Source organism: Bombina bombina, chromosome 6 (genome assembly GCF_027579735.1).
Source record: "Bombina bombina isolate aBomBom1 chromosome 6, aBomBom1.pri, whole genome shotgun sequence".
NCBI classification, from domain to species: Eukaryota; Metazoa; Chordata; class Amphibia; order Anura; family Bombinatoridae; genus Bombina; species Bombina bombina.
Window position 1 is genome coordinate 734,012,529 of NC_069504.1, and position 144,179 is coordinate 734,156,707.

Consider the following 144,179-nt stretch of genomic DNA (forward strand, 5'->3'; position numbering starts at 1 on the left):
AGGTCTTCTACAAGAGCAGTTGCAACATTGTGGTTTTTTTTAAAAAAAATATATGCATCTTTGGAGCAGATTTGCAAAGCTGCAACATGTGTTCTCTGTGTACTTTTTTCAGAGTTTATTGCTTTGAGGTTTTGTTTATTTGCAAGCAGATTTTGACAGGAAAGTCCTTCAGGCCTCGTTGTCTAAATCAGAACTGCCAGAAAAATTGTCCCACCCTTTCCGTAACATAGACCATCGGATTGGGTATTAATCGCTTGTGTTATGGAGGACTGTGGACCATCATCATTTTAGGAAAGAAAACAAAATGTATGCTTACCTGATAAATTATTTTCTTTCGGAATGATGATGGTCCACAGGCCCCGCCTGTTTCAGTGTTTGGGCGACAGTTCTAATGACACCTCTACAGACCCTGCTTTGTCTTTCCTACCTATATGTTTCCTGTTCTCTACTCGGCTATACTTTAAACTAGAGGGGTCTGTGAGGGATTTTAAGATCTTATATGGGTTCTTGACCTCCTCCTAGTGGTGGGAAATATATCCCATATGTTATGGAGGACTGTGGACCATCATCATTCCAAAAGAAAAAGATTTGTCAGGTAAGCATACATTTTGTTTTTAATCTATTAATTTTATATTATAAGTTTTTTGCCCACAACATTTTTTTAAAAGTTTTTTATTTATTTTTTATTTTTTTTTAATTGTAAGCCCAACAAAATGGCTTAAACTAATGTGTGATTATTTTGATGACTAAGGTATTGTCAGGCACTGTACTGTTCTGTTCACAGGAGGGAATGAATACAGACGGGAGTACAAGCCATTCTATTTATTGCATATACATACAGGTTATGACACATTGTACATAAGCCTGTACAGAGCTATGTACATATGTAGTTACTGTGTATAGAGAACTGTGTAATACAAATGTAAACATAAAATTAAAACAAATTATTTTGCATATATGCTGTTTTATGTTGAATGACTATGAATTCAAAATATTAAAATATGTATGTATAAAAATAGTACTGTTGTCACTTTTTGCCTTTACACACAAACAGATGCTCACACATTTTCTTTTATCTATCTATATGCTACAGTAGAGGTTTGTGTTCCTTTTAAATAGATTTAGGCTTAAGCAAAATATATATGTGGTTTAAATATGCATATAGATCTGTGTTTATGGCTATATTTCAAACAGCATGCATGTTTTGAGTTGTATAACTCTATAAGTGCAGCCTCATTTTAAATCTCTAGACTTGTCTGTTCATAATTATCTATATATAGCAGCAACATTGTATCCATGCCGAACTATTGCCATTGGAAAATCCATTGCTGCCATTATAGCATGCAATATTATATCCCACCACTAGGTGTCCCCACTAAACAAAGGGTGAGCTGTACATTTTCCAAAATGTAGAGTGTTGGAAATATGCCATGTGTTTTTAGCAGGAAGTGACATCAGTTTAAGGATCCTGTATGTAGCGACCCCCCACCAGACAACTTACTTTCTAGTAAGTTAATTGGCCATTTCATCTGGTTCCTCCCTAGTGGGTGTTAGCAATATCCTAATCCCTCCCTTTCTGATAAAAAGCTAAGAGACTGAGGACCCAAGAGACTTCTTGGATTGTGCAGCTGCTAAGTCTACCAAAAAATGTAATGTTTTACTTTGTTTATTATTTACAATCAAGTGTTTAATGTCTAATAACCAATTTAAGTAACATTTTTAATCTTTACTGAGTATATTCATTCCATATTAAATATGTGTGTATGTATATGTATATATATATATTTTTTTTTTTTCCTATGTTACTGACTTTACAACTATATTCTATGCCCTTAGCTGTATAACGGCAGCAGTTTGTTCTCTCTTAGTGTGTGTTTAAGTCTCTGTTTCAGGTCTTCATTCTCCACAAGTGTCCAGCAGAGTCTTTCTGTGGTGATCGGAGGAGGTTCCGAGACCTCTATCCCCCCCATGATGTTAAAGCACACCCCATCTGCCCCATCCCCACCTTGATGTTGCACTCCAAGCAAGCCACATGACTGTGGTGGGTCCCTCAGGAAGTATTGTAATGAAGCAAGGATGCTTCTCCTGTGTTGTGTACACAGAACAAGAGGAAGATGAGGAAGTTCTGTTGAGCTCTGTAGAATCCACATTTCTCCACCTGGACACAGGCACAGCAAAACTAATCGCAGTACTAGATAGGGAGTTGGCGCTACCATAGGCAGAATAGAAGGGTGCACTGGAAACCGTTGGTACCCTAGAGCCAGCTGAATGATGGGGAGAATGTCCTTGCAGCGGAGAGGAAGTGGAGAAACCTTGTCCCACCATGATGCTTGAAGAGATTCAGAGTCTGCAGAGGCAGGAGACTTCAGAGAACCACCTAAGAAGAATGGGGAAAAAAAGAGGGTTAAGAGTTTGGAGGAGAAAGGACAAAACTAAGAATAATGGTGGATAAGAAGGTGTGATCCTATGACTGGATTAAAAACGTAAAAGTGCTAGATGGAGGAAACATAAGTGAGCCACCAAGCATTGAATAATATATATGTTATTACCATTCACAAGTTATGGCTTCCTGAGTTAATTTATTTAAACATTTTTACTAAATTTATGGTAATGACACATGGCAGTAAAACTATATGGGTTACTAGCTGCATGACTACTTTAAAATAACTTTTATTTTTCTTCATCTTTATGAAAGCATCTTCCTTTATGCCCTATTTCAACATACCGCTGACTTGAGAGACAGCAAAGAATCAGGATCTACTGACAAAAGCTAAGCCAAATCATCAGACAAGCTGATCAGATCAATTGAGATTTTCAGGTTTGCGGATATATCTCGAGAGCTCATTTTATTGTTCCTAGGAAGTAAATCTGCCTGATTCTTTTATAAAAAGACGAAGCCTAAGGAGAACTTGAGGAACAAGATCCTGTTGAAGTCTTGCATGACTATAATTTCTATCATCAGAATAGTGATCCATTTAAAGCTGTAAACTGCTCAAACCTGTCTCAGTAACACCATCCAGGGCCTGATACATCATACATAAAAGCCTCTTAAAAAGGACTAACACCAAACTTATATTGTTAAAGGGACAGTCTTCACATGGAATTGTGGAAATCACGTGTCTAAGAAGTTTTATCATTCTAACAGATTCATCTGGTTTTATAAACTACTGTCAATTAAAAGGGACACGCAGCCCAAAAACCAAATTTATGCTTACCAGATAAATTCCTTTATTTCCTGGCAGGGAGAGTCCACGGCTTCATTCCTTACTGTTGGGAATACAACACCTGGCCACCAGGAGGAGGCAAAGACACCCCAGCCAAAGGCTTTAATATCCCTCCCACTTCCCCCAGTCCTTCGGCCGAGGGAACGAGGAAAAGCAGAAGAAACATCAGGGTATAAATGGGCCAGAAGAAATAAAAAGAGGGGCCGTTTAAACAAAAATTCACACGGGCGTGGTCGTGGACTCTCCCTGCCAGGAAAGAAAGGAATTTAGCTGGTAAGCATAAATGTTGTTTTCTTTCCAAAGGCAGGGAGAGTCCACAACTTCATTCCTTACTGTTGGGAAACAATACCCAAGCTCCAGAAGACACTGAATGAATTAACGGGAGGGAACTAAAGAACAAAATGTGGACCCTAATCTGAGGGCACCAAAGCCTGCAAAACCTTTCTTCCAAAAGCTGCTTCACGTCAAACTTGTAGAATTTTCAAAAACTATGTAAGGAGAACCAAATAGCCGCCTTACAAATCGGATCCATTGAGGCCTTGTTCTTAAAAGCCCAGGAAGAAACAACCACCCTAGTGGAATGAGCCGTTATCCTCTCAGGAGGCTGCTGACCCGCTGTCTCATAAGCTGGAATCATAAGTGGATGATACTCCTCAACCAAAAAGACAAGGAAGTCGCAGTGGCCTTCTGACCCCTGCGCTTACCTGCATACAGAACAAACAAGGATGAAGATTGTCTGAACTCCTTAGTAGCCTGAAGGTAAAACTTCAAGGCACGAACCACATCCAAATTATGGAGTAACCTTTCCTTAGCAGAGGAAGGATTTGGACACAGTGAAGGAACCACAATCTCCTGATTGATGTTTCGATCGGACACAACCTTAGGAAGAAATCCTAACCTTGTATATAACATGGCCTTGTCAGCATGAAACACAAAGTAAGGGGAATCACACTGTAAAGCTGAAATCTCAGAGACTCTACAAGCTAAGGCAATAGCTAATAAGAACAAAACTTTCCAGGATAATAACTTAATATCAACAGAATGCATGGGTTCAAACGGAGCCTGTTGCAAAACACGAAGAACAAGATTGAGACTCCAAGGAGGAGAAACTGGTTTAAAGACAGGTCTGATTCTAGTCAGAGCCTAAACAAAGGATTGCACATCCGGAAGATCAGCTAATCTTTTGTGCAATATACTGATAAGGCCGATATCTGGCCCTTCAGAGAGCTGGCAGAAAGACCCTTCTCCAAACCATCTTGGAGAAAGGATAAGATTCGAGCAACCTTCACTTTGTGCCATGGGAAACTATGTTCCTCACACCAGTGGAGATAAGTCCTCCACACCTTATGGTATATGCGGCGAGTAACTAGCTTATGAGCCTGGATCAAAGTGTCTATGACCCTCTCAGAGAATCCTCTCTCTTCATGCAGTCAGCCTCAGAGAATCTAGATTTTGGTGTAGGAAGGGGCCTTGAATTAGAAGTTCCTTCTAAATAGCTAACCTCCAAGGATCTCCACTAGATCTGCAAAACAGGTCCTTCAAGGTCAGGATGGAGATATTAGAATTACTGGGCCTTGCTCCTGTTTGATGCGAGCCACTACCCGAGGGAGCAGAGCCAACGGAGAGAAGAGGTATATGAGACAGAACCTCGATGGAACCGCCAATGCATCTATTATCTCTGCTTGAAGATCCCTCTATCTCGACCAGTATCTGTGAAAGCCTGGAATTTAGGCGAGAATCTATGAGATCGATCTCCGGCATTCCCCATCTGAGACAAATCTCTGCAAACACCTCGGGGTGGAGTCACCCATCTCCCGGATGAAAATATTGTCTTCTGAGAAAATCCGCTTCCCAGTTGTCCACCCTCGGAATGTGGTTGGCTGACAGAACACAGTTGTGAGCTTCCGTCCATTGTAAGATTAAAGAAACCTCCTTCATCGCCAGGAAACTCCTTTTTTCTCCCTGATCGTTGATGTAAGCGACTGAGGTCATATTGTCTGATTGAAATTTTATATATCGTGTCGAACCCAGTTGAGGCCATGCTATTAACGCATTGGTGAATTGCTCTGAGTTCCAGAATGTTGATCGGAAGGGTAAATTCTTCCTGAGACCAAAGCCCCTGAGCCCTCCTGGGACCCCAGACAGCTCCCCAGCCTGAGAGGCTGGCGTCCGTAGTCACAATCTCCCAGAACAGTCTCAAGAAGCACGTGCCTATCAACAAGTGATCTTGACAAAGCCACCAAGAGAGATACTCTCTCATCAGGTTGTCCAACAAAATCGCCTGAGACAGGTCTGAATGATCGCCGTTCCATTGTCTCAGCATACATAGTTGTAGTTTACAGCATACCTAGTTGTAGAAGTCTGAGATTAAATCGAGCAAAAGGAATAATGTCCATACAGGACACCATGAGTCCAATTACTTCCATGCACTTGGCCACTGAAGGTCTTAGAGAAGTCTTTAGAGAAAGACAACTCGCCATTAGCTTGGCCCGTCTGATCCGTTAGGAAAATTTTCATGCAGACAGAGTCTATTACCATGCCCAGAAAAACAACCCTGGTACTGGGAACCAGAGAACTCTTTTCTAAGTTTATCTTCCATCCATGTGACCGAAGCAGATTTAGAAGAATTTCCGAATGTGCTTCTGCCAAAGGAAAATATGTAGCCTGAACCAAGATATTGTCCAGGTAAGGGACTACCACAATACCCTGTGATCTGGCTACGGCTAGAAGAGCACCCAGAACCTTTGTGAATATCCTTGGAGCAGTAGCTAAGCCAAACGGCAGAGCTATGAATTGGAAATGCTGATCCTGGAATGCAAATCTCAGGAACTCAAAGTGATCCTGATGAATCAGGACATGTAGGTAAGCGTCCTTCAGATCTATTGTAGTCATGAATTGTCCCTCCTGTAATAGAGGAGAATCAATCTGATGGTTTCCATCTTGAAGGAAGGGACCTTGAGAAATTTTTGACACTTTAAAGGGGCAGTCAACACCAGAATTTTTGTTGTTTAAAAAGAAAGATAATCCCTTTATTACCCATTCCCCAGTTTTGCATAACCAACACTGTTATAGAATTACACTTTTTACCTCTGTGATTACCTTGCATCTAAGCCTCTGCAGACTGTCTCCTTATTTCAGTTCTTTTGACAGACTTGCATTTTAGCCAATCAGTGCTCAGTCCAGGGTAACTTCACGTGCATGAGCTCAATGTTATCTATATGAAACGCATGAACTAATGCCCTCTAGTGGTCAAAATGCATTCAGATTAGAGGCAGTCTTCAAGGTATAAGAAATTAGCATATGAACAAAGCAAAATTGGTGCTAAAAGTAAATTGGAAAGTTGTTTAAAATTACATTCCCTTCAAGTCTAAAATTGGTCTAAATGTTCCCTCCTTCTTGGGGACCAGGTTGGAATAGAACCCTAGTCCTCTTTCTGAGGCGGGTACCGGGACTATTACTCCCAAGGAAGATAGATCCCGGACGCAATCTAAAAATGCTGTCCTCTTCTCTGGTCTTGAAGATATCCTGGAGAGGAGGAACCTGCCCCTGGGAGGATGAGATTGAAATCCTATTTTGTATCCTTGAGATACAACATCTAACACCCAGGGATCCTGTACGTCCTGAAACCAGGCGTTTGAGAAAAAAAGAGTCTGCCCCCTACTCGATCTGATCCCAGATCGGGGGCCGTCCCTTCATGCAGACTTATTATCTGTCGGTTTCTTAGTATGTTTGGACTTGATCCATGTCTGGGGAGGTTTCCAAGTACCCTTGGACTGCTCTGGCTTGGAAGATGATTGACCTCTCTGAGACTTGTCTGAACAAAAATTTCAAAGACTGACGTCCCTTAGATCTGTTCTTCTTGTCCTGGGGAAGGAAAGCTCCTTTTCCTTTAGTAATAGTAGAGATAATGGAGTCCAGTCCTGGACCAAATAGCATATTTCCCTTAAATGGAAGAGAAAGAAGTCCAGACTTAGAAGTGATATCTGCTGACCAAGACTTCAACCAGTGGGACCTGCGAGCTAGGACCGCTAACCCTTGACGTTCAGTTGAATAATCTGCATGTTTACAGATAAAATAACAACAACAAAAAAGAGAGAAAAGTCCCAAAGCCTGAGTATAAAAATCAAAACTTTATTCCATGTATTTAAAAAAATTGAAAACCGGAAAACGGCAAGCTGATCCAGAACAAAAAACTTATCTGACCGGTTTCGGTCAACAGACCGTAATCATAGACATACTGGGCTACAAATGTGCGCCCTATTTAAAACAAAAAGGATCACCTGATTGGCTAAAAACATAATTGGACTGGAACAATTATTAGATTTAAAGGTATATACACATAAACCTGAGTATACATAAAAGAGGACAATTAGGATGAAAAAAACATAAAAGGTCTAAACATAAGGATACATCAAAAAACATTATATTATTAACCCCTAATCTGCCGCTCCGGACACCGCCACCACCTACATTATCCCTATGAACCCCATATCTGATGCCCCCAACATCGCCGAACCCTACATTATATTTATTAACCCCTAATCTGCCCCCCCCAACGTTGCCGCAACTATATTAAATTTATTAACCCCTAATCTGCCGTCGCCGCCACTATAATAAATTTATTAACCCCTAAACCTAAGTATAACCCTAACACCTCCTAACTTAAATAGAATTTAAATACATCTAAATAAAATAACTACAATTAAATAAATTATTCCTATTTAAAACTAAATACTTACCTATTAAATAAACCCTAAGCTAGCTACAATATAACTAATAGTTACATTGTAGCCATTTTAGGATTTATATTTATTTTACAGGCAACTTTGTATTTATTTTAACTAGGTAGAATAGTTATTAAATAGTTATTAACTATTTAATAACTACCTAGCTAAAATAAATACAAAAGGACCTGTAAAATAAACCCTCACCTAAGTTACAATTACACCTAACACTACACTATCATTAAATAAATGACCTAAACTAACTACAATTAATTACAATTAAATTAAATAAACTAAATTACGGAAAATAAAAAAATAATTACAAGAATTTTAAGCTAATTACACCTACTCTAATCCCCCTAATAAAATAAAAAAGCCCCCCAAAATAATAAAAATCCCTACCCTATACTAAATTACAAATAGCCCTTAAAAGGGCCTTTTGCGGGGCATTGCCCCAAAGTAATCAGCTCTTTCACCTGTAAAAAAAATACAATACCCCCCCCAACATTAAAACCCACCACCCACACACCCAACCCTACTCTAAAACCCACCCAATCCCCCCCTTAATAAAACCTAACACTACCCCCTTGAAGATCACCCTACCATGAGACATCTTCACCCAGCCGGGCACAAGTGGTCCTCCAGAGGGTCCGAAGTCTTCATCCTATCCGGGCAGAAGTCTTCATCCAGGCGGCATCTTCTATCTTCATCCTTGCGGAGCGGGTCCATCTTCAAGACATCCGACGCGGAGCATCCTCTTCATCCGACGGCAGACGACTGAATAACTGGTCCTTTAAGTGACGTCATCCAAGATGGCGTCCCTTGAATTCCGATTGGCTGATAGGATTCTATCAGCCAATCGGAATTAAGGTAGGAAAAATCCTATTGGCTGATGCAATCAGCCAATACGATTTGCCTCGCATTCTATTGGCTGATTGGAACAGCCAATAGAATGCGAGGTCAATCCTATTGGCGGATTGGATCAGCCAGTCGGATTGAACTTCAATCCGATTGGCTGATTGCATCAGCCAATAGGATTTTTCCTACCTTAATTCCGATTGGCTGATAGGATTCTGTCAGCCAATCGGAATTGAAGGGACACCATCTTGGATGACGTCACTTAAAGGAACCTTCATTCTTCAGTCGCCGTCGGATGGAAGAGGATGCTCAGCGTCGGATGTCTTCAAGATGGACCCGCTCCGCTCCGGATAGAAGAAGATAGAAGATGCCGTCTGGATGAAGACTTCTGCCGGTCTGGATGTCCTCTTCTGGCCGGATCGGATGAAGACTTCTGCCCCTCTGGAGGTCCACTTGTGCCCGGCTGGGTGAAGACGGCTCAAGGTAGGGAGATCTTCAAGGGGGTAGTGTTAGGTTTTATTAAGGGGGGATTGGGTGTGTGGGTGGTGGGTTTTAATGTTGGGGGGGGGTATTGTATTTTTCTTTACAGGTAAAAGAGCTGATTACTTTGGGGCAATGCCCTGCAAAAGGCCCTTTTAAGGGCTATTTGTAATTTAGTATAGGGTAGGGAATTTTTTTATTTTGGGGGGCTTTTTATTTTAAATATTTTTATTGAGGATTAATATAAACATACAGAAATTCTGGCGTATAATATCACAAACTTACAGATCATAAATTCCATAGCAATGGAATAGCATATGAGTAGATAAATGTATACATGAACCATAAAATAGAAAACCATTGACAATGGGCTATCTCATAAGCAGATAAATGCATACCTAGACAGTAAAATAGAATACAATAGCTCAGCCCATATGTCTAAATAATTATATTATGGTCAAATAGAGCAAAAAAACAACAAATACTAATCCTCAGGTTTTCTACCTCCTGTGACAAAAGTGAAGCCACTTTTGGGCCTCCAAAACATCTAAATAAAAGAAAAGAAAATTACAGGAGGATGATATTGATATCAGGTCCCTTATAGACCTGTGAAAGACTATTGTAACAGAGTAATCAATACTATGCCTTATGCTTCAAATACTTAGGTCACTTTTGGACCTCTAAATCATAAATAAAACACAACTTCTATATATAAAGGACTAAGATATAGTAAACCAACTATAGAGGAGGACCTGTTAAAATATGCCATACATATATACATGGAGGAGACTGTAAAAGGGTTAGAGAACCATAAAACTTAGCAGTTGCTCTGATAAACCTAAGCCAGTGAGCATTATGCATATTTAAGAATGTCCCCGGAGGGCTACACTGACATAACTACTGGGTTCTATAGGGAGAGGGGGCAAATACAGAGCAAACCTTCTATTCTGATTATGAAATTACAAAGTACCCCTAATACTGGATAATGACAAAACCGGCTGATATATCCTTGACAAAATTTAAATGCATACTGAATTGCATATATATATATATATATATATATATATATATATATATATATATATATATATATATATATATATATATATATATATATTCCTAAGTAACTAATTTAGCTAATAAAATATAATATTAGTTATCGTCTATAAGGGGCTAATATACAATGATCTAACTATAGTGGAGGGCTTGTCATATTATGCTATGTACATACTCATAGAAGGGACTGTAAATGAAATAAGTTTGGGAACCTATTCCAGCATGCCTGAAAGGGTTGAAAAAGTGTCAGTTACTCTTATAAAACTGACCCTACAAGCTCCATGAATATGTATAAATTACTAGGACTTATAGGGGAAAGGGTCAAATACTAAGCTAAACTACTTCTTTAACTATGGTATTATAAAATAGACATTACACTCAATAATAGATACATCAACAGATATAGAATTGGTAAGGTTTATATGCATATTAAATTGTAAATGAATACGCTTATGTAGCTGATCAAATGAGCTCTTTATAGAAGACTATGAAACTATACTATCAAACATAAAAAATGCTGGGATCTTGACCCTTCTTCTAATATATCTAAAGTTACAATCCTCCTAATTTAAAGATCGGTATATCTCTACATCTACCACGCCTAAATAACTGGTAAACGTAAAAACATAAATATACATGCAACCGAAGTGATATATATATATATATATATATATATATATATATATATATATATATATATATATATATATATATATATATATATATATATATATATATGTAAATAAGATTAATCAAAACCTGCAAAGATAGAGAAAAATAAAAAGAAACTGAACAGTATTTAAGCAAAACAAAGCAGATTAAGCATTCTTTAGATACCAGAGGACTGCAATACTTTCCGAATTAATATCAGTTACTTGTTGTAGGGTATTAAAGGGGTCCCATCAGATATCATACATGCTGATTAATAAAGTCCGGCTTTATCTGGCACTTAATTAATATGTTAACCAACCCCAACAGCTACATAAGCGCTGGGGCAACAATAAGTCTGCAAACGAAGACAAAGGTAGAACAGAGTATGGCGCAGTCCTTCACTGACAATCTCTGGTGGAAAAACACGACAATGGAACATACTCAATACAGCCTTTTCAATTCCTCCCGATCTCCCGTCCCAAGACTCCTGCATCGCCAGACTCTGTAAGTGCAAAGTCATACCCTGACTAGGACCCTGTTCCAAATAAGCTGCTTTACCTGCCACGATCGGCCGCCTCGCAGCGGGTTCCTGCAGCTCCTCCACAGACAGGGAGGGCAAATTCAAAGATCTGCTCTAGCATGGTGCACAGTGGACCGGTAAGTTTTATCAAAGGTATTACATTTTTGGCAGCTGTATTCATCTGGGGTGGCATCTTGCAGTAACATATGAATTTTGTTCAGCTTTACTTTCCGAGTTGCCTCCGACGCAATCCTCCCCTGTTGCGTGTGAGTCCCCAGCCGGGCTATGGTGTCAGTCTCCTGACTTTCAAACACTGTCTCCAATTCTTTAGGTGAAGCCTCCTCATCCATATATGATGACTGTTGAGATAAGGGAACCTTTTTAAGTTCCAGATGAGGAGCTTTCTCTAGAGCAGTCGTACCTTCTGCAGAAATCCCTTTCACAGATAGGTTCAAAACTTCGGTCATTTCCTCCTCCACACGAGAGAGATGAACATTGAGTAACTCTATTATTCTGTAACTTAATCGTTCCTCCATAATGAACTCTGATAGGGGTGCTTGCTTGAGCACAGTAATAATAGTTGTATCTGTGTACGTGTAGACCCAGAGGCCTAGTGGGGAAATATATGCGGCAGCCCTAGCCACGCTACTGACAAACAATGTGCGCGGCTCACTTGGATAACATAGGTCAGGGTGTCCGTTGTCCGCTCCTGTACTTCAAATATGTTAGACGAACTTAGCTTCCCAGAAAAACAATCTGTAGTGAAATAGCTCTTCTTAATTGAAGCTAGAAAGCAAAGTTTATAGAATACTAATAAGAGCTTCTCCAAAACACCTCCTGCCACTCCAAGCATAGGCTCCGCCCCCCCCTATTTTTTTTATTTTCTGTAATTTAGTGTTTGTTGTTTTTCGTACTTTAGTTTAGGTAATTAATTTAATTATAGTGTAGTGTTAGGTGTAATTGTAAGTTAGATTAGGTTTTATTTTACAGGTACTTTTGTATTTATTTTAGCTAGGTAGTTATTAAATAGTTAATAACTATTGTACCTAGTTAAAATAAATACAAAGTTGCCTGTAAAATAAAAATAAACCCTAAGCTAGCTACAATGTAACTATTAGTTATATTGTAGCTTAGGGTTTATTTTATAGGTAAGTATTTAGTTTTAAATAGGAATCATTTATTTAATTGTAGTAATTTTATTTCGTTTTAAGTAAATTATATTTAAGTTAGGGGGGTTAGACTTAGGGTTAGACTTAAGTTTAGGGGTTAATAAATTTAATATAGTAGCGGCAATGTTGGGGGCGGCAGATAAGGGGTTAATAAATGTAGATAGGTGTCAACGATGTTAGGGACGGCAGATTAGGGGTTAATAAAATGTAACTAGTGTTTGCGAGGCGGGAGTGCGGCAGTTTAGTGGTTAATATATTTATTAAAGTGGCGGCGATGTCCGGTCGGCAGATTAGGGGTTAAATAATTTTATTATAGTGTTTGCGATGTGTGTGTGTGGGGGGGGGGTAATAGGTAGTTTATGGGTGTTAGTGTACTTTTTAGCATTTTAGTTAAGAGCTTTATGTTCCGGCGTTAGCCCATAAAACTCTTAACTACTGACTTTTAAATGCGTTAGGAGTCTGGACAGGAGAGGGTGTACCGCTCACTTTTTCCAGCGATCGTAATACCGGCGTTAGGCAAATCTCATTAAAAAGATAGGATACGCAATTGACGTAAGGGGATTTGCGGTATGCTAAAAACGCGGAAAAAAAGTGAGCGGTACACCTGTACCTGTCTGACTCGTAATACCAGGGGGCGTTAAAAAGCAGCGTTAGGGCCCCTTAACGCTGCTTTTTAAGGCTGACGCAAAAATCGTAATCTAGGCGTATATGTTTTAGCTAAACAGAATAGTAATAATAAATGACATATCAATAGAGTAATAGGGATATAGTTTAGGTCCCTATCATAAATAAGTAAGTATCCAACTGAAAAAAGGGGGGGGGGGGGGGCTAGTAAATTACTACATTGACTGATGGATGGAGTAACAGAGATTAAACCAGTATGAATATGGTGCCTGTTAACTTATGCATAACAAATTTATGATCTAGAAAATAGTGAAAGGGTCCGTTGCCTCTATATCAGGATTCAACCCAAAATTTCATTCATAAGATATCTGAGAAACAGAAAATAAAATGAACAAATATTAATAAACAATAAATAATATGATGCATAAAACAAAATGGATATAATCAATTATATATACATATACAGATGGGGGCATACCTAAGGATCTGTGGTTTGGTGAAAAAAATCATTAAACACAAGCTCAAATAGCTGTTAAATGTAAGAACCTAGTGTTGCCAATAGTTGATAATATCAAACTCCGAATTAAATCCATTCGGAGTGAGAGTATTAAGTTTAAAGATCCAATAGATCTCTTGTCTACACAATACAGAAAACTTATCCCCCTCCCTTTGGGGTATCTTTTAATCTGTTCAATCGCTCTCCATTTGAAGTTGGAGACATCCTGTTTATGCACCTACAGAAAGTGTCTGGACAAGGCAGAGCATGGTCTCTCTCCCGAAATATAAGACAAGTGTTCCCTGATACGTGTGCCTACCTCACGTGTAGTTCTACCTACATAGCTCTTAGAGCACTGTATACAATCTATCACATAAATGATATAGGTGCTCTTACAGTTGACACAACCTCTTGTGTCAAAATCTTCCCCTGAGTGAAAAGAGGTAAAGGTTTTACCAATTTTGACATGATCACATGAGGTGCATGTTCGTCTACAGCACCTATAGGTCCCTTTATACCGCAACCAAGAGCTTTGGTTATCAACTTCTTTTAGCATACTGGGAGACAAAATGTTACCAAGTGTTACATTTTTCTTGGCCACAAACATGCAGCCATTCGCCACTGTATTCCTCAACTCTTTATCTCCAATCAATATCGACAGATTTTTGTTAACAATTTTGCTTACTTGGTAGTATTGATTGGAGTATGAGGTGATGAATTTAGGCTTAGTCCTATGAACATCTCCTTCCAGTGTATGACCGTTTGAAGAGTTTTTAAAGAGTGACCTCCTGTCCATCCTTTTAACCTGATGAAAGGCTCTATGCACTATGGACTTGGGAAATCCTCTCTCATATAATCTCTCACTAAGGTGTCTACTCTCCTCCAAAAATACACTATCTAGGGTACAATTCCGTCGTACCCTCATAAATTGCCCTTTGGCAATGCCTTTAAAGACATGCCCCAGATGGCTGCTGTTAGCATGAAGTAGACTGTTCCCCGCAATAGGTTTTCGGAAGAGAGAGTAGACACCGCCATGTTCTCTGTTGGACCACCTTTGAGTGTAATATTCAGGAAGGCAATGGTCTCATGATGCCATTCAGAGGTGAATTTCAAACCTATATCATTGATATTTAGATGTTTGACAAAATCATAGGCCTCATTGCGGTCACCCGACTAAACGAACAGCAGGTCGTCTATGAATCGTACATACTTGATAATATAGCTGGACGGGGGGACGTCACTATAACCATAGATGTGGGACCTCTCCCACCACCCCATAAAGAGGTTAGCGTAGGAGGGAGCAAATTTTGCTCCCATAGCGGTCCCATATCTCTGGAGATAGTGACGACCCTGAAACATGAAAAAATTGTATTCAAGCAGAAATTTGACTGCTCGTAACACAAATTCTTTTAGACCTGTAGGAAAATCAGTGTACAGGTCTAGGAAAAATTCCACTGCCATGATACCAAAGGAATGTGGGATTGTAGAGTACAGTGATGTGACATCCACGGTCAACCAACTGTACTCTTCTTTCCACCTCACATTCTCCATGATCTCTAATGTCTAAGTAGTGTCCCTCAAATAGCTTGGGAGTCTAGGAACCAGGGGTTGTAATAAGTGGTCAACCCATTTAGAAAGGGGTTCCATCAATTAGCCTATCCCGGCCACAATGGGTCTACCCTTGACATTAACCAAACTCTTCTGGACCTTTGGGAGGTGGTGGAAGATGGGTGTAACTGGTTCATTAACTAACATAGAACTGGCTGTCTCCTTATCCATAAACCTCCACTGCGTCATCAACAAGGTGCCTGAGTTCTCTCTGAAATCTAGTTGTGGGGTCTCCTGGAATATAAGTGGTATATTGACTTAAATCAAAAACTCCAGATACATCTGTAAACATCATGTACACATAGTACTTAAAGAGAGACAGGCAAGCTGTAAAGGTATAGGCAGGGCAGGTGAGACTTGTAATTCAAAATGTGAACACAGGATATCAAAGGCAGAAGGGCTCTATCCCTCATATACCTCCGTGTAGAGAACACACAAATAGAGGGTGAGTATGGGGAGACCCTGTACTATAGCGCTAAACAAATGACCAACTAGCAGGTATATTTCTCACTAATACCTCTAAAGGTTATGTAAAGCGCTTAACTGCCTAGATAACAGTACAACTTGTAATACGGTTTCACTCACCCACCCTTCCGATTACAGCTGTCAAAGTCCCGTATCTTCTACTTCTCCCACGCTGGGTGTAACCACTGTGTCCTGTTACACACGGCTCCAAAAGCAGAGCCAACACTGAACAGCTTCCTCGGAGCACTTGCTGGCTCCTCCCATGGGCTCTTCTAAATGGGTAGAAGACAAATCCTCTCTGTGTTATGGTGACGTTATGGCTGGAGGGCACAAAAAGTAATAGTGGGTGTCAATCAAGCAGGCTAGCAAAAAAGGAAAGGGCTCAAAGGGGACAAAAATCGGACCCCTGTAGTCCGTAGTTAAACATAACAAAAAAAGAGAGTCCCAAAGCCTGAGTATAAAAGCCTGAGTATAAAAATCAAAACTTTATTCCATGTATTTAAAAATTGAAAACAGGAAAGCGGCAAGCTGATCCAGAACAAAAAAACTTATCTGACCGGTTTCGGTCAACAGACCGTAATCATAGACATACTGGGCTACAAATGTGCACCCTATTTAAAACAAAAAGGATCACCTGATTGGCTAAAAACATAATTGGACTGGAAAAATTATTAGATTTAAAGGTATATACACATAAACCTTAGTATACATAAAAGAGGACAATTAGGATGAAAAAACATAAAGGTCTAAACATAAGGATACATCAAAAAACCTGAAATAATATCTATACATATTGGCGAATAATGTACCCTAAAAGACCCATTTACTTATTTATTTATTATTAATGACTATATGTTTTAGCTAAACAGAATAGTAATAATAAATGACATATTATCAATAGAGTAATAGGGATATAGTTTAGGTTCCTATCATAAATAAGTATCCAACTAAAAAAAGGGGGGGCTAGTAAATTACTACATTGACTGATGGATGGAGTAACAGAGATTGAACTAGTATGAATATAGTGCCTGTTAACTTATGCATAACAAATTTATGATCTAGTGAAAGGGTCCGTTGCCTCTATATCAGGATTCAACCCAAAATGTAATTCATAAGATATCTGAGAAACAGAAAATAAAATGAACAAATATAAACAATAAATAATATGATGCATGAAACAAAATGGATATAATCAATTATATATACATATACAGATGGGGGCATACCTAAGGAACTGTGGTTAGCTGAAAAAATTAATTAAACACAAGCTCAAATAGCTGTTAAATGTAATAACCTAGTGTTGCCAATAGTTGATAATATCAAACTCCGAATTAAATACATTCGGAGTGTGAGTATTAAGTAACAGAGAACATGGTTTTGTCTACTCTCTTCCGAAAACCTATTGCGGGGAACAGTCTGCTTCATGCTAACAGCAGCCATCTGGGGCCTGTCTTTAAAGGCATTGCCAAAGAGCAATTTATGAGGGTACGACGGAATTGTACCCTAGATAGTGTATTTTTGGAGGAGAGTAGACACCTTAGTGAGAGATTATATGAGAGAGGATTTCCCAAGTCCATAGTGCATAGAGCCTTTCATCAGGTTAAAAGGATGGACAGGAGGTCACTGTTTAAAAACTCTTCAAACAGTCATACACTGGAAGGAGATGTTCATAGGACTAAGCCTAAATTCATCACCTCATACTCCAATTAATACGACCAAGTATGCAAAATTGTGAACAAAAATCTGTCGATATTGATTGGAGATAAATTATATGTCATTTATTATAACTATTCTGTATAGCTAAAACATATAGTCATTAATAATAAATAAATAAGTAAATGGGTATTTTAGGGTACATTATTCGCCAATATGTATAAGTATTATTGAAGTATTTCAGTTTTTTTTTTTATGTATCCTTATGTTTAGACCTTTATGTTTTTTCATTCTAATTGTCCTCTTTTATGTATACTCAGGTTTATTTGTATATACCTTTAAATCTAATAATTGTTCCAGTCCAATTATGTTTTTAGCCAATCAGGTGATCCTTTTTGTTTTAAATAAAGCACACATTTGTAGCCCAGTATGTCTATGATTACGGTCTGTTGACCGAAACCGGTCAGATAAGTTTTTTGTTCTGGATCAGCTTGCTGTTTTCCTGTTTTCAATTTTTAAATACATGGAATAAAGTTTTGATTTTTATACTCAGGCTTTGGGACTTTTCTCTCTTTTTTTGCTATGTTTAACTACGGACTACAGGGGTCCGCTTTTTGTCCCTTTGAGCCCTTTCCTTTTTTGCTAGGAAAGGGCTCAAAGGGCACCCACTATTACTTTTTGCGCCCTCCAGCCGTTACGTCACCATAACACAGAGAGGATTCGTCTGCTACCCACTCAGAAGAGCCCATGGGAGGAGCCAGCAAGTGCTCTGAGGAAGCTGTTCAGTGTTAGCTCTGCTTTTGGAGCCATCTGTAACAGGACACAGTGGTTACACCCAGCGTGGGAGAAGTAGAAAATACAGGACTTTGACAGCTGTTATCGGAGGATGGGTGAGTGAAACCGTATTACAAGTTGTACTGTTATCTAGGCAGTTAAGCGCTTTACATATCCTTTAGAGGTATTAGTGAGAAATATACCTGCTAGTTGGTCATTTGTTTAGCGCTATAGTACAGGGTCTCCCCATACTCACCCTCTATATGTGTGTTCTCTACACGGAGGTATATGAGGGATAGAGCCCTTCTGCCTTTGATACCCTGTGCTCACATTTTGAATTACAAGTCTCACCTGCCCTGCCTATACCTTTACAGCTTGCCTGTATCTGGAGTTTTTGATTGAAGTCAAGATACCACTTATACTGTTTCACCATTTACTTACACAGATACAATAATTTGCAATTCTCAGAGCCTTAATTTTATCCTGAATCTCCTCAAGTGGGGATTCTATTTCAATAAGTTCAGACAGAGAGTCACACCAATAGGTAGCTGCCCCTGCAATTGCGGCAACCGCTGCTGCAGGCTGAAAAAGATATCCCATCTGTTGAAACATCTTCCTTCAATAACTTTCCAATTTTTTAACCATAGGATCTCTGAAAGAAGAGCTATCCTCTAGGGGAATAGTAGTGCGCTTGGCGAGCGTAGAATTGGCTCCATCCACATTAGGAATGGAACCCCACAATTCCAGATGAGCCTCAGGAACTGGGAATAATTTCTTAAAAGTAGAAGAAGGTGAGAATGGAGTTCCAATCCTCTCCTATTTAGAAACAAATGTGTGGAGCCTTCTTATCCTCATACACTCTATCAAGTTTTGGAATTATTGGTTCCTCAGGAAGCTTTGCTTCAGGAACTTCTAAGGTAGATAAGACTTCCTTTAAAAGGAAGCGCAGATGTTCAATCTTAAATCTAAAAGAGGGTTCCTCAGAAGGAACCGTCTTAACATCAGAGATTTCTGACTCCGACAGCTCAACCTCAGACGCTACCGAGGTTAATTCATCCTCAGAAAGCTGGGAAATACTAGCCAAGTCAGATTGAAAATTAGATAAATCTAGGTTTGTAGAGTTAGGTTTAGCCTTTTTTTTCAGAGACAGGCAAGGCACTTAAAGGGACAGTCAACACCAGAATTTTTGTTGTTTAAAAAGATAATCCCATAATTACCCATTTTTGCATAACCAACACAGTTAAAATTATACACGTTTTACCTCTGTAATTACATTGTATCTAAGCTTCTGCAGACTGCCCCCTTATTTCAGTTCTTTTGACAGACTTGCAGTTTAGCTAATCAGTGCTCACTCCTCGGTAAATTCACGTGCATGAGCTCAATGTTATCTATATGAAACACATGAACTAATGCCCTCTAGTGGTGAAAAACTGTCAAAATGCATGTAGATTAGAGGCGGCCTTCAAGGTCTAAGAAATTAGCATATGAATCTCCTAGGTTTAGCTTTCAACTAAAAATACCAAGAAAACAATCAAAATTGGTGATAAAAGTAAATTGGAAAGTTGTTTAAAATGTCATGCCCTATTTGAATCATGAAAGTTTTTTTGGACTTGACTGTCCCTTTAAGGCCGCGGACACAGCAGATAGTAACTGAGTAGTAAAGTCTGAAGAAAAAAAATCCCCCTCCTGTAGAAGAATTAGGGATGTCACGGGGAACTGCATGTGAAAGAGGGTTAAAACCAGGTGTAGGAGCGAGGGTAGGCATCTCCTGGGCAACGGAGTCCTGAGAGGTAGATGGCTCAGAGGCACTAAACTTATTAGAAGGGCTACCATTCTTAGACCCCTTTTTGGTTTTAAGAACATCACCTAGACAATTGGAAAGTTGTGCAGGGGGGCATACTAGGGTGTCCTCACAGTACAGGCAATTATTTGAAATAGCTACTGACGCTATAGAACCCCCTAGAGGGTTAATATCAGAGTCCTACATCACTTTGGATATATCCCCACACAATGAGAGAAAAATCCTAGAATAAGTGGTACCTTTATTCCCACACCAATAGTTAGGGCACTCACCACCTCCTAGAGTCTCAGTAAAAACCCAGATGGACTCCCTGACGATCGAAACAGCAGCCTGTTGAAGACCGGACCGGATCGCTAATGATTTTCTAAAGAAAAGCGCACCCAATCACGTGGTACGCAATAGGAGCCGCCCCTGCTAACTAGTAAAAGCGCGCTAAGGATTAACAACTGCTCAACAGTCAAAAGCGAAAGTAAAACGCTTTGACCAAGTTCCAAAGTCTATAACAGCCCTGAGCCACAAAAAAAGTACCCGGTACCCTTCACAAGTGCTCCCATGTTAAGCAGAACATAAGCCCCAACTGTTCCCACACATCTCCATGCATAAGGAGAATTGATAACCCCTGATCCCATAGAGAGTCTATGTTTTACACTGCGACCAAACTGAGTCCCGCAGTCTATAGGGAGATAATGAGCCCTACTAGGGACTATCTCCTAATAAATAAAAAGTAAATTTATGCTTACCTGATAAATTAATTTCTTCTATGGTACGACGAGTCCACGGATTCATCCTTTACTTGTGGGATATTATCCTCCTGCTAACAGGAAGTGGCAAAGAGCACCACAGCAGAGCTGTCTATATAGCTCCTCCCTTAGCTCCACCCCCCAGTCATTCGACCAAAAGTACAGGAATAAAAAGGAGAAACTACAAGGTGCAGAGGTGACAAGTTTAAAATAAAAAAATATAATCTGTCTTAAAATGACAGGGTGGGCTGTGGACTCGTCGTACCATAGAAGAAATTAATTTATCAGGTAAGCATAAATTTACTTTTCTTCTATAAGGTACGACGAGTCCACGGATTCATCCTTTACTTGTGGGATACAATACCAAAGCTACAGGACACGGATGAACAAGACAGATGGCTAAACAGAAGGCACCCCTGCTTGAAGAACTTTTCTCCCAAAAATAGCCTCCGAAGAAGCAAAAGTATGAAATTTGTCAAATTTGGAAAAGGTATGAAGCGAAGACAAAGTGGCAGCCTTACAAATCTGTTCATGCTTGAAGAAATGAAAAACTAATATTTTATCACCTCTTTCACTTTACCCTTCCTAGTACTTAGAGTAGGCAAAGAGAATGACTGGGGGTGGAGCTATATAGACAGCTCTGCTGTGGTGCTCTTTGCCACTTCCTGTTAGCAGGAGGATAATATCCCACAAGTAAAGGATGAATCCGTGGACTCATCGTACCTTATAGAAGAAAAGGACTTACCCTCCAGGATCGCACTTGTTGTGGAATAGACCAGCCTTTCATGGTGTGACACTTCCACTGGAAATTCTGACAGGAACCTAAGAAATAAAGGGAGAACAGTTTAACTCGTTAACACTGGTTCCCAAGGAGCTGTTAGATCTGCAGTCTAGATGCAATCACAGAAAAACTTTCCCTGTATCAACAGACTCTAACTCTATTTAACACTCTCACTGAGAGATTTACATGACTACTTCAAGCTCCAGTCCCCTCTTGAAGGGAAAATACCCATTAACCCCTTAACGACTGAGGACGTGCAGGGTACGTCCTCAGAAAAAAGGCAGTTAATGCCTGAGAACGTACCCTGCACGTCCTCAGTGTGGAAAGCAGCTGGAAGCGATCCTGCTCGCTTCCAGCTGCTTTCCGGTTATTGCAGTGATGCCTCGATATGGAGGCATCCTGCAATAACCTTTTTAAGTAATCCGGTGCAGAGAGAGCCACTCTGTGGCCCTCTCTGCACCGGAGATCGGTGGCTACCTGCGTTGGTGGGTGGGAGCCGGACCGGGAGGCGGGTGGCGGCCATCGATGGCCCTGTGGAAGTGAAGGGGGGCGGGATCGTGGGCGGGGGTGGCTGGGGGCGCGCACGGGCGCGCGCGCGTGCACGGGAGGGTGGGGGCGGGCGCGTGCACGGGGAGGGAGCGGGTGGGAACCGCTACACTGCAGAAAATGTGCAAATAAAAAAGATTAAAAAAATCGAAAAATAAAATAATCATCAAAGTGGTGGGGGTTTGTCTGGGTGGGGGGGGGTGTCTGGGTGGGGGGGGGGGGAAGCTACACTACAGAAAAAAAAAAAACAAAGAGAAAAAAAAACACTTTTTATTGTAAACTGGGTACTGGCAGACAGCTGCCAGTACCCAAGATGGCCCCCAATAAGGCAGAGGGGAGGGTTAGAGAGCGGTTTTGGGGGGGATCAGGGAGGTTGGGGGCTAAGGGGGGGATCCTACACAGTAGCATATGTAAATATGCTAAAAAAAATTTTAATTTTTTTTTTAAAACCCTTTTATTTTAGTACTGGCAGACTTTCTGCCAGTACTTAAGATGGCGGGGACAATTGTGGGGTGGGGGAGGGAAGGGAGCTGTTTGGGAGGGATCAGGGGGTGGGATGTGTCAGATGGGAGGCTGATCTCTACACTAAAGCTAAAATTAACCCTGCAAGCTCACTACAAACTCCCTAATTAACCCTTTCACTGCTAGCCATAATACACGTGTGAGGCGCAACAGGATTTAGTGGCCTTCTAATTACCAGAAAGCAACGCCAAAGTCATATATGTCTGCTATTTCTGAACAAAGGGGATCCCAGACAAGCATTTACAACCATTTGTGCCATAATTGCACAAGCTGTTTGTAAATGATTTCAGTGAGAAGCCTAAAATTGTGAAAAATTTTACGTTTTTTTTAATTTGATCGCATTTGGCGGTGAAATGGTGGCATGAAATATACCAAAATGTGCCTAGATCAATACTTGGGGTTGTCTACTACACTACACTAAAGCTAAAATTAACCCTACAAGTTCCCTAAAAGCTCCCTAATTAACCCCTTAACTGCTGGGCATGATACACTTGTGGTGCGCAGTGGCATTTAGCGGCCTTCTAATTACCAAAAAGCAACGCCAAAGCCATATATGTGTGCTATTTATGAACAAAGGGGATCCCAGAGAAGAATTTACAACCATTTATGCCATAATTGCACAAGTTGTTTGTAAATAATTTCAGTGAGAAACCTAAAGTTTGTGAAAAAATTTGTGAAAAAGTGAACAATTTTTTGTATTTGATCGCATTTGGCGGTGAAATGGTGGCATGAAATATACCAAAATTGGCCTAGATCAATACTTTGGGATGTCTACTAAAAAAAAATATATAAATGTCAAGGGATATTCAGATATTCCTGAAAGATATCAGTGTTCTAAATGTGACTAGCGCTAATTTTGGAAAAACATGGTTTGGAAATAGCAAAGTGCTACTTGTATTTATGGCCCTATAACTTGCAAAAAAAGCAAAGAACATGTAAACATTGGGTATTTCTAAACTCAGGACAAAATTTAGAAACTATTTAGCATGGGTGTTTTTTGGTGGTTTTAGATATGTAACAGATTTTGGGGGTCAAAGTTAGAAAAAGTGTGTTTTTTTCCATTTTTCCTCATATTTTATCATTTTTTTTATAGTAAATTATAAGATATGATGAAAATAATGGTATCTTTAGAAAGTCCATTTAATGGCGAGAAAAACGGTATATAATATGTGTGGGTACAGTAAATGAGTAAGAAGAAAATTACAGCTAAACACAAACACCGCAAAAATGTAAAAATAGCCTTGGTCCCAAACGGACAGAAAATGGAAAAGTGCTCTGGTCACTAAGGGGTTAAAGGACTATCTTCAATCTTCTAGCACTTCTCTGTGATCATCCTCTAGTGATGAAAGGCAAAGAATGACTGGGGGGATGGGGGAACTGGGAGGGATATTTAAGCCTTTGGCTGGGGTGTCTTTGCCTCATCCTGGTGGCCAGGTGTTGTACTCCCAACAGTAGGTAATGAAGTCGTGCACTCTCCCTGCCTTTGGAAAGAAATTCATGTTTCAGATTAGGGCATTCAGTTTTAAACATCTTTCCGATTTACTGTATTAACAAATTTGTTTCATTCTTTTGGCATCCTTTGCTGCTCCTTCAACAATGTACTACTGGGAGCTAGCTGAACTTGGATGAGCCAATGATCAGAGGCATATATATGCAGTCACTAATCAGCAGCTAGCTCCCAGTAATACATTGCTGCTCCTGAGCCTAACTAGGTATGCTTTTCAACAAAAGATACCAAGAGAATGAAGCAAACAAGATAATAGAAGTAAATTGGAAAGTTGTTTAAAAATGTATGCTCTGTATCATAAAATATTTTTTTTTTGTTTCATTTCCCTTTAAGCAGATAAACGTGGGTTAGGTTTCTAGTATTATCAGTATGCTAAAACAGGCACATACTGTTACACGTAAAGTAAGAAAATGCATATTTCTCACATTAACTATAACCCATAAAGCAGGAGAATCACAGCCACTGGGTGAATGGCAAGCCACCACTTGAGATTATAGACCTAGTGTTACTCATTCTATGAAAATGCTTTCATCCTAAACTTTAGTAATTCCCTTTACCCCTTTACAACTGAGCAATTTCCCAACCCAATGCTGAAGATAGATAATGATCAATCAGTAGACCAAGCACTTTTTGAAAATTACTTTGGAGGCATACCTAAATATATGCAAAAAAGGGAATTGATATTTCCAATACAGTAAACAAATTAGTATAAGCAAAATAAGGTTATGAAAACCCTCTATGGCAACACATCAATAGTCCTGAGGCAAGTGATCATTGTTACCATGGTATTCACTTGCAACTTATGTGGGATTTTAGTCCTCACTAAAAAAAAAAAAAAAACAACACATAAATGATGCTTACCAGATAATTTCATTTGCTTCTGTATAAGGAGAGTTCATGGCTTCATTCCTTACTGGAGGAGGCAAAGACACCCCAGAGCCAAAGGCTTAAATAAGTCTCCCACTTCCCCCAGTCATTCTGCCGAGGTAACAAGGAACAGTAGGAGAAATATCAGGATATAAAAGGTGCCCGAAGAAAAATATAATTTAGGGGCCACCCATCTGAGAACACGGGCGGGGCTGTGGACTCTCCTTATACGGAAGGAAATAAAATTATTTGGTAAGCATAATTTATGCTTTCCTTAATATATGGAGAGTCCACGGCTTCTTTCCGTACTGCTGGGAAACTTATACCCAAGCTCTAGAGGACACTGAATGATAATGGGAGGGACAAAAAGAGAGGCGGACCCTAATCTGAGGGCACCACAGCCTGCAAAACCTCTCCCCCGAAGGCTGTTTCAGCTGAAGCAAAAACATCAAACTTGTAAAATTTAGAAAAAGTATGTAAACAGGAGCCCATAGAGAACTAATGTAAAAGCTGTTAAAAGGAGATGTGACCCACCTACCAAAGTAGGCATTCATACAAATTTTCTGGTTAGTGAAGAAGAAATCTTGCCAAACCATGGTGACTGTGTGTCTTTAAAAACATTTTTGGCTAATGTGTACTTTAAATACTGAAGCACACTATGAGAAAAAGAAGAGTGAATCATTTAAGAGCACTCATCCTTCCAGCACCTTATTAGAAGCCGTTCATTGCTTGCGTCATACTTTGAAAAACTATTCTACTGCAACTATTTTTTTATATATGTAATGATGTTGGTTTCATATTAAGAGTACTCTTGAAATACTTTCCTTTTCTTGTTAGTGTGCATTTTAAATTAAGAGAATATGCCTGGAATGTAGAAACAAGACCACATGCTATTTAATGTAAACAAATAGTAAACTTTAATAGATCAAAGGTCATTAAGGCCTAGATTTAGAGTTCGGCGGTAAAAGGGCTGTTAACGCTCCGCTGGTTTTTTTCTGGCCGCACCATAAATTTAACTCTGGTATCGAGAGTTCAAACAAATGCTGCGTTAGGCTCCAAAAAAGGAGCGTAGAGCATTTTTACCGCAAATGCAACTCTCGATACCAGAGCTGCTTACGGACGCGGCCGGCATCAAAAACGTGCTCGTGCACGATTCTCCCATAGGAAACAATGGGGCTGTTTGAGCTGAAAAAAAACCTAACACCTGCAAAAAAGCAGCGTTCAGCTCCTAACGCAGCCCCATTGTTTCCTATGGGGAAACACTTCCTACGTCTGCACCTAACACCCTAACATGTACCCCGAGTCTAAACACCCCTAGCCTTACACTTATTAACCCCTAATCTGCCGCCCACGCTATCGCTGACCCCTGCATTACACTTTTAACCCCTAATCTGCCGCTCCGTAAAACGCCGCCACCTACGTTATCCCTATGTACCCCTAATCTGCTGCCCTAACATCGCCGACCCCTATGTTATATTTATTAACCCCTAATCTGCCCCCCACAACATCGCCGACACCTACCTACACTTATTAACCCCTAATCTGCCGAGCGGACCTGAGCGCTACTATAATAAAGTTATTAACCCCTAATCCGCCTCACTAACCCTATCATAAATAGTATTAACCCCTAATCTGCCCTCCCTAACATCGCCGACACCTACCTTCAATTATTAACCCCTAAACTTCCGATCGGAGCTCACCGCTATTCTAATAAATGGATTAACCCCTAAAGCTAAGTCTAACCCTAACACTAACACCCCCCTAAGTTAAATATAATTTTTATCTAACGAAATAAATTAACTCTTATTAAATAACTTATTCCTATTTAAAGCTAAATACTTACCTGTAAAATAAATCCTAATATAGCTACAATATAAATTATAATTATATTATAGCTATTTTAGGATTAATATTTATTTTACAGGCAACTTTGTAATTATTTTAACCAGGTACAATAGCTATTAAATAGTTAAGAACTATTTAATAGTTACCTAGTTAAAATAATAACAAATTTACCTGTAAAATAAATCCTAACCTAAGTTATAATTAAACCTAACACTACCCTATCAATAAAATAATTAAATAAACTACCTACAATTACCTACAATTAACCTAACACTACACTATCAATAAATTAATTAAACACAATTGCTACAAATAAATACAATTAAATAAACTAGCTAAAGTACAAAAAATAAAAAAGAACTAAGTTACAGAAAATAAAAAAATATTTACAAACATAAGAAAAATATTACAACAATTTTAAACTAATTACACCTACTCTAAGCCCCCTAATAAAATAACAAAGCCCCCCAAAATAAAAAATTCCCTACCCTATTCTAAATTAAAAAGGTTACAAGCTCTTTTACCTTACCAGCCCTGAACAGGGCCCTTTGCGGGGCATGCCCCAAGAATTTCAGCTCTTTTGCCTGTAAAAGAATAAATACAATACCCCCCCCCCCAACATTACAACCCACCACCCACATACCCCTAATCTAACCCAAACCCCCCTTAAATAAACCTAACACTAAGCCCCTGAAGATCTTCCTACCTTGTCTTCACCATCCAGGTATCACCGATCCGTCCTGGCTCCAAGATCTTCATCCAACCCAAGCGGGGGTTGGCGATCCATAATCCGGTGCTCCAAAGTCTTCCTCCTATCCGGCAAGAAGAGGACATCCGGACCGGCAAACATCTTCTCCAAGCGGCATCTTCGATCTTCTTCCATCCGGTGCGGAGCGGGTCCATCTTGAAGCAGGCGACGCGGATCCATCCTCTTCTTCCGATGTCTCCCGACTAATGACGGTTCCTTTAAGGGACGTCATCCAAGATGGCGTCCCTCGAATTCCGATTGGCTGATAGGATTCTATCAGCCAATCGGAATTAAGGTAGGAATTTTCTGATTGGCTGATGGAATCAGCCAATCAGAATCAAGTTCAATCCGATTGGCCGATCCCATCAGCCAATCAGATTGAGCTCGCATTCTATTGGCTGATCGGAACAGCCAATAGAATGCGAGCTCAATCTGATTGGCTGATTGGATCAGCCAATCGGATTGAACTTGATTCTGATTGGCTGATTCCATCAGCCAATCAGAAAATTCCTACCTTAATTCCGATTGGCTGATAGAATCCTATCAGCCAATCGGAATTCGAGGGACGCCATCTTGGATGACGTCCCTTAAAGGAACCGTCATTAGTCGGGAGACATCGGAAGAAGAGGATGGATCCGCGTCGCCTGCTTCAAGATGGACCCGCTCCGCACCGGATGGAAGAAGATCGAAGATGCCGCTTGGAGAAGATGTTTGCCGGTCCGGATGTCCTCTTCTTGCCGGATAGGAGGAAGACTTTGGAGCACCGGATTATGGATCGCCAACCCCCGCTTGGGTTGGATGAAGATCTTGGAGCCAGGACGGATCGGTGATACCTGGATGGTGAAGACAAGGTAGGAAGATCTTCAGGGGCTTAGTGTTAGGTTTATTTAAGGGGGGTTTGGGTTAGATTAGGGGTATGTGGGTGGTGGGTTGTAATGTTGGGGGGGGGGGGTATTGTATTTATTCTTTTACAGGCAAAAGAGCTGAAATTCTTGGGGCATGCCCCGCAAAGGGCCCTGTTCAGGGCTGGTAAGGTAAAAGAGCTTGTAACTTTTTTAATTTAGAATAGGGTAGGGAATTTTTTATTTTGGGGGGCTTTGTTATTTTATTAGGGGGCTTAGAGTAGGTGTAATTAGTTTAAAATTGTTGTAATATTTTTCTTATGTTTGTAAATATTTTTTTATTTTCTGTAACTTAGTTCTTTTTTATTTTTTGTACTTTAGCTAGTTTATTTAATTGTATTTATTTGTAGCAATTGTGTTTAATTAATTTATTGATAGTGTAGTGTTAGGTTAATTGTAGGTAATTGTAGGTAGTTTATTTAATTATTTTATTGATAGGGTAGTGTTAGGTTTAATTATAACTTAGGTTAGGATTTATTTTACAGGTAAATTTGTTATTATTTTAACTAGGTAACTATTAAATAGTTCTTAACTATTTAATAGCTATTGTACCTGGTTAAAATAATTACAAAGTTGCCTGTAAAATAAATATTAATCCTAAAATAGCTATAATATAATTATAATTTATAGTGTAGCTATATTAGGGTTTATTTTACAGGTAAGTATTTAGCTTTAAATAGGAATAAGTTATTTAATAAGAGTTAATTTATTTCGTTAGATAAAAATTATATTTAACTTAGGGGGGTGTTAGTGTTAGGGTTAGACTTAGCTTTAGGGGTTAATCCATTTATTAGAATAGCGGTGAGCTCCGATCGGAAGTTTAGGGGTTAATAATTGAAGGTAGGTGTCGGCGATGTTAGGGAGGGCAGATTAGGGGTTAATACTATTTATGATAGGGTTAGTGAGGCGGATTAGGGGTTAATAACTTTATTATAGTAGCGCTCAGGTCCGCTCGGCAGATTAGGGGTTAATAAGTGTAGGCAGGTGTCGGCGACGTTGAGGGGGGCAGATTAGGGGTTAATAAATATAATATAGGGGTCGGCGGTGTTAGGGGCAGCAGATTAGGGGTACATAGGGATAACGTAGGTGGCGGCGATTTGCGGTCGGAAGATTAGGGGTTAATTATTGTAAGTAGCTGGCGGCGACGTTGTGGGGGGCAGGTTAGGGGTGAATAAATATAATACAGGGGTCGGCGGGGTTAGGGGCAGCAGATTAGGGGTACATAAATATAACGTAGGTGGCGGTCGGCAGATTAGGGGTTAAAAATTTTAATCGAGTGGCGGCGGTGTGGGGGGACCTCGGTTTAGGGGTACATAGGTAGTTTATGGGTGTTAGTGTACTTTAGGGTACAGTAGTTAAGAGCTTTATAAACCGGCGTTAGCCAGAAAGCTCTTAACTCCTGCTATTTTCAGGCGGCTGGAATCTTGTCGTTAGAGCTCTAACGCTCACTGCAGAAACGACTCTAAATACCGGCGTTAGAAAGATCCCATTGAAAAGATAGGCTACGCAAATGGCGTAGGGGGATCTGCGGTATGGAAAAGTCGCGGCTGAAAAGTGAGCGTTAGACCCTTTAATCACTGACTCCAAATACCAGCGGGCGCCCAAAACCAGCGTTAGGAGCCTCTAACGCTGGTTTTGACGGCTACCGCCGAACTCTAAATCTAGGCCTAAGTGTCTTATCTTTGTAATATGGTTTGGTAGCTGCCTGCCTAAATTGACCAAACTATTTTATACTTACAGGAAATTCACCCTTTGAATTCCATAAATAAGGCACACAGTGTTCTCCCCAGGATCTATTTTTCTAGATTACAAGTGTAGTGCTATTTAATCGCTCCCTGTTTGCGTGCTAACCTCACTAGAAGAAAGCTTTTTGTTGACAGTAAAAAGTTTTCGTGTAGGCGCTAACCCAACGCATGCAATAAGCCAAACTTTGAATATTGTGAACGTGCTAACATATTCCCCCATATACTTTAATGAAGCACGAAAGGTTGGAAAAAAAAGGAAATTTATGCTTACCGGATAAATTTGTTTCTTTTTAGATACGATGAGTCATCATTTTTGAATGCCCATGAGGAAGCCACAGCCCTAGTGGAATGAGCCATAATTCGTTCAGGAGGCTGCTGTCCAGCAGGCTCATATGCAAAACGGATGATACTCCGCAGCCAAAAAGAAAGAGAGGTAGCCGTAGCTTTCTGACCCCTACGTTTCCCTGAAAAAACAACAAACAAGGAAGACGATTGACGAAAATCCCTGGTCGCCTGTAAGTAGAACTTCAAAGCACGGACCACGTCCAAATTATGTAACAGACGCTCCTTCGTAGAAGAAGGATTAGGACACAAGGAAGGAACAACAATTACCTGATTAATATTTTTATTTGAAACAACCTTAGGAAGAAAACCAGGTTTGGTTCGCAACACCACCTTATCCGAATGGAAAATAAGATAAGGAGAATCACATTGTAATGCCGAAAGCTCAGATACTCTTCGAACAGAAGAAATAGCAACCAAAAATAAAACTTTCCAAGATAATAACTTAATATCTATGGAATGCATAGGTTCAAACGGAACCCCCTGAAGAGCTTTAAGAACTAAATTCAAACTCCAAGGAGGAGCAATTGGTCTAAATACAGGCCTGATTCTAGTCAGAGCCTGACAAAAAACAGAATTTATGCTTACCTGATAAATTACTTTCTCCAACGGTGTGTCCGGTCCACGGCGTCATCCATTACTTGTTGGAATATTCTTTTCCCTAACAGGAAATGGCAAAGAGCACAGCAAAAGCTGTCCATATAGCCCCTCCTCAGGCTCCGCCCCTCAGTCATTCGACCGACGGTTAGGAGAAAAAAAGGAGAAATTATAGGGTGCCGTGGTGACTGTAGTGTATAAAGAAAGAAATTTTTCAAACCTGATTAGGAAACCAGGGCGGGCCGTGGACCGGACACACAGTTGGAGAAAGTAATTTATCAGGTAAGCATAAATTCTGTTTTCTCCAACATTGGTGTGTCCGGTCCACGGCGTCATCCATTACTTGTGGGAACCAATACCAAAGCTTTAGGACACGGATGGAGGGAGGGAGCAAATCAGGTTACCTAAATGGAAGGCACCACGGCTTGCAAAACCTTTCTCCCAAAAATAGCCTCCGAAGAAGCATAAGTATCAAATTTGTAGAATTTGGCAAAAGTGTGCAGAGAAGACCAAGTCGCTGCCTTACATATCTGATCAACAGAAGCCTTGTTCTTGTAGGCCCATGTGGAAGCCACAGCCCTAGTAGAGTGAGCTGTGATTCGTTCAGGAGGCTGCCGTCCGGCAGTCTCATAAGCCAATCGGATAATGCTTTTCAGCCAGAAAGAAAGAGAGGTAGCAGTAGCTTTTTGACCTCTCCTCTTACCAGAGTAAACGACAAACAAAGAGGAGGTTTGTCTAAAATCTTTTGTTGCTTCTAAATAGAACTTTAAAGCACGAACTACATCTAAATTGTGTAACAAACGTTCCTTCTTTGAAACTGGATTCGGACACAGAGAAGGAACAACTATTTCCTGGTTAATATTCTTGTTGGAAACAACTTTTGGAAGAAAACCAGGCTTAGTACGCAAAACAACCTTATCTGAATGGAAAACCAGATAGGGTGGATTACACTGCAAAGAAGATAATTCAGAAACTCTTCTAGCAGAAGAAATGGCAACCAAAAACAGAACTTTCCAAGATAGTAACTTAATATCTATGGAATGTAAAGGTTCAAACGGAACCCCTTGAAGAACTGAAAGAACTAAATTTAGACTCCAAGGAGGAGTCATGGGTCTGTAAACAGGCTTGATTCTGACCAAAGCCTGAACAAAAGCTTGTACATCTGGCACAGCTGCCAGTCGTTTGTGTAACAAGACAGATAATGCAGAAATCTGTCCCTTTAGAGAACTCGCTGACAACCCTTTATCCAAACCTTCTTGGAGAAAGGAGAGAATCTTTGGAATTTTAATCTTACTCCAGGAGAATCCCTTGGATTCACACCAACAGATATATTTTTTCCATATTTTATGGTAAATCTTTCTAGTCACAGGTTTCCTGGCTTGGACCAGAGTATCTATCACAGAATTTGAAAACCCACGCTTGGATAAAATCAAGCGTTCAATTTCCAAGCAGTCAGCTGCAGAGAAACTAGATTTGGATGTTCGAATGGACCTTGTACTAGAAGATCCTGTCTCAAAGGTAGCTTCCATGGTGGAGCCGATGACATATTCACCAGGTCTGCATACCAAATCCTGCGTGGCCACGCAGGAGCTATCAGAATCACCAAGGCCTTCTCCTGTTTGATCCTGGCTATGAGCCTGGGAAGGAGAGGAAACGGTGGAAACACATACGCTAGGTTGAACGACCAAGGCGCCACTAATGCATCCACTAGAGTCGCCTTGGGATCCCTGGATCTGGACCCGTAGCAAGGAATCTTGAAGTTCTGACGGGACGCCATCAGACCCATGTCTGGAATGCCCCATAATTGGGTTAACTGGGCAAAGACCTCCGGGTGAAGTTCCCACTCCCCGGATGGAAAGTCTGACGACTCAGGTAATCCGCCTCCCAGTTGTCTACTCCTGGGATGTGAATTGCAGATAGATGGCAGGAGTGATCCTCCGCCCATTTGATGATCTTGGACACCTCGCTCATCGCCAAGGAACTCTTTGTTCCCCTCTGATGATTGATGTACGCAACAGTCGTTATATTGTCCGACTGAAACCTTATGAACCTGGCTTCGGCTAGTTGAGGCCAAGCCAGGAGCGCATTGAATATTGCTCTTAGTTCCAAAATGTTTATCGGGAGAAGAGACTCTTCCTGAGACCATAGACCCTGAGTTTTCAGAGAGTCCCAGACCGCGCCCCAACCCAAGAGGCTGGCGTCGGTCGTGACAATGACCCACTCCGGTCTGCGGAAACTCATTCCCTGAGACAGGTGGTCCTGGGTCAACCACCAGAGAAGTGAGTCCCTGGTTACCTGGTCTACTTGAATTTGGGGAGACAAGTCTGTATAGTCCCCATTCCACTGTTTGAGCATGCACAGCTGTAATGGTCTTAAATGAATTTGAGCAAAAGGAACCACGTCCATTGCTGCAACCATTAGTCCTATTACTTCCATGCACTGAGCTATGGAGGGCTGAGGAATAGAATGAAGAACTCGACAAGCGTTTAGAAGCTTTATCTTTCTGACTTCTGTCAGGAAGATCTTCATTTCCACAGAATCTATTATTGTTCCCAGAAAAGGAACCCTTGTGGACGGTGACAGTGAACTCTTTTCTATGTTCACCTTCCACCCGTGAGATCTGAGAAAGGCCAACACAATGTCTGTATGAGCCCTTGCTTTGGAAAGAGACGACGCTTGGATTAGGATGTCGTCTAGGTAAGGTGCTACAGCGATACCCCTCGGCCTTAGGACCGCTGAGAAGGGACCCTAGCACCTTTGTGAAAATTCTGGGAGCGGTGGCTAAACCGAATGGAAGAGCCACGAACTGGTAATGTTTGTCCAGAAAGGCGAACCTCAGGAACTGATGATGAGTTTTGTGGATTGGGATATGCAGATACGCATCCTTTAGGTCCACGGTAGTCAAATATTGACCCTGCTGGATTGTCGGCAAGATTGTCCGAATGGTTTCCATTTTGAAAGATGGAACTCTGAGGAACTTGTTTAATATCTTTAAATCCAGAATTGGCCTGAAAGTTCCCTCTTTTTTGGGAACTACAAACAGGTTCGAGTAAAACCCTAGACCTTGTTCCCCTGAGGGGACTGGGTTTATCACTCCCATCTTTAATAGGTCTCTTACACAATGTAAGAATGCCTGTTTCTTTACCTGGTCTGAAGATAAGCGAGATATGTGGAACCTTCCCTTTGGAGGAAGTCCCTTGAACTCTAGCAGGTATCCCTTGGAGACTATCTCTAGTGCCCAGGGATCCGGAACATCTCTTGCCCAAGCCTGAGCAAAGAGAGATAACCTGCCCCCTACTAGATCCGGTCCCGGATCGGGGGCTACCCCTTCATGCTGTCTTGGTAGCAGCAGTAGATTTCTTGGTTTGTTTACCCTTGTTCCATCCTTGCACGGTCTTCCATGCAGGTTTGGGCTGGGCCGCGTTACCGTCTTGTCTAGCGGCAGTGGAGTTATTAGCCCGGCCCAAAAAGGGTCTTACCCTTGAAAGGAATATTAAGTAACTTAGTCTTGGACGACACATCTGCCGACCAGGATTTTAGCCAAAGCGCCCTCCGCGGTACTATAGCAAAACCTTAGTTTTTTGCCGCCAATTTTGTTATTTGAAAAGCAGCATCCAATATAAAGGAATTAGCTAACTTTAGTGCGTGAATTCTGTCCATGACTTCTTCATAGGAAGTCTCTTTCTGGAGCGACCTTTCTAATTCCTTGAACCAAAAAGACGCTGCTGAGGTGACAGTAATAATACACGTAGCTGGTTGAAGGATGAAACCTTGCTGAACAAAAATCTTTTTAAGCAATCCTTCCAATTTTTTATCCATAGGATCTTTGAAAGCACAGCTGTCCTCTATAGGAATAGTTGTGCGCTTCGCTAATGTTGAAACAGCTCCCTCGACCTTCGGGACCGTCTGCCATGCGTCCCTTCTAGGGTCTACAATGGGAAACATTTTCTTAAATATAGGAGGTGGGGCAAAGGGTATACCCGGCTTCTCCCACTCCTTATCCACTATGTCCGCTACCCTCTTGGGTGTTGGAAAGGCGTCATCGTGCACTGGGACCTCTAAGAATTTGTCCAATTTGCACAACTTCTCTGGTACTACCATAGAATCACAGTCATCCAGAGTAGCTAATACCTCCTTAAGCAAGGCGCGGAGATGTTCTAGCTTAAACTTAAATGCTACTATATCAGGTTCTGCGTGTTGAGAAATTTTTCCTGAGTCAGAAATTTCTCCCTCAGACAGCCCCTCCCTCACAGCCAATTCCGATTGATGTGAGGGTAAAATAGATAAGGCATCGTCAGCGTCTAATTGTTCATCCTTTTTATCTGTATTTAAAACTGAACAATCACGCTTTCTCTGAAATGCTGGCAGTTTATATAAAAGATTTGCTATAGAATTATCCACTACTGCTGTTAATTGTTGCATAGAAATAAGTACTGGCGCGCTAGGTGTCGCCTGCGTGGGCAAAGCTGGTGTAGACACAGAAGGAGAGGATGTAGAACTATCCCCACTACCTTCATTAGATGAATCATCTTGGGCAACATTATGAAATGTAACAGAGCTGTCCTTACTTTGTTTGGACGCTATGGCACAATTATCACAAACACTCGAAGGGGCAGGCAAACAATGCAATAAAAACGATTTTAAACAAAAACGTTACTGTCTCTTTAAATAATAAAATGACACACTTTATTTCTGAATGTTAAAAAAACTATGAAGGCAATATCCGATTTTTATGAAATTTGGACCCCAGTGTCTTAATGCTTTGAAAGTATTGCACAGCAAAAATGGAGACTCTAGCCCTTAAAACAAGCAAACCGGAGCTAATTGTTGGATTTAACCGTTTTTTATACACTACAATCCCTGCTACAGCTTTGCTGTAGCTTTTACCTTCCTTAGGGGTCAACCGCCACAGAAATAAGCCTTCTGGAGTCACTTTCTGAGCCACAGGACCCTCTCACATGAATCTGCATGCACTGCCTTGAAATCAACTGCGCAGCTGAAGCGCCAAAATGAGGCCTCCTCCCTCAGTATACTAGAGTGAAGGGGCCTTCCTGACTAGATTTAGGTGTCTAAAACAAGCCAGATCAAATAAAAAACATCCCCAAGTGTATATAAGCTTATAAAACATTTCAAATGCCATGATATTGTAATAAAAACCAATCGATTTGGCCCATAATAGTGTCTACCAGCATAAAAATCAAAAAGGGGAAGCCTGTTATCTTTTTGCTGAGTTCAAAGAAAAAATGGCTTACCGTTTTCCCTGAGGGGAAAAATGACTGTCATCTAGCATTAGCCTGTGTTGTTAGAAGGAGACTAGTCATACCTGAAGCAGATGAGTCTGCAAACTGTTACCCCCAACTGAAGTTCTCTGGTTTCAACAGTCCTGCATGGTAACAGTAATGGATTTTAGTTACTTGTGCTAAAATCATAGCCCTCTTAAACAGAAATCTTCATCACTTTTCTGTTGTAGAGTAAATAGTACAAGCCAGCACTATTTTAAAATAACAAACTCTTGATAGAAGAAATAAAAACTACAACTAAACACCACAAACTCTTCACCATCCCCGTGGAGATGCTACTTGTTCAGAGCGGCAAAGAGAATGACTGGGGGGCGGAGCCTGAGGAGGGGCTATATGGACAGCTTTTGCTGTGCTCTTTGCCATTTCCTGTTAGGGAAGAGAATATTCCCACAAGTAATGGATGACGCCGTGGACCGGACACACCAATGTTGGAGAAAGACTGTACATCTGGAATATCTGCCAGACGCTTGTGTAACAAAATAGATAAAGCAGAAATCTGTCCTTTTAAGGAACTTGCTGACAACCCTTTCTCCAATCCTTCTTGGAGAAAAGACAAAATCCTGGGAATCCTAACCCTACTCCATGAGTAGCCCTTGGATTCACACAAATAAAGATATTTACGCCATATCTTATGGTAAATTTTCCTAGTAACAGGCTTACATGCCTGAATCAAGGTATCTATGAACAAATCAGAAAACCCTCGCTTAGATAAAATTAAGCGTTCAATCTCCAAGCAGTCAGCTGCAGAGAAACTAGATTTGGATGATGGAAGGGGCCCTGAAGGAGAAGGTCTTTCCTCAATGGGAGCTTCCACGGTGGCTGAGATGACATGTCTACCAGATCGGCATACCAAATCCTGCGAGGCCACGCAGGGGCGATGAGGATCATCAATGCCCTCTCCTGTTTGACTCGAGCAATCACCCGAGGAAGGAGAGGGAATACATAAGCTAGGCTGAAAGACCAAGGCACTGCCAAGACATCTATCAGCTCGGCCTGGGGATCCCTGGAACTGGACCCGTATCTCGGAAGCTTGGCATTCTGACAAGACGCCATGAGATCCAAATCCGGCCTGCCCCATCTGAGAATCAGGTTGGAAAACACCTCCGGATGGAGTTCCCATTCCCCCGGATGAAATGTCTGTCTGCTCAGCAAATCCTCTTCCCAGTTTTCCACCCCTGGGATGTGGATCGCTGACAGATGGCAAGAGTGAGACTCCACCCACTGTATTATCTTCGCTACTTCTGTCATCGCTAAGGAACTCCTTCTTCCTCCCTGATGATTGATGTAAGCTACAGTCGTTATGTTGTCCGACTGAAATCTGATGAATTGAGCGGAAGCCAACTGAGGCCAAGCCTGAAGCGCACTGAATATTGCTCTCAACTCTAGGATATTGATGGGAAGGAGAGACTCTGCCCGAATCCACACACCCTGAGCCCTTAGGGAGTTCCAGACTCCTCCCCATCCTACCAGGCTGGCATCCGTTGTCACTATTACCCATGAGGGTCTGCAGAAGCAGGTCCCCTGGGATAGATGATCCAGCGACAACCACCTTATAAGAGAGAGAGTCCCTTGTCTCCTGGTCTAGATTTATGTGAGGAGACAAATCTGTATAATCTCCATTCCACTGCCTGAGCATGCTTAGTTGCAGAGGCCTGAGATGAAAACGAGCAAACGGAACGATTTCCATTGCCGCCACCATCAATCCGATCACCTCCATGCACTGAGCCACTGACGGACGAGGATTGGAGTGAATTGACCGACATGTATTCAGAATTTTTAACTTTCTGACCTCCGTCAGAAAAATCTTCATTGAGACAGAGTCGATTAAGGTTCCCAGAACGGGTACTCTTGTCTGTGGAACTAACAAACTCTTTTCCAAGTTTACCTTCCACCAGTGGGTCCTAAGGAAGGAAAGTACAATGTCGGTATGGGACTTTGCCAGTTGAAATGATGAAGCCTGGATCAATATATTGTCCAGATAAGGCGCCACCGCGATGCCCCGTAGCCGTAGAACCGCTAATAAAGACCCCAGAACCTTTGTAAAAATTCTGGGCGCCGTGGCCAGACCGAAAGGAAGGGCCACAAACTGATGTTTGTCCAGAAAGGCAAACCTCAGGAACTTGTGATGATCTCTGTGGATAGGAACATGAAGGTATGCATCCTTTAGATCCACCGTTGACATAAATTGACCTTCCTGAATCAATAGAAGAATGGTACGGATAGTTTCCATCTTGAAAGATGGAACTCTGAGAAACTCGTTTAGACTCTTGAGATCTAAGATAGGTCTGAAGGTTCCCTCCTATTTGGAACTACAGATTTGAATAAAACCCCTGTCCCTGTTCCTAAATAGGAACGGGACAGATGACTCCCATGGAGGAGAGGTCTCTTACACAGCGTAAGAACGCCTCTCTTTTTATCTGGTCTACAGACAATCGAGAAAGATGAAACCGTACTCTGGGGAAGAATTTCTGAATTCCAGTTGGTATCCCTGAGACACTATCTCTAATGCCCAGGGATCCTGAACATCTCTCATCTAAGCCTGGATGAAGAAAGACAGTCTGCCCCCTACTAGATCCGGTCCCAGATCGGAGGCCAACCCATCATGCTGACTTGGGAGCAGCAGCAGGCTTCTTAGATTGTTTACCCTTGTTCCAAGACTGATTTTGTCTCCAGGTAGACTTTGTTTGTGAAAAGTTACCTTCCTGCTTAGAGGAAGAGGAAGGGGGGATTCCCTTGAAGTTTCGAAAGGAACGAAAATTACTCTGCCGACCTCGCTGTTTGGATTTCTTATCCTGAGGGAGGAGATGACCCTTGCCTCCTGTGATGTCAGAAATAATTTCTTTCAAGTAAGGTCCGAACAGGGTCTTCCCTTTCTAAGGAATAGCCAAAAGCTTAGACTTAGATGACACATCTGCAGGCCAAGATTTTAACCATAAAGCTCTGCTTGCTAAGATGGAAAATCCTGAACTCTTAGCCGCCAATTTGGTAATCTGCAAAGAAGCATCTGTAATAAATGAATTAGCAAACTTAAGAGCTTTAATTCTATCCTGTATTTCTTCCAAAGAAGTCTCAGTTTTAAGACTCTTCCAAGGCATCAAACCAATAAGCAGCCGCAATCGTAACCGTAACAATGCAGGCCGCCGGTTGCAATAGCAACCCCTGATGAACATATATCTTTTTAAGGAGACCCTCCAATTTCTTATCCATAGGGTCCTTGAAAGCACAACTATCCTCAATAGGAATAGTAGTTTGTTTAGCCAAGGTTAAAATAGCTCCCTCCACCTTAGGGATCGTCTGCCAAGAGTCCCTAATGGCGTCAGCTATAGGGTACATTTTCTTGAAAACGGGAGAAGGGGAGAATGGAATACCCGGTTTCTCCCATTCCTTAGCAATAATTTCTGAAGTCCTCTTAGGGACTGGAAAAACATCAGAATAAGAAGGGACCTCTAAGTATCTGTCCAACTTACTCAATTTCTCTGGATGAACCACAATTGAATCACAGTCATCCAGAGTCACCAAAACCTCCCTCAATAACAGTCAGAGGTGTTCAAGCTTAAATCTGAAAGAAATTACATCTGAATCCGTCAGGGGTAAGCCACTTCCTGAGTCAGAAAGTTCACCCTCGGATAAAACCTCCAGACCCTCCAATTCAGAGCCTTGGGAGGGGACATCTGAGATCGCCATCAAAGCATCAGAAGCTGCATTGACCATGTGGTTATCCTTCCTACTGTGTTTGCCTTTGAATGCGGGAAAGGCAGATAACGCCTCAGAAAGAGTAGAGGACATAACTGCAGCTATGTCCTGCAGTGTGATAGCAGCAGAAGCCGCCGAGGAACTTGGCGCCGCTTGAGCGGGCGTTAAGGGCTGTGACGCTTGGGGAGAAAGTTGCGGCATACTCTGATTCTCTCTAATTTTCTCAGCAGAACCCTGAGAAACATCCGCTTTTGATAGACCTTTATTAAAGAAAATCTGCTCTCTAAACTGTAATGCCCTCTCAGTGCATGAGGGACAAAAAGTAACAGGGGGTTCCACATTGGCATTCAAACACATGGAACATGTACTGTTGAAGATCTTCCATGATAATAAAAAAGCAAAAACAATATTGGTCGTGGTACCTTTAAGTATGTGATAACTTAAAACATAAAGAATATGCAAACAGCCTAATATGACTGTTAACAAAAACTTTGGAAAACAGAGTGTAACTGTGCCTTTAAAAATAAAATTTCCCAAATTTTACTGCCCAACACTCTGAACGATAATTCTAAACAGAGAGGAACTGTGTTTTGTTTTTTTATTAATACAAAACCAACTCTCTGAACGTTAATCCAAATCCTTTGGAAGCACTAAACAAAAAACTTGCACCATCTCGCCACAGCTCTGTTGCAGCGCCTACCTGCCCCCACGAGACAACGATTACGTCCTCCTCGTTCTGCAGAGTACCTAAGACCGCCTGTGTTATCACTCAACCACGCGGTCTAAGGAAACACCGGAGTCGTGAAGCACACTGCCTATCGGGTCCCGGATAAACAACTGCACAGTTTCTCAAGCGTGCTAACGATAAGCCCCGCCCTTCGTGGGCGGCAAACTAACCCGCGACCGAACACGGCTCAAGCAACTGCTAGGAAAAAACTAATGCCGGTCAAAATGAAAACCAATGTGATAACAACTCTGCGTCCCAGTTTAAACCACACTGACAAACCCTAGAGCAGCATACACCGGAGTATATTAACTCCAAAAGTCAGATCCCCAGCGTCAAGCCCACAGTTCAAAAAGGGCAAGTAGTCAGAAAAAGCCCATAGTAAAATTACGGTCTGACTTGACATAGCAAGTCACTGAGTAATGAGGGGAACCCCTAAACACATCCATGTAATGTTTTAAGCAAGTTCATTACCCCTTACGTCATATAGTAAAAAAGACAGTCTTTTCTGAGTTAATGTCACAGAAATTAAAGGACTGCACATACCTCAATGCTGAGCGACAGCATGACTTGTCCCACACGATCAAGAGGTCCTTCATCTCCTCCTGTAGTTCTGTGGGAACAAACAGGGTCTTAGATAATATCTGCTAAGACCATTATCAGCAGGGCAGCACATAGTATGGGAGGCGCAGAGAGAATGAAAATCCCCCCAGTTCCCATTGCTTAAAAGCCACCTGTAGCTCTACTCTAGAGGCTGACAAGGAATACGGCTACACCCTGAGTAAAATAGCACTCACTGGTACCATTTTAAAAATAATAAACTCTTGATTGAAGAATCTAAACTAACACCTCACTTTACCTCGTCCTACACTAACACAGGCAAAGAGAATGACTGGGGTGGGAGGGAGGGGAGGGGAGGAGCTCTGCTGTGGTGCTCTTTGCCTCCTCCTGCTGACCAGGAGGCGATATCCCACAAGTAAGGAAGATACTCATCGTATCTTTAAAAAGAAATTAACACCTACAATCGCACGCAAATCCGATCGCATTTGCTCAAGTGCGCTAACCCGACATCAAATATTAATTAAATTTTACATTCCAATGTTCCTTACAATGCAAAATGTTGTTCAAAATTATTCACACATTGATAAAGGCCCGAGGAGCGGCCGAATTGCGTTTGTGTTCTAAATTTGTTTGATAAGACCACTGTGTTGGTTGCTCCTGGCCCTTAAGCCGACGCTTCCAGTTATCGGCCAGGAATACAGGGGAGTAACCAACAGTGTTTCCTATCATTTTAAAGTGTTTGTGGTGGGTTTTTGGTGAAAGTTTTTTCACCTTTCTTTTAAAGATTATTATTAAAGTTTATTTTTAACTTAAAGTTACCTCTTATACAGTAGAGCTGATTATCACTAGCTTACTTCTACATTAGGAAAGAGTGCTGACAAACCCCTCTCCTGTCCTTCTTCCCACTTTTTGCATGAAACTATGTATGTAATACTATAACATGTATAGTATGTAATTGGAGTAAGGCGCATTACATGAAACTATGTAATACTATAAAATATGTATAGTATGTAATTAGAGTAAGGTGCATTACATGAAACTATGTATGTAATACTATAAACATATGTATAGTATGTAATTAGAGTAAGGTGCATTACATGAAACTATGTATGTAATACTATAACATGTATAGTATGTAATTAGAGTAAGGTGCATTACATGAAACTATGTATGTAATACTATAACATATGTATATTAGAGTAAGGCGCATTACTTGAAACTATGTATGTAATACTATAACATGTATAGTATGTAATTAGAGTAAGGCGCATTGCATGAAACTATGTATGTAATACTATAAACATATGTATAGTATGTAATTAGAGTAAGGTGCATTACATGAAACTATGTATGTAATACTATAACATATGTATAGTATGTAATTAGAGTAAGGTGCATTACATGAAACTATGTATGTAATACTATAACATATGTATAGTATGTAATTAGAGTAAGGTGCATTACATGAAACTATGTATGTAATACTATAACATATGTATAGTATGTAATTAGAGTAAGGTGCATTACATGAAACTATGTATGTAATACTATAACATATGTATAGTATGTAATTAGAGTAAGGCGCATTACATGAAACTATGTATGTAATACTATAAACATATGTATAGTATGTAATTAGAGTAAGGTGCATTACATGAAACTATGTATGTAATACTATAACATATGTATAGTATGTAATTAGAGTAAGGTGCATTACATGAAACTATGTATGTAATACTATAAGTTATACATATGTATAGTATGTGATTAGAGTAAGGTGCATTACATGAAACTATGTATGTAATACTATAACATATGTATAGTATGTAATTAGAGTAAGGTGCATTACATGAAACTATGTATGTAATACTATAACATATGTATAGTATGTAATTAGAGTAAGGTGCATTACATGAAACTATGTATGTAATACTATAAGTTATACATATGTATAGTATGTGATTAGAGTAAGGTGCATTACATGAAACTATGTATGTAATACTATAACATATGTATAGTATGTAATTAGAGTAAGGTGCATTACATGAAACTATGTATGTAATACTATAACATATGTATAGTATGTAATTAGAGTAAGGCGCATTACATGAAACTATGTATGTAATACTATAAGTTATACATATGTATAGTATGTGATTAGAGTAAGGTGCATTACATGAAACTATGTATGTAATACTATAACATATGTATAGTATGTAATTAGAGTAAGGCGCATTACATGAAACTATGTATGTAATACTATAACATATGTATAGTATGTAATTAGAGTAAGGTGCATTGCATGAAACTATGTATGTAATACTATAACATATGTATAGTATGTAATTAGAGTAAGGCGCATTACATGAAACTATGTATGTAATACTATAAGTTATACATATGTATAGTATGTGATTAGAGTAAGGTGCATTACATGAAACTATGTATGTAATACTATAACATATGTATAGTATGTAATTAGAGTAAGGTGCATTACATGAAACTATGTATGTAATACTATAACATATATACAGTTAAAGGTACCTGTTTCCTTGGCCAAGAATACAAAACGGACCCAGGCGGCTCCTCTCTCTTCCACAGCCAGTAAAGTGAGAGGTTCACACAGGAGACCAGTTTCTTCCTTGACCTCCCGGCACAGACCTTCCACTAGTGTCTCTCCTCTCTCCAACCTTCCTGCAGGAAGGTACCAACTCCCCCAGCACTCAGACTTTGCCTCCTGCATCATGAGTACTTCATCCTATTCAAGGGACACCCAAGTCAAAATAAACTTTTATGATTCAGATAGAGCAGCAGTTTTAAGACAACTTTCCAATTTACTTCCATTATCAAATTTTGCACAGCCTTTTTATATTCACACTTTCTGGAGAACCAGATCCTACTGAGCATGTGCACAAGCTCACAGGGTATATGTATGCTAGTCTGTGATTGCCTGATGTCTGTCACATGATACAGAGGGTGGCAGAAAATGGGAGAAGATAATAATTTGTCCGAAAAAATCTACTGCTTATTTGAAAATCAGAGTAGGTGTCAAATCATTGTCTTTTTGTTATGCACTTGTTAATTATGCGATTCTACAGCATTCAGTGGTCCTTTAATAATATCATCCCCACATACATGCAATGCATATCACATCGAAAGGAATACTCATAGCATAGATCTCCATTACAAAAGAAATGTTTTAAAATCATTGACTGTCTTTTTTCTTGTTAACAGAGGTTGCAAATTAATGCAGATCAAAAACAGTTTAAGGATTCACACCTTGAAAAGCCTGTTGCAATTCATGTAAATGAGCTAATGTTCTGCTCACCAATCACTGTGTAGAATACTACAGGTTCAGGTAAAATTCACCATAATAAAAGGCACATTAAACTGCTGATTACAACTACAAGAGTATGGTTACTACTCATCATTTCCATCTTAATGGGAGGAGAGTCCACTGCTTCATTCATTACTTGTGGGAATTAAGAACCTGGCCACCAGGAGGAGGCAAAGACACCCCAGCCAAAGGCTTAAATACCTCCCCCACTCTCCTCATCCCCCAGTCATTCTTTGCCTTTCGTCACAGGAGGTTGGCAGAGAAGTGTCAGAAATTTTCGATAGTCTCTTATGGAGGGTAGTACTCTTCGAAATGGGACTGGAGTTTTAAGTAGCCCTGTCAGCCTCTCAGTGAGAGCATGGGTGAATGTTAGAGTCCGGAGATGCAGAGAGAGTCTTTCTGCGAACCCATCCCGACTCAGATTAACAGCTCCATTAGCAATCAGCGTTGACCAGTTTCGCTGCCTGCTTTTCTTCTCTCAAGTCCATGGGGTCTATTTAGGAAGTAGCGGATGCTGCCTCCGACCCACTCCGCTTCAGTTCCGGCTGAAGGGGAAGTTAAGAAGCAGCGGTCCTAAGACCGCTGCTCCTTAACTTGTCCACCACTTCTGAGGTGGCGGACAGCAATCCGCCTGATCGAACATGATCGGGCTGATTGACACCCCTACTAGCGGCCAATTGGTGGTATTGCACCAGCAGTTCACCAGAACGGCTGGTGCAATTATAAATTCCAACAGCGTATGCGGTCAGCATTTATTGATGTGCGGCGGACATTAATAAATGGACCCCTATGTCAGGAGCGATGCTACTACCCTGCCACACTTGAAAGGCCATGTTCCTGTTCCACGGTGTTGATTCTGGTAAGATCGTTTCATTTATATATATATTTGATAACGTAAGAAGACAGGGTCACAGTGTGGCTCCTTTATCTTTATAGAATCTAGGGTAATACCCTCAGAAGGGGATTATGGAACAGGGGGGATTTTATTATGCATAATATTGTTTATTGTGTTTCTGCTGCATTTGTGTGAGATGAGGCTCTGTCAGTGTGGAACAGTCAGTTCATTTAGCGAGAGATTGTATAATGCTTGACTTTAGTATAGATCTCAACTGCAGACAATAGTAATGATATGAATGTATCACTTAACAGAAAGAACCAAAATTTTTAGTTTAGTCCTAAAATAGTGTCAGTGAAGTTGTTAAGTATCAGGAGGTTAAAGTTGCAAGCAAAAGGAAACTATTTTGTTGCAAACATGTAATAAGTAAGTTGCATACTTAACTAGCCAAGTTTGGAATATCAGGTTATCTTCAGAGTCCGAGAGCTGCCAAGGTAAGGAGAGACTATGCTGCCCAGCTTCTGACGTCAGAGGGGGTGTGAGACGCCAGGCCAGTAGGTGTCTGATTCCACCGTGTCCTGTCTCCCGTAACGGGTCCGGTTGAGCCAAACAGCGGGAGAGATTACGGAGCCTCTGAATCTTTGTGAGTGCAATAGTAGGTCACTGGTGGTTTACGCTCAGACCTGATGGCAGATAGCCAATTAGTTGCTACTTCGCTTTGATGTTGCTTCAGAGGGAGAATGCGATAGTAGTTAGAACAGTCCACAATAGCTTAGAAAGTTGTGTTAAATATATGATCCTTCTGACTAAAAAGTCACTAGAATCGGTGTTGGAGGTAGTTTAGGAAGCAAGTTGTAATCCCAAAAGTGAGAACCAGTCTCAGAGTGAATCACAGACGTGACTGAGCTCAGCTAGAAAACTTAATAACTAGGCACCTGTTTAAGGTGTTGAGATGACTTAAATAGAGGTGGAGACTGGAGGAGTCATGTGACTGCTGGTGAAAGGTTAAAGATGTAGTGGAATCCTTACAGATTGAGGAGGGCTTTTTTGTCGCGTCTCTCTCTCGAGTGCAGGGGTGGTCCTGCATGGCACTCCATGTGACCGGGTGTGGCCTCTGTAACTTCCTCTTTCTCAACCTGCGTTCGGAGGAGACAAAAGCTGTTTCTTGTAGTGGCCCGGCCATTGGGATATAAAGGTGCCATTTAACTTTTTATCAAATCCGTAATAAAGGCGCAAGCTATGGAGGACTCTGATATGTTAGAGGATACTTCCTCTTTATCTAAACCTATTAACTGTGTATATTGTGAGGAGGTTCCAGTTGAACCACCTACGCAATTCTGTTCCATATGCTTTGACAATATTGCTATATCCAAAAAGAATAAAATATTTAGTACGACTGAGCCTTCCACCTCTGAGGGTTCTCCGCCCCACAAGGTGCTTTCCCTGCAATCATCTCAGATTACACAAGCAGTTCCCCAGGGCACTACTAATCCTCCCACAGGAAGGGCCCTTTGGCCTCTAGACTTCGACGATCAGTTACAGATGGCGGTTTCTGGGGCCATTAATGCGATGCCTCGCCCTACTAAGCGCAAGCGGAAGGTATGGCACTGCTATCCGTCTCAGGGGTCTTTGACTCCGCTGGATGTCTCAGACAGATTATCCGCTGAGGACAACTCCGACTTTTTGGAGGATGTCGCTCCTGGGTCGCAATCGGCTACTTCTAGGCATATTGGCCAGGCCTTCCCAGTTCCCGTCAAGATGGCTAACATTATTAAGAATGAATGAATTAAGAATGAATGGGAGAAACTTGGCTCATCCTTTTCCCCCTCTTCTTCTTTTAAAAAGCTATTCCCTGTTCCGGACGCGCAGCTTGAACTGTGGGGAAACGTCCCTAAGGTGGGACATCAGGTCTTTCTGTTTTAGCCCGCAGGGCTCTGTAGCTAAAGTCGTGGTCTGCTGACATGACTTCCAAGTCTTGCTTGCTTTCCCGGGCCCGGGCCTGGATTCCATCATATCTATAGTCACGGGTTGCAAGGCTGCTTTCTTTCCTCAGGATAAGAAGGCTAAACCTAAGGGGTCTACTTTTCGAGCGGACAAGTCTTAGCGCCAGCAGCCTGCCGCAAAGTCTGAGCAGTCCAAGGGATCTTGGAAACCAGCTAACTCTTGGAACAAGTCCAAGCAGAACAAGAAGCCTGTCAAGTCAAAGTCGGCATGAAGGGACGGCCCCAGATCCGTCCTCGGATCATGTAGGGGGCAGACTCTTTTTGCGGGGGCCTGGAGAAGAGACGTTATAGACCCTTGGGTTCTGGAGGTCGTAGCCCAGGGTTACAGGATAGGTTTCAGGTCATATCCGCCCAGAGACAGGTTCCTCCTGTCAAACATATCTTCAAGACTAGAAAAGAGAGACGCCTTCCTGGGGTGTGTGAGGGATCTCTCAGGGTAATCATCCCAGTCCCTCCGGGAGAAAGAGGTCTGGGGTATAATTCAAACCTTTTCGTGGTCCCAAAGGAGGGGGGCACGTTTCATTCAATTGTAGACCTAAAGGCCTTAAACAAGTTTTTGTCAGTTCCATCTTTCAAAATGGAGACGATCAGGTCAATTTTGCCCCTGGTTCAAGAGGGGCAATTCTTGGCAACTATAGACCTGAAGGACGCTTACCTTCACGTTCCAATCCACAGGTATCACTTCAGGTTTCTAAGATTCGCCTTCCTGGACCAGCACTTCCAGTTTGTGGCCCTTCTGTTTGGTCTGGCGCCTGCCCCAAGAGTCTTTACAAAGGTTCGGGGAAGCTCTACTTGCGGTAGCGAGAGCCAGGGGAATTGCAGTGGCACCTTATCTGGATGATATCCTGGTCCAGGCTCCGTCCTACAGTCTTGCGGAGGATCACTCGAGAGCTCTTCTCCTTCGGTCCCACGAGTGGAAGATAAACAAAGCAGCAACAGGGTGGAATTCCTGGGTACGATAATAGATTCTTCAGTCATGAAGATATTCTTGACAGATCAGAGACGTTGCAAACTTGCGTCCAACTGTCTAGCTCTTCAGACATCCTCCAGGACATCTGTGGCCAGGTGTATGGAGGTGATCGGGCTCATGGTATCCAGCAAAGATGTCATTCCATTCGCCAGGTTCCATCTCAGACCTCTTCAGCTGTGCATGTTGAGACAATGGAAAGGCGATCATTCAGATCTGTCCCAACAGATATCTCTGGACAGACCGGTGAGGGAGTCCCTATCTTGGTGGACCCAACCGGGTCAGCTGTCACGGGGGACATCCTTCTTGAGAGCATCCACGGATGCAAGTCTATTAGAATGGGGAGCTGTTTGGGGTGTCAAAAAGGCACAGGGCAGATGGACTCGAGAGGAGTAGAGTCTACCTATAAATATTCTGGAACTTTGAGTGATATTCAACGCTCTGAGGACTTGGCCCCTCCTGGGGTCATCTCGATTCATCACATTCCAGTGGGACAACATTACCTCGGTGGCTTACATAAACCATCAGGGGGGAACAAGAAGTTCCCTAGCCATGAGGGAAGTATCTCGGATTCTGGAATGGGCAGAGACTCACATATTGTTTGCTCTCAGCGATCCACATTTCGGGTGTGGACAACTAGGAAGCAGATTTTCTGAGCAGACAGACGTTTCATCCAGGGGAATGGTCTCTCCATCCCGAGGTGTTCGCTGAGATCTGCAACAGATGGGGGACACCAGAGATATATCTCATGGTGTCCAGACTCAATTGAAAGCTACCCAGATACGGGTCGCAATCCAGGGATCCCCAGGCAGAATTGATAGATGCCTTGGTGGTGCCCTGGGACTTAAACCTAATTTACATATTTCCTTTGTTGCATCAAGCAGGAGCAAGCTTTGGCTACTCTGATTGCTCCGTCGTATCCGCTGAGGATGTGGTTTGCGGATCTGGTGGGGATGTCATCATCTCCGCCGTGAAGGTTACCCTGTCGCAGGGGTCTGCTGGTTCAAGGTCCTTTTCTACATCAAAATCTCGATTTTCTGAGGCTGACTGCGTGGAGATTGAAGTCTAGTCTTAGCCAAGAGAGGATTTTCGGAAAAAGTGATTGACACTCTCGTTCAGGCCAGGAAGCTGGTCACTCGGCGCATCTACCACAAGGTGTGGAGGACCTACTTGCCCTGGTGTGAGGAACGAGGATACCCCTGACACAAGGTCAGGGTATCCAGGATTTTGGCTTTTCTCCAGGACGGTCTGGATAAGGGTCTTGCCGCCAGTTCCCTAAGGGGACAGATCTCGGCTTTATCTGTACTGTTGCATAAGAAGGTTGCAGAGCTTCCTGACATTCAGTCCTTTGTTCAGGCTCTGTTGCATAAGAAGGTTGCAGAGCTTCCTGACATTCAGTCCTTTGTTCAGGCTCTGGTTAGGATCAGGCCTGTCTTTAGGAATTAGTCTCCTCCTTGGAGCTTAAACTTGGTTCTTAAGGTTTTGCAGAGGGCTCCGTTTGAGCCTATGCATGCGCTTGACATTAAGATTCTTTCATGTCCTATTCCTACTGGCTATTGCATCGGCACGCAGAGTCTCTGAGTTGGCGGCCTTGCAATGCGAACCTCCCTACTTAGTTATTTACGCAGATAAGGCTGTTCTTCGCATTGGATTGGGATTCCTTCCCAAGGTGGTGTTGAGTCGTAACATCAATCAGGAAATAGTAGTTGATTCTTTGTGTCCTAACCCTTCTTCTTCAAAGGAAAGGTTACTTCATAATCTGGACGTGGTTTGGGCTTTGAAGTTTTATCTTCAGGCCATGAAGGAGTTCAGACAGACTTCAATCCTTATTTGTTGTGTATTCAGGGAAGTGCAGGGGGCAAAGGGCCTCTGCCACTTCTCTATCCTTTTGGTTGAGGAGTATGATCCGTCTGGCAAATGAGACAGCGGGACACAAGCCTCCTCAGAGGATTACGGCTCACTCAACTAGAGCTGTGGCCCCTTCTTGGGCCTTTAAGAATGAGGCCTCTATGGAGAAGATTTGTAAGGTGGCCACTTGATCTTCCTTACATTCTTTTGTAAAAATTTTATAAATTTGATGTTTTCGCTTCGGCGGAAGCTGCTATTGGGAGAAAGGTTCTCCAGGCTGTGGTGCCCTCAGTTTAGGGTCCGCCTCCTTTTTCCCTCCTGTTTTTTTTGTTCCCACAAGTAATGAATGAAGCAGTGGACTCTCCTCCCATTAAGATGGAAAAACATAATTTATGCTTACCTGATAAATTCCTTTCTTCTGTTGTGTGATCAGTCCACGGGTCATCATTACTTCTGGGATATTATCTGCTCCCCTACAGGAAGTGCAAGAGGATTCACCCAGCAGAGTTGCTATATAGCTCCTCCCCTCTACGTCACCTCCAGTCATTCGACCAAAGACCAACGAGAAAGGAGAAGCCAAGGGTGTAGTGGTGACTGGATTATAATTTAAAAAATATTTACCTGCCTTAAAAAACAGGGCGGGCCGTGGACTGATCACACAACAGAAGAAAGGAATTTATCAGGTAAGCATAAATTATGTTTTCTTCTGTTATGTGTGATCAGTCCACGGGTCATCATTACTTCTGGGATACCAATACCAAAGCAAAAGTACACGGATGACGGGAGGGATAGGCAGGCTCATTATACAGAAGGAACCACTGCCTGAAGAACCTTTCTCCCAAAAATAGCCTCCGAAGAAGCAAAAGTGTCAAATTTGTAAAATTTGGAAAAAGTATGAAGCGAAGACCAAGTTGCAGCCTTGCAAATCTGTTCAACAGAGGCCTCATTCTTAAAGGCCCAAGTGTAAGCCACAGCTCTAGTAGAATGAGCTGTAATTCTTTCAGGAGGCTGCTGTCCAGCAGTCTCATAGGTTAAACGAATTATGCTACGAAGCCAGAAGGAGAGAGAGGTAGCCGAAGCCTTATGACCTCTCCTCTGACCAGAGTACACGACAAACAGGGAAGACGTTTGTCGAAAATCCTTAGTTGCCTGCAAGTAGAACTTGAGGGCACGAACTACATCCAGATTGTGTAGAAGACGTTCCTTCTTTGAAGAAGGATTTGGACACAAGGATGGAACAACAATTTCTTGATTGATATTCCTGTTAGTGACTACCTTAGGTAAGAACCCAGGTTTAGTACGCAGAACTACCTTGTCTGAGTGAAAGATCAGATAAGGAGAATCACAATGTAAGGCTGATAATTCAGAGACTCTTCGAGCCGAGGAAATAGCCATTAAAAATAGAACTTTCCAAGATAACAATTTTATATCAATGGAATGAAGGGGTTCGAACGGAACACCCTGTAAAACGTTAAGAACTAAGTTTAAACTCCAAGGCGGAGCAACAGTTTTAAACACAGGCTTGATCCTAGCTAAAGCCTGACAAAATGCCTGGACGTCTGGATTTTCTGACAGACGCTTGTGTAACAAGATGGACAGAGCTGAGATCTGTCCCTTTAATGAGCTAGCCGATAAACCCTTTTCTAAACCTTCTTGTAGAAAGGACAATATCCTAGGAATCCTAACCTTACTCCAGGAGTAATCTTTGGATTCAAACCAGTATAGGTATTTACGCCATATTTTATGGTAAATCTTTCTGGTAACAGGCTTCCTAGCCTGTATCAGGGTATCAATAACCGACTCAGAAAAACCACGTTTTGATAAAATCAAGCGTTCAATTTCCAAGCAGTCAGCTTCAGAGAAGTTAGATTTTGATGTTTGAATGGACCCTGTATCAGAAGGTCCTGTCTTAGAGGTAGAGACCAAGGCGGACAGGATGACATGTCCACTAGATCTGCATACCAAGTCCTGCGTGGCCATGCAGGTGCTATTAGAATCACTGATGCTCTCTCCTGTTTGATTTTGGCAATCAATCGAGGAAGCAGCGGGAAGGGTGGAAACACATAAGCCATCCTGAAGTTCCAAGGTGCTGTCAAAGCATCTATCAGAACCGCTCCCGGATCCCTGGATCTGGATCCGTAGCGAGGAAGTTTGGCGTTCTGGCGAGACGCCATGAGATCTATATCTGGTTTGCCCCAACGTCGAAGTATTTGGGCAAAGACCTCCGGATGAAGTTCCCACTCCCCCGGATGAAAAGTCTGGCGACTCAAGAAATCCGCCTCCCAGTTCTCTACTCCCGGGATGTGGATTGCTGACAGGTGGCAAGAGTGAGACTCTGCCCAGCGAAATATCTTTGATACTTCCATCATTGCTAGGGAGCTTCTTGTCCCTCCCTGATGGTTGATGTAAGCTACAGTCGTGATGTTGTCCGACTGAAACCTGATGAACCCCCGAGTTTTTAACTGGGGCCAAGCTAGAAGGGCATTGAGAACTGCTCTCAATTCCAGAATGTTTATTGGCAGGAGACTTTCCTCCTGACTCCATTGTCCCTGAGCCTTCAGAGAATTCCAGACAGCGCCCCAACCTAGTAGGCTGGCGTCTGTTGTTACAATTGTCCAGTCCGGCCTGCTGAATGGCATCCCCCTGGACAGATGTGGCCGAGAAAGCCACCATAGAAGAGAGTTTCTGGTCTCTTGATCCAGATTCAGAGTGGGGGACAAATCTGAGTAATCCCCATTCCACTGACTCAGCATGCACAATTGCAGCGGTCTGAGATGTAGGCGTGCAAAGGGTACTATGTCCATTGCTGCTACCATTAAGCCGATCACCTCCATGCATTGAGCTACTGACGGGAGTTGAATGGAATGAAGGACACGGCATGCATTTAGAAGCTTTGTTAATCTGTCTTCTGTCAGATAAATCTTCATTTCTACAGAATCTATAAGAGTCCCCAAGAATGGAACTCTTGAGAGAGGAAAGAGAGAACTCTTCTTTTCGTTCACTTTCCATCCATGCGACCTTAGAAATGCCAGAACTAACTCTGTATGAGACTTGGCAGTTTGAAAGCTTGAAGCTTGTATCAGAATGTCGTCTAGGTACGGAGCTACCGAAATTCCTCGCGGTCTTAGTACCGCCAGAAGGGCACCCAGAACCTTTGTGAAGATTCTTGGAGCCGTAGCCAATCCGAATGGAAGGGCTACAAACTGGTAATGCCTGTTTAAGAAGGCAAACCTTAGATACCGGTAATGATCTTTGTGAATCGGTATGTGAAGGTAAGCATCCTTTAAATCCACTGTGGTCATGTACTGACCCTCTTGGATCATGGGTAAGATTGTCCGAATAGTTTCCATTTTGAACGATGGAACTCTTAGGAATTTGTTTAGGATCTTTAAATCCAAGATTGGCCTGAAAGTTCCCTCTTTTTTGGGAACCACAAACAGGTTTGAGTAAAACCCTTGTCCTTGTTCCGACCGCGGAACCGGATGGATCACTCCCATTAATAATAGATCTTGTACACAGCGTAGAAACGCGTCTTTCTTTATTTGGTTTGTTGACAACCTTGACAGATGAAATCTCCCTCTTGGGGGAGAGAATTTGAAGTCTAGAAGGTATCCCTGAGATATGATCTCTAGCGCCCAGGGATCCTGGACATCTCTTGCCCAAGCCTGGGCGAAGAGAGAGAGTCTGCCCCCCACTAGATCCGGTCCCGGATCGGGGGCCCTCGGTTCATGCTGTCTTAGGGGCAGCAGCAGGTTTCCTGGCCTGCTTGCCCTTATTCCAGGACTGGTTAGGTTTCCAGCCTTGTCTGTAACGAGCAACAGCTCCTTCCTGTTTTGGTGCAGTGGAAGTTGATGCTGTTCCTGTTTTGAAATTCCGAAAGGGACGAAAATTAGACTGTCTAGCCTTAGCTTTGGCTTTGTCTTGAGGTAGAGCGTGGCCCTTACCTCCTGTAATGTCAGCAATAATTTCTTTCAAACCGGGCCCAAATAAAGTTTGCCCCTTGAAAGGTATATTAAGTAATTTGGACTTAGAAGTTACATCAGCCGACCAGGATTTTAGCCACAGCGCCCTACGTGCCTGAATGGCGAATCCTGAATTCTTAGCCGTAAGTTTGGTTAAATGTACTACGGCCTCCGAAATGAATGAATTAGCTAGTTTAAGGACTCTAAGCCTGTCCGTAATGTCGTCCAGCGTAGCTGAACTAAGGTTCTCTTCCAGAGACTCAATCCAAAATGCTGCCGCAGCCGTAATCGGCGCGATGCATGCAAGGGGTTGCAATATAAAACCTTGTTGAACAAACATTTTCTTAAGGTAACCCTCTAATTTTTTATCCATAGGATCTGAAAAAGCACAGCTATCCTCCACCGGGATAGTGGTACGCTTAGCTAAAGTAGAAACTGCTCCCTCCACCTTAGGGACCGTTTGCCATAAGTCCCGTGTGGTGGCGTCTATTGGAAACATCTTTCTAAATATTGGAGGGGGTGAGAACGGCACACCGGGTCTATCCCACTCCTTAGTAACAATTTCAGTTAATCTCTTAGGTATAGGAAAAACGTCAGTACTCGCCGGTACCGCAAAGTATTTATCCAACCTACACATTTTCTCTGGTATTGCAACAGTGTTACAATCGTTAAGAGCTGCTAAGACCTCCCCTAGTAATACACGGAGGTTTTCCAATTTAAATTTAAAATTTGAAATATCTGAATCCAATCTGCTTGGATCAGAACCGTCACCTACAGAATGAAGCTCTCCGTCCTCATGCTCTGCAAGCTGTGACGCAGTATCAGACATGGCCCTAGAATTATCAGCGCACTCTGTTCTCACCCCAGAGTGATCACGCTTGCCTCTTAGTTCTGGTAATTTAGCCAAAACTTCAGTCATAACAGTAGCCATATCTTGTAATGTTATCTGTAATGGCTGCCCAGATGTACTAGGCGCCATAATATCACGCACCTCCCGGGCGGGAGATGCAGGTACTGACACGTGAGGCGAGTTAGTCGGCATAACTCTCCCCTCGCTGTTTGGTGAAATTTGTTCAATTTGTACAGATTGGCTTTTATTTAAAGTAGCATCAATACAGTTAGTACATAAATTTCTATTGGGCTCCACCTTGGCATTGGAACAAATGACACAGGTATCTTCCTCTGAATCAGACATGTTTAACACACTAGCAATAAACATGCAACTCGGTTACAATCTTATTTAACAAAAACGTACTGTGCCTCAAGAAGCACTAAACGATTAAATGACAGTTGAAATAATGAACTGAAAAACAGTTATAGCATCACTCTTTACAAACAACACAACTTTTTAGCAAAGGTTTGTTCCCATTAGTAAAATAACACTAATTAAATTTTAAACATAAAAATTACAGAGCAACGTTTTAAATCACAGTCACTATATAAGTCTCACAGCTCTGCTGAGAGAATCTACCTCCCTTCAAAGAAGTTTGAAGACCCCTGAGTTCTGTTAGAGATGAACCGGATCATGCAGAAAATACAAGAGTAACTGACTGGAAATTTTTGATGCGTAGCAAAGAGCGCCAAAAACGGCCCCTCCCTCTCACACACAGCAGTGAGAGAGAAACGAAACTGTCATAATTAAAACAAGCAAACTGCCAAGTGGAAAAATAATGCCCAAATATTTATTCACTCAGTACCTCATTAATGCAAACGATTCTACATTCCAGCAAAAACGTTTAACATGAAAAATACCTAATAAAAGGTTTAATGTACTTTTACAGAGTAATTCCGGTGAAATACCATCCCCAGAATACTAAAGTGTAGAGTATACATACATGTTCATTATAACGGTATGGCAGGATTTTTTCATCAATTCCATTCAGAAAATAAAAACTGCTACATACCTCAATGCAGATTCAACTGCCCGCTGTCCCCTGATCTGAAGTTTTTACCTCCCTCAGATGGCCGAGAAACAGCAATATGATCTTAACTACTCCGGTTAAAATCATAAGAAAAACTCTGGTAGATTCTTCTTCAAACTCTGCCAGAGAGGTAATAACACGCTCCGGTGCTATTGTAAAATAACAAACTTTTGATTGAAGTTCTAAAAACTAAGTATAATCACCATAGTCCTCTCACACCTCCTATCTAGTCTTTGGGTGCAAGAGAATGACTGGAGGTGACGTAGAGGGGAGGAGCTATATAGCAACTCTGCTGGGTGAATCCTCTTGCACTTCCTGTAGGGGAGCAGATAATATCCCAGAAGTAATGATGACCCGTGGACTGATCACACATAACAGAAGAAACATAAATTATGCTTACCTGATCATTTCATTTCCATCTGTGGGAGGAGAGTCCACTGTCCCCGCACATTTCTCCGGTGGGCGGACCTAAATTTAATTTTATTCTTCTGGCACCATTTATAACCTTATATTTCTCCTACTGTTCCTTGTTCCCTTGCAGAATGACTGGGGGATGAGGGGAGTGGGGGAGGTATTTAAGCCTTTGGCTGGGGTGTCTTTGCCTCCTCCTGGTGGCCTCGTTCTTAATTCCCACAAGTAATAAATTAAGCAGTGGACTTTCCTCCCAAAGATGGAAATGAAATTATCAGGTAAGCATAATTTATGTTTTTATTTTATAGAGAGGAAAAAAAAAGACAAAAAGTAAAAAATATAGCAATAAAAACACAATAGGTTACAACAGCAAGCTGTACATAAGCTAATCACATCAATAAAGGGTGTTAATCTCACGTAAATTAGACATGGATTGATCCACAGCTAGTGTCATAATGCACATTAGGATTCAGTCTTAAAGTGACACTGAACCCAATTTATTTCTTTCGTGATTCGGATAGAGCATGACATTTTAAGCAACTTTCTAATTTACTCCTATTATAAAATTGTCTTTATTCTCTTGGTATCTTTATTTGAAATGCAAGAATGTAAGTTTAGATGCTGGCCCATTTTTGGTAAACAACCTGGGTTGTCCTTGCTGATTGGTGGATAAATTCATCCACCAATAAAAAAAGTTCTGAACCAAAAAAAAAAAAGCTTAGATGCCTTCTTTTTCAAATAAAGATAGCAAGAGAATGAAGAAAAAATTATAATAGGCGTAAATTAGAAAGTTGCTTAAAACTGCATGCTCTATCTGAATCATGAAAGAAAAAAATTGGGTTCAGTGTCCCTTTAAAGAAGCTATAACTAGGTACCTATTTGTAGACCAAAAAACATTAAACAGAAGATAAAATATATACAGTACTGTCATTCATCCTATATCTGTAATTATATAAATCTATTTTATACATAATAGATATATTAAGAGTATATGGAAAGATTATGGATTAGCATATGAGGAGGTCCAGTCAGATCCTAATTTTATGTTTAATAATCTGAAATGATGGGACCAATGTTTTCCAGTGTTCTGTAAGAAACCAGTAGTGCATTGCTGCTCTTTCAACAAATAATACCAAGAGAATGAAGCAAATTTGATAAATAGCAAAATGATTAGACCAGTGAGCGCAGGGTGATATCACCAAGCTCCTGCGTGTAGAAGCAGAAGATTCATTGATCCATCACACTGTGGACACAAGCGGAGCAAGCCTTGTTATCACGACCTATTGATTGCCACTCTTCAGCTCATTTGGGCTCAAATCCGACTGTACAAACATTATTGTTTGGGGAGAGTATCCACAGCTGTTTGCACCTCTCCACTGGTGATCCGGCTTCCCAAACGACCCACAGCTGACGCAAGCTACACCTGTCATCACCAATCCATAGGTTTCCCGGGTGAGACCTCCAGCGTACTGACTGCTGGTTCTGAATGTCAGTCTGCCTGCACGCACCTTGTTGATTCAAGGTGCCACTCCACTTGTGAGTATATTTCTTACACTTTATCTCTCAGTTGATGTAAACTGATTCACACTATGTTGGCGCCCGTTGTTGCTTTTATATCCTCACAGATTCATTGATCCATCACACCGTGGACACAAGCGGAGCAAGCCTTGTTATCACGACCTATTGATTGCCACTATATCCTTTACTTTGAAGTGGACTGTTTTTTGTTTGTTTTCACTTACCCCCTTTTTTAGGGCTTGGACTATTCAAGTTTATTGGACACTGGGAGTTTCACCCACATATATATATATATATATATATAGTCAAATTGTACACCTGTTTTGTTATATGCTTATGTTATTTTAAAGCAATATTTTATCTTGCCTTGAACACATTATAGTGTTTAGAATTACCACACACTGAGATAAGTTGCTAATTCGTTTTTCAACCAATTTCTTACCTTTGTTTGCACAACATCCACTCTTTATCCAAGCAGACACACCACGATTCTTACACTTATACTCTTTTCTTCAGTAGCGCGTCCCCTCAGTTTTTTCTTTTATATAAATCACATTATTATTACTAAGCTCCTGAACAAACCTATGAGTCCCTCATATAGGTAATAGTGAAACAAAAAGAGAAAAAAATGCAGGAGCGCTACAGCTAAAGGTGATTTAATACAAAGGATTAGATAACCAGTGGTAAACAAAGAGAGCACAAATCAGGGTAAGAGAGGGTATTTCATAAAAATCAGCGATTATAGTTGAAGTGTAAATTAAAAAACAGAAGCTGACTAATTATATAAAAGTAACAATATATTTATTAGTGAACATCTGCATTGGGTTATATTACTATAAAAATGGACGTCTCCGTAATAAGAAAAACTAGGTTGCCACCATATAAAAATTTACTTGCACAATCGGGTCCGTGATGATACTTCTTAAATTGTTATAACAAGTCCCAAATCACAAAGGGATAGTCCAAACAAAAGTTGGTTTGCTAGCAAACAAAGGCTTACCCCGGTCTGTGTATATTCGGTATCCTCCGTGAGTGGATTACAGCCGTTTACGGGATGACGTCACCTATATGGGCGCTGTCCAAAGTAAGCCTCCGGATTGGTTCAGAATACAGAACAGCTAGTAACGGTAATCGTTGAATCCTCCAGCTGTAATATGTCAAATTTCCCAGCGAGTGGTATCTGCTCTTAGTGCCAAACAGAATACAGCAAATATAGAGCACTTGGTAAACGGGTTCTCCAATAATTTGTCAGAGGATCGGCAGTCCCAAAGTTTAATAGCAGAGATGTTAAAATCGGCTAACCGTGTAAGCAATTCTCACACTCCTCGATTCTGAATGTTGTAGCTCCAGCTACACACAGATTACAGTCAATAACAGTTGCAACACATAAACGCGTTTTTCCCTCTTCAGGGCTTTTTCAAGATTGATCTTGGCCAAGTGACTAAAATGAGTGCGCACTTTATTCTTGAGTGCAGTCAAACCTGAAAATGTTGTAAAGGTAATAAACAACTCTGTGAACGACACAACATCTGGGCACAGATGGTCAGTATGTTGTTCTTATTCTTGAGTGCAGTCAAACCTGAAAATGTTGTAAAGGTAATAAACAACTCCGTGAACGACACAACATCTGGGCACAGATGGTCAGTATGTTGTTCTTTTTTTTTTAAATATTAACATCTACGAGTTTTATTTCTATATAATTTATGATGCAGCCAGAGCCCGGGCACTTGTCATTCATTTACAAAATGTCTGATACTAGATTTTTCCAAAAAATAAATAAAAAATACAAGTAGCCTTCATTCTGGCAGTTTAGTCTATTGGTCACATAATTCCCTGGAGGAAACTGGCTACTGCCACCATCATACAGCACAGCTGGCAAGGTAGAGATGCTGCTAGTAGCCATTCCAACCACTGACCACAGCTCCTTCCTTACAACAGCCTTCTTTCCGGATTGTGGTGTGGTAGGCACCAACAGATTAAGGTTCTAGACCTTAATATGGGCGGAGATAACCAAGGTGCCCAAATATTAAATCATTGAATGCAAGAAAGTCTGCTCTAAACTAGCAGAGCAATATGTTAGCCATTAGACTTTTATGCCAGATATATATGCCCACAGAACCCTGACCAGACACAATTTACCAAAGGCCAACTCTAGGCCAGCTATATGCCCACAGAACCCTGACCAGACACAATGTACCTAAGGCCAACTCTAGGCCAGCTATATGCCCACAGAACCCTGATCAGACACAATGTTCCCAAGGCTAACTCTAGGCCAGCTAGACTCTAGACCAAGGCTAACTCTAGACCTTAATATGGGCGGAGATAACCAAGGTGCCCAAATATTAAATCATTGAATGCAAGAAAGTCTGCTCTAAACTAGCAGAGCAATATGTTAGCCATTAGACTTTTATGCCAGATATATATGCCCACAGAACCCTGACCAGACACAATGTGGCTTAGGCCAAATCTAGGCCAGCTATATGGCCACAGAACCCTTACTGGACACAATGTACCTAAGGCCAACTCTAGGCCAGCTATATGCCCACAGAACCCTGATCAGACACAATGTTCCCAAGGCTAACTCTAGGCCAGCTATATGCCCACAGAACCCTGATCAGACACAATGTTCCCAAGGCCAACTCTAGGCCAGTTATATGCCCACAGAACCCTGACCAGACTCAATGTACCTAAGGCCAACTCTAGGCCAGCTATATGCCCACAGAACCCTGACCAGACACAATGTACCTAAGACCAACTCTAGGCCAGCTATATGCCCACAGAACCCTGACCAGACACAATGTACCCAAGGCCAACTCTAGGCCAGCTATATGCTCACAGAACCCTGACCAGACTCAATGTACCCAAGGTCAACTCTAGGCCAGCTATATGCCCACAGATCCCTGACCAGACACAATGTGCCTAAGGCCAAATCTAGGCCAGCTATATGGCTACAGAACCCTGACTGGACACAATGTACCTAAGGCCAACTCTAGGACAGGTATATATGCCCACAGAACCCTGATCAAACACAATGTTCCCAAGGCCAACTCTAGGTCAGCTATATGCACACATGAACCCTGACCAGACACAATGTTCCCAAGGCCAAATCTAGGCCCACAGAACCATGACCAGACACAATGTACCTAAAGCCATCTCTTGGCCAGCTATATGCCCACAGACCCTAGATTAGACAAATGACTCCCTGTACCTGCTTAATGCCAGCTCTATGTCCATGGACCTATAAAACAAAATGATGGCCTTGCACCATTTGTATGCATGCCATATATATGCAAACAGACAACAGTCCAGACACATGCCCTATGCCCTTTTCTGTTATCTGTAGGATCCAAAAAAACTTAGAGACATTCATATTCATTGTCTTGGCTATTCTATCAAACATATTTTTCCTTTCAATGTGTCCAAAGTGGCAAAAAAAGTCCAATACAAACAAAAATATGAAACCATAAATGTAAGCTGGTGGATTGTCCATTCTTGATTTCAACCTATCAATAAACGAAGGTGCCTATTTTGCAAGGGCTTAAGACTCACTCTACAAGAGCAACTGAAGTAAATATTTCTTTTGAGGAAAGCAGGTGTTGACTTTGCCTCATGCATTCAGAAGCAAGCACTAATTTGGCAGCTGGTTCTGCATTGTGTTTTAGCTTCAAAATAAAACATGATTTACTTAAACTTAGTTTTCTATTTTCTCTGCTTAATCTTATATTTTGTGGTTTTGTAGCTCTTTATTGGTGAGTACTACAGGGGTGGGCCAGTGTTAAAGGAAATTAAAGGGACATTAAGCACTAAATAAATACTAGATAGAATGATGCATTCAAATAAGATTTGTCTGAGAATAACATGCAGATGTATATGAGTTCATTAGCTGTTTAAATATTGACAAAATAAGTGTAAAGTTTTAGTGTCTATAAAACAAACAATGGGAGCTGCCATGTTGTTACTTAGGTTACTTTCTCTGCTGTGGCCAATTAGAGACCGTTATAATTAGGTCACTAGAGTGTGTAGCCACTGACTGTGTGGATATAACAGTGTTCTGTACATCCATTTCTAACAGGAACTGAAAACAAAAAATCACACAATTTCAGAATGGAATAACAGAAAAAGGGGACAAAATAAATAAGGAAAGTATATTGCATATATATATATATATATATATATATATATATATATATATATATATATATATATATATATATATATATATATATACACAATTTATCATTTTATATTACCATCTCATACGGCTAGATTTAGAGTTTGGCGTTAGCCGTCAAAACCAGTGTTAGAGGCTCCTAACGCTGGTTTTGGGCTACCGCTGGTATTTAGAGTCAGTCAGGAAAGGGTCTAACGCTCACTTTGCAGCCGCGACTTTTCCATACCGCAGATCCCCCTATGCCATTTGCGTATCCTATCTTTTCAATGGGATCTTTCTACCGCTGGTATTTAGAGTCGTGGCTGAAGTGAGCGTTAGAAATCTAACGACAAAACTCCAGCCGCAGAAAAAAGTCAAGAGCTTTCTGGGCTAACGCCGGTTCATAAAGCTCTTAACTACTGTGCTCTAAAGTACACTAACACCCATAAACTACCTATGCACCCCTAAACCGAGGTCCCCCCACATCGCCGCCACTCTATTAAAATTTTTTAACCCCTAATCTGCCAACCGCACACCGCCGCCACCTACGTTATCCCTATGAACCCCTAATCTGCTGCCCCTAACACCGCCGACCCCTATATTATATTTATTAACCCCTAATCTGCCGCACCCAACGTCGCCTCCACCTACCTACAATTATTAACCCCTAATCTGCCGACCGGACCTCACCGCCACTATAATAAATGTATTAACCCCTAATCCGCCTCACTAACCCTATAATAAATAGTATTAACCCCTAATCTGCCCTCCCTAACATCGCCGACACCTAACTTCAAGTATTAACCCCTAATCTGCCGACCGGACCTCACCGCTAGTCTAATAAATTTATTAACCCCTAAAGCTAAGTCTAACCTTAACCCTAACACCCCCTAAGTTAAATATAATTTAAATCTAACGAAATAAATTAACTCTTATTAAATAAATTATTCCTATTTAAAGCTAAATACTTACCTGTAAAATAAACCCTAATATAGCTACAATATAAATTATAATTATATTGTAGCTATTTTAGGATTAATATTTATTTTACAGGCAACTTTGTGATTATTTTAACCAGGTACAATAGCTATTAAATAGTTAAGAACTATTTAATAGCCACCTAGTTAAAATAATTACAAAATTACCAGTAAAATAAATCCTAACCTAAGTTACAATTAAACCTAACACTACACTATCAATAAATTAATTAAATAAAATACCTACAATTATCTACAATTAAACCTAACACTACACTATCAATAAATTAATTAAATACAATACCTACAAATAAATACAATTAAATAAACTAACTAAAGTACAAAAAATAAAAAAGATCTGAACGCTGCTTTTTTGCAGGTGTTAGGTTTTTTTTCAGCTCAAAATGCCCCATTGTTTTCTATGGGGGAATCGTGCACGAGCACGTTTTTTAAGCTGGCCGCGTCCGTTAGCACCGCTGGTATTGAGAGTTGCAGTGGCGGTAAATATGCTATACGCTCCCTTTTTGGAGCCTAACGCAGCGGTATTTAAAAGGTGCGGGAGAAAAAAAGCCAGCGTTAGCTACGCGGGTCGTTACCGACAAAACTCTAAATCTAGCCGATAGTGTTTAATGTCCCTTAATGGCACTCCTCACTTACACTTGCTTAAATGATTTAGTTCACTACATTTCCCATAAATGTTTTATCAAGCAGTGACCTTATATCACCTTTAAAAGTGGGTGGGATTAACTTCTGTCCATACCCTTCCTTTAAAAGGGGACACCTATTATTATGGGTAGTGAGTTATGAAAAGTTAGTTAACTTACTTTCGGTTAGATTACGAGTTTTGCGATATAAGCGGCTCGGTGCTAACTTGCAAGTTATTTCCACGCTCACCTCCCTATAGCGCTGCTATTACAGGTTTTCATAAACCCGGCGTTAGCAAGCAATATGTGAGAATAGAGCAAAATTGAGCTCCATACCGCACTCCAATACCAGCGCTGCTTTGAGCTGGTTTTACGTACTCGTGCACGATTTCCCCATAGACATCAATGAGGAGAGCCGGCTAAAAAAAAGCCTAACACTTGCAATAAAGGAGCGTAAAGCTCCGTAATGTAGCCCCATTGAATCCTATGGGAAAACAAAATTTATGTTTACACCTAACACCCTAACATAAACCCCGAGTCTAAACACCCCTAATCTGCTGCCACCGACATCGCCAACACCTACATTATACTTATTAACCCCTAATATGCCGCCCCACCTACATTACACTTATTAACCCCTAATCTGCCGTCCCCAATGTCGCCACCACCTACCTACACTTATTAACCCATAATCTGCCGCCCTCAACGTCGCCGCAACTATACTAAAGTTATAAACCCCAAACCTAACCCTAAGTCTAGCCCTAACACCCACTAACTTTAATATAATTAAAATAAATCTAAATAAAAATTACTATCATTAACTAAATAATTCCTATTTAAAACTAAATACTTACCTATAAAATAAACCCTAAGCTAGCTACAATATAACCAATAGTTACATTGTAGCTATCTTAGGTTTTATTTTTATGTCACAGGCAAGTTTGTATTTATTTTAACTAGGTAGAATAGTTACTAAATAGTTATTAACTATTTACTAACTATCTTTAACTGTAAAATAAAACCTAACCTGAGTTACACTAACACCTAACCTTACACTACAATTAAATAAATTACATTAATTAAATACAATTTACTACATTACAAAAAATACAAACACTTAATTACACAAAATAAAAAAGAAATTATCAAATATTTAAACTAATTACACCTAATCTAATAGCCCTATCAAAATAAAAAAGCTCTTTTACCTGTAAAAAAAATTTATACACCCCCCCAACAGTAAAACCCACTACCCACACAACCAACCCCCCAAATAAAATCCTATCTAAAAAAATCTAAGCTCCCCATTGCCCTGAAAAGGGCATTTGTATGGGCATGTCCCTTAGAAGGGCATTTAGCTCTTTTTCCGCCCAAAACCTAAGCTAAAAATAAAACCCACCCAATAAACCCTTAAAAAAAACTAACACTAACCCCCGAAGAACCACTTACAGTTTTTGAAGACCCGACATCCATCCTCAACGAAGAGGCAGAAGTCTTCATCCAAGCGGGCCGAAGTCTTCATCCAGGCGACATCTTGTATCTTCATACATCCGGCGCAGAGCGGCTCCATCTTCAAGACATCTGGCTCGGAGCATCCTCTTCAATAGACGGCTCTTCCAGAATGAAGGTTCCTTTAAGGGACGTCATCCAAGATGGCGTCCCTTTAATTCCGATTGGCTGATAGAATTCTATCAACCACTCGGAATTAAAGGGTAAAAAATCCTATTGGCTGATGGGGTTTGGGCGGAAAAAGAGCTAAATGCCCTTTTAAGGGCAATACCCATACAAATGCCCTTTTCAGGCCAATGAGGAGCTTAGGTTTTTTTAGATAGGATTTTATTTGGGGGGTTGGTTGTGTGGGTGGTGGTGGTGATTTCTTTGGGGCAATGCCCCGCAAAAGGCCCTTGGTAGTTTATTGTAGGTTAGGGTTTTTTTTTCTATTTTGGGGGGCTTTTTTATTTTGATAGGGCTATTAGATTAGGTGTAATTAGTTTAAATATTTGATAATGTCTTTTTTATTTTGTTTAATTTAGTGGGGTTTTTTTTGTAATTTAGTTAATTGTATTTAATTAATGTAATTTATTTAATTGTAGTGTAAGGTTAGGTGTTAGTGTAACTTAGGTTAGGTTTTATTTTACAGGTAAATTTGTATTCATTTTAACTAGATAGTAAATAGTAATAACTATTTAGTAACTATTCTACCTAGTTAAAATAAATACAAACTTGCCTGTAAAATAAAAATAAAACCTAAGATAGATACAATGTAACTATTAGTTATATTGTAGCTAGCTTAGGGTTTATTTTACAGGTAATTATTTAGTTTTAAATAGGAATTATTTAGTTAATGATAGTAATTTTTATTTAGATTTATTTTAATTATATTAAAGTTAGGGGTGTTAGGGCTAGACTTAGGTGTAAAAAGGCCCAGCACTAGTACCCAGGCAAATAGGTGCAAGCTGTAGGGACCCTGCACTAGTCCCTTGTAGAATCCAAAGAAGCAGAAAAACAGCAGCACCTTGTAAATGCAAAAATTCTTCCTTTATTGGTTTAACATCATGGCAGACAAGAGATACAACGTTTCGGTCATACACTGACCTTAATCATGTTCTAAATAACATCATAACTGCTCACACTTTATACCCTTACTTAGAGGGGAGGGGCTCAATTACCTGGTTCAGGTGTAATCAAGTACATTTCTAACCTACATACTCCCTCTAGTGGTTGTTAGCAGAGAGATCATTCTTCTTTAACCCTCAAAAGACCTGTAAATACATACAACCTAAGTTAAAAACAATATATAGCATATTTATATATTTGAATTAAAAATACTTGAAACTAGCAAAAAATGTAAAATTCCCAGAATCACATATATTGTCTAGTGTAAGTACAAAACCCACATGGTACCTATTTATGGTTCAAGGAGAGACATGTATGTTAAAGGGTTATCCCCCAATCTATTTCTTTATTCATCCCTATAGGGGCCAAAGATTGTAGGGTATATATCCAAAATGTTTCCCTACTTTTCAGCATTTTAACCCTATCACCCCCTCGCCTAGGTCTTTTAATATGTTCAATGATTTGAAACCTAAGTTGCGAGATTGAGTGACCAGCCTGAAGAAAATGACCTGACACCGGGGCATCAAGGTTTTTTGTACGAATATTGGATTTGTGTTCATTTATGCGATCCCTGGCCCTGCGTGTTGACTCCCCTATATAGATTTTAGAGCAGGGGCATTTAATCAGATAGATAATAAAATCTGTATTGCATGTGTAGTATCCTGAGATATTATATCTCTTTCCTGTTAGGGGGTGTAGAAACATCTCACCTTTGATCATGCTGTTGCAGTTGCAGCATCCTAAACAAGGATAGCAACCCATCCGGGGACTACTAATATGTGTCTGTCTCAGACCCTTCTCTGGGCCAATGTCAGCTTTGACCAAAGTGTCCCTAATAATTCTACATCTCCTATAGGCTGGCATAGGGGGCTCTTGGAATTCTTTGATATGCTTATTTAAATCCTTTATCATAGGCCAATGTTTCCTGATAATACCATTTATTTTGTTACTAAGTGGGTTAAACTCAGATACAAATACAAGTCTCTCCTTTTTCTGAAATTTCCTATTTACATTATTTCCCTTAGGAATTAGTTCCCTATTAGAAGCCTCAATTTCTTTAATTTGACTATCAATCAGGGATTTTGGAAAACCCCTTTTGAGAAAACATCCGCCCATCTCTTTGAGTCTAGAGGTCACCTTATCCTTATCTGAAATTACAGAAAAAGGAGAGACTTGTATTTGTATCTGAGTTTAACCCACTTAGTAACAAAATAAATGGTATTATCAGGAAACATTGGCCTATGATAAAGGATTTAAATAAGCATATCAAAGAATTCCAAGAGCCCCCTATGCCAGCCTATAGGAGATGTAGAAATATTAGGGACACTTTGGTCAAAGCTGACATTGGCCCAGAGAAGGGTCTGAGACAGACACATATTAGTAGTCCCCGGATGGGTTGCTATCCTTGTTTAGGATGCTGCAACTGCAACAGCATGATCAAAGGTGAGATGTTTCTACACCCCCTAACAGGAAAGAGATATAATATCTCAGGATACTACACATGCAATACAGATTTTATTATCTATCTGATTAAATGCCCCTGCTCTAAAATCTATATAGGGGAGTCAACACGCAGGGCCAGGGATCGCATAAATGAACACAAATCCAATATTCGTACAAAAAACCTTGATGCCCCGGTGTCAGGTCATTTTCTTCAGGCTGGTCACTCAATCTCGCAACTTAGGTTTCAAATCATTGAACATATTAAAAGACCTAGGCGAGGGGGTGATAGGGTTAAAATGCTGAAAAGTAGGGAAACATTTTGGATATATACCCTACAATCTTTGGCCCCTATAGGGATGAATAAAGAAATAGATTGGGGGATAACCCTTTAACATACATGTCTCTCCTTGAACCATAAATAGGTACCATGTGGGTTTTGTACTTACACTAGACAATATATGTGATTCTGGGAATTTTACATTTTTTGCTAGTTTCAAGTATTTTTAATTCAAATATATAAATATGCTATATATTGTTTTTAACTTAGGTTGTATGTATTTACAGGTCTTTTGAGGGTTAAAGAAGAATGATCTCTCTGCTAACAACCACTAGAGGGAGTATGTAGGTTAGAAATGTACTTGATTACACCTGAACCAGGTAATTGAGCCCCTCCCCTCTAAGTAAGGGTATAAAGTGTGAGCAGTTATGATGTTATTTAGAACATGATTAAGGTCAGTGTATGACCGAAACGTTGTATCTCTTGTCTGCCATGATGTTAAACCAATAAAGGAAGAATTTTTGCATTTACAAGGTGCTGCTGTTTTTCTGCTTCTTAGGGTTAGACTTAGGGTTAGGTTTAGGGGTTAATAACTTTAGTATGGTGGCGGCGATGTTAGGGACAGCAGATTAGGGGTAATAACAGTAATGTAGGTTGCGGCGATGTTAGGGTCAGCAGATTAGAGGTTAATAATATTTAACTAGTGTTTACGATGCGGGAGTGCGGCGGTTTAGGGGTTAATATGTTTATTTTTGTGGTGGCGATGTCCAGTGCGGCAGATTAGGGGTTAATAATTTTATTTTAGTGTTTGCAATGCCTCGGTTTAGGGGTTAATAGGTAGTTTATGGGTGTTAGTGTACTTTTTAGCACTTTAGTTATGAGTTTTATGTTACGGCGTTGTAGCATAAAACCCATAACTACTGACTTTCAGTTTATGGTATGGATCTTGACGGTATTGGCTGTACTGCTCACTTTTTGGGCTCCCAGGCAAACTCGTAAAACCGGCGCAAAGGAAGTCCCATTGAAAAAGGACTTTTGGAAAGCTGTGGTAGTTACGTTGCGTTCCAGCCAAAAAAAAAAGTGTGCGGTGCAGCTAAACCTGCAAGACTCGTAATACCAGCGGTAGTGAAAAAGAGCCATAACGCTGCTTTTTCACTCATACCGCAAAACTCGTAATCTAGCCGTTTGTTCTTTAAAGACTACAAATAGATAATCTATATTTTCCCTACAAATATTTTTTATTTGATAAATTACCTTTTTCTAGGACAGAATGTGAAACTGCTACTTTTATCACTTAAAAGCTTCATACTTCCACTGCAGGATGGTTCCTAGACACAATTCTACCCAATGTACCTCCCAGATCTCCTGCACTATACCAATGTAGCAGCTTAGCAACGCAACTAAGTATCAAATGTTGGTATGAAGATTACATAGCAACTACCAGCTTTATAATGAGCTCTTAACAATACTGGTTTCTTCTTCAGCGATCACATTCAAAAATAACATAATTTATGTAAGAACTTACCTGATAAATTAATTTCTTTCATATTGGCAAGAGTCCATGAGCTAGTGACGTATGGGATATACAATCCTACCAGGAGTGGCAAAGTTTCCCAAACCTCAAAATGCCTATAAATACACCCCTCACCACACCCACAATTCAGTTTAATGAATAGCCAAGTAGTGGGGTGAAAAAGAAAGGAGTAAAAAGCATCAAAAAAGGAATTTGGAAATAATTGTGCTTTATACAAAAAAAAATCATAACCACCATAAAAAAGGGTGGGTCTCATGGACTCTTGCCAATATGAAAGAAATGAATTTATCAGATAAGTTCTTACATAAATTATGTTTTCTTTCATGTAATTGGCAAGAGTCCATGAGCTAGTGAAGTATGGGATAGCAATACCCAAGAAGTGGAACTCCACGCAAGAGTCACTAGAGAGGGAGGAATAAAATAATAACAACCAATTCACTAAAAAAAAAAAAAAAAATCCACAACCCAAATATAAGTTTATTCTCATAAATGAAAGGAAAAAAAACTTAAATTATAAGCAGAAGAATCAAACTGAAACAGCTGCCTGAAGAACTTTTCTACCAAAAACTGCTTTTGAAGAAGCAAATACATCAAAATGGTAGAATTTAGTAAATGTATGCAAAGACCAAGTTGATGCTTTGCAAATCTGATCTACTGAAGCTTCATTCTTAAAAGCCCATGAAGTGGAGACTGATCTAGTAGAATGAGCTGTAATTCTCTGAGGCAGGGCCTGACCCGACTCCAAATAAGCGTGATGAGTCAAAAGCTTTAACCACAATGCCAAAGAAACTGCAGAAGTCTTCTGACCTATCCTGGAACCAGAAAGGATAACAAATAGACTAGAAGTCTTCCTGAAATCTTTAGTAGCTTCAACATAATATTTCAGAGCTCTCACCACAACAGAAAGAGCAAAGATTTGTCCCTTCTTGCAGACAAACCGTTATCCAAACTATACTGAAGAAACTGAAAAATTCTAGGAATTCTAAAAGAATGCCAAGAGAATGTATGAGAGAAACACCATGAAATGTAAGTCTTCCAAACTCGGTAATAGATCTTTCTAGACACAGATTTACGAGCCTGCAACATAGTAATAATCAAAAAGTCAGAGAAAGCTCTATGACTAAGCACTAAGCGTTCAATTTCCATACCTTCAAATTTAAAGATTTGAAATACTGCTGGGAAAAAACGAACCTTGAAATAGAAGGTCCGGCCTTAATGGAAGTGGCCAAGGTTGGCAACTGGATATCTAAACAAGATCCGCATACCAAAACCTGTGAGGCCATGCTGGAGCCACCAGCAGCACAAACGATTGCTCCATGATGATTTTGAAGATCACTCTTGGAAGAAAAACTAAAAGGCGGGAAAAATATAAGCAGGTTGATAACACCAAGGAAGTGTCAACACATCCACTGCTTCCGCCTGAAGATCCCTGGACCTGAACAGGTACCTGGGAAGTTCCTTGTTTAGATGAGAAGTCATCAGATCTATTGCTGAAAGACCCCACATCTGAACAACCTGAGAAAACACATCTGGATAGAGGGACTACTCCCCCGGATGTAAAATCTGATGGCTGAAATAATCCACTTCCCAATTGTCTATACCTGGGATATGAACCACAGAAATTAGACAGGAGCTGGAATCCGCCCAAGCAAGTATCCAGGATACTTCTTTCATAGCTTAAGGACTATGAGTCCCATCCTGATGATTGACAAATGCAACAGTTGTGATATTGTCTGTCTGAAAACAAATGAACGGTTCTCTCTTCAACAGAGGCCAAATCTGAAGAGCCCTTATGTTCTGCAGAATATAAAGACTGAGCTAATACCAACAAATCGTCCAAATAAGGAAACACTGCAATATCCAGCTCTCTGATTACAGAGAGTAGGGCACCAAGGACCTTAGAAAATATTCTTAGAGCTGTTGCTAGGCCAAAGGGAAGAGCGACAAATTGGTAAAGCTTGTCTAGAAAAGAGAATCTCAGAAACTGGATATGAACTGGATTAATCAGAATATGAAATATGTACCCTGTAAGTCTATGGTGGACATAAAACGCCCTTACTGAACAAAAGGCAGAATAGTCCTTATAATCACCATTTTGAAAGTTGGTACTCTTACATAATGATTCAAAAAATATTTCAGATCTAGAACTGGCCTGAATGAATTTTCTTTCTTTGGGGCAATGAATAGATTTGAATAAAACCCCAAACCCTGTTCCTGAAACGGAACTGGCGTGATTACCCCTTAAACTCCAGGTCTGAAACACACTTCAGGAAAGCCTGGACCTTTACTGGATTTGCTGGAATGCGCAAGAGAAAATATCTTCTCACAGGAGGTCTTACTCTGAATCCTATTCAGTACCCCTGAGAAATCTTAAACTGCCCCCTACCAGCTGAGCTGGAATGAGGGCCGCACCTACATGCAGACTTAGGGGCTGGCTTTGGTTCCTTAAAAGGCTTGGATTTCATCCAATTTGAAGAAAATTTCCAATCGGAAACAGATTCCTTGGGGGAAGGAATAGGTTTCTGTTCCTTATTTAGTCGAAAGGAACGAAAACGGTTAGAAGCTTTAGATTAACCCTTAAGTCTTATCCTAAGGCAAAAAAACTCCCTTCTCCCAGTGACAGTTGAGATAATCAAATTCAACTGAGAACTAAATAACCTATTACCTTGGAGAGAAAGAGATAGCAATCTGGACTTAGAAGTCATGTCAGTATTCCAAGATTTAAGCCACAAAACTCTTCTAGCTAAAATAGCTAAAGACATAGATTTAACATCAATTTTGATGAAAATAAATGGCATTACAAATAAACTGATTAGCATGTTGAAGCAAGCGAACAATGCTAGACAAATCATAATCAAATTCTTGTTGCGCTAATTTCCAACCAAAAAGTTGATGCAGCTGCAACATCAGCCAAAGAAAATGCAGGCCTGAGAAGATGACCCGAATATAAATAGGCTTTCTTTAGATAATATTCAAGCTTCCTATCTAAAGGATCTTAAAAAAGAAATACTATCTTCCATAGGAATAGTAGTACGCTAAGCAAGAGTAGAGATAGCCCCATCAACTTTGGGGATCTTTTCCCAAAACTCCAATGTAAATGCTGGCAAAGGGTACAATTCTTTTTTTTTTTTTTAAAAACCTTTAAAGAAGGAATAAAAGTACCACCAGGCCTATTGCATTCCTTAGAAATCATAACAGAAATGGCATCAGGAACTGGAAAAACCTCTGGAATAACCACAGGAGGTTTATAAACAGAATTTAAACATTTACTAGTTTTAATAACAAGAGGACTAGTCTCCTCAATATCCAAGCACAAACTTACTTCACCACCTCTATAGGAGGCAAAGTTTGTAAAACTGAATTGTTGGTGTGGTGAGGGGTGTATTTATAGGCATTTTGAGGTTTGGGAAACTTTGCTCCTCCTGGTAGGATTGTATATCCCATACGTCACTAGCTCATGGACTCTTGCCAATTACATGAAAGAAATTTCTGTTGTCTTGCTATAGAATAACATAGCAGCCAAGTCTAAACATTTTTTTGTTTGCTGCAACTGCTTTCCAACTGCCAAACTCCACCTGCCACATTTGGGCTTGCTTCTGCAGAAGAAAAGGGCTAGCCACAGTCATTATGTTAGTACAACATGCATAGTTCTGCAGTTTTTTGCTTACACCAATTAGAAAAAGGTTGTTTTTTCCCCAGAGCTAAATTACATGAAAAGGTGGCGGCATAATCAATAACAAAACTATATGGCAAAGTTGTTTTACTACACATAACTAAACAATTTATATTACAATCTCAAGAGTTTTGCTGTCCCTTTAACAACATCTACTATGGACCCATGTCTATACACTTTACTTCAAAAAAATCGCACCAATACAGACAACCCTTTACTTAATTTGCTGACTGAAGCTCCCTCACCTGTTCATTTAATAATACCCCCATTACGATGTAGCATACACTATATCTCAGTCGTAAGGGCCGTGGTTTTTCAGATGCCACATCGTATGTGTCAGGCACTGGTAGACTACCGCCATCTAAAAGAGTCTTCAACTCTTCTTCCAATGAAGAGGTCATGCCTGGAATACACCTGTGAAGTACAAGAAATATGAACAAATTATGGGCTAGATCACAAGTAGAGCGCTTAATTATCAAACGCCCGCAAACAGGCAAATTTGCCCGTTTATGGGCGCGTGATAAATAACCAGCAAGTGGCTGTTTATTGATACTGCGAGCTTGCGGTAGCAATTAGCACTCAAAAATGAACTAGAGATCAGACCACTGGTTCATTTTTTAAATGTCCCCCAAACTAAAATGAGAAGTCCCTTTTTTAAAAAAAACTGCACTAAGCAGTTTTTTGGGGCTAAAGTGCGCAGGAGGTGTGGGATGTTATGACAAAACGGCACTGAAAAGTGCCTTTATATAGCGGTCTATTGGAAACTGTGTGTTCCCAGTAAATATATTTGTATATGCTTATGTACATATATATTTATGTGTTAATATGTGTATGTATACATAAATATATATATATATATATATGTATATATTCATATATATTTATATTTGCTGCCCATCGCTGCTCTACTTACCCCCTCCGCTGCGAATGTTCTCATGCCATGTCTGACGGCATGAGAAAGAGGCTCCCTTTGGAGCCTATGGAAGCGTGCTCTCATGAGTGAAATGCTTCCATGCAATGCTAACGCAAGGTCGCGTTCGCATTGCACCTCACTTATAATACCAGAGCACATTCGCATGCGCTGGTATTACTAAATTGTAATCTGGCCCTATATGTCTACCAAAATAGTACTTGCACAATTCTTTTGTTACTGATCATCACATCTGATCGATTCCCTAGTTGTCTCCTCGTTCAATTTCTGTCTCAAGATCTAACTCTGCATTAGCCTTCTTTTCACATTTCCTCTTTCTTACAATAATAATTTAAACTACTTCATTACAGGGTTTTTATGAAGCAGACTATTACATTACACACTATTTTGCCTGTATATTACAATCTATCTTGCCGTTATCTCTCATTCTTAGATCCCATTCTGGCCACTTCATTTCCCTAGCTGTCTTATCTCATATACCTAAATCATTTACACTCTATTTCTCTGGTTTATCTGCTGCAATAATACATCTAATATTCCATAAAGCCCAACTTTTAAAATAAACCCCCCCCCCCCCCCCAAAAAAAAGCCTTTTATTCAAGAAAACAGATGCCCTAATTCTAGCATTAACTTTATTTACAAAGCTGACAGCAGGAAAGTGAATCCAGAAATTCTATAAACTTAAAGGGACATTAAAGATTAACAATGTATTTTACAAGCAATAATTTACTATAAATTTGCCAGCTTGACAAAGTAAAGAGTTAATTTCACCCGCATGCCACATATATATACACATATATATATATATATATATATCTCCAGTACAAATAACAGCACTCTCAGGTCTTTCGTTAAAGTGAGAACAGCAAAAGTCTCTTTTTTATTGAAATGTTTTCAAGGAGCTTGTCCCCGTCATCAGCATAACAAACATGTGAAACACAACTTATATTTATGTTAAAATACCAACAATATTAATGACAAAAACCTGTGTACCTCTTAGTGCCCCCGAATAAACCGCCAAACACTCGTGATTGGAACGCACTGTGCGTTCCAGTGGTTTGCAGCCGGAAGTGTCTCATGTCACATGACTTCCGGTCTATGATTTTTTTATACATTCTCCGTGTAAATTATAATTAGTGATTCTCAGATCTTAATCTGATATGTGAGCTATGTGTAATATATTGTTCTTATATCCCTGTGACCTTCTTCAGGTGTTGTAATTAGCCTACTTTTCAACGCTTCTTTTGTATACCTCACACCCTACGTTTTTGCTATAGGCTTATTACGAAAATGTGAATACTTTATCTCTGCAATGGCCAATCTTTTTGTATTCTACTTGGTGTATTTGTGCCTGTATGTGGGTACCTGTTCTGTGTACATTGCTACGGTTCTGTGTGAGCACATATTCCTGCCTTTTTTCTTGGACCATTTGTTTATCTGGGTTGCCTTGGTTACCCTGTAACGCTTTCTGTGAGCATTCTATGTACCTTACACTGTCTGCTCTGCGTTATTTTTTTATTATTAAGGCATACTATGTGCTTCTTTATTGTGTCTATTATCTGTTATAGACCCCTGTCTTAACCGTTCACCACACTACATATTATTTACATTATCGTTCTCCCCACTATTTACATATTTGTCTCTTGCTCCCAGTTACGTCTGTATCCCAAGTTACTCTTAATTGGCCTATTCTGACCATTGATCATGTCTGCCCAGAGATAAACAACTAAAATAACTTGAACATAACATGAATTATTTACATACATGCTCTTAGCATATAATTACACAATCAAATTTTGCTATCTGTATATCATATATGTTAAAAATATCATCTTAGTGCTGGTTATTTATCACCTTCTCTTATATTTTAGTATTTCATGTGTATTTTTCTAAGATTTGCTCTTGTATGGGCTCTCTTGAATTCATCCCTCTAAGGATTCGCTCTTCTTCTAAAGTCCTGTGTATCAGATCTATATTTCTTTGGTTTCCATTCCTATGTTTATTTGTTACTTTGTTCCGTCTTTTCTGGATTTAGATGGTATCCTTGTTTGTAGTTTCTTTTTATTCCAATTGGCTACTGTCTATGTAGGTTTTGGGAGTGGTTATATGATGGTAACTTGCCTGATATGTGTCTTATCCCAAGAGTAGTGGAAGTCACTCTCGTGTCCCCCCTTACTCTGATCATAGGATTGTGATTGGGGCACTACCCCCCTTGGGGTCTGTGTCCTCATCCATCCTTGATACGGTGCACAATATCTTAATGGCGTACCTTTGTTTGTGTCTCCTACCTATATCAGTGCCTTAAAGTCTGGTGCCGAGTTGAGCCCCCCTGGATGTATTGTTCCCAATCTATACATCCATTCTGCCTCTCTTCTGAGCAGGGCTTTATTGCGGTCTCCTCCTCTCCTCTCTCCAGCTGGGGGATATGGTCAATTAGAATGTATCTAATGCTGGATACTTGATGTTGTTTTTGTGTACAGTGTCTGGCTACAGGTTGGTCAGACTCTCCTGTGTCAAGTGCCACACGTATCGCCCGCCTATGGTTGGCCATTCTTTCACGTAATGTTCCACTGGTCTTTCCAATTTAGAATCGGGCACATGGGCAAAAGAGTAGATAGATTACATGTGTTGTGTTGCACGATAAGGAATGCTTGATGTGATACACTTGGATGGTGAAAGGTCTTGGTAGCTATTAGGCCATTACATGTGGTGCAGCCTAAGCATCTGTATGAGCCTTTGATGTTAATCTTTTCTTTATTCAGGTAGCATCTTTTGGGGTCTGTTTTTACCAGCAGATCTCTTAGATTCGTGCCCCTCCGGTATGCGATCATGGGTGTAAGATTATGAGCAAATCTTAGTTTAGGGTCCGATTGTACCACTGGCCAGTGTTTTCTCAGGATATTACCAGCCTCAGTGGTGTTGGGTGAAAATGTAGTAGCCATTATGAGCCTGTTGGGTGGTTCTTTTATATTTTCCTTGTATATAAGGGTCTCCTGTGTGTGTGGTAGTACTTCTTGTAGGATTGTTTCTATTATATTCCTCTTGTACCCCCGTTGTATGAATTTGTCCCTCATATACTGAAGTTGGGAGACCCCTGTGGTTTTACTTGTATTGTTGCGTATTACTCGCATCATTTGTGATTTAATAATTCCTTTGAGTAGAGCTGGTGGGTGGCAGCTATTTGCACATAGAATGGAGTTCCAATCGGTGGGTTTGTAGTAAAGTGTGGTACCTAGTGTGCCATTTTGTATGTACACATTAAGGTCCAAAAAATGTATTTCAGTTTCACTGTGTGTTATTTTGAACCTCACCGGTGTGTCTGTGCTGTTCATGTATTCAAACCATTCCAGTAATGTGTGTTGTCCTCCCCTCCAAATTAAAAAGACATCATCTATATATCTTACATAGAATATTATAGATGTTATATCCTTATTCCAAAGGAATGTCTTTTCAAAGTCAGACATGTAGATGTTGGCATACGATGGGGCCATATTTGACCCCATCGCCGTGCCCGATGTCTGCAGGTAGTACTGAGTCCAAAAGTCCCGATATTTTACACCACGCCCAAAATCCATAAAACCATGGAAAGACCACCAGGGCGACCAATTGTGTCGGCGGTACAATCCATGACGCAGCCAGTGGCACAACTACTTGATATATTGCTGCAACCAACAGTGAAAAAAATCACTTCTTATATCGCTGACACAAATGATCTCATACGCCAATTGAGGGATGTGGCTGTGGAGACTGGGGACATCCTGGTTACCCTGGATGTCAACAGTCTCTACACCATCATCCCTCATGACAAAGGACTAACAGCGGTTAGGAACCACCTCATTGAAGACACAGAATATGAGGGACCCCCAATTGAATACCTCATGACACTCATGCAATTCTGCCTTACACATAATTATTTTCGCTTTGAGACTCAGTACTACCTGCAGACATCGGGCACGGCGATGGGGTCAAATATGGCCCCATCGTATGCCAACATCTACATGTCTGACTTTGAAAAGACATTCCTTTGGAATAAGGATATAACATCTATAATATTCTATGTAAGATATATAGATGATGCCTTTTTAATTTGGAGGGGAGGACAACACACATTACTGGAATGGTTTGAATACATGAACAGCACAGACACACCGGTGAGGTTCAAAATAACACACAGTGAAACTGAAATACATTTTTTGGACCTTAATGTGTACATACAAAATGGCACACTAGGTACCACACTTTACTACAAACCCACCGATAGGAACTCCATTCTATGTGCAAATAGCTGCCACCCACCAGCTCTACTCAAAGGAATTATTAAATCACAAATGATGCGAGTAATACGCAACAATACAAGTAAAGCCACAGGGGTCTCCCAACTTCAGTATATGAGGGACAAATTCATACAACGGGGGTACAAGGGGAATATAATAGAAACAATCCTACAAGAAGTACTACCACACACACAGGAGACCCTTATATACAAGGAAAATATAAAAGAACCACCCAACAGGCTCATAATGGCTACTACATTTTCACCCAACACCACTGAGGCTGGTAATATCCTGAGAAAACACTGGCCAGTGGTACAATCGGACCCTAAACTAAGATTTGCTCATAATCTTACACCCATGATCGCATACCGGAGGGGCACGAATCTAAGAGATCTGCTGGTAAAAACAGACCCCAAAAGATGCTACCTGAATAAAGAAAAGATTAACATCAAAGGCTCATACAGATGCTTAGGCTGCACCACATGTAATGGCCTAATAGCTACCAAGACCTTTCACCATCCAAGTGTATCACATCAAGCATTCCTTATCGTGCAACACAACACATGTAATCTATCTACTCTTTTGCCCATGTGCCCGATTCTACATTGGAAAGACCAGTGGAACATTACGTGAAAGAATGGCCAACCATAGGCGGGCGATACGTGTGGCACTTGACACAGGAGAGTCTGACCAACCTGTAGCCAGACACTGTACACAAAAACAACATCAAGTATCCAGCATTAGATACATTCTAATTGACCATATCCCCCAGCTGGAGAGAGGAGGGGACCGCAATAAAGCCCTGCTCAGAAGAGAGGCAGAATGGATGTATAGATTGGGAACAATACATCCAGGGGGGCTCAACTCGGCACGAGACTTTAAGGCACTGATATAGGTAGGAGACACAAACAAAGGTACGCCATTAAGATATTGTGCACCGTATCAAGGATGGATGAGGACACAGACCCCAAGGGGGGTAGTGCCCCAATCACAATCCTATGATCAGAGTAAGGGGGGACACGAGAGTGACTTCCACTACTCTTGGGATAAGACACATATCAGGCAAGTTACCATCATATAACCACTCCCAAAACCTACATAGACAGTAGCCAATTGGAATAAAAAGAAACTACAAACAAGGATACCATCTAAATCCAGAAAAGACGGAACAAAGTAACAAATAAACATAGGAATGGAAACCAAAGAAATATAGATCTGATACACAGGACTTTAGAAGAAGAGCGAATCCTTAGAGGGATGAATTCAAGAGAGCCCATACAAGAGCAAATCTTAGAAAAATACACATGAAATACTAAAATATAAGAGAAGGTGATAAATAACCAGCACTAAGATGATATTTTTAACATATATGATATACAGATAGCAAAATTTGATTGTGTAATTATATGCTAAGAGCATGTATGTAAATAATTCATGTTATGTTCAAGTTATTTTAGTTGTTTATCTCTGGGCAGACATGATCAATGGTCAGAATAGGCCAATTAAGAGTAACTTGGGATACCCACGTAACTGGGAGCAAGAGACAAATATGTAAATAGTGGGGAGAACGATAATGTAAATAATATGTAGTGTGGTGAACGGTTAAGACAGGGGTCTATAACAGATAATAGACACAATAAAGAAGCACATAGTATGCCTTAATAATAAAAAAATAACGCAGAGCAGACAGTGTAAGGTACATAGAATGCTCACAGAAAGCGTTACAGGGTAACCAAGGCAACCCAGATAAACAAATGGTCCAAGAAAAAAGGCAGGAATATGTGCTCACACAGAACCGTAGCAATGTACACAGAACAGGTACCCACATACAGGCACAAATACACCAAGTAGAATACAAAAAGATTGGCCATTGCAGAGATAAAGTATTCACATATATAGCAAAAACGTAGTGTGTGAGGTATACAAAAGAAGCGTTGAAAAGTAGGCTAATTACAACACCTGAAGAAGGTCACAGGGATATAAGAACAATATATTACACATAGCTCACATATCAGATTAAGATCTGAGAATCACTAATTATAATTTACACGGAGAATGTATAAAAAAATCATAGACTGGAAGTCATGTGACATGAGACACTTCCGGCTGCAAACCACTGGAACGCACAGTGCGTTCCAATCACGAGTGTTTGGCGGTTTATTCTGGGGCACTAAGAGGTACACAGGTTTTTGTCATTAATATTGTTGGTATGTTAACATAAATATAAGTTGTGTTTCACATGTTTGTTATGCTGATGACGGGGACAAGCTCCTTGAAAACGTTTCAATAAAAAAGAGACTTTTGCTGTTCTCACTTTAACGAAAGACCTGAGAGTGCTGTTATTTGTACTGGAGATATTCAAAACATCACTGCACCCAGGCAGACGACCTTGGGAGGGTATATCCTGTGATTAAAGGACGGTATTATATATATATATATATATATATATATATATATATATATATATATATATATATATATATATATATATATATATATATATATATATATATATATATATATATATATATATATATATATACACATACACACAGTATATATATATTATTCTTTATGTATAAAGCACCAACAGATTCCGCAGCGCTGTCCATGGGTACGAAGATATAAGTACAACGGTGAAACAATACAATATAAGACAACATTTTTCAGACAAATACAGGGGGAATTGAGGTCCCTATTCCCATGGGAACTTACAATCTAGATGGGTAGGAGGATGTAAAATAGGAGGTGGGGACTGCAAAGGTGAGAATGATATTAGTGTGGAGTTAGATGAAGGAAACTGTTTGTTAAGTAAAATTAATTTGTTAGTGGGTTGGGTGATAAGCTTCCCTTAACAAAAAAGGTCTTTAGGTAGGGCTTAAAGGAGGACAGGTTAGGGGAAAGTCTGACAGCTCTAGGAAGTGCGTTCTAGAGAGTTGGTACCGCACGGGAGAAGTACTGTAGTCTAGCATGGGAGGAGGTGATGGTGGATGAGGCAAGGAGCAGGTCATAGTTGGATATTAGGGGGCGGGCTGGAGCATATTTGTTGATGAGGGAGGACAGATAGGGTGGGGCAGCATTGATGAGGTTTTTGTAGGTCAGGGTGAGAATTTTGAATTTAACTGTGCTGTGAAGGAACTCACAGAGAGGTGCAGCGGATACAAAGCGACGGGAGAGGTGGATTAGCCTGGCAGAAGCATTTAGAATCAATTGAAGGGGGGAGAGGCGGGACAGAGGGAGTTAGTAGGTTATTACAGTAGTCAAGTCGGGAAATTACCAGGGAGTGGATTAGCTGTTTAGTAGTTTTTAGTACTCAGAAACAGACAAATTTTAGAGATATTGCGTAGGTGGTTGTGGCAGGATGAAGAGAGCAATTGGATGTGGGGAATGAAGGGCAGATTTGAGTCAAGTGTGACTCCAAGGCAGCGGACTTGGGGAGATAGTGGTGCCGCAAACAGTGATAGAAAAATTAGAAACTGGAGAAGAATTAGAGGAGGGGTTAGAAGTAGTTTGGTCTTGGTATATAAAACACAGAAGGGGGCTGCACTTTTAGACTGGACTGGGTACACATCCTATGAACCTGCAACAATAGCTCTCTCAGGCAGCTGCACTGTCCCCAGAGTCCCAGACAGGTCTGGGTGCAAGGCCCATATGGAAAATTACAAAACAAATGAATACAACACACAGAGAAAGTCCAGCACTCACAAGCTGTCAGCTAAGATTAAAAGCAAAAATGGAAGAGTTAGTTACTGCATCTGGCCAAATGGGACAAGCCCAGGTACCACGTCAGGGTCTCTCCCAAAACCTGGGTCCCTAAACCAACAAAGCAATGGAGGCTCTCAATCAAACAAACTGGGAACAAGCCAAGTGTGTGCAAGCTTATGTAATCACCCTAGACATATACAACTGCACTCTCAGACTGGACTGGGTAAACATCCTATGACCCTGCAACATGCACAGCCCTAGGTGCTCAATAGCACTCTCAGGCAGCTGCACTGTCCCCAGTGGTACCTGGGCTTGTCCCATTTGGCCAGATGCGGTAACTCACTCTTCCATTTTTGCTTTTAATCTTAGCTGAGAGCTTGCAAGTGAGTGCTGGACTTCCTCTGTGTGAGATATATATATATATATATATATATATATAAAAAATATCGAATTTGTTCTCCTTGTTATCTTGGGCTTCAAGACTACAAACTGCTGGAGGAAATATAGAAAGCCTGGTCTTTCAAGCTAGGGTAATAAAATATTATATCTCTTTAATCTTATAAGTGACTGTATAAGGATGTTTCATAATCTGCAGATGGCATCTCACATTGACTGCCTCATAAGGTTTCCAGCTAGCTTGCCATGAGCTAACATATTCTGTCTGTTATTATTAAATGTATCAAGGGTTACCGTATGTCTTCCACCAAAAATACTGAATGACCTGTAGGTGACTGGGTGCAGGGGTGGTGGGGGTCACATAACCTCTATCCAAAGCTATACCTTGGGCTCCACAATTAAACCCGGCATATATATTTTTCACAACTGAGTAGTTATTTTATCTGCTTATCTGCCAGTAGCGATTTTATCTGCTTGTCTGCCAGTAGCGATTTTATCTGCTAGTAGCTCAAAAATGTTTAACTTTTTTGGTGGCCAGTAACACACACAGCAGTTTTTTAACTCATTTGACTGCCATCAGCACACACCAAGCAGTGGTTTTACACCCTAATGCTTCCAATTAAACACATAGCATTAGGGGGCGGAGCTATGCCGTGCTGGAGCATGCACTCTGAAACAGCTCCGGAGCTGTCGGTGCTTCTAGACGACTATAAAGGCTGTCAAATTGGGCCAACAGCAAGGAACATAGCATACATGAGCTCCCTACCCTAACCAGGTACCCAGTCTGCCCTCAGTAACCCGTGGAAATGAACACCGGACAAACTGAAGGGATAAGGAGAGGTGGAGGGAAGGATTATACAGGCGCCATCTTAGCTGCATTTTATCTGCTGTTTGCAACACCGGAGGCTTACACGTTGATATTAACAGAGGTGTGTAATCCACACACTGGAGGATTGTCCTACTTTTTATTCCAACGCCATGCTCTGTCCTTCTGGGGGTCTGTGAGTGAGAGTTGAATGTAACCTTACCGGAGGAGCCAGGGGATCACCGGCAGGACCCATACTGACTCGTGAGTAAGTGCGTATCATCAGCACTGAGGAGCCGTGATCAGGCTAATCTGGAAGACGGATATTTTCAGGGGACACTTTTAATGCTCATTGCACCCACTGCCACAAATAACCCTTAAGCATAGCAGACTGCAGAGAGCAGATACGCAGCTATATAAAAGACAATCCTAACAATACCTTAGCAGACTTGCTGCAATTTAGGAGTTCTCCTGGAACTTATAAATGGCCTTTTAGAGACTTGCATTGCATTTAACCTCAGACACAGGCCCATATACGCCCTAACAGCATTACTTTCTGCATATAGGAAATAGTCCCCTCAGGATTACAACTGTTACCAAACCTGACCTCCCTGACTCTTCTAGTAGTCAGATACATTGCCTTGGTCCCTGGTAGCTGAGGATTATGGGCACTAGAAAAGGAAATAACAAAGATAAAGAGCCTAAATCCCTGTCTCTGGCCCCTTCGGTCTCCTCCTTCTTTAAAACTCAAGACCACGCAGAGTCAGAAACACTGCCACCGCAAGAGCCATCCCCACCTAATCCAGGCATCGCATGCCTGTCACCCCTCCAGACCCACTGAAATCCTTGCAAACACAAATAGCAAGCCTCCCCTCTAAAACAGACATTGAATCACTGAAATCCTTTATAAAGGAAGAAATTAGGGACCTAAAGAAAGATTTAAACGACTTAGGATCTAGAATGGAGTACTTGAAAGATGGAAAAGACCATCTTAATAACATGGTTGGTTCTAACACGCAGCAGCTGTCCATCCAGGATTCCATGATCCAAAGCATGCAAGATAAAACAGAAGATCTCGATAACTGCGGAAGGCGGAACAATTTGAGGATCAGGGGCATACCTGAAGAGATATCACAGGATCAACTTAAAACTTTTGTAAAGGACTTCTTTCATTATTTGATACCACAGGCCCCACCTATTCAAGACGATGACATAGAAAGGGTTTATAGAGCCCCCAGGCCACCTGCCAGACCTCCAGTACCTCCTAGGGATGTCATCCTAAAGTTGTTAAAATACACTACGAAAGATGAGATTTGGAGGGCAGCAAGGTCCAGACAGATAATCTAACTTCATAATTACAACCTTCAAGTTTATCAGGACCTATGCCCTCAAACGATACAAAGGAGAAGAGAGGTCCGATTCATAACAAAAACACTTCAAGAAAATAATATACGGTATCGGTGGGGATTTCCTTTCAGTCTCATTATTACCCACGACGGAACACAACTTTGCAGACCTGGACACTCTAGCCAAGAAGCTGAACCTAACTTTTGACCCCCCCAGAAAGGATCATAGATGTACCACCACAACTGCTGGACACAGATAGAGATAATCCTAAAGAACAGCAACTCAATTGGAACAGAGTCCAAGCAAAGAGGAGAAAGACAGGACCTGCTTCCTCATCCATTAACGCATCAACTTAAAGGACTAATCAATTTCCACGGACAATGCAATTCACTGGTCTTAGCCCATGCTTTGCAGGCCTTCGCCCCCCTTAGGCCCACACTGAACCCTTTTTTTTTTTTTGATGGACGGTTTGCCTGGGTCCCTCAGACGGATGAAGACCGCGGTACAGTATTGACACATGCTGCCTTAGTTAATTTACTATTTAGTAATTGCTTAAGATTTTGTGATCCTATACCAAATGTTCTCCCCTACTTTTCCTATGTAGGATCCCGGTTATAGACTAACATAAATTCTCTTCTCACCAACCTTGTTCTCATGTATAGTTTCCACATGGTTCATGACATGCCATGTGATTGCAACCTTTTTTTTGCCGTGGCACACTTTTTTACATTGAAAAATCCTGCGGCACACCACCATCCCAAAATTTTACAAAATGACACATTGTAGCCTAATACAGGATATATATATATATATATATATATATATATATATATATATATGGTAGAACAAAGAAAAAGTCCGGACAGGGAGCTCAAAGCAAAAGTGAGGATTTATTGGCACAATATAAAAGCTTCTAAGATATATTTACAGGACAAATGGCTATAATAGACAGCAAGAAAGGGGCTGGGGTGGGCGTCTGACGCGTTTCAGCTCCTTTGGCGCCTTAATCATAGACAGAAATATATATATACACACACACACACATACTGTATATACACACACACACTGTACTGTGCTGTCATGCCATGCCTCCTACAAACTATACATGACATTGACATTCTTTTAAAAAACAATCATAATGATTATCTGTGAATGAATGTCAATGTCATGGTTGTAAATGATGCCTGATGAGCCTGTCACATACCTCCCAATATTTCAAAATTTGAAAGAGGGACACCCCTGCACTGTTGTCAATCTGCCGCGGCACACCTGAGGATCTCTCACAGCACACTAGTGTGCCACGGCACACTGGTTGAAAAACACTGCCTTAACTAATGTATACTGCTTTTAGACCTACCTAGATTGCCACCTGACATCATTCCACCCCTAGAATGGTGTATAATAGGTTAACTTCATACACCACATATTGTACTTACCATTAGTATTTGTTGTTTGTTTTTATTGTTTTTCTTGCAGGAGTCATACCCGCAATAGATCTAAACAGTTATACTTGTTTCAGTTTTGCAGTTTGTTTACAGTTTCAAGTATGTTGTACACTCTCAGGATATGCTGGTTTACAAGCTTTTTTCACTTGCCCTGCCCTTTACACTCTAATTTGGAGCCTAACGTTGACAGGTCACCTAGTTATCAATAAATGTTTGGTAAAACTCTCGAACACAGACACAAACCCCAGACTCGTAATAACTGCCCTGACAGGACACAAGATAATTCACGGGAGCCCTCCCTCTAAGCACAGTTATACAGATCTGATAGAATATGCACCCTCACCTCAAATAACCAATGGCAGGTGACCCTATATCAAAATACTATCACACAATGTCAAGGGTTTAAATGTCCCCCAGAAATGGTTTATAAAAGACTCAAAAGTGATGTAATAATGTTACAGGAGACTCACTTTAGAAAAGGGCGAGAGCCCCTACAGTCCCTCAGAAAATTTGGACAAGTCTATTTGGCATCCGATCCCATACCACAAAACATAATGGGGTAGGAATACTGATAAAAAAAATAAAAATGTCCCGTTCCACCTTTCTAATATATTTAGAGACAAACTGGCAAGACTGGTGGCTATAATAGGAAAACTTTATAACAAAACTATAACTATAGCCAACCTATATACCCCTAATGCAAACTCTATGCAGTTTTTCAACTACGCTTGTAATAAAACACTGGAGCTTACCAGGGAGAGCCTGATTGTGGGCAGTGACTTCAACCTAGCCCTAGACCCTGAACTTTCTTAAAAAGAGATATTACGAAGGGGGGAATAAGCAGGGTAAAATGCTAGCCCGCCTATTGAGACACAGGTCCAACAAACGTTACATTATGTCTATAAAAGATAACAGAGGAAAGCTGTGGTCCTCATCCAGTGATATTGCAGATCAATTTAAACAATACTATAAAAGGCTATACAACCTGAAACGGGACAATACTCCCCCACACAGGAGGCTTTTATGGATTACCTCACACAACTTAGACTCCCTTCCCTAACAAAAGACCAGAAATTAGTCCTGGAAGTCCCTTTTGCCCTAGAAAAACTGCGGAACGCCATACTATCTTTCCCGTCCCAGCCCTGATGGTTTTGGGAATGCATATTACTCCAAGTTTGTTGACACTCTGGCCAGCCCTCTTCTCTCTTACTTCCAAGACATAGAGAACAATAAAACCTTTTCCCCACAGGCTCTCCAAGCTCACATAACAGTTATACCAAAACCTAATAAAGCCTCAGACCAGATTCCGAACTACCGACCGATATCCCTTTTAAATGCTGACGTTAAAATCTATGCAAAAGTAATATCAAATAGATTGAATTCCATCCTTCCATTTATAATACACCACGATCAGGTGGGCTTTGTCCCAAACAGGGAGGCAAAGGATAAAATGGTACGTAATTTACATCTAATTTGAAACACCAAAAAACAAGGCACTCCAATGGTATGGCTTTTCACCGACGCGGAGAAAGCCTTTCACCGGGTTAGCTGGTCATTCCTAAAGGCGGTACTATAAATGTTTGGTATAGGGAACTCTATGATTCATAGAATATTTGCATTATGATTCCCCCAGCGCAAGAATTTCCTTGAATGGAATTCTCTCCTCACCATTTCCTATCACGAACGGTACGAGGCAGGGATGCCCCCTCTCCCCTTTATTGTTTGTGTGCCTATTGGAGGCACTGGCTACTAAAATAAGACTGAATCCGGGAATAAGCAGCATTGTAGTTGGCGACGAGGAATATAAACTATCCCTGTTCACCGATGATGTGTTGTTTACCCTGACAAACCCTGTTAAGTCAATCTCTCTACTACTAGAAGAATTAGAACTTTTTAATAAATTAATTAACTTCTTGATCAATAACACTAAGTCAGAGATCCTTTGGGTCTCTCTCACCACTCGTATTGAACAACAAATAGCGCAAATCTGCCCCTTCCGCCGATGTAATAATTCCCTAAAATACCTAGGAATCTACCTAGCAGAGGACCTAGACTTAATCTATGACTTGAATTATACCCCAATAAAGATGGCTCTGGCCAGAGATCTATCTTCATGGCATGCTAAACATCTTACATGGCTGGGTAGAATCAATGCTATCAAAATGCTGGCCTTTCCTAGGCTCTTAAACATCTTTCAAACCCTACCCATCCCCTTCCCTTACCGATACACCATAAAAGTCCAACAACTGTTTAGCTCTTTCATCTGGCAAGGTAAACACCCAAGGATAAATAGATATATCATGATGAGCTCCAGAGATCACAGGGGGTTGGGGGTTCCAAATATAGAGTCTTACAGGCTAGCAATATTTTTACAACGTATCTTGGATTGGAGGATACATAGAGACCAAAAAAGATGGATCCAGTTGGAGGACCTCAATTGAGGAGTGAATCTCTCGACTTTGTGCTGGTCCCCAAACTTTGAAAAAATAATCAAGATCATAGCTGACCCAGTTACCAGGGAAACTTTTATCCAATGGGAACTAGCAAATAGAATTAATCCATACATTTCTTCAAGGCCCTCCCCCCTAACCTCTCTAATTCACAACACTGAATTTTCATTAACTGACCTGGGGCCACAAATTCATAAAAAGTGACCAGCCCACAGACATAGCCATATATCCCCTCTCACAGGAGGAACGCATGCTTTGCCATATACAATTACAGGAAAAGGGATTTCTGTGGGCACACAATTGGTTTAACTATAGAAGAGTACATAATTATATAACAACGCACAAACTAAGCTATAATATGTTAAGACCCTCCATCCTAGAAAAATTGTTCACTTCTAAAAACCTGATGAAACATACCTTGTCTAAAATCCAGAACATCATAACTCAGCCCCCCCCCCCTCCCCTCCGGCAATTTACCACATTCCATAGAGTTGCAGGAAAGGGAACTGGGGGTCATCATTATCCCCCAGACAGCTTACCACATATTTAGAAATACTAAATCATCCTCCTCCTCAGCGACCATAATAGAATTAAATTATAAGATTCTTCACAACTGGTACCTCACCCCTAGATGCATACATAGACTGTACCCTGCAACTAGAAACAGGTGTTGGAGATGTGGCCATGTTGGAAGTGGAATGGGCCACATGTGGTGGTGGTGTTATAGTATAAATTATTTATGGAGGGACATAATAGACAAAATGGAATAGGTCTTTCAGGTACGGATCCCTATGGACCCATTAATATTTCTACTTAACAAAAATCCAAGGCTTCCCTCTAAAGAACACAGAATCTTGTTCAGAATTTGTACTAACAGCGCAAAAACGCTCATAGACAAAAATTGGAAATCTGATACCTCTCCCACCTTACTTATGTGGAGACAGAAGACCACTTACTGGAACTGGAGGAATTCAGATCTTACAGAACAGACATCAGGGACTCTTTTATCCTAGTGCAGACCATCTGGGACTCTCATTTAAAACAAAGACACGACCACATAGTGACACCTACTAATGACTTAGACAGAAATAACAGACTGAATCTGTCAAGAGCAATCTGTTAACGTATTGAAACAGCCTTTATGTACAATCAAAATGCTATGTAACTGAAACTTAATCTGTTAATTTTATGTAGCCAAACTAAATACTCGTTTGAGTACTAGAAATGAGAACCTATGTTAGTTACTAATCATTTGCTATGTATTACTTAATGTTATTGTTATTTCGTTTCCACCTGTATGGAATACTATGTTTCGCAAGGTTTCTCAATAAAAAAAGAATTTGAAAAAAAAACAAAACACATAGCATTGGTTTTACCCCAGTGGCTACACACACAGAATTGTTTTCTACCATTCTTGGCATCTACTAACACATCAAGTAGCGCATGTTCAATGTTGCTTCATCATTCTAGGTCGTATTTGTAATGCATAGGAGAACTTTAAAATTCAGCTGACGCCCAGGAGACTTTAAAAAATGGATATTAAAGTGTCCAGTATTTATGTATAGATTTTACAGGACAGACTGTGGAAATACTGGACTGTCCGGATGAATACTGGACACCTGACAACAACCCTATATGCATCTAGCCCGCTTACCATGAGATCTAACATTCTGTCTTATCATTGTATACATCTAGTTATTTTGCCCCAAGATCTCACATGTGCTCTCCTCATTCTATATTATGTATATAGTCAGGTTGCCATGAGATCTTACAGTCATGATTATATGTATATATCTAGCTTGCTGTGAGCTCTTACTACACGCTGCCTGTCTTATCTTTATACACCTCAAACAAGTTTGCTGTGCAGTCAAACACAGACACACACCCAGGGGTATATTCACTATCTCTCTCTAAGCTCACAAACTCTCCAGTGTTAATCTACATAATGAGTTTAATTATTTAGTAAATTGCTCAAATTAATAATATAGGAATAGGAGAACTTTGACAGAAGTTTGTAAATCTGTTCCCTAGTGTGTTTCATTATTACCTCAGGAATTTGTCATGAAATTTTATATCCTATGTGTCTCTAGCCAATTGCCATTATATATCTTACTCTGTTTGTCGCATATGTCCCTAGTTAGTTACTATAGTATGTCACACCTGTCATGAAATCTCACCCCTGCATGTATCATCATTATATGACTTTTGTGCACATGCTGTCTTTTTCAGTATGTCTCTGGCTATTTTGCACCATGCCTGTCTCATCCTTATAAGCCTATAGATAAGTAGCCAGGAGATCTAGCGCACTGCTTGTTTACATTATTATATATCCCCGACATAGTCTAGATAAAATGTGCAATATGACGTAATTGTGTCTCCAGCTGCGTCCCAGTATATTTCTCAGGACGTCATGCTGGCAATAATACTGAAAATGCATTCTTAGCTCTCTCTAGGCAACTAAATCACCACAGCTCACAAACTGCTGCTTCTGTCTAACTTAGCACAATAGCATGTGCATAACAGTATAAGTAGTAACGTAGTAGTTACGTTACAGTTATCTAATTGTCATATCACTTTTTTACATAATTATGCCAGGCAGCAATGTCTCACTAGTATCATCACTTGACTACTCACCTCCTCTCTACAGACAGACCAGGAAATGTGTGGCTTTGTTTTAGCTGCTGCTATTGGCTGCATTTATCACAGTGTCTAACCCTGATTGGATAGATTTAAATGTCACGCCCAGCTAAGGGCATTACTTATATTAAAGGAATAACATCGACAGTATGAAGCTGGGAGGGAAAGGAATGGATGTTGATCTGTAAGTTACAGTGTACAAACTACTGTCTAGCAAGGGAGAGATTTAATGGATGTGTTTTCTAAAGATTAATTTGCTACAGTATGTAAATTCCCTGTTTCCCCCTAGACTTTCCCCAGCCAGCTCTTACACATGAGCTCTGCTTACCTACATGTACATTGTATTAAAACCCTCAGCCTACATATGTGTATACATTTCTGCATGATTTTATATGTGTAACATTTTGCTAGTAATTACTGTATAGGCACACACTACTGAGAGACCCTGTCAGTACTTACTGTATAGGCACACACTGCTGAGAGACCCTGTCAGTACTTACTGTATAGCCACACATTGCTGAGAGACCCTCTCACTACTTACTGTATAGGCACACACTGCTGAGAGACCCTGTCAGTACTTACTGTATAGGCAGTGGCACACACTGCTGAGAGACCCTGTCAGTACTTACTGTATAGACACACATTGCTGAGAGACCCTGCTAGTACCTACTGTATAGGCACACACTGCTGAGAGACCCTGTCAGTACTTACTGTATAGGCACACACTGCTGAGAGACCCTGCTAGTACCTACTGCATAGTTGCCAACAGTCCCTGATTTCCAGGGACAGTCCCTGGATTTTGTTGTATGTCCCTGGATATTTTTTGTCCCTGGAAATGTCCCTGAAAATCTCTTTTGCACAACATTTGTTGCATTTGTTGTTTGCATATATATATATATTATATATATAATAAATATATATATATATATACACACACACACATACATATATACAGATAGATAGATGATAAATAGATATAGTGTATTATTTAAATATAATTCATTCCTAATGGAATATTGTTATTATTGAATGGGTTCACATATTATTTGTCTTTCTAATTTTGATGCTGTGTTGTAAAAAATAACCATATGCCCAGAATGTGTTCCAGAGACTGGGTAGGTGTAAGAGCTTGGTGCTGTAATCTGTATAATAAACTATGGATAAGTCTAAATTATACTATTACTTTCAAATGGGTGTGTTTTGATTGCAGAACTGAGTGGGGGGAGCAGTTGAACAGTAGGTCGTCAATACTCCAGTAACCCGCTTGCTTCCTCTGCTGCAAAGTGTTCCTGGAATTTTTTTTGAAATGTTGGCAACTATGCTACTGAATAGGCACACACTGCTGAGAGACTGCTAGTACCTACTGTATAGGCACACATTGCTGAGAGACCCTGTCAGTACTTACTGTATAAGCACACACTGCTGAGAGAGACCCTGCCAGTACCTACTATATAGGCACACACTGTTGAGAGACCCTGATAATACTTGCTGTATAGGCTCACAATGCTGAGAGACCCTGCTAGTACTTACTTTATAGGCACACACTTCTGAGAGACCCTGCTAGAACCTACTGTATAGGCACACACTGCTGAGAGACCCTGCCAGTACCTACTGTATAGGCACACATTGCTGAGAGACCCTGTCAGTACTTACTGTATAAGCACACACTGCTGAGAGACCCTGCTAGAACCTACTGTATAGGCACACACTGCTGAGAGACCCTGCCAGTACCTACTGTATAGTCACACACTGCTGAGAGACCCTGCTAGTACCTACTGTATAGGCACACACTGCTGAGAGTCCCTGCCAGTACCTACTGTATAGGCACACACTGCTGAGAGACCCTGTCAGTACCTACTGTATAGGCAAACATTGCTGAGAGACCCTGCCAATACCTACTGTATAGGCACACACTGCTGAGAGACCATGTCAGTACTTACTGTATGGGCACATACTGCTGAGAGAGACCCTGCCAGTACCTACTGTATAGGCACACACTGCTGAGAGACCCTGTCAGTACTTACTGTATAGGCACACACTGCTGAGAGACCCTGCTAGTACCTACTGTATAGGCACACACTGCTGAGAGACCCTGTCAGTACCTACTGTATAGGCACACATTGCTGAGAGACCCTGCCAATACCTACTGTATAGGCACACACTGCTGAGAGACCATGTCAGTACTTACTGTATGGGCACATACTGCTGAGAGAGACCCTGCCAGTACCTACTGTATAGGCACACACTGCTGAGAGACCCTGTCAGTACTTACTGTATAGGCACACACTGCTGAGAGACCCTGCTAGTACCTACTGTATAGGCACACACTGCTGAGAGACCCTGTCAGTACCTACTGTATAGGCACACATTGCTGAGAGACCCTGCCAATACCTACTGTATAGGCACACACTGCTGAGAGACCATGTCAGTACCTACTGTATAGGCACACACTGCTGAGAGACCATGTCAGTACTTACTGTATGGGCACACACTGCTGAGAGAGACCCTGTCAGTACTTACTGTATAGGCACACATTGCTGAGAGACCCTGCTAGTACCTACTGTATAGGCACACACTGCTGAGAGACGCTGTCAGTACCTACTGTATAGGCACACATTGCTGAGAGACCCTGCCAATACCTACTGTATAGGCACACACTGCTGAGAGACCATGTCAGTACTTACTGTATGGGCACACACTACTGAGAGAGACCCTGCCAGTACCTACTGTATAGGCACACACTGCTGAGAGACCCTGTCAGTACTTACTATATAGGCACACACTGCTGAGAGACCCTGCCGGTACCTGCTGTATAGGCTCACACTGCTGAGAGACCCTGATAATACTTGCTGTATAGACTCACAATGCTGAGAGACCCTGCCAGTACCTACTGTATAGGCACACATTGACGAGAGACCCTGCTAGTACTTACTGTATAAGCTCACACTGCTGGGAGACCCTGATAATACCTGCTGTATAGGCACACACTGCTGAGAGATCCTGCTAGTACCTACTGTATAGGCACACACTGCTGAGAGACCCAGCTAGTAATTACTATATAGGCACACACTGCTGAGAGATCCTGCTAGTACCTACTGCATAGGCACACACTGCTGAGAGACCCAGTTAGTAATTACTATATAGGCACACACTGGTGAGAGACCCTGCTAGTACCTACTGTATAGGTACACACTGCTGAGAGACCCTACTAGTACCTACTGTATAGGTACACACTACCGAGAGACCCTGCTAGTATCTAATTTATCGTGCGTCCGCCAGCCATTACAAGTGGCCGGTTATTGCAGCTTGCGCTCAGAAAAAAAATAAATAGACCTTTGTTTAATTTTCTAAATAGCCCCCAATTGCTGAGAGACCCTGCTAGTACCTACTGTATATCCACACATTGCTGAGAGACCCTGATAATACCTGCTGTATAGGCTCACAATGCTGAGAGACCCTGCTAATACCTACTGTATAAGCACACACTGCTGAGAGACCCTGCTAGTACTCACTGTATAGGCACACACTGCTGAGAGACCCTGCTAGTACCTGCTGTATAGACACACACTGCTGAGAGATCCTGCCATTACCTACTGTATAGGCATACACTGCTGAGAGACCCTGCTAGTACTCTTTGTATAGGCACACACTGCTGAGAGACCCTGCATGTACTAACTGTACAGGCACACACTGCTGAGAGACCCTGCATGTACTAACTGTATAGGCACACACTGCTGAGAGAGACCCTGTCAGTACTTACTGTATAGGCACACACTGCTGAGAGACCCTGCTAGTACCTACTGTATAGGCACACACTGCTGAGAGACCCTGCCAATACCTACTGTATAGGCACACACTGCTGAGAGACCATGTCAGTACTTACTGTATGGGCACACACTACTGAGAGAGACCCTGCCAGTACCTACTGTATAGGCACACATTGCTGAGAGACCCTGCCAGTACCTACTGTATATCCACACACTGCTGAGAGACCCTGATAATACCTGCTGTATAGGCTCACATTGCTGAGAGACCCTGCTAATACCTACTGTATAAGCACACACTGCTGAGAGACCCTGCTAGTACTCACTGTATAGGCACACACTGCTGAGAGACCCTGCTAGAACCTGCTGTATAGACACACACTGCTGAGAGATCCTGCCATTACCTACTGTATAGGCATACACTGCTGAGAGACCCTGCTAGTACTCACTGTATAGGCACACACTGCTGAGAGACCCTGCATGTACTAACTGTATAGGCACACACTACTGAGAGACCCTGCCAGTACCTACTGCATAGGCACACCCTGCTGAGAGACCCTGCCAGTGCCTACTGTATAGGCACACTATGCTGAGAGACCCTGCCAGTACCTAATGTATAGGCACACACTGCTGAGAGACCCTGCCATTACCTACTGTATAGGCACACACTACTGAGAGACCCTGCCATTACCTACTGTATAAGCACACACTGCTGAGAGACCCTGCTAGTACTCACTGTATAGGCACACACTGCTGAGAGACCCTGCTAGTACCTGCTGTATAGACACACACTGCTGAGAGATCCTGCCATTACCTACTGTATAGGCATACACTGCTGAGAGACCCTGCTAGTACTCACTGTATAGGCACACACTGCTGAGAGACCCTGCATGTACTAACTGTACAGGCACACACTGCTGAGAGACCCTGCTTGTACTAACTGTATAGGCACACACTGCTGAGAGAGACCCTGTCAGTACTTACTGTATAGGCACACACTGCTGAGAGACCCTGCTAGTACCTACTGTATAGGCACACACTGCTGACAGACCCTGCCAATACCTACTGTATAGGCACACACTGCTGAGAGACCATGTCAGTACTTACTGTATGGGCACACACTGCTGAGAGAGACCCTGCCAGTACCTACTGTATAGGCACACATTGCTGAGAGACCCTGCCAGTACCTACTGTATATCCACACACTGCTGAAAGACCCTGATAATACCTGCTGTATAGGCTCACATTGCTGAGAGACCCTGCTAATACCTACTGTATAAGCACACACTGCTGAGAGACCCTGCTAGTACTCACTGTATAGGCACACACTGCTGAGAGACCCTGCTAGAACCTGCTGTATAGACACACACTGCTGAGAGATCCTGCCATTACCTACTGTATAGGCATACACTGCTGAGAGACCCTGCTAGTACTCACTGTATAGACACACACTGCTGAGAGACCCTGCATGTACTAACTGTATAGGCACACACTACTGAGAGACCCTGCCAGTACCTACTGCATAGGCACACCCTGCTGAGAGACCCTGCCAGTACCTACTGTATAGGCACACTATGCTGAGAGACCCTGCCAGTACCTAATGTATAGGCACACACTGCTGAGAGACCCTGCCAGTACCTACTGTATAGGCACACACTGCTGAGAGACCCTGCCAGTACCTACTGTATAGGCACACACTGCTGAAAGACCCTGCCAGTAACTACTGTATAGGTAGACACTGCTGAGAGACCCTACCAGTACCTACTGTATATGCACACACTGCTGAGAGACTCTGCTAGTACCTACTGTATAGGCACACACTGCTTAGAGACTCTGCTAGTACCTACTGTATAGGCACACACTGCTGAGAGACCCTGCCATTACCTACTGTATAGACACACACTGCTCAGAGACCCTGCCAGTACTTACTGTATAAGCTTACACTGCTGAGAAACCCTTGCTAGTCCCTACTGTATAGGCACAAACTGATGAGAGACCCTGCCAGTACCTACTGTATAGACACACACTGCTGAGAGACCCTGCCAGTACCTACTGTATAGGCACACACTGCTGAGAGACCCTGCCAGTACCTACTTTATAGGCACACACTGCTTAGAGATCCTGCCAGTATCTACTGTATAGGCACACACTGCTGAGAGACTCTGCTAGTACCTACTGTATAGGCACACACTGCTGAGAGACTCTGCTAGTACCTACTGTATAGGCACACACTGCTCAGAGACCCTGCCATTACCTACTGTATAGGCACACACTGCTTAGAGACTCTGCTAGTACCTACTGTATAGGCACACACTGCTGAGAGAACCTGCTAGTACCTACTGTATAAACACACACTGCTGAGAGACCCTGTCAGTACTTACTGTATAAGCACACACTGCTGAGAGACCCTGTCAGTACTTACTGTATAAGCACACACTGCTGAGAGAGACCCTGCCATTACCTACTATATAGACACATACTGTTGAGAGACCCTGCCAGTACCTACTATATAGGCACACACTGTTGAGAGACCCTGATAATACTTGCTGTATAGGCTCACAATGCTGAGAGACCCTGCTAGTACTTACTTTATAGGCACACACTTCTGAGAGACCCTGCTAGAACCTACTGTATAGGCACACACTGCTGAGAGACCCTGCCAGTACCTACTGTATAGGCACACATTGCTGAGAGACCCTGTCAGTACTTACTGTATAAGCACACACTGCTGAGAGACCCTGCTAGAACCTACTGTATAGGCACACACTGCTGAGAGACCCTGCCAGTACCTACTGTATAGTCACACACTGCTGAGAGACCCTGCTAGTACCTACTGTATAGGCACACACTGCTGAGAGTCCCTGCCAGTACCTACTGTATAGGCACACACTGCTGAGAGACCCTGTCAGTACCTACTGTATAGGCAAACATTGCTGAGAGACCCTGCCAATACCTACTGTATAGGCACACACTGCTGAGAGACCATGTCAGTACTTACTGTATGGGCACATACTGCTGAGAGAGACCCTGCCAGTACCTACTGTATAGGCACACACTGCTGAGAGACCCTGTCAGTACTTACTGTATAGGCACACACTGCTGAGAGACCCTGCTAGTACCTACTGTATAGGCACACACTGCTGAGAGACCCTGTCAGTACCTACTGTATAGGCACACACTGCTGAGAGACCCTGCCAATACCTACTGTATAGGCACACACTGCTGAGAGACCATGTCAGTACTTACTGTATGGGCACATACTGCTGAGAGAGACCCTGCCAGTACCTACTGTATAGGCACACACTGCTGAGAGACCCTGTCAGTACTTACTGTATAGGCACACACTGCTGAGAGACCCTGCTAGTACCTACTGTATAGGCACACACTGCTGAGAGACCCTGTCAGTACCTACTGTATAGGCACACATTGCTGAGAGACCCTGCCAATACCTACTGTATAGGCAAACACTGCTGAGAGACCATGTCAGTACCTACTGTATAGGCACACACTGCTGAGAGACCATGTCAGTACTTACTGTATGGGCACACACTGCTGAGAGAGACCCTGTCAGTACTTACTGTATAGGCACACATTGCTGAGAGACCCTGCTAGTACCTACTGTATAGGCACACACTGCTGAGAGACGCTGTCAGTACCTACTGTATAGGCACACATTGCTGAGAGACCCTGCCAATACCTACTGTATAGGCACACACTGCTGAGAGACCATGTCAGTACTTACTGTATGGGCACACACTACTGAGAGAGACCCTGCCAGTACCTACTGTATAGGCACACACTGCTGAGAGACCCTGTCAGTACTTACTATATAGGCACACACTGCTGAGAGACCCTGCCGGTACCTGCTGTATAGGCTCACACTGCTGAGAGACCCTGATAATACTTGCTGTATAGACTCACAATGCTGAGAGACCCTGCCAGTACCTACTGTATAGGCACACATTGACGAGAGACCCTGCTAGTACTTACTGTATAAGCTCACACTGCTGGGAGACCCTGATAATACCTGCTGTATAGGCACACACTGCTGAGAGATCCTGCTAGTACCTACTGTATAGGCACACACTGCTGAGAGACCCAGCTAGTAATTACTATATAGGCACACACTGCTGAGAGATCCTGCTAGTACCTACTGCATAGGCACACACTGCTGAGAGACCCAGTTAGTAATTACTATATAGGCACACACTGGTGAGAGACCCTGCTAGTACCTACTGTATAGGTACACACTGCTGAGAGACCCTACTAGTACCTACTGTATAGGTACACACTACCGAGAGACCCTGCTAGTATCTAATTTATCGTGCGTCCGCCAGCCATTACAAGTGGCCGGTTATTGCAGCTTGCGCTCAGAAAAAAATAAATAGACCTTTGTTTAATTTTCTAAATAGCCCCCAATTGCTGAGAGACCCTGCTAGTACCTACTGTATATCCACACATTGCTGAGAGACCCTGATAATACCTGCTGTATAGGCTCACAATGCTGAGAGACCCTGCTAATACCTACTGTATAAGCACACACTGCTGAGAGACCCTGCTAGTACTCACTGTATAGGCACACACTGCTGAGAGACCCTGCTAGTACCTGCTGTATAGACACACACTGCTGAGAGATCCTGCCATTACCTACTGTATAGGCATACACTGCTGAGAGACCCTGCTAGTACTCTTTGTATAGGCACACACTGCTGAGAGACCCTGCATGTACTAACTGTACAGGCACACACTGCTGAGAGACCCTGCATGTACTAACTGTATAGGCACACACTGCTGAGAGAGACCCTGTCAGTACTTACTGTATAGGCACACACTGCTGAGAGACCCTGCTAGTACCTACTGTATAGGCACACACTGCTGACAGACCCTGCCAATACCTACTGTATAGGCACACACTGCTGAGAGACCATGTCAGTACTTACTGTATGGGCACACACTACTGAGAGAGACCCTGCCAGTACCTACTGTATAGGCACACATTGCTGAGAGACCCTGCCAGTACCTACTGTATATCCACACACTGCTGAGAGACCCTGATAATACCTGCTGTATAGGCTCACATTGCTGAGAGACCCTGCTAATACCTACTGTATAAGCACACACTGCTGAGAGACCCTGCTAGTACTCACTGTATAGGCACACACTGCTGAGAGACCCTGCTAGAACCTGCTGTATAGACACACACTGCTGAGAGATCCTGCCATTACCTACTGTATAGGCATACACTGCTGAGAGACCCTGCTAGTACTCACTGTATAGGCACACACTGCTGAGAGACCCTGCATGTACTAACTGTATAGGCACACACTACTGAGAGACCCTGCCAGTACCTACTGCATAGGCACACCCTGCTGAGAGACCCTGCCAGTGCCTACTGTATAGGCACACTATTCTGAGAGACCCTGCCAGTACCTAATGTATAGGCACACACTGCTGAGAGACCCTGCCATTACCTACTGTATAGGCACACACTACTGAGAGACCCTGCCATTACCTACTGTATAAGCACACACTGCTGAGAGACCCTGCTAGTACTCACTGTATAGGCACACACTGCTGAGAGACCCTGCTAGTACCTGCTGTATAGACACACACTGCTGAGAGATCCTGCCATTACCTACTGTATAGGCATACACTGCTGAGAGACCCTGCTAGTACTCACTGTATAGGCACACACTGCTGAGAGACCCTGCATGTACTAACTGTACAGGCACACACTGCTGAGAGACCCTGCATGTACTAACTGTATAGGCACACACTGCTGAGAGAGACCCTGTCAGTACTTACTGTATAGGCACACACTGCTGAGAGACCCTGCTAGTACCTACTGTATAGGCACACACTGCTGACAGACCCTGCCAATACCTACTGTATAGGCACACACTGCTGAGAGACCATGTCAGTACTTACTGTATGGGCACACACTGCTGAGAGAGACCCTGCCAGTACCTACTGTATAGGCACACATTGCTGAGAGACCCTGCCAGTACCTACTGTATATCCACACACTGCTGAAAGACCCTGATAATACCTGCTGTATAGGCTCACATTGCTGAGAGACCCTGCTAATACCTACTGTATAAGCACACACTGCTGAGAGACCCTGCTAGTACTCACTGTATAGGCACACACTGCTGAGAGACCCTGCTAGAACCTGCTGTATAGACACACACTGCTGAGAGATCCTGCCATTACCTACTGTATAGGCATACACTGCTGAGAGACCCTGCTAGTACTCACTGTATAGACACACACTGCTGAGAGACCCTGCATGTACTAACTGTATAGGCACACACTACTGAGAGACCCTGCCAGTACCTACTGCATAGGCACACCCTGCTGAGAGACCCTGCCAGTACCTACTGTATAGGCACACTATGCTGAGAGACCCTGCCAGTACCTACTGTATAGGCACACACTGCTGAGAGACCCTGCCATTACCTACTGTATAGGCACACACTACTGAGAGACCCTGCCAGTACCTACTGTATAGGCACACACTGCTGAAAGACCCTGCCAGTAACTACTGTATAGGTAGACACTGCTGAGAGACCCTACCAGTACCTACTGTATATGCACACACTGCTGAGAGACCCTGATAGTACCTACTGTATAGGCACACACTGCTTAGAGACTCTGCTAGTACCTACTGTATAGGCACACACTGCTGAGAGACCCTGCTAGTACCTACTGTATAGACACACACTGCTCAGAGACCCTGCCAGTACTTACTGTATAAGCTTACACTGCTGAGAAACCCTTGCTAGTCCCTACTGTATAGGCACAAACTGATGAGAGACCCTGCCAGTACCTACTGTATAGACAGACACTGCTGAGAGACCCTGCCAGTACCTTCTGTATAGGTACACACTGCTGAGAGACCCTGCCAGTACCTACTTTATAGGCACACACTGCTTAGAGATCCTGCCAGTATCTACTGTATAGGCACACACTGCTGAGAGACTCTGCTAGTACCTACTGTATAGGCACACACTGCTGAGAGACTCTGCTAGTACCTACTGTATAGGCACACACTGCTCAGAGACCCTGCCATTACCTACTGTATAGGCACACACTGCTTAGAGACTCTGCTAGTACCTACTGTATAGGCACACACTGCTGAGAGAACCTGCTAGTACCTACTGTATAAACACACACTGCTGAGAGACCCTGTCAGTACTTACTGTATAAGCACACACTGCTGAGAGACCCTGTCAGTACTTACTGTATAAGCACACACTGCTGAGAGAGACCCTGCCATTACCTACTATATAGGCACATACTGTTGAGAGACCCTGCCAGTACCTACTGTATAGGCACACACTGCTGAGAGACCCTGCCGGTACCTACTGTATAGGCTCACACTGCTGAGAGACCCTGATAATACTTGCTATATAGGCTCACAATGCTGAGAGACCCTGCTAGTACTTACTTTATAGGCACACACTGCTGAGAGACCCTGCCAGTACCTACTGTATAGGCACACATTGACGAGAGACCCTGCTAGTACTTACTGTATAAGCTCACACTGCTGGGAGACCCTGATAATACCTGCTGTATAGGCACACACTGCTGAGAGACCCTGCTAGAACCTGCTGTATAGACACACACTGCTGAGAGATCCTGCCATTACCTACTGTATAGGCATACACTGCTGAGAGACCCTGCTAGTACTCACTGTATAGGCACACACTGCTGAGAGACCCTGCATGTACTAACTGTATAGGCACACACTACTGAGAGACCCTGCCAGTACCTACTGCATAGGCACACCCTGCTGAGAGACCCTGCCAGTACCTACTGTATAGGCACACTATGCTGAGAGACCCTGCCAGTACCTAATGTATAGGCACACACTGCTGAGAGACCCTGCCATTACCTACTGTATAAGCACACACTGCTGAGAGACCCTGCTAGTACTCACTGTATAGGCACACACTGCTGAGAGACCCTGCTAGTACCTGCTGTATAGACACACACTGCTGAGAGATCCTGCCATTACCTACTGTATAGGCATACACTGCTGAGAGACCCTGCTAGTACTCACTGTATAGGCACACACTGCTGAGAGACCCTGCATGTACTAACTGTACAGGCACACACTGCTGAGAGACCCTGCATGTACTAACTGTATAGGCACACACTGCTGAGAGAGACCCTGTCAGTACTTACTGTATAGGCACACACTGCTGAGAGACCCTGCTAGTACCTACTGTATAGGCACACACTGCTGACAGACCCTGCCAATACCTACTGTATAGGCACACACTGCTGAGAGACCATGTCAGTACTTACTGTATGGGCACACACTGCTGAGAGAGACCCTGCCAGTACCTACTGTATAGGCACACATTGTTGAGAGACCCTGCCAGTACCTACTGTATATCCACACACTGCTGAGAGACCCTGATAATACCTGCTGTATAGGCTCACATTGCTGAGAGACCCTGCTAATACCTACTGTATAAGCACACACTGCTGAGAGACCCTGCTAGTACTCACTGTATAGGCACACACTGCTGAGAGACCCTGCTAGAACCTGCTGTATAGACACACACTGCTGAGAGATCCTGCCATTACCTACTGTATAGGCATACACTGCTGAGAGACCCTGCTAGTACTCACTGTATAGGCACACACTGCTGAGAGACCCTGCATGTACTAACTGTATAGGCACACACTACTGAGAGACCCTGCCAGTACCTACTGCATAGGCACACCCTGCTGAGAGACCCTGCCAGTACCTACTGTATAGGCACACTATGCTGAGAGACCCTGCCAGTACCTAATGTATAGGCACACACTTCTGAGAGACCCTGCCATTACCTACTGTATAGGCACACACTACTGAGAGACCCTGCCAGTACCTACTGTATAGGCACACACTGCTGAAAGACCCTGCCAGTAACTACTGTATAGGTAGACACTGCTGAGAGACCCTACCAGTACCTACTGTATATGCACACACTGCTGAGAGACTCTGCTAGTACCTACTGTATAGGCACACACTGCTTAGAGACTCTGCTAGTACCTACTGTATAGGCACACACTGCTGAGAGACCCTGCTAGTACCTACTGTATAGACACACACTGCTCAGAGACCCTGCCAGTACTTACTGTATAAGCTTACACTGCTGAGAAACCCTTGCTAGTCCCTACTGTATAGGCACAAACTGATGAGAGACCCTGCCAGTACCTACTGTATAGACAGACACTGCTGAGAGACCCTGCCAGTACCTACTGTATAGGCACACACTGCTGAGAGACCCTGCCAGTACCTACTGTATAGGCACACACTGCTTAGAGATCCTGCCAGTACCTACTGTATAGGCACACACTGCTGAGAGACTCTGCTAGTACCTACTGTATAGGCACACACTGCTGAGAGACTCTGCTAGTACCTACTGTATAGGCACACACTGCTCAGAGACCCTGCCATTACCTACTGTATAGGCACACACTGCTTAGAGACTCTGCTAGTACCTACTGTATAGGCACACACTGCTGAGAGAACCTGCTAGTACCTACTGTATAAACACACACTGCTGAGAGACCCTGTCAGTACTTACTGTATAAGCACACACTGCTGAGAGACCCTGTCAGTACTTACTGTATAAGCACACACTGCTGAGAGAGACCCTGCCATTACCTACTATATAGGCACATACTGTTGAGAGACCCTGCCAGTACCTACTGTATAGGCACACACTGCTGAGAGACCCTGCCGGTACCTACTGTATAGGCTCACACTGCTGAGAGACCCTGATAATACTTGCTATATAGGCTCACAATGCTGAGAGACCCTGCTAGTACTTACTTTATAGGCACACACTGCTGAGAGACCCTGCCAGTACCTACTGTATAGGCACACATTGACGAGAGACCCTGCTAGTACTTACTGTATAAGCTCACACTGCTGGGAGACCCTGATAATACCTGCTGTATAGGCACACACTGCTGAGAGATCCTGCTAGTACCTACTGTATAGGCACACATTGACGAGAGACCCTGCTAGTACTTACTGTATAAGCTCACACTGCTGGGAGACCCTGATAATACCTGCTGTATAGGCACACACTGCTGAGAGACCCTGCTAGAACCTGCTGTATAGACACACACTGCTGAGAGATCCTGCCATTACCTACTGTATAGGCATACACTGCTGAGAGACCCTGCTAGTACTCACTGTATAGGCACACACTGCTGAGAGACCCTGCATGTACTAACTGTATAGGCACACACTACTGAGAGACCCTGCCAGTACCTACTGCATAGGCACACCCTGCTGAGAGACCCTGCCAGTACCTACTGTATAGGCACACTATGCTGAGAGACCCTGCCAGTACCTAATGTATAGGCACACACTGCTGAGAGACCCTGCCATTACCTACTGTATAAGCACACACTGCTGAGAGACCCTGCTAGTACTCACTGTATAGGCACACACTGCTGAGAGACCCTGCTAGTACCTGCTGTATAGACACACACTGCTGAGAGATCCTGCCATTACCTACTGTATAGGCATACACTGCTGAGAGACCCTGCTAGTACTCACTGTATAGGCACACACTGCTGAGAGACCCTGCATGTACTAACTGTACAGGCACACACTGCTGAGAGACCCTGCATGTACTAACTGTATAGGCACACACTGCTGAGAGAGACCCTGTCAGTACTTACTGTATAGGCACACACTGCTGAGAGACCCTGCTAGTACCTACTGTATAGGCACACACTGCTGACAGACCCTGCCAATACCTACTGTATAGGCACACACTGCTGAGAGACCATGTCAGTACTTACTGTATGGGCACACACTGCTGAGAGAGACCCTGCCAGTACCTACTGTATAGGCACACATTGCTGAGAGACCCTGCCCGTACCTACTGTATATCCACACACTGCTGAGAGACCCTGATAATACCTGCTGTATAGGCTCACATTGCTGAGAGACCCTGCTAATACCTACTGTATAAGCACACACTGCTGAGAGACCCTGCTAGTACTCACTGTATAGGCACACACTGCTGAGAGACCCTGCTAGAACCTGCTGTATAGACACACACTGCTGAGAGATCCTGCCATTACCTACTGTATAGGCATACACTGCTGAGAGACCCTGCTAGTACTCACTGTATAGGCACACACTGCTGAGAGACCCTGCATGTACTAACTGTATAGGCACACACTACTGAGAGACCCTGCCAGTACCTACTGCATAGGCACACCCTGCTGAGAGACCCTGCCAGTACCTACTGTATAGGCACACTATGCTGAGAGACCCTGCCAGTACCTAATGTATAGGCACACACTGCTGAGAGACCCTGCCATTACCTACTGTATAGGCACACACTACTGAGAGACCCTGCCAGTACCTACTGTATAGGCACACACTGCTGAAAGACCCTGCCAGTAACTACTGTATAGGTAGACACTGCTGAGAGACCCTACCAGTACCTACTGTATATGCACACACTGCTGAGAGACTCTGCTAGTACCTACTGTATAGGCACACACTGCTTAGAGACTCTGCTAGTACCTACTGTATAGGCACACACTGCTGAGAGACCCTGCTAGTACCTACTGTATAGACACACACTGCTCAGAGACCCTGCCAGTACTTACTGTATAAGCTTACACTGCTGAGAAACCCTTGCTAGTCCCTACTGTATAGGCACAAACTGATGAGAGACCCTGCCAGTACCTACTGTATAGACAGACACTGCTGAGAGACCCTGCCAGTACCTTCTGTATAGGTACACACTGCTGAGAGACCCTGCCAGTACCTACTTTATAGGCACACACTGCTTAGAGATCCTGCCAGTATCTACTGTATAGGCACACACTGCTGAGAGACTCTGCTAGTACCTACTGTATAGGCACACACTGCTGAGAGACTCTGCTAGTACCTACTGTATAGGCACACACTGCTCAGAGACCCTGCCATTACCTACTGTATAGGCACACACTGCTTAGAGACTCTGCTAGTACCTACTGTATAGGCACACACTGCTGAGAGAACCTGCTAGTACCTACTGTATAAACACACACTGCTGAGAGACCCTGTCAGTACTTACTGTATAAGCACACACTGCTGAGAGACCCTGTCAGTACTTACTGTATAAGCACACACTGCTGAGAGAGACCCTGCCATTACCTACTATATAGGCACATACTGTTGAGAGACCCTGCCAGTACCTACTGTATAGGCACACACTGCTGAGAGACCCTGCCGGTACCTACTGTATAGGCTCACACTGCTGAGAGACCCTGATAATACTTGCTATATAGGCTCACAATGCTGAGAGACCCTGCTAGTACTTACTTTATAGGCACACACTGCTGAGAGACCCTGCCAGTACCTACTGTATAGGCACACATTGACGAGAGACCCTGCTAGTACTTACTGTATAAGCTCACACTGCTGGGAGACCCTGATAATACCTGCTGTATAGGCACACACTGCTGAGAGATCCTGCTAGTACCTACTGTATAGGCACACACTGCTGAGAGACCCAGCTAGTAATTACTATATAGGCAAAAACTGCTGAGAGATCCTGCTAGTACCTACTGCATAGGCACACACTGCTGAGAGACCCTACTAGTACCTACTGTATAGGTACACACTACCGAGAGACCCTGCTAGTATCTAATTTATTGTGCGTCCGCCAGCCATTACAAGTGGCCGGTTATTGCAGCTTGCGGTAGCCATTAGCGCTCAGAAAAATAGACCGTTGTTTAATTTTCTAAATATCCCCCTATTGCTGAGAGACCCTGCTAGTACCTACTGTATATCCACACACTGCTGAGAGACCCTGATAATACCTGCTGTATAGGCTCACAATGCTGAGAGACCCTGCTAATACCTACTGTATAAGCACACACTGCTGAGAGACCCTGCTAGTACTCACTGTATAGGCACACACTGTTGAGAGACCCTGCTAGTACCTGCTGTATAGACACACACTGCTGAGAGATCCTGCCATTACCTACTGTATAGGCATACACTGCTGAGAGACCCTGCTAGTACTCACTGTATAGGCACACACTGCTGAGAGACCCTGCTAGTACTCACTGTATAGGCACACACTGCTGAGAGACCCTGATAATACCTGCTGTATAGACACACACTGCTGAGAGATCCTGCCATTACCTACTGTATAGGCATACACTGCTGAGAGACCCTGCTAGTACTCACTGTATAGGCACACACTGCTGAGAGACCCTGCATGTACTAACTGTATAGGCACACACTACTGAGAGACCCTGCCAGTACCTACTGCATAGGCACACCCTGCTGAGAGACCCTGCCAGTACCTACTGTATAGGCACACTATGCTGAGAGACCCTGCCAGTACCTAATGTATAGGCACACACTACTGAGAGACCCTGCCAGTACCTACTGTATAGGCACACACTGCTGAAAGACCCTGCCAGTAACTACTGTATAGGTAGACACTGCTGAGAGACCCTGCCAGTACCTACTGTATATGCACACACTGCTGAGAGACCCTGTCAGTACTTACTGTATAAGCTTACACTGCTGAGAAACCCGTGCTAGTCCCTACTGTATAGGCACAAACTGATGAGAGACCCTGCCTGTACCTACTGTATAGACACACAATGCTGAGAGACCCTACCTGTACCTACTGTATAGGCACACACTGCTGAGAGACCCTGCCAGTACCTACTTTATAGGCACACACTGCTTAGAGATCCTGCCAGTACCTACTGTATAGGCACACACTGCTGAGAGACTCTGCTAGTACCTACTGTATAGGCACACACTGCTGAGAGACTCTGCTAGTACCTACTGTATAGGCACACACTGCTTAGATACTCTGCTAGTACCTACTGTATAGGCACACACTGCTGAGAGAGACCCTGCTAGTACCTACTGTATAGCCACACACTGCTGAGAGACCCTGCTAGTACCTACTGTATAGGCACACACTGCTGAGAGACTCTGCTAGTACCTACTGTATAGGCACACACTGCTGAGAGACTCTGCTAGTACCTACTGTATAGGCACACACTGCTTAGAGACTCTGCTAGTACCTACTGTATAGGCACACACTGCTGAGAGACCCTGCTAGTACCTACGGTATAGACACACACTGCTGAGAGACCCTGCTAGTACCTACTGTATAGAAACACACTGCTGAGAGACCCTGCCATTACCTACTGTATAGGCACACACTGCTGAGAGACCCTGATAGTACTCACTGTATAGGCACACACTGCTTAGAGACCCTGCCATTACCTTCTGTATAGGCACACACTGCTGAGAGACCCTGCTAGTACCTACTGTATAGAAACACACTGCTGAGAGACCCTGCCATTACCTACTGTATAGGCACACACTGCTGAGAGACCCTGCTAGTACTTACTGTATAGGCACACACTGCTTAGAGACCCTGCCAGTACCTACTGTATAGGCACACACTACTGAGAGACCCTTGCCAGTACCTACTGTATAGGCACACACTACTGAGAGACCTTTGCCAGTACCTACTGTATAGGCACACACTGCTGAAAGACCCTGCCAGTGACTACTGTATAGGTAGACACTGCTGCGAGACCCTGCCAGTACCTACTGTATATGCACACACTGCTGAGAGACCCTGTCAGTACCTACTGTATAAGCTTACACTGCTGAGAAACCCTGCTAGTACCTACTGTATAGGCACAAACTGATGAGAGACCCTGCCAGTACCTACTGTGTAGACACACACTGCTGAGAGACCCTGCCAGTACCTACTGTATAGGCACACACTGCTGAGAGACCCTGCCAGTACTTACTTTATAGGCACACACTGCTTAGAGATCCTGCCAGTACCTACTGTATAGGCACACACTGCTGAGAGACTCTGCTAGTACCTACTGTATAGGCACACACTGCTGAGAGACTCTGCTAGTACCTTCTGTATAGCACACACTGCTTAGAGACCCTGCCAGTACCTACTGTATAGGCACACACTGCTGAGAGACCCTGCTAGTACTCACTGTATAGGCACACACTGCTGAGAGACCCTGTCAGTACTTACTGTATAGGCACACACTGCTGAGAGACCCTGCTAGTACCTACTGTATAGGCACACACTGCTGAGAGACCCTGCTAGTACCTACTGTATAGGCACACATTGCTGAGAGACCCTGTCAGTACTTACTGTATAAGCACACACTGCTGAGAGAGACCCTGCCAGTACCTACTATATAGGCACACACTGTTGAGAGACCCTGATAATACTTTCTGTATAGGCTCACAATGCTGAGAGACCCTGCTAGTACTTACTGTATAGGCACACACTGCTGAGAGACCCAGCTAGTAATTACTATATAGGCACACACTGCTGAGAGACCCAGCTAGTAATTACTATATAGGTACACACTGCTGAGAGACCCTACTAGTACCTACTGTATAGGCACACACTACCGAGAGACCCTGCTAGTATCTAAATTATTGTGCGTCCTCCAGCCATTACAAGTGGCCGGTTATTGCAGCTTGCGGTAGCCATTAGCGCTCAGAAAAAAAATAAATAGACCTTTGTTTAATTTTCTAAATATCCCCCTATTGCTGAGAGACCCTGCTAGTACCTACTGTATATCCACACACTGCTGAGAGACCCTGATAATACCTGCTGTATAGGCTTACACTGCTGAGAGACCCTGCTAATACCTACTGTATAGGCACACACTGCTGAGACACCCTGTCAGTACCTACTGTAAAGGCACACACTGCTGAGAAACACTGCTAGTACCTACTATATACGCACACAATGCTAAGAGACCCTGAGAATACCTGCTGGATAGGCTCACAATGCTGAGATACCCTGCTAGTACTTACTGAATAGACCTTTGGTTAATTTTCTAAATATCCCCCTATTGCCCCAAATTTCAGTGTATTAATCTTTATTAAAAAATTAAAATATTTGCACACAGTGCATTAAGATGACAACCCTACCCAGGACCCTATATCTTTTTCAGGCTTTCCCCATCCCCAGTCCCAAATGGTATATCTCACAACTACAAAAAAAATCAACTCCTTTATCTGGAGGAAGAGCAGACCTAGAATAGGTAGGAACAATATGTACAGAGCATCGGGACATGGAGGGCTGGGCCTACCATATATAGCGGACTAGCATGATGCGATAATCTTGCAACAAATTCTCGATTGGCACAGGTCACGGGATTCTATGGCCTAGGTATCTGTGGACTCTCATATATTGAAAGTCCCAGAAGTGGGAGCACTGTGCTGGGTAACAAACGATCTTAGGCCTCTCCAGTGTTCAGAACTGTAGAATTGAGGTTATGGGGGATTGGTTGGAGTTAAGCAATAACAGATACAGTCCCCTTATTTATATTATAATACATATATTCAGTATCTATATGTTATGTCAAATATCACAAATGGGATCAGTATCTGATGTGGGATCTCAGAAAACAGAACTAAACAACTAGAAAAACTAATTGTATGAGGAATACATTAGGATTCATAGCAGAGATTACCACAAATTATATATCATGTGAACTCCAAGAAATGGATTCAGATAAAGATTAAATTATATATCATGTGAACTCCAAGAAATTGATTCAGATAAAGATTACACTGTATATTTAAAAAAGTTCCATTACATTCATACTTTAAGTCTTTATTGTTATAACTAGGAACCAACATTCATACTGTGAGTAGCGAGAAAAAAGTTTAAAAACACTTAAACCCAGTCAAGAGTAATTACTTATATGCTTATGAAGCCAAGTAGTATGTAAATCTACATGGGCCCACTAGTAATTATTGTTAAGTAAGCTAAGCCCTTACAATCCGAGGGCAGATTTACTGTTAACTATTAATTTAAGTAGGCACCATGAATAATGAACAGTTAGCGAAAAAAAATTCTTATTAAGACATAGGTAAGCAGGTTAAAAAAACGGCAGACAGGAGAGACAACGATACTCCTGCTGGACCCCTGACGCGCGTTTCACAGAACGCTTCCTCAGAGGGGGTGCGGGCCGCCGCTACTCGGCGTTATTTATGAGCCTGTTAAGCCCACCTTCCTGGCATGATTGGTTGCCCATTATGACAGGGATGTGTCCAATTCGTTCTCGTATCTATCAATCAAACCTATTAGCTCTGACGTGTGAGATCTTACAACGTGACACAGGGGTGTGAATAATAAGGCGTATCTTCAGTAATGTTTGAACCAGTCACAAGATCTATGCAGGGGGTGTGTGTGTGCTGCTCTGTGACGATTGGATGATCACAGTTCAGTGTAAACAACAGATTCTTATATGCTTACGATAATACAGATGATCATAATAAATAAGCATGTAAATCTGGACATAGGAGTCATTGTAAGCCCAATAAGGAATAATAGTAAGAAGTGGTATGAACGATCGTTAATTATTATAGAGGGAAGAACCTGGTGCAGAATGATGTCGTATTGGCATTCAGGAGTACACTTGTAAAACTTATGTCGATAGATATATACTCATTCAGTGATACCATGGAATTCTTAAGCAATATGCTATTAACTGCATTCGTATGTATGGTATGATGATTATAATATTACACTGTTTACACTGAACTGTGATCATCCAATCGTCACAGAACAGCACACACACACCCCCTGCATAGATCTTGTGACTGGTTCAAACATTACTGAAGATACGCCTTATTATTCACACCCCTGTGTCACGTTGTAAGATCTCACACGTCAGAGCTAATAGGTTTGATTGATAGATACGTGAACGAATTGGACACATCCCTGTCATAATGGGCAACCAATCATGCCAGGAAGGTGGGCTTTACAGGCTCATAAATAACGCCGAGTAGCGACGGCCCGCACCCCCTCTGAGGAAGCGTTCTGTGAAACGTGCGTCAGGGGTCCAGCAGGAGTAGCGTTGTCTCTTCTGTCTGCTGTTTTTTTAACCTGCTTACCTATGTCTTAATAAGAATTTTTTTTCGCTAACTGTTCATTATTCATGGTGCCTACTTAAACATAATAGGTAACAGTAAATCTGCCCTCGGATTGTAAGGGCTTAGCTTACTTAACAATAATTGCTAGTGGGCCCATGTAGATTTACATACTACTTGGCTTCATAAGCATATAAGTAATTACTCTTGACTGGGTTTAAGTGTTTTTAAACTTTTTTCTCGCTACTCACAGTATGAATGTTGGTTCCTAGTTATAACAATAAAGACTTAAAGTATGTATGTAATGGAACTTTTTTAAATATACAGTGTAATCTTTATCTGAATCCATTTCTTGGAGTTCACATGATATATAATTTAATCTTTATCTGAATCCATTTCTTGGAGTTCACATGATATATAATTTGTGGTAATCTCTGCTATGAATCCTAATGTATTCCTCATACAATTAGTTTTTCTAGTTGTTTAGTAGTGTTCAGAACTGGTTATACACAAATACATTTTTGACTCTTGGGAAAACATCATCTCATGAAAGAAACGCATATCAGGAGCTCGTTCTCCTCTTTTCCCAATAAATGCAGAGTTGGTGGGAGGTTTGGATAGGGGACATCAGAGAGTGACGGAGTGGGGATATTCCACCCCTCTCAGGAATTTTACCCATAATGGTAAACTACAGACCAGAGAGAATCTCACAACAATTGCAGAGGGCAGATACTCCAGCTGGTTGAAATACTCCCAACTATCCCACTGTATGCACACCTCCCCACATAAACAAGATTTTTTACGAGAACTAACACCCTTTGAAAACCTATGTTCTAAACAAGAGGGCATGAAACACTCACTTTCTATTTCTAGGAAACTTTTGCAAACAGAACACTCTTTATGCCTACCCACATATGCTCTAAAGTGGCAGGAAGACCCATACAATCCCATGACCAGGGATGATTGGGAGAGGATATTTAAACGCACTAAAAAAGCATCGACGTCCCCTCAATCACTAGAGCTGAACTTTAAGGTTTTAATGCATTGGTACCTTACTCCTTCAAGATTACAGTCCATATATCCAGTTCCTAGTGACAGATGTTGGCGAGGATGGGGTGGGAGGGGTTGCTATCTCCACATGTGGTGGGCTTGTGACAAACTCAGACCATGATATCAGTATAACTGAAACTTGGTGGGATGATTCACATGACTGGACAGTTAACTTAGAGGGGTATACTTTATTTAGGAGGGACAGGAATAATAAAAGGGGTGGAGGAATCTGTATGTATATTAAACCTAACCTTAAACCTACAATAAGGGAAGATATTTCTGATACAGGCGACAATGTAGAGACCCTGTGGGTGGAAATCCTAAAATATTTTTACTAGGAACATGCTACAAGCCCCCCAACATTAGTGACCTGGATGCAACTCTCAACTACTAATGCAAATAGGTAATAACAGTGCTGTTATTATGGGAGATTTTAACTACCCTGATATAAACTGGGCCAATGAAACTAGTAATTCAGCTAAGGGGGATAGGTTTTTGAATGTTCTCAGGGATGACTTCTTGTCACAATTAATAGATGAGCTAACTAGGAATAATGCTATATTGGATTTAGTGCTATCAAATAATACAGATATAATATCAAACATAGAAGTCAAAGAACATTTGGGTAACAGCAATCATAACATGGTCACATTTAAATTCTCTTTTTTTAAGCAGTGTCTTAAAGGTTTAACCAAGACTTTTAACTTTAAGAAAGCAAAATTCAACGATTTAAGGAAATCATTAAATAACATAAATTGGGACAAAGTATTCTCTAATAAAAATACAGAGGATAAATGAATAACATTTAAAACTTTGTTAAATAAATATACATATCACTGGTCAGACTGGAAGGATAGATTTAACACCCTGTGGCTCCCCAGCTTTGAGACATAAATAGTTGCTTCTAACCAATGAGGTGGGCAGGGCCCCCTTCCCCTAACCCTACCCCTCTAATAATTAGGGTGACCCACATATATACTTGTAATCTAGATTTCTAAGATGGTGGTCTTTCCCCCCCTTCTCTCCCCCCCTTCTCTCCCCACCCCCACTTCCCTTCCTCCTCCCTTTTATGTTCTGGTATATGGACCCAGTTGGCTCCCTTATGTGTACTAAGGAGAGCTGGGATCCGCAATGTCATGTTATTCTTGTTATACTGTTAACATATTTGGTGGTTCGATACTGTATCCTTACATGAATATGCGACTTGTAAGTGTAGTACGCTTGGATCGTACAGTTGTTTGTTTTATTTCTTATTGATAAAAATATCTTTATTTTATAAAAATAAAAAATAAAAAATCCAAGCCAATGTGGCTGAATATAAATCTAAGAGAAATTAGGAAAAAACGTAGGGCATTTAAATTATTCAAAGAAAATAGTACAGACTCAAAATTCCATATTTATAAGGAATGTAACAAAGCATGCAAAAAAGCAATCAAATTAGCCAAAATTGAAAAATGAATTGCAAAGGATTCTAAATCTAACCCTAAAAGGTTCTTTAAGTACATAAATAGCAACAAATCTAAGAAAGACAATATAGGTACATTAAAATGCGTGGAGGGTAGCATGATTAACAATAACAGGGAGAAGGCTGAGATACTAAACCAGTTTTTTTCTTCAGTATACACAAGAGAGGAACCATTGGATGATACCTTGGAACAAAATAGAACATGCCAGCCCATACCATTAATTGGGTTATGTATAGAGGATATCAGGAACACATTGGATAATATTAAGGTAAATAAAACTCCAGGCCCAGATGGAATACACCCAAGGGTGTTAAGGGAATTTAGCACTGTTATAGACAAACCTCTACTCATAATTTTTCAAGACTCATTATCCTCAGGCATGGTATCCAAGGATTGGCGTAAAGCTGATGTGGTGCCACTCTTCAAAAAGGGAAGTAGGGATGATCCAGGAAGCTATAGACCAGTTAGTCTGACATCAATAGTGGGGAAGATATTTGAAGGGATTATAAGGGATTATATTGATAAGCATATTTGTGTAAACAAGATTATGAGTTCTAATCAGCATGGTTTTATGAGAAATAGATCATGTCAAACTAATCTAATTAGATTCTATGAGGAAGTAAGTAAAAATATAAAGGGGAATCAGTTGATGTGATATACTTAGATTTTGCAAAGGCGTTTGATACAGTGCCACATGAGAGATTAATGCACAAAATTAAGGGACTGGGAATAGCTGAAAATGTTATCTTATGGATAAATAACTGGATAAAAGATAGGGAGCAACGAGTAGTAGTAAATGGATCATACTCAGATTGGACAAAGGTTATCAGTGGAGTCCCCCAGGTATCAGTACTGGGCCCTATTCTTTTTAATATTTTTATAAATGACTTGGAGCAAGGATTAAATAGCGACATCTCTATTTTTGCAGATGATACTAAGTTAAGTAAGGTCATTAGGTCAGCGCAGGATGAACTTTCACAAAGGGACCTGCAAAAATTAGAAGCATGGGCAGGTAAATGGAAAATGAGATTTAATACGGGAAAATGCAAGGTTCTACGTTTTGGAAGTAAAAATAAGCAGGCAACGTATTATTTATTTTTTTTCAAAATTGTTTTATTGAACATTTTTGCATAAGTAAACAAATAATCATTGAACATAGATGTATACAAAGAGTCAATCAAGAAATGGAATAAGCACATACAGATGTATACAATGTATCACGGTATAAAAAAACATAATTTATGTAAGAACTTACCTGATAAATTAATTTCTTTCATATTAGCAAGAGTCCATGAGCTAGAGACGTATGGGATATACATTCCTACCAGGAGGGGCAAAGTTTCCCAAACCTCAAAATGCCTATAAATACACCCCTCACCACACCCACAAAACAGTTTAACGCATAGCCAAGAAGTGGGGTGATAAGAAAAAAGTGCGAAAGCATAAAAAATAAGGAATTGGAATAATTGTGCTTTATACAAAAAAATCATAACCACCACAAAAAGGGTGGGCCTCATGGACTCTTGCTAATATGAAAGAAATGAATTTATCAGGTAAGTTCTTACATAAATTATGTTTTCTTTCATGTAATTAGCAAGAGTCCATGAGCTAGTGACGTATGGGATAATGACTACCCAAGATGTGGATCTTCCACGCAAGAGTCACTAGAGAGGGAGGGATAAAATAAAGACAGCCAATTCCGCTGAAAATAATCCACACCCAAAATAAAGTTTAAATCTTATAATGAAAAAAAACATAATTTATGTAAGAACTTACCTGATAAATTCATTTCTTTCATATTAGCAAGAGTCCATGAGCTAGTGACGTATGGGATATACATTCCTACCAGGAGGGGCAACGTTTCCCAAACCTCAAAATGTCTACAAATACACCCCTCACCACACCCACAAACCAGTTTAACGAATAGCCAAGAAGTGGGGTGATAAGAAAAAAGTGCGAAAGCATATAAAATAAGGAATTGGAATAATTGTGCTTTATACAAAAAAATCATAACCACCACAAGAAAGGGCGGGCCTCATGGACTCTTGCTAATATGAAAGAAATGAATTTATCAGGTAAGTTCTTACATAAATTATGTTTTCTTTCATGTAATTAGCAAGAGTCCATGAGCTAGTGACGTATGGGATAATGACTACCCAAGATGTGGATCTTTCCACGCAAGAGTCACTAGAGAGGGAGGGATAAAATAAAGACAGCCAATTCCTGCTGAAAATAATCCACATCCAAAATAAAGTTTAATGAAAAACATAAACAGAAGATTCAAACTGAAACTGCTGCCTGAAGTACTTTTCTACCAAAAACTGCTTCAGAAGAAGAAAATACATCAAAATGGTAGAATTTAGTAAAAGTATGCAAAGAGGACCAAGTTGCTGCTTTGCAAATCTGATCAACCGAAGCTTCATTCCTAAACGCCCAGGAAGTAGAAACTGACCTAGTAGAATGAGCTGTAATCCTTTGAGGCGGAGTTTTACCCGACTCGACATAGGCATGATGAATTAAAGATTTCAACCAAGATGCCAAAGAAATGGCAGAAGCTTTCTGGCCTTTTCTAGAACCGGAAAAGATAACAAATAGACTAGAAGTCTTTCGGAAAGACTTAGTAGCTTCAACATAATATTTCAAAGCTCTAACAACATCCAAAGAATGCAACGATTTCTCCTTAGAATTCTTAGGATTAGGACATAATGAGGGAACCACAATTTCTCTACTAATGTTGTTGGAATTCACAACCTTAGGTAAAAATTCAAAAGAAGTTCGCAACACCGCCTTATCCTGATGAAAAATCAGAAAAGGAGACTCACAAGAAAGAGCAGATAATTCAGAGACTCTTCTGGCAGAAGAGATCGCCAAAAGGAACAAAACTTTCCAAGAAAGTAATTTAATGTCCAATGAATGCATGGGTTCAAAAGGAGGAGCTTGAAGAGCCCCCAGAACCAAATTCAAACTCCAAGGAGGAGAAATTGACTTAATGACAGGTTTTATACGAACCAAAGCTTGTACAAAACAATGAATATCAGGAAGATTAGCAATCTTTCTGTGAAAAAGAACAGAAAGAGCAGAGATTTGTCCTTTCAAAGAACTTGCGGATAAACCTTTATCTAAACCATCCTGAAGAAACTGTAAAATTCTCGGAATTCTAAAAGAATGCCAAGAAAAATGATGAGAAAGACACCAAGAAATATAAGTCTTCCAGACTCTATAATATATCTCTCTAGATACAGATTTACGAGCCTGTAACATAGTATTAATCACAGAGTCAGAGAAACCTCTTTGACCAAGAATCAAGCGTTCAATCTCCATACCTTTAAATTTAAGGATTTGAGATCCTGATGGAAAAAAGGACCTTGCGACAGAAGGTCTGGTCTTAGCGGAAGAGTCCACGGATGGCAAGAGGCCATCCGGACAAGATCCGCATACCAAAACCTGTGAGGCCATGCCGGAGCTACCAGCAGAACAAACGAGCATTCCTTCAGAATCTTGGAGATTACTCTTGGAAGAAGAACTAGAGGCGGAAAGATATAGGCAGGATGATACTTCCAAGGAAGTGATAATGCATCCACTGCTTCCGCCTGAGGATCCCGGGATCTGGACAGATACCTGGGAAGTTTCTTGTTTAGATGAGACGCCATCAGATCTATTTCTGGAAGCTCCCACATTTGAACAATCTGAAGAAATACCTCTGGGTGAAGAGACCATTCGCCCGGATGCAACGTTTGGCGACTGAGATAATCCGCTTCCCAATTGTCTATACCTGGGATATGAACCGCAGAGATTAGACAGGAGCTGGATTCCGCCCAAACCAGAATTCAAGATACTTCTTTCATAGCCAGAGGACTGTGAGTCCCTCCTTGATGATTGATGTATGCCACAGTTGTGACATTGTCTGTCTGAAAACAAATGAACGATTCTCTCTTCAGAAGAGGCCAAGACTGAAGAGCTCTGAAAATTGCACGGAGTTCCAAAATATTGATCGGTAATCTCACCTCCTGAGATTCCCAAACTCCTTGTGCCGTCAGAGATCCCCACACAGCTCCCCAACCTGTAAGACTTGCATCTGTTGAAATTACAGTCCAGGTCGGAAGAACAAAAGAAGCCCCCTGAATTAAACGATGGTGATCTGTCCACCACGTTAGAGAGTGTCGTACAATCGGTTTTAAAGATATTAATTGAGATATCTTTGTGTAATCCCTGCACCATTGATTCAGCATACAGAGCTGAAGAGGTCGCATGTGAAAACGAGCAAAGGGGATCGCGTCCGATGCAGCAGTCATAAGACCTAGAATTTCCATGCATAAGGCTACCGAAGGGAATGATTGTGACTGAAGGTTTCGACAAGCTGAAATCAATTTCTCCAACATAGGTGTGTCCGGTCCACGGCGTCATCCTTACTTGTGGGATATTCTCTTCCCCAACAGGAAATGGCAAAGAGCCCAGCAAAGCTGGTCACATGATCCCTCCTAGGCTCCGCCTTCCCCAGTCATTCTCTTTGCCGTTGTACAGGCAACATCTCCACGGAGATGGCTTAGAGTTTTTTAGTGTTTAACTGTAGTTTTTATTATTCAATCAAGAGTTTGTTATTTTAAAATAGTGCTGGTATGTACTATTTACTCTGAAACAGAAAAGAGATGAAGATTTCTGTTTGTAAGAGGAAAATGATTTTAGCAACCGTTACTAAAATCGATGGCTGTTTCCACACAGGACTGTTGAGAGGAATTAACTTCAGTTGGGGGAAACAGTGAGCAGACTTTTGCTGCTTGAGGTATGACACATTCTAACAAGACGATGTAATGCTGGAAGCTGTCATTTTCCCTATGGGATCCGGTAAGCCATTTTTATTACATAAAGAAAAAAAGGGCTTCACAAGGGCTTTTAAGACTGTAGACATTTTCTGGGCTAAAACGATTTATATATAAGCATATTTTATACTCCATAGCCTTGAGGAATTATTTTAATCTTGGGAATTATGTAAAATAACCGGCAGGCACTGTATTGGACACCTTATTCTCTAGGGGCTTTCCCTAATCATAGGCAGAGTCTCATTTTCGCGCCTCTATTGCGCACTTGTTTTTGGGAAGCATGACATGCAGATGCATGTGTGAGGAGCTCTGATACATAGAAAAGACTTTCTGAAGGCGTCATTTGGTATCGTATTCCCCTTTGGGCTTGGTTGGGTCTCAGCAAAGCAGATACCAGGGACTGTAAAGGGGTTAAATATAAAAACGGCTCCGGTTCCGTTATTTTAAGGGTTAAAGCTTCCAAATTTGGTGTGCAATACTTTTAAGGCTTTAAGACACTGTGGTGAAATTTTGGTGAATTTTGAACAATTCCTTCATACTTTTTCACATTTGCAGTAATAAAGTGTGTTCAGTTTAAAATTTAAAGTGACAGTAACGGTTTTATTTTAAAACGTTTTTTGTACTTTGTTATCAAGTTTATGCCTGTTTAACATGTCTGAACTACCAGATAGACTGTGTTCTGTATGTGGGGAAGCCAAGGTTCCTTCTCATTTAAATAGATGTGATTTATGTGACACAAAATTTAGAGAAAATGATGCCCAAGATGATTCCTCAAGTGAGGGGAGTAAGCATGGTACTGCATCATCCCCTCCTTCGTCTACACCAGTCTTGCCCACACAGGAGGCCCCTAGTACATCTAGTGCGCCAATACTCCTTACTATGCAACAATTAACGGCTGTAATGGATAATTCTATCAAAAACATTTTAGCCAAAATGCCCACTTATCAGCGAAAGCGCGACTGCTCTGTTTTAGAAAATACTGAAGAGCATGAGGACGCTGATGATATTGGTTCTGAAGTGCCCCTACACCAGTCTGAGGGGGCCAGGGAGGTTTTGTCTGAGGGAGAAATTTCAGATTCAGGGAAAATTTCTCAACAAGCAGAACCTGATGTGATTACATTTAAATTTAAATTGGAACATCTCCGCGCTCTGCTTAAGGAGGTGTTATCTACTCTGGATGATTGTGAGAATTTGGTCATTCCAGAGAAATTATGTAAAATGGACAAGTTCTTAGAGGTCCCGGGGCCCCCCGAAGCTTTTCCTATACCCAAGCGGGTGGCGGACATTGTAAATAAAGAATGGGAAAGGCCCGGTATACCTTTCGTCCCTCCCCCCATATTTAAGAAATTGTTTCCTATGGTCGACCCCAGAAAGGACTTATGGCAGACAGTCCCCAAGGTCGAGGGGGCGGTTTCTACTCTAAACAAACGCACCACTATACCCATAGAAGATAGTTGTGCTTTCAAAGATCCTATGGATAAAAAATTAGAGGGTTTGCTTAAAAAGATGTTTGTTCAGCAAGGTTACCTTCTACAACCAATTTCATGCATTGTTCCTGTCACTACAGCAGCGTGTTTCTGGTTCGATGAACTAGAAAAGGCGCTCAATAATAATTCTTCTTATGAGGAGATTATGGACAGAATTCATGCTCTCAAATTGGCTAATTCTTTCACCCTAGACGCCACTTTGCAATTGGCTAGGTTAGCGGCGAAAAATTCTGGTTTTGCTATTGTGGCGCGCAGAGCGCTTTGGCTAAAATCTTGGTCAGCGGATGCGTCTTCCAAGAACAAATTGCTTAACATTCCTTTCAAGGGGAAAACGCTGTTTGGCCCTGACTTGAAAGAGATTATTTCTGATATCACTGGGGGCAAGGGCCACGCCCTTCCTCAGGATAGGTCTTTCAAGGCCAAAAATAAACCTAATTTTCGTCCCTTTCGCAGAAACGGACCAGCCCCAAGTGCTACGTCCTCTAAGCAAGAGGGTAATACTTCTCAAGCCAAGCCAGCCTGGAGGCCAATGCAAGGCTGGAACAAAGGAAAGCAGGCCAAGAAACCTGCCACTGCTACCAAGACAGCATGAGATGTTGGCCCCCGATCCGGGACCGGATCTGGTGGGGGGCAGACTCTCTCTCTTCGCTCAGGCTTGGGCAAGAGATGTTCTGGATCCTTGGGCGCTAGAAATAGTCTCCCAAGGTTATCTTCTGGAATTCAAGGGGCTTCCCCCAAGGGGGAGGTTCCACAGGTCTCAATTGTCTTCAGACCACATAAAAAGACAGGCATTCTTACATTGTGTAGAAGACCTGTTAAAAATGGGAGTGATTCATCCTGTTCCATTAGGAGAACAAGGGATGGGGTTCTACTCCAATCTGTTCGTAGTTCCCAAAAAAGAGGGAACATTCAGACCAATCTTAGATCTCAAGATCCTAAACAAGTTTCTCAAGGTTCCATCGTTCAAAATGGAAACCATTCGAACAATTCTTCCTTCCATCCAGGAAGGTCAATTCATGACCACGGTGGATTTAAAGGATGCGTATCTACATATTCCTATCCACAAGGAACATCATCGGTTCCTAAGGTTCGCATTCCTGGACAAGCATTACCAGTTTGTGGCACTTCCGTTCGGATTAGCCACTGCTCCAAGAATTTTCACAAAGGTACTAGGGTCCCTTCTAGCGGTGCTAAGACCAAGGGGCATTGCAGTAGTACCTTACTTGGACGACATTCTGATTCAAGCGTCGTCCCTTCCACAAGCAAAGGCCCACACGGACATTGTCCTGGCCTTTCTCAGATCTCACGGGTGGAAAGTGAACGTAGAAAAAAGTTCTCTATCTCCGTCAACAAGGGTTCCCTTCTTGGGAACAATAATAGACTCCTTAGAAATGAGGATTTTTCTGACAGAGGCCAGAAAATCAAAACTTCTAAACTCTTGTCAAATACTTCATTCTGTTCCTCTTCCTTCCATAGCGCAGTGCATGGAAGTAATAGGTTTGATGGTAGCGGCAATGGACATAGTTCCTTTTGCGCGAATTCATCTAAGACCATTACAACTGTGCATGCTCAGTCAGTGGAATGGGGACTATACAGACTTGTCTCCGACGATACAAGTAGATCAGAGGACCAGAGATTCACTCAGTTGGTGGCTGTCCCTGGACAACCTGTCACAGGGGATGAGCTTCCGCAGACCAGAGTGGGTCATTGTCACGACCGACGCCAGTCTGGTGGGCTGGGGCGCGGTCTGGGGACCCCTGAAAGCGCAGGGTCTTTGGTCTCGGGAAGAATCTACTCTCCCGATAAATATTCTGGAACTGAGAGCGATATTCAATGCTCTCAAGGCTTGGCCTCAGCTAGCAAAGACCAAGTTCATACGGTTTCAATCAGACAACATGACGACTGTTGCGTACATCAACCATCAGGGGGGAACAAGGAGTTCCCTGGCGATGGAAGAAGTGACCAAAATCATTCAATGGGCGGAGACTCACTCCTGCCACTTGTCTGCAATCCACATTCCAGGAGTGGAAAACTGGGAAGCGGATTTTCTGAGTCGTCAGACATTTCATCCGGGGGAGTGGGAACTCCATCCGGAAATCTTTGCCCAAATCACTCAACTGTGGGGCATTCCAGACATGGATCTGATGGCCTCTCGTCAGAACTTCAAGGTTCCTTGCTACGGGTCCAGATCCAGGGATCCCAAGGCGACTCTAGTAGATGCACTAGTAGCACCTTGGACCTTCAAACTAGCTTATGTATTCCCGCCGTTTCCTCTCATCCCCAGGCTGGTAGCCAGGATCAATCAGGAGAGGGCATCGGTGATCTTGATAGCTCCTGCGTGGCCACGCAGGACTTGGTATGCAGACCTGGTGAATATGTCATCGGCTCCACCATGGAAGCTACCTTTGAGACAAGACCTTCTTGTTCAAGGTCCGTTCGAACATCCGAATCTGGTCTCACTCCAACTGACTGCTTGGAGATTGAACGCTTGATCTTATCAAAGCGAGGGTTCTCAGATTCTGTCATTGATACTCTTGTTCAGGCCAGAAAGCCTGTAACTAGAAAAATCTACCACAAAATATGGAAAAAATATATCTATTGGTGTGAATCTAAAGGATTCCCTTGGGACAAGATAAAAATTCCTAAGATCCTATCCTTTCTTCAAGAAGGTTTGGAGAAAGGATTATCTGCAAGTTCTTTGAAAGGACAGATTTCTGCCTTGTCTGTGTTACTTCACAAAAAGCTGGCAGCTGTGCCAGATGTTCAAGCCTTTGTTCAGGCACTGGTTAGAATCAAGCCTGTTTACAAACCTTTGACTCCTCCTTGGAGTCTCAATTTAGTTCTTTCAGTTCTTCAGGGGGTTCCGTTTGAACCCTTACATTCCGTTGATATTAAGTTATTATCTTGGAAAGTTTTGTTTTTGGTTGCAATTTCTTCTGCTAGAAGAGTTTCAGAATTATCTGCTCTGCAGTGTTCTCCTCCTTATCTGGTGTTCCATGCAGATAAGGTGGTTCTGCGTACTAAACCTGGTTTTCTTCCGAAAGTTGTTTCTAACAAAAACATTAACCAGGAGATAGTCGTACCTTCTTTGTGTCCGAATCCAGTTTCAAAGAAGGAACGTTTGTTGCACAATTTGGATGTAGTTCGTGCTCTAAAATTCTATTTAGATGCTACAAAGGATTTTAGACAAACATCTTCCTTGTTTGTTGTTTATTCTGGTAAAAGGAGAGGTCAAAAAGCAACTTCTACCTCTCTCTCTTTTTGGATTAAAAACATCATCAGATTGGCTTACGAGACTGCCGGACGGCAGCCTCCTGAAAGAATCACAGCTCATTCCACTAGGGCTGTGGCTTCCACATGGGCCTTCAAGAACGAGGCTTCTGTTGATCAGATATGTAAGGCAGCGACTTGGTCTTCACTGCACACTTTTACTAAATTTTACAAGTTTGATACTTTTGCTTCTTCTGAGGCTATTTTTGGGAGAAAGGTTTTGCAAGCCGTGGTGCCTTCCATCTAGGTGACCTGATTTGCTCCCTCCCTTCATCCGTGTCCTAAAGCTTTGGTATTGGTTCCCACAAGTAAGGATGACGCCGTGGACCGGACACACCTATGTTGGAGAAAACAGAATTTATGTTTACCTGATAAATTACTTTCTCCAACGGTGTGTCCGGTCCACGGCCCGCCCTGGTTTTTTAATCAGGTCTGATAATTTATTTTCTTTAACTACAGTTACCACGGTATCATATGGTTTCTCCTATGCAAATATTCCTCCTTTACGTCGGTCGAATGACTGGGGAAGGCGGAGCCTAGGAGGGATCATGTGACCAGCTTTGCTGGGCTCTTTGCCATTTCCTGTTGGGGAAGAGAATATCCCACAAGTAAGGATGACGCCGTGGACCGGACACACCGTTGGAGAAAGTAATTTATCAGGTAAACATAAATTCTGTTTTTAGACGTCTCTTGTCTGTCAAAGACAGAGTCATGGACACTGAATCTATCTGGAAACCCAGAAAGGTTACCCTTGTCTGAGGAATCAATGAACTTTTTAGTGAATTGATCCTCCAACCATGATCTTGAAGAAACAACACAAGTCGATTTGTATGAGATTCTGCTAAATGTAAAGACTGAGCAAGTACCAAGATATCGTCCAAATAAGGAAATACCACAATACCCTGTTCTCTGATTACAGACAGAAGGGCACCGAGAACCTTTGTAAAAATTCTTGGAGCTGTAGCTAGGCCAAACGGCAGAGCCACAAACTGGTAATGCTTGTCCAGAAAAGAGAATCTCAGGAACTGATAATGATCTGGATGAATCGGAATATGCAGATATGCATCCTGTAAATCTATTGTGGACATATAATGCCCTTGCTGAACAAAAGGCAAGATAGTCCTTACAGTTACCATTTTGAACGTTGGTATCCTTACATAACGATTCAATATTTTTAGATCCAGAACTGGTCTGAAGGAATTCTCCTTCTTTGGTACAATGAAGAGATTCGAATAAAACCCCATCCCCTGTTCCAGAACTGGAACTGGCATAATTACTCCAGCCAACTCTAGATCTGAAACACATTTCAGAAATGCTTGAGCTTTCACTGGATTTACTGGGACACGGGAAAGAAAAAATCTCTTTGCAGGAGGTCTTATCTTGAAACCAATTCTGTACCCTTCTGAAACAATGTTCTGAATCCAAAGATTGTGAACAGAATTGATCCAAATTTCTTTGAAAAAACGTAACCTGCCCACTACCAGCTGAGCTGGAATGAGGGCCGCACCTTCATGTGGACTTAGAAGCAGGCTTTGCCTTTCTAGAAGGCTTGGATTTATTCCAGACTGGAGATGGTTTCCAAACTGAAACTGCTCCTGAGGATGAAGGATCAGGTTTTTGTTCTTTGTTGAAACGAAAGGAACGAAAACGATTATTAGCCCTGTTTTTACCCTTAGATTTTTTATCCTGTGGTAAAAAAGTTCCTTTCCCACCAGTAACAGTTGAGATAATAGAATCCAACTGAGAACCAAATAAATTGTTACCCTGGAAAGAAATGGAAAGTAGAGTCGATTTAGAAGACATATCAGCATTCCAAGTTTTAAGCCATAAAGCTCTTCTAGCTAAAATAGCTAGAGACATAAACCTGACATCAACTCTGATAATATCAAAAATGGCATCACAGATAAAATTATTAGCATGTTGAAGAAGAATAATAATATTCTGAGAATCATGATCTGTTACTTGTTGCGCTAAAGTTTCCAACCAAAAAGTTGAAGCTGCAGCAACATCAGCCAATGATATAGCAGGTCTAAGAAGATTACCTGAACACAGATAAGCTTTTCTTAGAAAGGATTCAATTTTCCTATCTAAAGGATCCTTAAACGAAGTACCATCTGACGTAGGAATAGTAGTACGTTTAGCAAGGGTAGAAATAGCCCCATCAACTTTAGGGATTTTGTCCCAAAATTCTAATCTGTCAGACGGCACAGGATATAATTGCTTAAAACGTTTAGAAGGAGTAAATGAATTACCCAAATTATTCCATTCTCTGGAAATTACTTCAGAAATAGCACCAGGAACAGGAAAAACTTCTGGAATAACCACAGGAGATTTAAAGACCTTATCTAAACGTTTAGATTTAGTATCAAGAGGACCAGAATCCTCAATTTCTAAAGCAATTAGTACTTCTTTAAGTAAAGAACGAATAAATTAAATTTTAAATAAATATGAAGATTTATCAGCATCAACCTCTGAGACAGAATCCTCTGAACCAGAAGAGTCATTAGAATCAGAATGATGATGTTCATTTAAAAATTCATCTGTATAAAGAGAAGTTTTAAAAGATTTTTTATGTTTACTAGAAGGAGGAATAACAGACATAGCCTTCTTGATGGATTCAGAAACAAAATCTCTTATGTTATCAGGAACATTAGATGTTGATGGAACTGCAACAGGTAATGGTACATTACTAAAGGAAATATTATCTGCATTAATAAGTTTGTCATGACAATTAATACAAACAACAGCTGGAGGAACAGCTACCAAAAGTTTACAGCAGATACACTTAGCTTTGGTAGTTCCAGCACCAGACAGCGATTTTCCTGAAGTATCTTCTGACTCAGATGCAACGTGAGATATCTTGCAATATGTAAGAGAAAAAACAACATATAAAGCAAAATTGATCAAATTCCTTAAATGACAGTTTCAGGAATGGGAAAAAATGCCAAGGAACAAGCTTCTAGCAACCAGAAGCAAAGAAAAATGAGACTTAAATAATGTGGAGACAAAAGCGACGCCCATATTTTTTTAGCGCCAAATAAGACGCCCACATTATTTGGCGCCTAAATGCTTTTGGCGCCAAAAATGACGCCACGTCCGGAACGCCGACATTTTTGGCGCAAAAGAACGTCAAAAATGACGCAACTTCCGGCGACACGTATGACGCCGGAAACAGAAAAGATTTTTTTATTTTTTTTTTGCGCCAAAAAAGTCAGCGCCAAGAATGACGCAATAAAATGAAGCATTTTCAGCCCCCGCGAGCCTAACAGCCCACAGGGAAAAAAGTCAAATTTTTAAGGTAAGAAAAATAATTGATTCAAGTGCATTATCCCAAATATGAAACTGACTGTCTGAAAATAAGGAATGTTGAACATCCTGAGTCAAGGCAAATAAATGTTTGAATACATATATTTAGAACTTTATTAAAAAAGTGCCCAACCATAGCTTAGAGTGTCACAGAAAATAAGACTTACTTACCCCAGGACACTCATCTACATGTTTGTAGAAAGCCAAACCAGTACTGAAACGAAAATCAGCAGAGGTAATGGTATATATATAAGAGTATATCGTCGATCTGAAAAGGGAGGTAAGAGATGAATCTTTACGACCGATAACAGAGAACCTATGAAATAGACCCCGTAGAAGGAGATCATTGAATTCAAACAGGCAATACTCTCCTCACATCCCTCTGACATTCACTGCACGCTGAGAGGAAAACCGGGCTCCAACCTGCTGCGGAGCGCATATCAACGTAGAATCTAGCACAAACTTACTTCACCACCTCCATAGGAGGCAAAGTTTGTAAAACTGATTTGTGGGTGTGGTGAGGGGTGTATTTGTAGGCATTTTGAGGTTTGGGAAACTTTGCCCCTCCTGGTAGGAATGTATATCCCATACGTCACTAGCTCATGGACTCTTGCTAATTACATGAAAGAAACTGAAATTATAAGCAGAAGAATCAAACTGAAACAGCTGCCTGAAGTACTTTTCTACCAAAAACTGCTTCAGAAGAAGAAAACACATCAAAATGGTAGAATTTAGTAAAAGTATGCAAAGAAGACCAAGTTGCTGCTTTGCAAATCTGATCAACCGAAGCTTCATTCCTAAACGCCCAGGAAGTAGAAACTGACCTAGTAGAATGAGCTGTAATCCTTTGAGGCGGAGTTTTACCCGACTCGACATAAGCAAGATGAATTCAATATTTTAACCAAGATGCCAAAGAAATGGCAGAGGCCTTCTAACCTTTCCTAGAGCCGGAAAATATAACAAATAGACTAGAAGTCTTTCGGAAATCCTTAGTAGCTTCAACATAATATTTCAAAGCTCTAACTACATCCAAAGAATGCAATGATCTCTCCTTAGAATTCTTAGGATTAGGACACAATGAAGGAACCACAATTTCTCTACTAATGTTGTTAGAATTCACAACCTTAGGTAAAAATTTAAAAGAAGTTCGCAACACCGCCTTATCCTGATGAAAAATCAGAAAAGGAGACTCACAAGAAAGAGCAGATAATTCAGAAACTCTTTTAGCAGAAGAGATGGCCAAAAGAAACAAAACTTTCCAAGAAAATAATTTAATATCCGGCAAATGCATAGGTTCAAACGGAGGAGCTTGAAGAGCCCCCAGAACCAAATTCAAACTCCAAGGAGGAGAGATTGACTTAATGACAGGTTTTATACGAACCAAAGCTTGTACAAAACAATGAATATCAGGAAGATTAGCAATCTTTCTGTGAAAAAGAACAGAAAGAGCAGAGATTTGTCCTTTCAAGGAACTTGCAGACAAACCTTTATCGAAACCATCCTGAAGAAACTGTAAAATTCTCGGAATTCTAAAAGAATGCCAGGAAAAATGATGAGAAAGACACCAAGAAATGTAAGTCTTCCAGACTCTATAATATATCTTTCTAGATACAGATTTACGAGCCTGTAACATAGTATTAATCACAGAGTCAGAGAAACCTCTTTGACTAAGAATCAAGCGTTCAATCTCCATACCTTTAAATTTAAGGATTTGAGATCCTGATGGAAAAAAGGACCTTGCGACAGAAGGTCTGGTCTTAACGGGAGAGTCCACGGTTGGCAAGAGGCCATCCGGACAAGATCCGCATACCAAAACCTGTGAGGCCATGCTGGAGCCACCAGCAGAACAAACGAGCATTCCTTCAGAATCTTGGAGATTACTCTTGGAAGAAGAACTAGAGGCGGAAAGAGATAGGCAGGATGATACTTCCAAGGAAGTGACAATGCATCCACTGCTTCCGCCTGAGGATCCCTGGATCTGGACAGATACCTGGGAAGTTTCTTGTTTAGATGAGAAGCCATCAGATCTATTTCTGGAAGTCCGCACATTTGAACAATCTGAAGAAATACCTTTGGGTGAAGAGACCATTCGCCCGGATGTAACGTTTGGAGACTGAGATAATCCGCTTCCCAATTGTCTATACCTGGGATATGAACCGCAGAAACTAGACAGGAGCTGGATTCCGCCCATACCAGTATTCGAGATACTTCATTCATAGCCAGAGGACTGTGAGTCCCTCCTTGATGATTGATGTATGCCACAGTTGTGACATTGTCTGTCTGAAAACAAATGAACGATTCTCTCTTTAGAAGAGGCCATGACTGAAGAGCTCTGAAAATTGCACGGAGTTCCAAAATATTTATTGGTAATCTCACCTCCTGAGATTCCCAAACCCCTTGTGCTGTCAGAGACCCCCAAACAGCTCCCCAACCTGTCAGACTTGCATCTGTTGAAATTACAGTCCAGGTCGGAAGAACAAAAGAAGCCCCCTGAACTAAACAATGGTGATCTGTCCACCACGTCAGAGAGTGTCGTACAATCGGTTTTAAAGATATTAATTGAGATATCTTTGTGTAATCCCTGCACCACTGGTTCAGCATACATAGCTGAAGAGGTCGCATGTGAAAACGAGCAAAGGGGATCGCGTCCGATGCAGCAGTCATAAGACCTAGAATTTCCATGCATAAGGCTACCAAAGGGAATGATTGTGATTGAAGGTTTCGACAAGCTGAGATCAATTTTAGACATCTCTTGTCTGTCAGAGACAGAGTCATGGACACTGAATCTATCTGGAAACCTAAAAAGGTTACCCTTGTCTGAGGAATCAATTAACTTTTCGGTAAATTGATCCTCCAACCATGATCTTGAAGAAACAACACAAGTCGATTCGTATGAGATTCTGCTAAATGTGAAGACTGAGCAAGTACCAAGATATCGTCCAAATAAGGAAATACCACAATACCCTGTTCTCTGATTACAGACAGAAGGGCACCGAGAACCTTTGTAAAAATTCTTGGAGCTGTTGCTAGGCCAAACGGCAGAGCCACAAACTGGTAATGCTTGTCTAGGAAAGAGAATCTCAGAAACTGATAGTGATCTGGATGAATCGGAATATGCAGATATGCATCCTGTAAATCTATTGTGGACATATAATGCCCTTGCTGAACAAAAGGCAGGATAGTCCTTATAGTTACCATTTTGAATGTTGGTATCCTTACATAACGATTCAATATTTTTAGATCCAGAACTGGTCTGAAGGAATTCTCCTTCTTTGGTACAATGAAGAGATTTGAATAAAACCCCAGCCCCTGTTCCAGAACTGGAACTGGCATAATTACTCCAGCCAACTCTAGATCTGAAACACATTTCAGAAATGCTTGAGCTTTCGCTGGATTTACTGGGACACGGGAAAGAAAAAATCTCTTTGCAGGAGGCCTTATCTTGAAGCCAATTCTGTACCCTTCTGAAACAATGTTCTGAATCCAAATTTCTTTGAAAAAACTTAATCTGCCCCCTACCAGCTGGGCTGGAATGAGGGCCGCACCTTCATGTGGACTTGGGAGCTGGTTTTAGTTTTCTAAAAGGCTTGGATTTATTCCAGACTGGAGATGGTTTCCAAACTGATACCGCTCCTGTGGGTGAAGGATCAGGCTTTTGTTCCTTATTGTGACGAAAGGAACAAAAACAATTATTAGACCTAAATTTCCCTCCAGTAACAGTTGAGATAATAGAATCCAACTGAGAACCGAATAATTTATTACCCTGGAAAGAAAGGGAAAGCAAAGTTGACTTAGAAGACATATCAGCATTCCAAGTTTTAAGCCATAAAGCTCTTCTAGCTAAAATAGCTACAGACATATACCTGACATCAACTCTAATGATATCAAAGATGGCATCACAAATAAAGTTATTAGCATGTTGAAGAAGATTAACAATGCTATGAGAATTATGATATGTTACTTGTTGCGCTAAAGCTTCTAACCAAAAAGTTGAAGCTGCAGCAACATCCGCTAAAGATATAGCAGGTCTAAGAAGATTACCTGAACATAAGTAAGCTTTTCTTAGAAAGGATTCAATCTTCCTATCTAAAGGATCCTTAAAGGAAGTACTATCTGCCGTAGGAATAGTAGTACGTTTAGCAAGAGTAGAGATAGCCCCATCAACTTTAGGGATTTTGTCCCAAAACTCTAATCTGTCAGATGGCACAGGATATAATTGCTTAAAACGTTTAGAAGGAGTAAATGAATTACCCAAATTATTCCATTCCCTGGAGATTACTTCAGAAATAGCATCAGGGACAGGAAAAACTTCTGGAATAACTACAGGAGATTTAAAAACCTTATTTAAACGTTTAGATTTAGTATCAAGAGGACCAGAATCCTCTATTTCTAATGCAATTAAGACTTCTTTAAGTAAAGAACGAATAAATTCCATTTTGAATAAATATGAAGATTTATCAGCATCAACCTCTGAGACAGAATCCTCTGAACCAGAGGAACCATTATCAGAATCAGAATGATGATGTTCATTTAAAAACTCATCTGAAAAATGAGAAGTTTTAAAAGACCTTTTTCGTTTACTAGAAGGAGGAATAACAGACATAGCCTTCTTAATGGATTTAGAAACAAAATCTCTTATGTTAACAGGAACACTCTGAGTATTAGATGTTGACGGAACAGCAACAGGTAATGTAACATTACTAAAGGAAATATTATCTACATTAACAAGTTTGTCATGACATTCATTACAAACAACAGCTGGAGGAACAGATACCACAAGTTTACAGCAGATACACTTAACTTTGGTCGATCCAGCACCAGGCAGCGTTTTTCCAGAAGTATCTTCTGACTCAGTGTCAATCTGGGACATCTTGCAATATGTAATAGAAAAAACAACATATAAAGCAAAATTGATCAAATTCCTTAAATGACAGTTTCAGGAATGGGAAAAAAAGCCAGTGAACAAGCTTCTAGCAACCAGAAGCAATAAATAATGAGACTTAAATAATGTGGAGACAATAGTGACGCCCATATTTTTTAGCGCCAAAAAAGATGCCCACATTATTTGGCGCCTAAATGCTTTTGGCGCCAAAAATGACGCCACATCCGGAACGCCGACACTTTTGGCACAAAAAAAACGTCAAAAATGACGCAACTTCCGGCGACACGTATGACGCCGGAAACAGAAAAAAAAAATTTGCGCCAAAAAAGTCAGCGCCAAGAATGACGCAATAAAATGAAGCATTTTCAGCCCCCGCGAGCCTAACAGCCCACAGGAAAAAAAGTCAAATTTTAAGGTAAGAAAAAAATGTATTCATATGCATTATCCCAAATATGAAACTGACTGTCTGAAATAAGGAATGTTTGAACATCCTGAGTCAAGGCAAATAAATGTTTGAATACATATATTTAGAACTTTATATAAAAGTGCCCAACCATAGCTTAGAGTGTCACAGAAAATAAGACTTACTTACCCCAGGACACTCATCTACATGTAGTAGAAAGCCAAACCAGTACTGAAACGAGAATCAGTAGAGGTAATGGTATATATAAGAGTATATCGTCGATCTGAAAAGGGAGGTAAGAGATGAATCTCTACGACCGATAACAGAGAACCTATGAAATAGACCCCGTAGAAGGAGATCACTGCATTCAATAGGCAATACTCTCCTCACATCCCTCTGACATTCACTGCACGCTGAGAGGAAAACCGGGCTCCAACCTGCTGCGGAGCACATATCAACGTAGAATCTAGCACAAACTTACTTCACCACCTCCATAGGAGGCAAAGTTTGTAAAACTGTTTTGTGGGTGTGGTGAGGGGTGTATTTATAGGCATTTTGAGGTTTGGGAAACTTTGCCCCTCCTGGTAGGAATGTATATCCCATACGTCACTAGCTCATGGACTCTTGCTAATTACATGAAAGAAATATTTGCATGAATACTTTTTGTTGTATCCAACCATTTATCCAACACTGATAGTATGTCACATTATTAACAGAATTCTATAAAGTATCCATTGGGAGAACGCCTAATATGAACCTTGGCAAAATTAAACATAATTACAAATAACTTCCTCAACTTGTATTACATTCTCAATTTATATAGTAGCCAGTTAGGCCACTAAAAGTTTTATAGTAGCTAGTTCAAAAACAAATAATAAAATGTCCTGATATTGTAATAACAATGGTTATTAAACGTATAGACATACATGGAGAACCACGGTGAAATTCTATAGAATTTATTTTCCAATGCTTACAAAGTAAGCTCATAGGTGTAAAGAAGTGGGGTAGGAGGTTCCTCTATAGGATATATTTTCCTTTGCCTATAGAATAAGCACACTGGTATAAGGGGAAAGGGGAAAATGGGATAAGGGGGGACGAAGCCGAAAGATAACATTTTAAAGCTGGGGTGGCAAATGGTCTATATGTCATTGTGAGGAGAAATAAGAACTGTGCATAAAGTTTTAACCACATAGGGTACTCAAGTAGATGTATCACCCCTCTGGGATTTTGTCGCTACTAAACTAATATGGGAAAGGGATATGAGTTGTATCTCCCCTTAGGAATTGCTGTCACCACTGTACGGAGACGGAGAAGGGGTATTGGATATGACCCACTCTGATTCACAGAGTGGGAAAGGGTGAGGGGAGATATCTGTCTTGTCTTTGTTAATATATCTTTTCTAAAGGTGCTAAAGAAATACTAACATTCAATATACTACAATTTCCACACATATCATGTAACCAAATGTGTGGATGATATACAATAACACAACTATGTCAAGACCTGGTACCCTGTAGGAAATATTGCTGCAGCTAGTTAGTGGGTAATATGAACTTTAGGTACATCATTTAACCTAGATACAACAGCTATATATATATATATATACATATATATATATATATATATATATATATATATATATATATAGTAACCACTAAAATTATAATAGCAAAGTACCATCTAGAATTGTCAAGTAAAATATAAAACCTACAGTTGTCAAACTAGCTAATCATCATCCCTATGGTGGACAAACAGGTAATCACTGTAGTTAACCAACCTAACAAACTAATAACAGCTTATGTGTAACTCTGAATGCAAAATAACTTGATGTTCTGTAAATTGGGTATGCTGGATATGATACATAATAACATAACATAAGCATCATTACAATTCTCAAATTATAAGAGGTCAATATAAAGATGTATGACATATACTAGGTCAAAAGAGAGGATACTAGTATCAGGTGGTACTATGTATATAGAGTACTATCAGGTATCACTTAGCCTAGCAATGTCTTATCACTTAACCTATCAACTTCTAAACACTGGGATTAGCTATAACATATATATAGGAAGAGTTACATATTATGTCATAGACTCCTTGCGGTTTCTCAATACTGTCTAGCTATCACTGACACTTCACATAATATTAACCATGTTATGCTGCCTCGGCCGCGGACAGCTCAGTACAATAGTAAGCAGTGATGTATTAATCAATATCTGTCTTGTGAGCCAGAACCTACATAGTTATAGTAGTTCGGGCTGTTCCTATACACATAACCCAAACAGGAGATTTAAGTCATAGTAGGTATATCTAACCCATATCTAACCCATTTAGCATAACATTTAAGTGACTTTCAGGCCACCCCTGATTTCTAAAAAGATAGGGAGACCCATTTATCAAACATTGTATAACATAATAGTAGGAATTGGAAATAAAGCCTGTCTTATGAGCACTAAGCTCTTCTGTCCCAAACAATATTGGTGAGTAGATATTAAATCTGCATAACCTCAGTTGCGAACCACCATTTTCTGAGAGTACAGTAAGCTATACAGTTTAAATAAGGGAGCTTCAGCCATCTTCAGATATATACGAACTGAAAATCTGTGCATGTGCGCAAGTGGAGATCTAAAAGCCAGTAATTCAAGAGCCCTGCTACTAAAGTGTACTTATCTAGATGTTAGCAACCCAGGTATTCACACTTAAGAGTATCTGCATGAAAGATAAGAGATATATATAAAACAATATAAGAACCTATTTACACTTCTGTATAATAAAATGAAGACAGTGTTGTATATATCATAACATAAACACATATACTTGCAGATAGGGTTATCGCATTTGTTGCCATCATAAGGTCCTGTATCAGTAGTATTAAAATATAAGAAAAAGTGTGTGTGTGTGCGCTAACAGCTACGGGGATAATCTCCAAAGGTGATTTATAAAACAACTATGGTAGTGAGAGTAAATATGCTAAAAATCCTAGGATTATATCCTCCTTTGAACAATATATCTAATAAAATAAACACATATCCCAATTTATACAAGAATAAAATACTTTATATTATTATTCTTAAAAAATACATGAATGTGCAAAAAATGACAAAAATTAAGTATAAACTAAAATAAAGCTAAAAATGTATGACATATATGCATGCAAACAAACTAATTAAATACAGGATATAAATCTAAAAGCCCCACTTTGAAATGAGGGTGCGGTAGCGAATTACACTTTGTGCAACAAAAAGTATGGTAAGGGATTTGTTCTGCTTAGAACTAAAATGTATCGTGAGTCCTTTAACAACTGAATTCTTAATTAAGAAAACTTGTATCCACCTAAATGTTCTTTCCTTTGTAAATAGTAACCTTCAAAAAAGTTCCAAGAAAGTTCCGTTTGTATAGTGGAGGTTAACCAATCAACGGACAAATTCGTTTAAAGGTGGTTGGTTCGATACTAATATATTATTAGTGTGTTATCCAGGATATAAGTCTTAATCATAGGACGGGTGACAATGTATAACCTAACTGTAGGGCCATAACACCTCTACAGTGCCTACCTGTCTCACTTTGTGGTAAGAAATGTCCGTAGGGTTCAGGCACAGGTGTCTGGAGCGGCTCCTAACAGTCGGCGGTGTCACTGATCCTCTCGGAAGTAGATCCGGCTTAGACGAAAACTCTAGAATCTCTCAACAGCAGCACAATTTCAGCATATATTCTGTCTTTCACATACAAGTATCAGTAGTATAAATTAGAAAACTAATGCAAGCGTTACAGCAACCTTAGTCAGAATTATAATGGAATAAAGGTCTGAGCTAGGCTAGTTAGTTCAGTATGAAATTACTCCTCGGATCTATCAAATACCTGAGCGTCTTTGCTGGGGGGTTGTGAGAGAGAGTAGACAGTATAGTAGTTGCAGAGTCTTAGAACATATAAAATACCACAAAACTAACAGGCTGTAATTATGGTGTTTTACGTATGGTAGCTAACCAAAGCTAGTCAGGTCACAGTCCCCTATCATGTAGGAAAGGGAGGACATATATGGGACACATTTACACTTAAATGAGACAGAACAGCAACACTTCAAATCAATGGCTACAAAATACTCATAAAGGGTAAGAAAACAAATCAAACCCATTCAAGTGCACAAAAGTCTCAGAGGCCACCTATATATCTCCCATTGTGGATAGAGGGGTCATCTCCAAGTTAGCCGATACCACTTTGAAGTCCACAGAGAGCACAATGGGCTTGATGGGTAGGTTCCTGTAGCGGCCACCAACTTTCATATATGGTCGAGTACTGGTGAACATAGCCCAATTGTGTCTCATAGGTTCCGAGTCTGCCGAACCATGTCTTGCCGTCTCTAAGTAGTGCCTGCTTCCCAGGAGAGCTCCGGTATATTGGTCGACAGGAGGGGGCTGTAAGTGCTCTTCGCGGCCATATACACACTCTATTACTCTGAGGTAAATCGGCCAGTGACACTACTCTGGGAATTTTAAATAGCACATCCAATTTTGAATCGTGTAACTTATTGTAGATTTCCAGTAACAGTAACATCTGGCATTGTGGTCTCCCAGTTCTCCTGTATATCGCCACATGGTGAAACAAATACCGGTCTTGTTAGTAAAGATGGCGGCTGCCTGGGTTCCATCTCCCCTTCTTCACTATCGCACTTCTTTACACGAGCAGTTTGGGCATCTAAAGAGGTGGTGTGGATATTGGGAGAATTGAAAGCCTCAGCCACTTCGTCCAAAAGTGCTGCATTGCAGTTATCTAGCCATTCATTGAGCTGATTCAGAATACACACAGCCATGTCTTCACATGTGTGGTATCTATGATAAGCAAGTGAGATCTGGAGATTGTGGGTTATATAGATCAGAGCATCTATGCCTTTATAGTTCCCAAAAAGCAGTAGGAAGAGAGTGTTCCATGTGAATCTCTATTATATGCAAGAAAATTGTAAAGATAGGTAATAGAACCTATAAAATCATTGTATGACACAGGAGCTCCTGAAATGTGCATCTTGCCTCAATGGTAGTCGGCTCCTCCTACTAGTATGTATTGAAAGAGGCATTGACTCAAGGGAGGAAAGCATAATTCTGTCTCTATATAAAGCCCTTGTAAGACCTCACCTTGAGTATGGAGTGCAGTTCTGGGGACCAATCGCAAAAAAAGATATTGCAGAACTAGAAAAAGTTCAGAGAAGGGCCACAAAGCTAATAAGGGGATTGGAGAATTTAACCTATGAGGAGAGGCTAGCCAAACTGGGTCTGTTTTCTTTAGAAAAAAGGCGCTTAAGAGGTGACATAATTACTTTATATAAATATATTCAAGGCCCAAATACAGAGATGGCAGAAGCTCTGTTTATTACAAGAAAATTGTTTGTGACCAGAGGTCACAATTTAAGGTTGTTGGAAAGGAGATTTAATCTCCTGCAACAGAAACGTTTTTTTTCCACTGTAAGAGCAATAAAATTGTGGAACTCATTACCAAAGGAGGTAGTGAATGCCAATACCCTAGATACATTTAAAAATTGTTTGGATACATTTTTGTCTATAAACAAAATTCATGGATATGATTGCTAGTATTAAATGGGTCACCTTTTAGTGGGATTATTTAAGCTTAACTGGAGCTTTTTATATATATTTTAGATTTGTATAGGTTGAACTCGATGGACTTTGGTCTTTTTTCGACCTCATCTACTATGTTACTATGGGTCGGGATAGAGAAATTCTTTAAGCGTATGCTAGCAAACGACCTCTCCCTGACACCTAAAATTGCACTCTTTAATGACTTACCGAAATTCCCTTGCACACTTTGACTCACCTTACTACAAATAGGGCTGACAGGAGCTAAAGTTTTAATTGCTCTAAATTGGAAAAGTCAGAACTCCCCAACACTTACAAAATGGACAGATAAGGTAACAGACTTGCTGACCTTGGAGGAGTACGGATATTTAAAGAGGAAAAAATTAGACTTCCTCACAGATGTTGTATCCAAAAAATATGTGTACAGAAATAATGCTAGATGACAATAAACAAAATATCTGACATAATGTACTAAGAAACAATACTCTCCTTATGATATGACCGCTGCCCTCTTTCAGTCTCTCCCCAGAGACTGTGATAGACAAAGGATGAAGTGGAAAAAGATGGCGCTGGTCTCTGCAGAAAATCAGTTTTCTCTTGTAAGGTGTATCCAGTCCACGGGTTCATCCATTACTTGTGGAATATTCTCCTTCCCAACAGGAAGTTGCAAGAGGACACCCACAGCAGAGCTGTCTATATAGCTCCTCCCCTAACTGCCACCTCCAGTCATTCTCTTGCAACTCTCGACAAGGGAAGTATCAAGAGATAAGTGGTGACTTAGTGTAGTGTTATCTTCAATCAAAAGTTTGTTATTTTTAAACGGTACCAGCGTTTTTACTCTCAGGCAGAAATTAGATGAAGAGTTCTGCCTGGAGGTTGATGATCTTAGCGGTTTGTAACTAAGGTCCATTGCTCTTCTCACACATAACTGATGAGTATGGAAGAAAGCTTCAGTTGGGGGAACGGTCTGCAGATTACCTGCTTTGAGGTATGTTCAGTATTTTTATTTCTAGAGAGATGAAATAAGTTCTAGAAAATGCTGACAGAGCCTTGTGTATTTGAGGTAAGCCTGATGCAGTGATTTAACAGCGACTGTGATCATGCTTACAAAACAGGGTAATACTCATGTTAATATTATTCAGTGTCAAAACGTTTACATGTTTTCATAAATAGAACGTTTTTTCTCTGAGGGAGATAAATCTTTATTTGGGGCCTAGTTTTCCACATAGCTAGTCAGATACTCCTAGGAGTATTTTCTTAAGGCCCCTCTGACATCCAGTACATGGTGGGAGGGGCCTATTTTAGCGCTATTGCTGCACAGTTTTAATTCAGACTGAGACATCCAGCTTCCCTAGAGGAGTCCTTTGGCATCTGAGGACCATTATAAGGGGTTTATTCCTTCACCAAATTGTTTTTGAAGGCAGGTAGGAGCCTCAGCAGAGCTGTGGCAGTTGCGCAACTGTTTTTTACCAGTGGTTGACGTTTTTGAATCCGGTTTGGGGGCTAAGGGGTTAATCATCCATTTGCAAGTGGGTGCAATGTTGCTTTAGTCCCTTACACACACTGTAAACATTTTGAAGACTTTACTATATTTTTACACTGTTTTGCAGTTTAAGTGCTAGTTTTTTTTCTCTTAAAGGCACAGTAACGTTTTTGTTCAATTACTGTTTCACCTTTATTAAAGTGTTTTCCAAGCTTGCTTGTCTCATTACTAGTCTGTTAAACATGTCTGACATAGAGGAAACTCCTTGTTCAATATGTTTGGAAGCCATGGTGGAACCCCCTCTTAGAATGTGTACCAAATGTACTGAAATTTCTATAAACTATAAAGACCATATTATGGCGCTTAAAGATTTATCTCCAGAGGATTCTCTGACTGAAAAAAGGGAGATTATGCCATCTAGCTCTCCCCATGTGTCAGAACCTATAACTCCTGCTCAAGTGACGCCAAGTACATCTAGCGCATCTAATTCTTTTACCTTACAGGACATGGCGGCAGTTATGACTAATACCTTTACAGAGGTATTGTCCAAACTGCCAGGGTTACAAGGAAAGCGAGACAGCTCTGGGGCCAGAACTAATACAGAGCTTTCTGACGCTTTAATACCTGTGTCCGATATACCCTCACAATACTCAGAAGCTGAGGCAGGAGAGCTTCTATCTGTGGGGGACATTTCAGATTCAGGGAAGGCGTTGCTTCAGTCTGATTCTGAAATGAAAGCATTTAAATTTAAGCTTGAACACTTCCGGTTATTGCTTAGGGAGGTTTTAGCGACTCTGGATGACTGTGAACCCATTGTAGTTCCAGAGAAATTGTGTAAGATGGACAAGTACTTTGCAGTGCCTGTTTACACTGATGTTTTTCCAGTCCCAAAGAGGTTTTCGGAAATTATTATTATTATTATTATTATTACCAGGTGTGCCGTTCTCTCCCCCTCCTGCTTTTAAAAAGATGTTTCCCATAGATGCCGCCATACGGGACTCGTGGCAGATGGTCCCTAAGGTGGAGGGAGCAGTCTCTACCCTAGCGAAGCGTACAACTATCCCCGTCGAGGACAGTTGTGCTTTCCTAGATCCTATGGATAAAAAATTGGAGGGTCTCCTTAAGAAAATTTTTATACATCAAGGTTTTATTCTCCAGCCTCTTGCATGCATTGCCCCAGTTACTGCTGCAGCGGCTTTCTGGTTAGAGTCTCTTGAGGAGGCTCCACAGGTGGAGACCCCGTTAGATGATATTTTGACAGGATTAAAGCTCTTAAATTAGCTAATTCCTTTATTTCTGACGTCGTTTTTCATTTAACCAAGCTGACGGCTAAGAATTCAGGTTTTGCCATTCTGGCGCGCAGGGCGCTATGGCTTAAGTCCTGGTCAGCAGACGTTACTTCAAAGTCTAAGCTTCTTAACATCCCCTTCAAGGGACAAACCCTATAAATAGGGCCTGGTCTGAAGGAGATCATCTCTGACATTACTGGAGGAAAGGGTCATGCCCTTCCTCAGGATAGGTCCAGCAAATTAAGGACCAAGCAGAATAATTTTCGTTCCTTTCGAAACTTCAAGGGTGGCGCAGCTTCGGGTTCCTCTAATACAAAACAAGAGGGAAATTTCACCCAGTCCAAACCAGTCTGGAGACCTAACCAGACTTGGATCAAAGGGAAGCAGGCCAAGAAGCCTGCTGCTGCCTCTAAGACAGCATGAAGGGGTAGCCCCTGATCCGGGACCGGATCTAGTAGAGGGCAGACTTTCTCTCTTCGCCCAGGCTTGGGCAAGAGACGTCCAGGATCCCTGGGCACTAGAGATTGTTTCCCAGGGTTATCTTCTGGAATTCAAAGGTTCATCTCCAAAGGGGAGATTTCATCTCTCACAATTATCTGCAAACCAGATAAAGAGAGAGGCATTCTTACGTTGCGTTCAAGACCTACTGGTTATGGGAGTGATCCACCCAGTTCCAAGAGAGGAACAGGGGCAGGGTTTCTATTCAAACCTGTTTATAGTTCCCAAAAAAGAGGGAAATTTCAGACCAATTTTGGATCTCAAAATCCTAAACAAATTTGTCAGGGTCCCATCCTTCAAAATGGAGACAATTCGAACCATCCTCCCTATGATCCAGGAGGGTCAATATATGACTACCGTGGACTTAAAGGATGCTTATCTACTCATTCCGATTCACAGAGAGCATCATCAGTCCCTAAGGTTCGCCTTCCTAGACAGGCATTACCAGTTTGTGGCTCTTCCCTTCGGGTTAGCCACGGCGCCATTCTGATTCAGGCGTCGACTTTTCAAATCGCCAAGTCCCATATGGACATTGTTCTGGCCTTTCTGAGGTCTCACGGGTGGAAAGTGAACAGAGAAAAGAGTTTCTCTTTCTCCCTTCACAAGAGTTTCCTTCCTAGGAACTCTGATAGATTCAGTAGAAATGAAGATTTTTCTGACGGAGGTCAGGATATCAAAGCTTCTAACTTCCTGCCGTGTTCTTCATTCCACTTCTCGGCCGTCAGTGGCTCAGTATATGGAAATGATCGGCCTAATGGTAGCGGCAATGGACATAGTTCTGTTTGCCCGCCTACATCTCAGACCACTGCAACTTTACATGCTCAATCAGTGGAATGGGGACTACACAGATTTGTCTCCTCTGTTTCCGCAGGCCAGAGTGGACTATAGTGACGACAGATGCCAGCCTTCTGGGCTGGGGTGCGGTCTGGAACTCCCTGAAGGCTCAGGGTTCGTGGACTCAGGAGGAAGCCCTCCTTCCGATAAACATTCTGGAACAGAGAGCGATATTCAATGCTCTTCAGGCTTGGCCTCAGCTAGCTGCGGTCAAGTTAATCAGATTTCAGTTGGACAATATCACGACTGTAGCCTATATCAACCATCAGGGGGGAACAAGGAGTCTATGGGCGGAGGTTCACTCTTGCCATCTATCTGCTATCCATATCCCAGGAGTAGAGAACTGGGAGGCGGACTTTCTAAGTCGGCAGACTTTTCATCCGGGGGAGTGGGAGCTCCATCCGGAGGTATTTGCCCAGCTGATTCAATTATGGGGCAAACCAGAACTGGATCTGATGGCGTCTCGTCAGAACACCAAGCTTC

The 144,179-nt window shown here is 41.6% G+C and overlaps 1 protein-coding gene across 1 annotated transcript; it reads right to left on the reverse strand.

Moving 5' to 3' along the window:
- Nucleotides 1-807: 807 nt before the first annotated feature.
- On the reverse strand, nucleotides 808-91,666 carry NUDT18 (nudix hydrolase 18). Its single transcript, XM_053717956.1, has 4 exons — nucleotides 91,628-91,666; nucleotides 73,886-74,054; nucleotides 44,068-44,281; nucleotides 808-2,377 (listed from the first exon to the last, which is right to left on the reverse strand). Exons 2-4 carry the CDS (start codon nucleotides 74,039-74,041, stop codon nucleotides 1,833-1,835), a joined length of 915 nt encoding a protein of 304 aa, XP_053573931.1. The 5' UTR covers nucleotides 74,042-74,054; nucleotides 91,628-91,666; the 3' UTR covers nucleotides 808-1,832.
- Nucleotides 91,667-144,179: the final 52,513 nt, after the last annotated feature.

What these genes read in the sequence shown, in the direction of transcription:
- NUDT18 (XM_053717956.1), bottom strand. Translation starts at nt 74,041, where the DNA reads ATGACCTCTTCATTGGAAGAAGAGTTGAAGACTCTTTTAGATGGCGGT. An exon ending in GGGTATTATTAAATGAACAG is followed by an intron (nt 44,282 to 73,885) that starts GTGAGGGAGCTT and finishes TCCCTTGAATAG; the next exon opens with GATGAAGTACTCATGATGCA. An exon ending in ATTCTTGGCCAAGGAAACAG is followed by an intron (nt 2,378 to 44,067) that starts GTACCTTTAACT and finishes CATTCTTCTTAG; the next exon opens with GTGGTTCTCTGAAGTCTCCT.